The sequence below is a fragment of the Leopardus geoffroyi genome, chromosome D1, assembly GCF_018350155.1.
Source record: "Leopardus geoffroyi isolate Oge1 chromosome D1, O.geoffroyi_Oge1_pat1.0, whole genome shotgun sequence".
NCBI classification, from domain to species: Eukaryota; Metazoa; Chordata; class Mammalia; order Carnivora; family Felidae; genus Leopardus; species Leopardus geoffroyi.
The window spans coordinates 63,222,085-63,342,611 of NC_059329.1; the positions used below are offsets into that span (position 1 = coordinate 63,222,085).

The 120,527-nt window shown below is 41.6% G+C and overlaps 5 protein-coding genes and 1 long non-coding RNA gene across 14 annotated transcripts; 4 read left to right on the plus strand and 2 right to left on the minus strand.

The window, feature by feature from the left end:
- Window positions 1–31,239: 31,239 nt before the first annotated feature.
- Window positions 31,240–32,486, minus strand: LOC123601280 (olfactory receptor 52B2). The gene has a single exon (XM_045484307.1). The coding sequence runs from the start codon at window positions 32,206–32,208 to the stop codon at window positions 31,240–31,242; it is 969 nt and encodes a 322-aa protein (XP_045340263.1). The 5' UTR covers window positions 32,209–32,486.
- A 35,420-nt stretch (window positions 32,487–67,906) lies between these two features.
- On the plus strand, window positions 67,907–69,350 carry LOC123601283. Its single transcript, XR_006714030.1, has 3 exons — window positions 67,907–68,017; window positions 69,102–69,153; window positions 69,269–69,350. It is a non-coding gene; the product is annotated as an uncharacterized LOC123601283 (long non-coding RNA).
- A 459-nt stretch (window positions 69,351–69,809) lies between these two features.
- Window positions 69,810–70,787, plus strand: LOC123601282 (olfactory receptor 52W1). The gene has a single exon (XM_045484309.1). The coding sequence runs from the start codon at window positions 69,825–69,827 to the stop codon at window positions 70,785–70,787; it is 963 nt and encodes a 320-aa protein (XP_045340265.1). The 5' UTR covers window positions 69,810–69,824.
- A 1,782-nt stretch (window positions 70,788–72,569) lies between these two features.
- Window positions 72,570–104,926, minus strand: FHIP1B (FHF complex subunit HOOK interacting protein 1B). 9 transcript variants are annotated; one of them, XM_045484301.1, is made up of 13 exons: window positions 104,798–104,926; window positions 94,037–94,365; window positions 93,272–93,910; window positions 92,745–92,903; window positions 92,469–92,555; window positions 92,111–92,278; window positions 88,483–88,562; window positions 88,013–88,218; window positions 86,850–87,629; window positions 84,211–84,389; window positions 83,891–84,053; window positions 81,276–81,464; window positions 72,570–74,900 (listed from the first exon to the last, which is right to left on the minus strand). In XM_045484301.1, the coding sequence occupies exons 2-13, from the start codon at window positions 94,172–94,174 to the stop codon at window positions 74,824–74,826; spliced, it is 2,865 nt and encodes a 954-aa protein (XP_045340257.1). In that variant the 5' UTR covers window positions 94,175–94,365; window positions 104,798–104,926; the 3' UTR covers window positions 72,570–74,823. The 9 variants fall into 9 exon arrangements, with proteins under 9 accessions (XP_045340257.1, XP_045340256.1, XP_045340255.1 ...); XM_045484300.1 differs by having other exon boundaries at window positions 74,661–74,900; window positions 92,078–92,278; XM_045484299.1 differs by lacking the exon at window positions 72,570–74,900 and having other exon boundaries at window positions 80,942–81,464; window positions 88,055–88,218.
- Window positions 75,778–80,714, plus strand: CD1H11orf42 (chromosome D1 C11orf42 homolog). The gene is made up of 3 exons (XM_045484305.1): window positions 75,778–75,891; window positions 79,428–80,226; window positions 80,491–80,714. Exons 1-3 carry the CDS (start codon window positions 75,820–75,822, stop codon window positions 80,619–80,621), a joined length of 1,002 nt encoding a protein of 333 aa, XP_045340261.1. The 5' UTR covers window positions 75,778–75,819; the 3' UTR covers window positions 80,622–80,714.
- Window positions 104,927–105,124: 198 nt separating the features above from the next.
- CNGA4 (cyclic nucleotide gated channel subunit alpha 4) lies at window positions 105,125–115,384 on the plus strand. Its single transcript, XM_045484310.1, has 6 exons — window positions 105,125–105,465; window positions 110,129–110,230; window positions 110,433–110,539; window positions 110,861–111,506; window positions 112,281–112,630; window positions 114,343–115,384. Exons 2-6 carry the CDS (start codon window positions 110,187–110,189, stop codon window positions 114,801–114,803), a joined length of 1,608 nt encoding a protein of 535 aa, XP_045340266.1. The 5' UTR covers window positions 105,125–105,465; window positions 110,129–110,186; the 3' UTR covers window positions 114,804–115,384.
- Window positions 115,385–120,527: the final 5,143 nt, after the last annotated feature.

Here is a 120,527-nt window from a genome sequence, read left to right on the forward strand (position 1 = left end):
AGCCTCACGTCGGGCTCTGTGCTGACAGCTCGGAGCCTGGAGCCTGTTTCAGATTCCGTGTCTCCCTCTCTCTGACCCACCCCCGTTCATGCTCTGTCTCTCTCTGTCTCAAAAATAAATAAACGTTAAAAATTAAAAAAAAAACAAAACTGTACACAGGTTTCTTCATGACTATAAGCCCCTGGTCTCCCTTTACTTCAGGTATTTGCTTCAGAAAACTAGTCATTATAGGGGCACCTGGGTGACTCAGTTAAGCATCGGACTCTTGGTTTCAGCCCAGGTCATGATCTTGCAGTTTGTGGGTCCAAGCCCCTGCAATGATAGTGCAGAGCCTGCTTGGAATTCTCTCTCTCCCTCTCTCTCTCTGCCTTTCCCTTGCTCGTGCTCTTTCTCTCAAAATAAATAAATAAAACTTAAAAATATTTTGTTATTGTAAACTCTTTCTTTGACCCTTTGAAGTGGATGTAAGTCTTCTCCTAACCTCTTGCCAGTTTTGCAACCTTGGAAATCTCTTTCTCAATGACCTAGGAACTATCTCCTGAAATGTAAACACTGAAAGAGATAGCACCCCATCTCCCTGTCCCTGTAGAGGGCACCAGCCTAACTTCTAAGAGTGCCAATTAGCAATCACAGATGGCCTAATCACAGACAAAAACATTGGCAGTCCTCAGGAATAATTCAATGTGCTTGACATATCCCATTGATTAACTTCCCCCTGAAATCCTCCAATACTTTTCCACTCTCACCCCAGGGCTTAAATCTATTCAACCTGACACTTTACCCCAGCTCAACCCTGCTTTTTGTGTTAGTGGAACTGGGTATCCAGACTTGATCTGTGTTCTCTTCCCCACTGCTGGCAATAGCAGAAGAAAAAAAAAATCAACTTCTGCTTGCTCTTCTTGCCCAGTACAATTTTATTTAACACCAGATACAACCTGATATTTGAGCAAAATCAACATGAAAAAGTGACATTAAAATCAATAAGCAAAACTCACACCTAAAGAGATAAGATAAATTCAACATCATCAACCAAAAAAGCTACTCTCAAGGTAAACTTCTCTGTGTCAACTCTCTACTTCAGGATTCCAGGGACCCATGCCTTCACAATAGAAGTGGTGATAAGTGCTGTCACTAGCCCTAGGTAACTACACTATCACTTAGGATATTAATAATGGCATCCTTATAACAGTCCCTTTGTAAGTAAAGCCTTCTTAAATTATTCTAATTAAATTAACTGGAAATTTTCTATTTATTCTAATTTGAGAAATAATTACTGTTGGCAAGAATGTAAAGAAAAGGGAACACTTGTGCACTATTGGTAGGAATGTAAATTGGTACAGCCACTATGGAAAACAGTATGGAGGTTCCTCAAAAAAAATAGAACTACTATATATTTCATCAATTTAATTTCTTGGTATTTACAAAAAAAAAATGAAAACACAAACTCAAAAACATACATACCACCATGTTCATTTCATCACTGTTTGCAATAGCCAAGATATGAAAACAACTTAAATGTCCATTAGTGGATGAATGGATAAATATGGGAGATACACACACACACACACACACACACACACACACAGAAATACTATTCAGCCATAAAAAAATAAAATCTTGCAATTTACAACATGATGGACTTTGAGGGCATTATGCTGAGTGGAATTAAGTCAGACAGAGAAAGGTAAATACTGTATGGTCCCACTCATATGTAGAATTTAAAAAAAAAAAAAAGCTCACTGATACAGGGAACAGATTCATGGTTGCAGAGGCAGGGGTGGGATGGCAAAATGGAAAAGGGAGTCAAAAGTTAAAAACTTCCAGTTATAAAATTAGTAAGCCATGGGAATGTGATGTACAGCATGGTGACTATAATTAATAATATTGTACTGTATATTTGAAAGTTGCTAAGAGAGTAACTCTTGAAAGTACTCATCACATGAAAAAAAAATGTAATTATGTATAGTGATGGTTGATGGTAACTGGATTTATTTTGGTTATCATTTCCCAATATATACAAATGTTGAATCATTATGCTGTACACCTGAAGCTAATATAATGTTCCTTGTCAATTATACCTCAATTAAAATTTTTTTTAATTCAAAAAAAATTTTTAATTTGAGTGGGCCATCTGTTTCCTATTAGTTCTCTATCTACTACAGTGCGCATTCAATTAGGCAATATGGAAGTCATTGGCAAAAGTAGTTTCAATGTAGCCATAGGACAGATTTTTATAGTTATAGATTAAAAAGGTGAGGAAGTGAGGGCAATATACAAAGATGACTCTTACAGAGGCTGAGTCAGTGAAAGGCAGATCCTGAAGATACAGGGGTGCAACTGGGAAGTGCCGTGGAAAGATACATGCACAAGTGTGTGCAGTGCAGATTGTTATTTTAAGTTCTTGGTCCTTAAAATCTTCAAACATTGAGGTGGAAGATTCAGGAAAGTGGAAGACTGTTGACACAGGAAAAGGGAGATACAGTCAGTTCTGCTATGTCACTTGGTTTAAATGTACAAACATGTGCCAACACCAGCAATACATTATGAAACAATCTGAGGATAACTGAGTTTCACACTTGGCTTTGTGCAATCCAAACACAGAAACTGTATCAAGCTGAGAGTGAGCATTACAGGATACACAACACACACACACACACACACACACACACACACACACACACACTGCTAACACCCATCAACTACCTTCCCACACTTCACAACTTTCTATCTGATTTCAGACAAAGCTCCTCTTATCACTTCACCATAACTCACAAGATGCAGCCCTTCTTCTGTCCATGCCCACAAGCAAACTTCATGTCCTTCTCAACATAAAGTGTTGTGTTCATTGTAGCATTTGTATTTCTCTCAACCTCTTAACATGTGTCAAACTCTGCTATGGTTTACCTGGTTTTCTATCTTTTTATGTGTCACTGACAATGTTTTTGAGTACTATGCTCCTAACTCCATTTTCCATAAATCCTGTGGTTTCTTTGTGTGGGGTTTGGCATAGCATGGTGATACTTAAGAACTTCTGTGTCCTGTTACAACAGACTGACTACTTGCTAGACTGAGTGGGGAGGAAACCAAGCTGAGACAAGGACACCCTTTCTTCCAACAATCCAACATGGCAGAGCTGTCCACCTGTGGGCCCCATGTCCTAGGACTAGGTTTGTTCCCAGAGTGGCCAAGAGAGGCCTCCAAAGTCACTGCAGGCTCCTCCTGCTGGAGTGAGATGACCTGCCCCAGAGGCTGTTGGGTGACACTGAGGAGTGCCATGGGGTGGGCACAGGGGAGTCAGACTGAGACCAGGTGATTTCATGGCTACGATTTATATCCCAAACCCAGGAGTGGTAAGAGAGGGACAGATCTGCTCTCAGTAACAAAAGGCCCAGCACAGGCAGTGACAGCCAGGAGAGGGGAAGGAGCCCAGAAGGAAGAACCAGCCTGGGGACATCTTCATGGCCCCTCCTGCAGTAGTAAGTAAACCAGCCACTGTCAAGGACTCTGGGAGGGGATCAATGGAGGCAGTCCACCTCCCCAGGGTTCTGTCCCAGTCTATGAATCTGGCTCACTGTTGAATTTCTCAATTTGCCTTTCATTACCTTCCATTGGTCTCTCCACCTGGGCAAAGGGTTAAGAGCTATATCTGGGAATGAGGGCAAAGAGTTGGGGTTGAGCTCTGACATGGCCATGTTGCAGACAGTGGGGCTCTCCAGCCAGGGGAATGTGCAAACAAACAAACAAACAAACTCTGGCTGTCACAGTGTCAGGCATGCAGGAGGCTCTCAGTAAAAATTTGGTAAGTAAATGACCAAGCTAAGTGAGTCTTTAATAATCACTTATGACACACAGAGTCCCAAAATAAGAGGGTTTTATGAATCATGAGTCTCAATTCTTTCATGATTTGGAACTTTGGCAGTATATAAAATATATTCTTTTTTTAAGTTTATTTATTTATTTTGAGAGAAAGAATGCAGGTGTGTGATCAGGGGAGGGGCAGAGACAGAGGAAGAGAGAGAATCCCAAGCAAGCCCCTCTCTGTCAGCACAGAGCCCAATGCAGGGCTCAGTCTCACAAACCATGAGATAATAACCTGAGCCAAAACCAAGAGCCAGACACTTAACCAACTGAGGCACCCTAAGATACATTTTTCATTGGTTTTATTTGTAAAACACAAAAACAAACACCATTCTTGATATAAAATATAAAAGATTGTATTAAATCAATCAATGGGGGAAAATGAGATTGGCTGTTACTATTGTTTAAAGTCGTTCTGATTAAAACAAAACAGAAAACCATAAATGAGAGGTATATTTGGAAAAGAAAGCCCAAATTATCATTTTTATAATACTAATGATGTTTTACTGAAAAATCAAAAAGAATGAACTGAAAAGTATTTATAGTGGATACTAAAATAATGAAGCTAACCCAAAGCAAAATAACAGAAATCAGCAAGTTTCCTCTGTACTAGCAATAGTTAAGTAGAAAATAAACTCTAGAAAAATATTCCATTAAAAAAACGTCAAGTAGAGTTGTTTTTTAAAAATGTGAAATGTTGAGACATATAAATTAATGTCCTTTAGTGACACATGTAAAGGAAAATTTAAGTAAAGTAAGCGACAAATCAAACTGCTGAACAAAAAGGAAAACGTTTTTTAACTAAAAATAGAACCACTGGGCACCCGGGTGGCTCAGTCCGTTAAGTGTCTGACTCTTGATTTTGGCTCAGGTCATGATCTCATGGTTTGTGTGTTTGAGCTTTGAGCTGGCAGTGTGGAGCCTGCTTGGGATTCTCTCTCTCTACCTCTCTCTCTGCTCCTCCCCTGCTCTCTCCCTCTGTCTCTCTCAAAATAAATAAATAAACTTGAAAAAATAGAACTACCATATGAACCACCAATTCCACTTTGGGTATTTATCCAAGAAAATGAAAATACTAATTCAAAACATAGACATATCCCCATGTTTATTTCAGCTTTATTTACAATAGCAAAGATATGGACTGTGTTAATTTTTATAAATTAATTTTCATATCTTGTAGGAATCCAATTAAATTTGGATACTTTGGAAATTAACAAAAAAATTTAGGTGTTGCTGGCAGTCTAAATATAAGAGTTTAAAATTTTTAAATGTAAAATATTAGTGGAAAAGAGAGCTATTGTATGTCAAATCTCTTATAAATCCAGAGAAGTTTTGTTCACTATGGTAATCTCATCACAATGCACAGGTAGAAAAAATAGAACAGAATAAGGAGACCCAGTGTACATAAGAACTTGCTGTACATAAAAGGAGGTATCAGTAGTTAATGGGAAAAGAAATTAAAAACATTATTTTACAGGGTGGCTCAGTCAGTTAAGCGTCGACTTTGGCTCAGGTCATGATCTCACAGTTTGTGAGTTCGAGCCCTGTGTCAGGCTCTGTGCTGACAGCTCAGAGCCTGGAGCTTGCTTTGGATTCTGTCTCCTTCTCTCTCTGCCCCTACCTACTTGTACTCTCTCTGTCTCTCAAAAATAAATAAATGTAAAAAAAAATAATAAAAAAAATAAAACCATTGTTTTACTATTTGGAGAAAAATAAAACAATACAAATATATTCCTCCCACTATAGACTATATCTATTCAAGATAAATGAGTTACATCTTTTGTAATGAACCAATAAAAAAAAGGGAAAAAAAGAAAAAAAGAAAAAAAGCAATGAGAATAGCAATCAAAATTCTGAATTAAAGATGATTTTCTAATTCATTCAAGGTATATTGCCTATTTTCCCTTGCTGATAAAATAACTTGAAAATGTTCTATAGCCATGCGAGATTTGAACTGAAATAAAGACCCCACAAATGGGGAGGTACTGTTACAAAAAGATCTATGGTGAACAATGATTTCACTTAAGTACAAGTATCTAAATATTTAAATGTAACTATCTATGGCAATTCTGGTAATTAAATCTAGTACATGTTAAAATTCATTTAAGGATATATATGGTATTACATATGTTTAAAATAATGCTCTTGGTCACTAAATTATAATCCTGAAATCATTATTACACTATATGTTATATAACTTGGATTTAAATTTTTTTAAAAAGTTACAAAAGGGGGAACTTTGGCAAAACTTCATTATTTTTCTCATTTAACATTTCTATGGTATCCATCAGTTTTGTCAGTTAAAATCTAAATGACTACATGGGAAAAATAATCCTATTTAATAAAAATATTGAGTAAAGTATTTAAAATTAAATAAATAAATAATAAATGATGTTCTTGGAAAAGTCCTACTAAAATCTGGAAGTGGTAGGAAATTATTGCTAACTTAATCATCTTACATATCTCAGTATTAAAAATGAATAAATTGAAAAGTATAGGTTTTAATATGTTTTCAATTTAACTTTTGCAGTTAAAAAGGGAAAGGTTATACCTTGAAAGAACCGTTTTTATTAAGCTATCAACAATAGTTTAACAAAACATGCATAACAGCTAAATACCGAATACTAAGATTTTAGCTCCAGCTCATTTATTATCTAAAACTCTGACCTCAAATAAATCATTTTTTTTCTGTGAACCTCGATTTCCTCAAACTTGAAAAATACCTTTCAAATGTGTTTTTGTGAAAATATCTAAACCATTTCCAAAAGAATACCATTATGATAATTCTTGTTTTGAATTCTTGTTCTCCCTTGAAAGACCTCCAAGAAGGGCTGTATCTATTTTGTCCTTAGTGTTTACCTCCTGAAAAATCAGAATATTCATGTTTACATCTGCTTGGTCCACATCTTCTTGCTCCATGTAAAAAAATACAACTGACATGAAGCCATGAACTAATTCCCCTCTGACTTTCTTTTCTTCTTCTGTAATCTTCCTTTCAGGACTTATTATGGCCATCTCAGTTGCTCTTTTCTGAACATTTTCCAGAAACAAGAGACATGTTATAATAGCACAATGAAAAAGAATGAGTTAATCTTAGACCTTTAAATTAAATCCAAGACACCCATTTCAAGGGCAACGGTAGCAGCAAAGAAGAGAAGAATGGGGCCAGCCTCATAGAGCTGCTGGAGTCTCTTAGGCAGTGCAGTGCCAGGAAACCTTGGAGCAGCTCCTTGAGAAACAAGAACTCAAAAGAAGGAGTGCCTGGGTTAAGCGAACGACTTCAGATCAAGTCATTATCTCACAGTTCGTGAGTTTGAGCCCCACATCAAACTTTGTGCTGAAAGCTCAGAGCCTGGAGCCTGCTTCAGATTCTGTGTCTCCCTCTCTCACTGCGCCTCTCCTGCTCATGCTCTGTCTCTCTCTGTCTCTCAAAAAATGATTAAACATTAAAAAATGGTTTTAGGAAACAGGTCGGAAGATAGCAGCATAGGAGGACGCTGGGCTCACCCCACGTCCTGCTGATCACTTAGATTCCACCTACACCTGCCTAAATAACCCAGAAAACCACCAGAGGATTAGCAGAACGGAGTCGCCGGAGCCAAACGTAGATGAGAGCCCACGGAAGAGGGTAGGAAGGGCGGAGAGGCAGTGCGCGCTCCACAGAATGGCGGGAGAGAGCTGGGGTGGAGGGGCGGCCCGTGGGTCAAGCAGAGCCCCCGAGTCTGGCTGGCAAAAGCGGAGGGGCCGGACAGAGTGTGTTCCGACAGCAAGCAGGACTTAGCATCTGGGAGGTCATAAGTTAACAGCTCTGCTCGGCAAGTGGGAAGGCTGGAGGACAAAGGGAGGGAGAGTTGCTGAGCCCCGGGAGGACAGAGCTCAGATTGGCTGGGAACAAAGGCGCTCGCCAGCGCCATCTCCCTCGCCCATCCTCCAGCCAAAATCCCAAAGGGAACCAGTTCCTGCCAGAGAACTTGCTTGCACCGAGCAAACACCCAACGCTGTGCTTCTGCGGAGCCACCGCTCTGGCAGTGGGTCTGACTCCCTCCCGCTGCCACAGGGCCCCTCCTGAAGTGGATCACCGATGGAGAAGCGAGCTAAGCCTGCCCCTCCTGCCCCCGTGCACCTTGCCTACCCACCCCAGCTAATGCGCCAGATCCCCAGCACCACAAGCCTGGCAGTGTGCAAGTAGCCCAGACGGGCCACGCCCCCCCCCCACAGTGAATCCCGCCCCTAGGAGAGGGGAAGAGAAGGCACACACCAGTCTGACTGTGGCCCCAGCGGTGGGCTGGGGGCAGACATCAGGTCTAACTGCAGCCCCGCCCATGAACTCCAGTTATACAGCACAGCACAGGGGAAGTGCCCTGCAGGTCCTCACCACTCCAGGGACTATCCAAAATGACCAAATGGAAGAATTCCCCTCAAAAGAATCTCCAGGAAATAACAACAGCTAATGAACTGATCAAAAAGGATTTAAATAATATAACAGAAAGTGAATTTAGAATAATAGTCATAAAATTAATCACTGGGCTTGAAAACAGTATAGAGGACAGCAGAGAATCTCTTGCTACAGAGATCTAGGGACTAAGGAACAGTCACGAGGAGCTGAAAAACGCTTTAAACGACATGCAAAATAAAATGGAAATGACCACGGCTCGGATTCAAGAGGCAGAGGAGAGAATAGGTGAACTAGAAAATAAAATTATGGAAAAAGAGGAAGCTGAGAAAAAGAGAGATAAAAAAAATCCAGGAGTATGAGGAGAAAATTAGAGAACTAAGTGATACACTAAAAAGAAATAATATACGCGTAATTGGTATCCCAGAGGAGGAAGAGAGAGGGAAAGGTGCTAAAGGTGTACTTGAAGAAATAATAGCTGAGAACTTCCCTGAACTGGGGAAGGAAAAAGGCATTGAAATCCAAGAGACACAGAGAACTCCCTTCAGACGTAACTTGAATCGATCTTCTGCACGACATATCATAGCGAAACTGGCAAAATACAAAAATAAAGAGAAAATTCTGAAAGTAACAAGGGATAAACGTGCCCTAACATATAAAGGGAGACCTATAAGACTTGTGACTGATCTCTCTTTTGAAACTTGGCAGGCCAGAAGGATTGGCACGAGATCTTCAATGTGATGAACAGAAAAAATATGCAGCCAAGAATCCTTTATCCAGCAAGTCTGTCATTTAGAATAGAAGGAGAGATAAAGCTCTTCCCAAACAAAAAAAAACTGAAGGAATTTGTCACCACTAAACCAGCCCTACAAGAGATCCTAAGGGGAATCCTGTGAGACAAAGTACCAGAGACATCACTGCAAGCATAAAACATACAGACATCACAATGACTCTAAACCCATATCTTTCTATAATAACACTGAATGTAAATGGACTAAATGCGCCAACCAAAAGACATAGGGTATCAGAATGGATAACAAAACAAGACCCATCTATTTGCTGTCTACAAGAGACTCATTTTAGACCTGAGGACACCTTTAGATTCAGAGTGAGGGGATGGAGAACTACTACTGGAAGCCAAAAGAAAGCTGGAGTAGCCATATTTATATCAGACAAACTAGACTTTAAATTAAAGGCTGTAACAAGAGACGAAGAAGGTCATTATATAATAATCACAGGGTCTATCCATCAGAAAGAGCTAACAGTTATAAATGTCTATGCACCGAATACGGGAGCCCCCAAATATATAAAACAATTACTCATAAACATAAGCAACCTTATTGATAAGAATGTGGTAATTGCAGGGGACTTTAACACCCCACTTACAGAAATGGATAGATCATCTAGACACACAGTCAATAAAGAAACAAGGGCCCTGAATGAAACATTGGATCAGATGGACTTGACAGATATATTTAGAACTCTGCATCCCAAAGCAACAGAATATACTTTCTTCTCAAGTGCACATGGAACATTCTCTATCTATCTATAAAATCTATCTATCTGTCAGATAGATAGATATCTATCTATCTATCTATAAGATCTATATATCTATAAGATAGATCATATACGGGGTCACAAAACAGGCCTTCATAACTATACAAGAATTCAAATTATGCCATGCATACTTTCAGACCACAATGCTATGAAGCTTGAAATCACCCACAGGAAAAAGTCTGGAAAACCTCCAAAAGCATGGAGGTTAAAGAACACCCTACTAAACAATGAATGGGTCAACCAGACAATTAGAGAAGAAATTTAAAAATATGTGGAAACAACCGAAAATGAAAATACAACAATCCAAACGCTTTGGGATGCAGCGAAGGCAGTCCTGAGAGGAAAATACATTGCAATCCAGGCCTAACTCAAGAAACAAGAAAAATCCCAAATACAAAATCTAACAGCACACCTAAAGGAAATAGAAGCAGAACAGCAAAGGCAGCCTAAACCTAGCAGAAGAAGAGAAATAATAAAGATCAGAGCAGAAATAAACAATACAGAATCTAAAAAAACTGTAGAGCAGATCAACGAAACCAAGAGTTGGTTTTTTGAAAAAATTAACAAAATTTATTTTTTTTTTATTTTTTTTTTATTTTTTTTTCAACGTTTATTTATTTTTTTGGGGACAGAGAGAGACAGAGCATGAATGGGGGAGGGGCAGAGAGAGAGGGAGACACAGAATCGGAAACAGGGTCCAGGCTCTGAGACATCAGCCCAGAGCCTGACATGGGGCTCGAACTCACGGACCGCGAGATCGTGACCTGGCTGAAGTCGGACACTCAACCGACTGCGCCACCCAGGTGCCCCAAAAAATTAACAAAATTTATAAACCTCTAGGCAGGCTTCTCAAAAAGAAAAGGGAGATGACCCAAATAGATAAAATCATGAATGAAAATGGGATTATTACAACCAATTCCTCAGAGATACAAGCAATTATCAGGGAATACTATGAAAAATTATATGCCAACAAACTGGACAACCTGGAAGAAATGGACAAATTCCTAAACACCCACACTCTTCCAAAACTCAATCAGAAGGAAATAGAAAGCTTGAACAGATCCATAACCAGCGAAGAAATTGAATCAGTCATCAAAAATCTCCCAACAAATAAGAGTCCAGGACCAGATGGCTTCTCAGGGGAATTCTACCAGACGTTTAAAGCAGAGATAATACCTATCCTTCTCAAGCTATTCCAAAAAAATAGAAAGGGAAGGAAAACTTCCAGACTCATTCTATGAAGCCAACATTACTTTGATTCCTAAACCAGACAGAGACCCAGTAAAAAAAGAGAACTACGGGCCAATATCCCTAATGAATATGAATGCAAAAATTCTCAATAAGATACTAGCAAATCGAATTCAACAGCATATAAAAAGAATTATTCACCACGATCAAGTGGGATTCATTCCTGGGATGCAGGGCTGGTTCAACATTCACAAATCAATCAATGTGATACATCACATTAATAAAAGAAAAGAACCATATGATCCTGTCAATCGATGCAGAAAAGGCCTTTGACAAAATTCAGCAACGTTTCTTAATAAAAACCCTCGAGAAAGTCGGGATAGAAGGAACATACTTAAAGATCATAAAAGCCATTTATGAAAAGCCCACAGCTAACATCCTCAATGGGGAAAAACTGAGAGCTTTTTCCCTGAGATCAGGAACACGACAGGGATGCCCACTCTCACTGCTGTTGTTTAACATAGTGTTGGAAGTTCTAGCATCAGCAATCAGACAACAAAAGGAAATCAAAGGCATCAAAATTGGCAAAGACGAAGTCAAGCTTTCACTTTTTGCAGATGACATGATACTATACATGGAAAATCCGATAGACTCCACCAAAAGTCTGCTAGAACTGATACATGAATTCAGCAAAGTTGCAGGATACAAAATCAATGTACAGAAATCAGTTGCATTCTTATACACTAATAATGAAGCAACAGAAAGACAAATAAAGAAACTGATCCCATTCACAATTGTACCAAGAAGCATAAAATACCTAGGAATAAATCTCACCAAAGATGTACAAGATCTGTATGCTGAAAACTATAGAAAGCTTATGAAGGGAATTGAAGAAGATATAAAGAAATGGAAAGACATTCCCTGCTCATGGATTGGAAGAATAAATATTGTCAAAATGTCAATACTACCCAAAGCTATCTACACATTCAATGCAATCCCAATCAAAATTGCACCAGCATTCTTCTCGAAACTAGAACAAGAAATCCTAAAATTCATATGGAACCACAAAAGGCCCTGAGTAGCCAAAGTTATTTGGAAGAAGAAGACCAAAGCAGGAGGCATCACAATCCCAGACTTTAGCCTCTACTACAAAGCTGTCATCATCAAGACAGCATGGTATTGGCACAAAAACAGACACATAGACCAATGGAATAGAATAGAAACCCCAGAACTAGACCCACAAACGTATGGCCAACTCATCTTTGACAAAGCAGGAAAGAACATCCAATGGAAGAAAGACAGTCTTTTTAACAAATGGTGCTGGGAGAACTGGACAGCAACATGCAGAAGGTTGAAACTAGACCACTTTCTCACACCATTCACAAAAATAAACTCAAAATGGATAAAGGACCTGAATGTGAGACAGGAAACCATCAAAACCCTAGAGGAGAAAGCAGGAAAAGACCTCTCTGACCTCAGCCGTAGCAATCTCTTACTCGACACATCCCCAAAGGCAAGGGAATTAAAAGCAAAAATGAACTACTGGGACTTATGAAGATAAAAAGCTTCTGCACAGCAAAGGAAACAACCAACAAAACTAAAAGGCAACCAATGGAATGGGAAACGATATTTGCAAATGACATATCGGACAAAGGGCTAGTATCCAAAATCTATAAAGAGCTCACCAAACTCCACACCCGAAAAACAAATAACCCAGTGAAGAAATGGGCAGAAAACATGAATAGACACTTCTCTAAAGAAGACATCCGGATGGCTAACAGGCACATGAAAAGATGCTCAACGTCGCTCCTTATCAGGGAAATACAAATCAAAACCACACTCAGATATCACCTCACGCCAGTCAGAGTGGCCAAAATGAACAAATCAGGAGACTCTAGATGCTGGAGAGGATGTGGAGCAACAGGAACCCTCTTGCACTGTTGGTGGGAATGCAAATTGGTGCAGCCACTCTGGAAAACAGTGTGGAGGTTCCTCAGAAAATTAAAAGTAGACCTACCCTATGACCCAGCAATAGCACTGCTAGGAATTTATCCAAGGGATACAGGAGTACTGATGCATAGGGGCACTGGTACCCCAATGTTTATAGCAGCACTCTCAACAATAGCCAAATTATGGAAAGAGCCTAAATGCCCATCAACTGATGAATGGATAAAGAAATTGTGGTTTATATACACAATGGAGTACTACAGGGCAATGAGAAAGAACGAAATATGGCCCTTTGTAGCAACGTGGATGGAACTGGAGAGTGTGATGCTAAGTGAAATAAGCCATACAGAGAAAGACAGATACCATATGTTTTCACTCTTATGTGGATCCTGAGAAATTTAACAGAAACCCATGGGGGAGGGGAAGGAAAAAAAAAAAGAGGTTAGAGTGGGCGAGAGGCAAAGCATAAGAGACTCTTAAAAACTGAGAACAAACTGAGGGTTGATGGGGGGTGGGAGGGAGGGGAGGGTGGGTGATGGGTATTGAGGAGGGCACCTTTTGGGATGAGCACTGGGTGTTGTATGGAAACCAATTTGACAATAAATTTCATATATTGAAAAAAATGGTTTTAATTTAAAAAAAAGAACTTAAAAGAAAATTGAACATTCTGACGTGACCAAGTGCAATATTGGTGAACAATACTAAGTTAGATGGACCTTTATTACAGATTCTATTTATGAACAATGTTATTTCAAAACAATGTCATCAAGAAATAGAGAAATTTGTATCAAATTTAGTAAATAGATTTAAGGAAGAGCAGAAAAATGATATGTAAAAGGCTTCCTTTCTTCTTTTGCCCCAGGCATCTGATGTTATGCTAGAAGAGAACCATAAGTAGAAGAATCTTATGCCATTAAATACAACAAGGGAGCTTTTAATGTTGTAGGAAGTGTCCTGTATTTAAGTAATTTTGCCTTGATAAACTGGGGCAACCACTACTAAAATGAAAACCATCAGCTTACCAAAGAATGGGAAATACCCAAATATCCTACACAATGAATTAAGATTCTTTATGCATCTCACCATTAAGAAAACCACAAATTGAGAGGCATCTACTGAACAGTTGTTGAATGTCAGGTAGAAGGCACAGGACTCTGTTGTTCTTGCCTGGAATGGCTCCCATCTAACCTCCTCCAACCTCCTCCAAGCTTGGTCACTATGACAGTGTCACCAGGGAAAGACTGGGTGTAAAATCAGTAGCTTCACTACCAGAAGGGGCTGACTTGATTTGGAAGGAAGAGTGCAAAAGCCATATCCAGTACCAAATGGGAAAGCCCTGCAGTCATCCTAGCCAGAGGATGATGCCATAGTTGGGGTTAACAGCAGACTGGAAGCCTGGCCAGAGGTTTGCAGGGAGATATTAGCAATGAGAAAAGCACAGAGGGTTTGATAAGCTCTTCACACATGCCCAGCTGACTTGAGGGTTGTACAAACATTCAAGGGAGAACAAAGAGAGCCCAAACTCTCCACACATCCTAAGCTGTCCAGAAGCTGAGTACAAATGCATAAAACATTCAAGGAGACTGACAGAAAATAAAAGCTGAGGCAAACTTAAAAACTGCCTGAACTTTGAATGTGTTTCCCAAGTTGATCCACAGCAGAGGACACAACTGTTACTGGCTAATGGTATTTAGACACAACATTTGATATATCACTGGTAGCCCACTAAGTTATGCAGACACAGGGAAACCCATAAAATTCTAGGCTTAGTAGTGAAATTTTAAGTTTAAAAATATCTGAGCAGAGAAGTCAGGTGAGCACTGTGGGAGAGACAGGTTCCACAGATGTCAGGAAAAGTTACTCCAAACAAACAAATCAGCAACACTTGCACAGGGAAAAAAAAAATCAGGAAAAAAAGCTATTTAAAAAGTCTACTTTAAAATTTAAAAATTTGAAAATTTGTTTCTTAAGTAGGAGACATGTAGAGAAAGATGAAAGTATGACGTACGGGGTTGAGACAAGAAAGTAGTCATCAAAAGTTACTCTCAGTGAACCCAGATGTTGTGTTTATCAAAGACAGACTTCAGAACAGCTATTATTTGTTCAAAGAATTAAAGGGAACCATACTTAAAGAATTTTTTGAAAATATGAAGAGTGACTCTACAAGCAGATAATCTTGATAAAGAGACAGAAACTATACATATTAATCAAATGGAATTTCTGGAGTTGAAAAGTATGATAACTGGTGGGAGGGGAGGGGGGACCCTCACCAGAGACACTCGACAGAAGATCTGAGATGGCAGAAGAAAAAAAACAGTGAACTTGAAAATAAATCAATAGAAAGTATACAGTCTGAAGTACAAAAAGAAAAAATGATTAAAGAAAAATGAACAGAGACTCAGGGACCTAAGATACCAGTCTATGTGTAATGCAATTCTCATAAAAAGAGAGGGTAAGAACAGAGCTGGAAAATATTCTGAAAAAATATTGGTAAAAAACACGTTATGAAAAAACATTAATCTACATATCAAAGACAATCAGAGTCCCAACTATGATAAAAACCAAGAGATCTACATCTGCACACATAAGAGTCAACTACTAAAGACAAAGAGAAAAATCTTGCAAGCAGCAAGAGAAAAATAACTCATCACAAACACACATAATAATAATGACTTCTGGAGGCCAGAAGGGAATAGAATGACATAGCCCAAATTCTAAAAGTTCTTGGTGTCAACCAAGAATTCAATATCCAGCAAAATTATCCCTCAAAAATGAAGGCAAAATAAAAACAACCACAGACGGGGTGTGCGGGGGCGGGGGGGGGGGGGGGGAAGACTGAGAAAACTCATTGCCAGCATATGTGCCTTATAGGAAATATTAAAGAAAATTATGGACGAAAGGAAATAATATCAGACAGTATGTTGAATCCATAGGAAGAAATGAAGAAACTAAGAATGGTAAATATGTATGTAAATTATTTATTTCCTGCAAAATAAGTAAAATGGTAATAAAGGAGTAATAGAGGAACAAAAACAGATGAACCTGAGACACATAGAAAACAAAAAGCAAAATGGCAGATATAAATCCAAACATACAAATAATAACATCAAATATTCAGGGACTGAATACTATAATCAAAAGTACTGTGAAAGTACAAACAGTTTAAAACAAAAAAAAGTAAATATATAAACTATACAAATAAAAATCATAAGTGCTGGAGCAACTGTACTAATGTCAGATAAAATAGACTTTAAAACAAATATTTCTAGAGTCATTTAATAATGCTAAAAAGATCAATATTAGCAAGATATATCAGCTATAAATGTTTGGCACCTGTCAATACACCCCCCCGGAATATATGAAGCAAAATCTTACATAATTGAGGGGAGAAACAGCTCAACAATAGTTAGGGATTCTAATATGCCACCCTCAGTAATTGACAGAATAACTAGACATAATATCAGAAAGAATACAGAAGACTTGAACAACACTACCAATCAACTTAATTATAAGTGATATTTATATAACACTCCACCCAATGACACAACAATATACTTCTTTTTGGGTACACTTAAATATTTCTCCAGAATAGACCACAGACTACATGATAAAACCAGCCTCAACCAATATTGAGAAAAAAGTTAAAAGACTGAAATCATACAAAATGTTTTCTTTTTTTTAAATATAATTTATTGTCAAATTGGTTTCCATACAACACCCAGCACTCATACCAACGAGTGCCCTCCACAATGCCCATCACGGAACTTTCCCCTCTCCCCCACCCTCCATCAACCCTCAGTTTGTTCTCTGTACTTAAGAGTCTCTTAGGGTTTGCCTTCCTCCCTCTCTATTTGTAACTATTTTTTCCCCTTCCCTTCCCCCCATGGTCTTCTGTTAAGTTTCTCAAGATCCACATATGAATGAAAACATATGATATCTATCTTTCCCTGACTGACTTATTTCACTCAGCATAATACACTCCAGTTCCATCCACATTGCTACATATATGTTTTCTAATCCCAAAAGAATTAAATTAGAAATTCAAAAAATAAAAATAAAAAATCTCCAGATGTTTAGAAATAAAATAACACACTCCTAAATTAACCAGGGGTAAAAGACAATTATAAGGGAAATTATAATTTTAATTAAATGAAAATTAAAATGCAACATATAGAAATGTATGGAATGCAGCTACAGCATGCATAGATGGAAAATTATAGCTTTTTTTTTTTTTTTTTGAAAAATGTAGCTTTAAATATATACATTTAAAAAGATGAAAAATCTCTGGGCGCCTGGGTGGCTCAGTCAGTTAAGCATCCAACTTTGGCTTAGGTCATGATCTCACGGTTTGTGGGCCAAGCTATCTTCTGTCTGTGCTGACAGCTCAGAGCCTGTAGCCTACTTCAGATTCTGTGCCTTCTTCTTTCTCTGCCCCTCCTCCACTCGCTCTCTATCTGTCTCTCTCTCAAAAATAAACACATTAAAAATATTTTAAATAAATAAAGAAAAATCTCAAATCTGTAAACTATTTTAAGAAATTAGGAAAAGAATTAAAATTAAAGCAACGAGCTGAAATAATAAAAACAGAATAGAAATCAATGAAATAGACTACAAAAAAGAATAAGGAAAATAAACAAAACCAGTAACCCATCCTAAATATTTATTTAAAGGAAATCATGTTTAAAAAAAAACCTGAGGGGCGCCTGGGTGGCGCAGTCGGTTAAGCGTCCGACTTCAGCTAGGTCACGATCTCGCGGTCCGTGAGTTCGAGCCCCGCGTCGGGCTCTGGGCTGATGGCTCAGAGCCTGGAGCCTGTTTCCGATTCTGTGTCTCTCTCTCTCTCTGCCCCTCCCCCGTTCATGCTCTGTCTCTCTCTGTCCCAAAAATAAATAAACGTTGAAAAAAAAAATTAAAAAAAAAACCTGAATTATATTTAGAAAAATGTTTACTGCATCATTATTCAAAAAATCAAATGCAGTCCATAAAAAGCATGTCTATAAGACTTTATAATTACAAGGGGAAATTCTCATGAAATAATATTAATTTAAAAATAAAACCAAAAACTATTTTCAATATGATATCTCTCCTCTCTCCTCACTCTCTCTCTCTCTTTGTCACATTTACTATTTGATATGCTTTGGTGAAAGAATAATAGAGCTTTTGGTGTGCCTGACTGGCTCAGTCAGTAGAGCATGTGATTCTTGATCTTTTTCTTTTAATGTTTATTTATTTATTTTGAAAAGGAGAGAGAAAATGCGAGTGAGGAAGGGATAGAGAGAGAGGGAGAGATAGAATCCCTGACGCAGGGCTTGATCCCATGAACTGTGACACCCTGCCCTGAGCAGAAATCAACAGTCAGATGCTCAACCGACTGAGCCATCCAGGGACCCTGACACTTGATCTTGAGGTTGTGAGTTCAAGCTCCCTGTTGAGTGTAGAGTTTACTGGGATAAAAGGACTTAAAAAAAAAAAAAGAATGATAAAGTTTTTCTGATTGAGTGTGAGATGCTCGAGATGAAGTAGTAAATAAGGAAGACATGACCTCACCCTCATACTGTTTATAGTCTGAAAGGGAATATAGACAGTAAATGCATAAATAAACTTAAATATAGCAGTCTCTAAGAATAAAAAAATATAGATCCTTTGCCTTTCTGCCCCTGATCTGCCACGCAACTGTAGTTGACAGCTAGCTTTCAGTATTTGCTTTTCTGAAAAGTATCCTCCCTACTCATACAGTTGACAAGGCAGCCCCACTCCTTCCTCACAACATTTTAGACTAGGAGTAGGCATCTGACTTCAACTAAGCCAAAGAGATCCTTCTCCAACATTTTTAGGCAGTCACTCTGCAGTGGACAAAAATTTTAAATGTAAAACTCAGAAAACTGTGTTTCCAGGCTGTAGAGAAACCAACCTGTAGCATGATATATAACTACCACACAGAGAAAATAGAGATGCCAGATGAACAGGACTAGTTCCAGTCCTTCCTATGGTTGAATATGCTTGCTCCTCCAACAGCCTAATTTTTAAATCTTTCCTTCAAGCTCATAGATTCCAATTTTGCTTACAACCTGTGTTTTATTTTGGTCAACTGCAACCAAAACGGCAGAACAGTGTCCTTTGCCACTTACTTAACTTCTCTATTTTTTTTTTCTCATTTGTACATTGGGAATAGCCTTATTTCCCTATATAACTAGGATACTGATAGAATTTAAAGATAATGGAAGAGAACATGCCTTGAAAGTGCAATCCACATAGAGGTATTTAAACTTATTTTGCAATAAAACTCAAAATCTGGACAAATGATTCCATGTACACCTTTGGTGGAGACTAGATGATTGTTTACTGTTTTTACCTCTCTAGTGAAATTATAAACAAAACAATATATCTAGCACAGGGCTCTGTACCATACAACTGCCTAACAAAGTCTGTGTGTTACAGGACAGTAGTAAATGTAGCTTTTCCTAGTGCATCAGAAAAAAACTATTCTGGACCATTCACTGAGGGGAGCCTTCAGGAAACTTATAGATGAATCCATAGTTGAGCATCAGCTCCTCGGAGGACAGAATCTAGATGGATGTGGAGCAGTGGTAGAAACCATGAGATGATCAGCCAGAGTGGTTTAATGCAGGGCAGGACATGGAGGCTGAAAGCCCACAGCAGAGCCACAAGTAATCAGCTCTTCAACTGGGATGGGTGAAAAAGAGAGCTATGTTTAGAGGCAGCAATAAGGAGAGAAGCTGCATCCTTTTCCAGAAGGTCAGGGTGATCCTTCCACCAATGATCAGCAATTTCAGACTCCAGAGTGTAGGGAGAAGAGAGAGGTATTCATTGAAGAAGCCTCGAGATTAACCCAGTATCTTTCATGTGTCCACCTGGCAGGAGCATAAGAATAATAGCAATGCCCTATATATATAGTATTTGGCAGCTTAAAAATTGCCCCAAACACAGTATCATTTAGTCTTCATAAAATCCTGTAAGTTAGATATGCTTCTCGACATTCAAAAATCCTGAGAATCAGACTAATTTAGTGACTGTATTAAAAATAATACAATTTCAACTTTTTGGATATTTAATACAATAAAACATTATTTGTTATTCATACAGAAAAGAAAAAATGATATTGCAGATTGAACGAGACTACTAATGGCTCTTTCAAGTGTTATTTTCTCCAACTTTATTAAGATATAATTAACATATAACATTGTGTAAATTTAAGGGGTACAGTGTGTTGATTTGATATACTTATGTACTGCAAAATGATTACCTCCATAGTGTTAGCTAACATCTCCATCATATCACAAAATTATCATTTTTTTTAGTGGTAAGAATATTTAAGATCTACTCTATTAGCAACTTTCAAGTACATAATAAAATATTATTAGCTATAATTGCCATGCTGTGCATTAGATCCCCAGAACTTACTTTTGTATAACTAGAAGTGTGTATCCTTTGACCAACATCTCCCCACTAACCACCCCCCCCCATGCTTGGTAACCACTATTCTACTGTTTCTATGAGTTTGGATTTTTTAGATTCCACATATAAATGATGCCATACAGTATTTGTCTTTCTTTCTGTCTGACTTATTTCAGTGACACTTCATTCACCCTTCTGCCTGCCTCTTTCCCTTATAAGGGCCCTTGTGATTACTGGCCCTGCCAAAAAAATTCAGCATAATATCTGCTGATTAGCAACCTTAATCCCTCTTTGCCACATATCCTAACATAACCACTTCTAAACAGTAAGAAATGGCTTTTTAAAGCTTCAAGCAAAATTTCTTAGTAAATTAACCTGCCTAAAGATAAAAATCATGTTATGAGTGTGCTCTTCAATAAACATCTCAGATGGATAAAGCAAGCGAGGGGAAAGATCAAATTAAAGGTAGTACCTTCCCACTAAGGCATCATAGTCCCAAATTAGCCTCCATTTAGTTCAGAGATGTACATGGAAGTGATGAAGGGAAAAATAGAGAAAATTTGAGAATTATGTCTTTAAAAGATTTGGGGTATGTTTACTGGCACATAAGTGGAACCAAATAGAAAGGAAACATACTAGGTTTTTAATCAACATATATTGCCAAAAAAAAAAAAATGCAAGAGCTCATCTAAAAAAATCCCTTCAATATTGAAGAGTTAACGTGACTCTTGGGACCCAGCATTTCAGCACCAGGAAGTGGGCTGAGAAAGCTGTGTTGTCTCCAAGGACATATTCCCCAATTCCCATTTTAGATATGGCCTAAGAAGATAACAGAAAAGAAGGAAGCTTACAGAGAGATGCTTCCATGGGTCACAGAGAGGAATGGACAAGAGAGTAGAAACTACTCCACCATTCCCCCCTCCCAAAAAAGAAAAGGAACTTCTCCCAAACCCAGGCCATAGAGCCTTCCCAGTGTCTGCCCAGTAGGGACTTTAAAATTGCTATGAATTAATGATTAATGTGTGTCTCATATTCATCATCTTTCCAAATGGGAGAAGTTATTGTTGTTAAATGTCCCTGTTATTCTACCATATATTTAATAAGGGAGTGAGGAGTGAGCAGATAAATTTCCTTTTAAATCATAGGTCTCCAGGGGTACCTGGGTGGGCCAGTTGGTTAAGTGTTCAACTTTGGCCCAGGTCATGATCTCCCGGTTGGTGAGTTTGAGCCCTGCATCAGGCTCTGTGCTGACAGCTCAGAGCTCAGAGTCTGGAGCCTGCTTCAGATTCTGTGTCTCCCTCTCTCTCTGCCCCTCCCTAGCTCACAGTAGCTCTCTCTCTCTCTCTCTCTCTCTCTCTCTCTCTGTCAAAAATAAATAAACTTAAAAAAAAATTTAAATCATAGGTCTCCAGACCAAGAAAAACCCCAACCATATCTGATGGATAACTTTTTTTTAAAGTTTATTTATTTTAAGAAAGAGAGAGAGAAAGCATGTGAGCAGTGGGAGAGGGGGACAGAGCAGAGAGAGAGACAGGGAGGGAGACAGAATCCAGGCAGGTTCCTCACTGCCACCATGAAGCCCCGGTGCGGGGCTCAAACCCAAGAACCATGAGATCATGACCTGAGCCAAAACCAAGAGTCAGATGCCTAACCGACTGACCACCCAGGCACTCCTGACAGAGAAGTTCTTGTATATCACCTGAAGATCCTACACTTGGAGCTGGGCAAAGTGCCCCGATGAGACTTTAGGGTTTCTCCAGTAGAGATGACTTGAGTGTGTTCTATACATGAGAAGAAGAGAACACAAAAATATTAAGTGATCAAAAGCACAGGCAGACAAGTGCACAGATAAGGAGCACCCACCTCAAACACATGAGCTCTACTACATTTCCCATGTTCCCTTGCAATTGAGTTGTGGCCTTGGTAAGATAACATGCTCACCAAGGAAAATGTGAGCAAGAAAGATGAATCACTTCAAGACCAAGGCAATTAATAATTGGAGTGCCTCACCTTTCCCTCTCTTTCCCTGCTTTGGCAACTTAGAGAAATGCATGTTGCTATGACAATACTTCACAAGACAGGGAACCAGGATTCCTGAGTTCCCTAATAGAGAATACATTCTGTTGATACACACCATACTTTAAATGACAGAGGAATGAACTTTGTTTTGCTAATTCACTGAAATACAGCATAGCTTAAGCTATCCTAATACAGACAGGTTTATTTTTTGATGCCTATGAGACATATAACTGGAGATGTCAAGAAACAGTTGAATATATGAATGTGGATTTCAAAGCAAAAGTATAGGCTAAAGATATCAATTTAGAAATCGTTCTAATTTAGAAATGGAATTTAAAGCCATACAACTGTCACTAATTGGGGGGGGGGGGAGTATGGATATAGAAGAAGACATAATTCATGGATTATTAGTTTACTTCATCATTTTAACATCTGAATATCTGTGTGTTGTATCATATTCTGTATTATCAGCACAGACCTCCATAACTAGTTCTTCATTCATGTATCCAACTCAGACAACCAGCTTTCTAAGGGCAATGGCTGTGTCTGTGTTACTCAATGCATCTCCTGCATGAATTAAGAAATGTCTTTAATATATGATGATAGTTCCTTACATGTAAAATGTAATCAATGCCAACCTTAGTCTTTTTCAACAATTTTTTTTAAAAAGAACTACTATATATCTATTACCTAAATTTATTCATAGAGCAAACTTGTGGTTATAATGGCAATAATGTTGGAGATGATGATGGCTACCATACAGTATTGGAAGGTAAGCAGAAGGCAGAGCAGCAGCTAGAAATATTGGAAATTCTCACATGCATCACATCTAAAACATCCTCCTCAGGTAACAAACTTCAAGTCAGAATTACAAATATCTTTTCCCATTCCATCGGTTGCCTTTTAGTTTTGTTGATTATTTCCTTTGCACTGCAGAGGCTTTTTATCTTCATGAGGTCCCAATACTTCATTTTTGCTTTTAACTCCCTTGCCTTTGGAGATGTGTCTAGTAAGAAATTGCTGTGCCTGAGGTCAAAGAGTTTTTTCCTGCTTTCCCCTCTAGGGTTTTGATGGTTTCCTGCCTCACATTCAGGTCCTTCATCCATTTTGAGTTTATTTTTGTGAATGGTGTAAGAAAGTGGTCTAGTTTCATTCTTCTGCATGTTGCTGTCCAGTTCTCTCAGCACCATTTGTTAATGAGACTGTCCTTTTTCCATTGGATATTCTTTCCTGCTTTGTCAAAGATTAGTTGGCCATACTTTTGTGGGTCCAATTCTGGGGTCTCTATTCTATTCCACTATGTGTCTGTTTTTGTGCCAATACCATGCTGTCTTGATGATGACAGCTTTGTAGTAGAAGCTAAAGTCGGGGATTATGATGCTTCCCGCTTTGGTTTTCTTCTTCAATATTATTTTGGCTATTCAGGGTCTTTTGTGGTTCCATACAAGTTTTAGGATTGTTTGTTCTAGTTTTGAGAAGAATGCTGGTGCAATTTTGATTGGGGAAAGATATTTGCAAATGACATATCGGATAAAGAGCTAGTATCTAAAATCTATAAAGACCTCACCAAACTCCACACCCAAAAAACATATAATCCAGTGAAGAAATGGGCAGAAGACACGAATAGATACTTTTCCAAAGAAGACATCCAGATGGCCAACAGACACATGAAAAGATGCTCAACGTCACTCATCATCAGGGAAATACAAATTAAAACCACACTGAGATACCACCTCACGCCAGTCAGAGTGGCTAAAATGAATAAATCAGGAGACTATAGATGCTGGCGAGGATGTGGAGAAATGGGAACCCTCTTGCACTGTTGGTGGGAATGCACACTGATGCAGCTGCTCTGGAAAACAGTGTGGAGGTTCCTCAAAAAAATTAAAAATAGATCTACCCTATGACCCAGCAATAGCACTGTTAGGAATTTACCCAAGGGATACAGGAGTGCTGATGTATAGGGGCACCTGTACCCCAATGTTTATAGCAGCACTTTCAACAATAGCCAAATTATGGAAAGAGTCTAAGAGTCTTCCAAATTATGGAAGAGTCACCTGATGAATGGATAAAGAAGTTGTGGTTTATAGACACAATGGAATACTACTTGGCAATGAGAAATAATGAAATCTGGCCTTTCATAACAACATGGATGGAACTGGAGAATGTTATGCTAAGTGAAATAAGTCATACAGAGAAAGACAGATACCATATGTTTTCACTCTTATGTGGATCCTGAGAAATTTAACAGAAGACCATGGGGAAGGGGACGGGGAAAAAAAGTTACAGAAAGGGAAGGAGGCAAACTGTAAGAGACTCTTAAAAACCGAGAATAAATTGAGGGTTGATGGGGGGTGGGGGGGAAGGGGAAAGTGGTGATGGGCATTGAGGAGGGCACCTGTTGGGATGAGCACTGGGTGTTGTATGGAAACTAACTTGACAATAAATTTCATATTAAAAAAAAAAGAAAAACATCTGAGTGATGCAGGCATCAAAGGCAATCTCCCCAGCATGAAACCAAAAGATAGCCAGGGCTTTGGGAACGGTGGTGGTAGATACCAGAACGTCAGTGCCAGCCAGCATGGATAGGAAGACATACACAGGTTCATGGAGGGTGCACTCACCGAGGACAACAAGGATGAGGGCTCCATTTCTCAAGACTACAGTGATGTACATGAGACAGAAGGGGAGAGAAAGCCAGGTGTGGTAGTTCTCCAGTCCTGGGATGCCAAGTAGAATGAACACGGTGGGGTGGAAGGTGGTGAAGTTATCACCAAACAGGCCTTCTTTGGGAGTCTCTCTATGAAGACTATAGAAAATGAGAGTCAGTGGGCAGAACAAATAAGGTTCACCAAAAGTCGAACATTAGATAATTAAATCAATCGCTAATGCCTTGACTTAGAATATATAATGTTATGCTTTTACCTCCTACATTATCATTGCAAATATAAATATAAATAAAGATTTCTGGTCACACCTCAGCAATGTCTAGAATCCATACATACCTCCCCATTCTCACTTACAGCCTCCTATTCTGCCTTTGATCATCCTTCACTTGTTCTGGTGCAGTGGCATCCTAACTAACTGGGCTCCCCATCTCCCAGCTTCCTATCCTCAACCCTTCCATCAGCTATGTTGTGGCCCGGGTGGTATGTACAAAACAAACAAAAATCTTATTGGGTTTTCTCTTACAACCTTTATTTAATGAATTATTGATTACAAGATAAAGCCCAACTTCTCAAGCATGCAAAGCCTTCCACAATCCCACTGTTACTCTCTTCTCTAGCTTTAGTCTCCTTCAGGCATCCTGACACATCTAAATTAGACCATGATCTATTCTCCACACAACACCTGAGTTTGCCAACCTCCCTAACTTTTCTCAAGCTTTTCTCTTAATCTGGAAAATACTTTCAACCTTTGATGCTTGTTACACCTACTGGGCTTCCAATTCACAGCTTAAATATTTATCATCTGAGAAGCCTTCCCCAGGTTCAAATTCTGGGCTTCCAACTTTCTGATTACTGACAAAAGGCAAGTTTTCACATTCAGAAAATTAGCCTAATCTGTGAAAATGAACTATTCATACTTATCCTGAAAGGATTAAATTGAATACTTTCTTTAAACTTCCTAGTGTAGTGCCTAGCATAAAAATACTAAATAAATGTCAGTTATTGTTAGTCCAGGTCAATACAGCTACATAGAGAGCACAAAAAATAATATACTTGGGATTTTAAATGTGATAAAATACCATTTCAGTTTAGTGGGGAAAGGAAGGCCTAGTTACTTAATGGCACTGGGATATTGAACAATGATATTTTTGTAAAAGAATAAAATTAGTTCGCACTTCACTCACTAAACAAAAACTCTAGATAAATTAAACATGTATATTTTAAGTTTATTTATTTTGAAAGAGACAGAGACAGCACGAGTAGGGAGGGACAGAGAGAGAGGGAGACAGAGAATCCCAACCAGGATCCACACTGTCAGCACAGAGCCCAGTGCAGGGTTTCAACCCACAAAACCAAAACAATGACATCATTACCTGAGTCGAAACCAAGAGTCAGGCACTCAACTGACTGAGCCACGTAGGCATCCCAAAGATGTACATTTTAAAAACAAAACCAAAAATTATTAAAAATTAAAGGGAAGTTCATAGGAAAAAACATAGGAAAATATTTTTAAGTCTGGAAAGATCTTTCTAAGAAAATGATATTTCATGGATAGTAATAATTGAATGATGCAATTATGCAACAATGTAGACAAGAATAAATTCCAAAAGAATAAATAATTCTAGGAGGAAAAAATTATAAAACATAAAATAGACAAAAGGTTAATATCTTTAAACATTAAAAGTTAGTATAAATGAATGAGGAATGAACAGAAAATGTGCAAAGATTCCAAATAGGCAATTCACACTACAAGAAAAATGGCCAATATACACAAGAATAGATGTTCAATATGTTAAAAAAAATCTGTCATATTGAAATATCATAGCTTTCCTACCAGACTGGAAAACATAACAAAAACAATTAGCCCCAGTGCTGGTAGCACAGCATGAGAACATAAAGATATATCTATAAGGATATTCATTGCTATATCGTTGCTGTAATAAAAGAAATTATTACAGCTTTCATATCCATCAGTCAAGCAATAAATAAATCATGGCATATACATTACAATAGAATGTTCTGTTTCCATTTTTAAGAAAAAAGGTATCAGCCATGGTGTACAGTTAAGTGAAAAAGCAAACTGAAAATTAAAATGAATAATTCTTTTCTTCTCTCTTGTATCCATGATAACACTTCACGTTATAAGTAACAGAAAATCCCACCTCATTTTGGCTTGAACACAAAGGGAAATGTCTTTGCTCCTGAAACTGAAAAGTACGTTTCTAACTATCAGGTTTATAAAGATTGAAGCAGGACCGCATGTCTTTGTAACTGTGCTCTGCCATCCAGGTGTTGAGTCTCCTAAGATCAGGACTAAAGTGAAATGAGTGAGAACTTACCTCAGCGAAAAATGTAAGCAGGCACCAAAATATCAGTAAACAGGATAAGTAATATTTTAATACAATTTATAAATCAAAATTAATGCAAAATATCCATGATGAACAATATATCAAAATTTAAAATAAAGACAGAATTGACCATGCTGTACTGAACCATATCAGAGCCCAAGACAAAAGGGAAAATGGGAGCACCTATATATATGTGTGTGTTTTATGTGATTTTAATGGTTCATTTTTTCCCTAATTTTATTTTAGAAGCATTATCTATGAATTTCTCCCACCAAAGCCAGTAAAAGTATAATAAATTCTAACTTTTATACAAATAGTATATTTAAACTTAATGCTTTGAGTTTTAATACACTTACTTTTCAGTGTTCAATATTTTTTTAAACCACTTTAATTCTGGGGGAAAAAATCAGCCATACTCCCCGCTCTGCATAGTCAAAATCTCTGCAGCAGTTTAAGAGGTCAAGTGTGTACTTATACTACATTATCCAGAGGACTCAAGAAGATCTCATCTGAATCAATAGTTTATTCAGTTTATTTCAGGAAAACCTAAAATTCTTGAGAACCAAATATTTATCACCTTCCCAGAAACGTACCCAAGATCAAGAGAAAGTTCTTCCCCAACATGTGAAAGAAGCAGACAGATGCAGACTCTGGAGCAAAATAGGACAGACAGTATTTGAACCTCATCCACAGGAATCCCTTGGGCAAGAAGAGAGCTTCTATTCCACTAGGTCTTTAGGGAGTGTATGGTTCAATTAGACAGAAGCAGACCCCAGGAGGACTAATCTCCAGAGATCACTCACCCAGGAACCAGAGTGGGTGGGCAATCTATGTCCTACCTGCAGCAGTCTGTACACACAGCACCTGTTAATGACTCCATGTCTCTGGCTAAGATATGGACAGACCGGATTTGAGTTGCTGCTAGTCAATACATAGAACATTAAAACCCTGCCTATACCTGCTAGACCTCAATGTACATAGAAACCTGTGGAGATGTAGAAGAAAAAATAGATCACAAGGAATTAAGTGGTGTGTGTGTGTGTGTCCGTCCAAATGATTTTCAGTCATAAATTAGACAATATTTAACAGTGAAGGGTCCAGAGGTCAAACACCTCACCAACATTTCAAATTAGTCAATCTATAAATATACATAGGGAACCCTATGCTAGATGCTGGAACTATAGTGATGAGTAAGACATATTCTCTACTCTCACAGAACCCAAGTTCTGATGACTTCATATAGTAATTAATATTCAGTTGAAACCATTAATGTCATTGCTGTGGAGAACCAGAGGACAAAGTTATCACCTCTGACTTGGGGGGTATTGGCGAAGACTTCAAAAAGGAATTGACATCAATATTCTACCATTTGCCAGCTGAATGGCTTTAATTAGTCATCCTCTCTGAACCTTGGGTGCCCCTGTGTATAAAACAGAGATAGCAAAGGTACTATCTCATAAGGCTGTATAAGGATTAAATAAGCTAATGCAGCAGAGCACTTAACATGGTTCCAAGCATAGATTAATCTCTTAATAAACATTAGGTATTGTTTTACTTATTATTATTACCTATGTATTACTATATGGTGTGTTTTGAGATAGTAATGGAAAAGTCAGTTAGGACTAGATTATGAAGTTAATGCTTAGTTTAGAAATTACCCTGTAGTCCCATGATTTCTAAACTGTGGCTAATGGAACAGTAGTTTATTTTAGAGATATAAAGTGAAATGCTCTCAGAAAAATTATATGGATGTGGACACAAATATCAATAGTCACTTTAGTGTGAAGATATGCTGCAAACTCTAGCCTTCCCTTGGACAGACATGTGCATGACCACAGAGTGTAAGCATTTTTCAGTTATTTGACCATGGAACTTTTTTATTAAATATCCATTATGATATCCGCTATTTCTGCAGAATATTCTATGGAAAACAGTTCTGTAAGTAATGAAGATTACTTGAAAGTATTTGACAGAAAGCAGTATCATTAGCCATGCCTTTTAGAATGTTTAACTTCGAGTCAATTGGTAGTTTAGGTTACAGTGTAAAAGACTGAAAACAATGAAATCAATTAAGAAGCTAATGCAGTATCTGAGGTGAAAGATGATAACAGACATAATTAATTGGTAGAGGCAATGTTACAAAGAAGACTAACAATACTAAGAACTTAGCATTAATGAAATATTTCTCAGATACTTATGATGAGACAAGGATTGTGTTAATTACTACATATATGGTTTATTTCACTTAATCCTCTCAACAACCCTATGAGATATTATTACTATCCCCATTTTACAGATGAAATATGTTTCACATATTCATACAGCTAGAAAGCAATAGGGGCAATGCTTTAATCCTGACAGGACTCCAAATATTATCCACATAGCTACTTAGTGGTACAATCAATATTGGTAACAATCATTAACTTCTTGAGGAACAGGACAGAGAGGAATTTGAGAAATTCCCCCAGGGTTTCCAGCTCAATGTAGTTGCTGGAATCATCATAATCTAGTTCCTAAGAAAAGGAATGGAACAGGAGGAAAAGCTAGCCTGAATGATATAGTTCTACATTCTGGAGGAGACATCCAGTTAATATGTAGATTTACACATCTAATATCCCAAAAAAGAGTTCTAGGATGGAGAAAGAGATGTTGTACTCATTTGCGTCAGTGGTGGTTGACCACTTTTCTGAAAAAGCATGAAAGAATGAAGGTCAAGACTGTGAACTCCAAGAGACTACTCCAACTTTGCTAACCTGTCCAGGAACAATGTGCTATAATTACTAATAATGAGAAGGGTAGGAGCCAGGTTAGAAGAGAAAATCAAGAGTGACCTGTTTCCTCCTACTCTAGTCTATTCCCTGATCTCTGTGTTACAGCAAACATGCAAGAAGTAAGAAACTCTGGAATCTGCAGCTTGTTTACTTCCCTGACACCAAAGTGACTTTGTGAGGAACTGGTTTACTCATTCCTGGTGTGTGGACTAATTTAGCTGATCATTTAAGTGCATAAGAGAAATGCTGTTCTACCATCAGGAGGTAATTGGGTAGTTGTGCTCCCATTCATTTTTCAAACATTTATTGTGTCCCAGGCATTTTATAATGCACTGAGAGTACAAATATGAATGACACATACTCTTCTGATTTCAAGGAATTTACAATCAATTAGGGGTACAAATAAATAAACAACCTATTACAATTCACTACATACATTTTGAGATTTGTACAAGATGCAATCAGTGTACAAAGATAGGAACCTTGGACTGCCTGGAAAAGTCAGGAAAGAGTTTTCAGGGAAAGTAGTTCTTGATCTGAAATTTGAAGAATGAGCAGTTTTCCAGATGGCTGAAGAACACATATGACTGTTTTTCAAAAACAACTGCCATTATAAAAGTGAGAGAAGAGCTACTTGAGTTTGTACAAAGAATCAACGCACATTTGGAGATAAAAAAAAACTGTAATCTCTTCAGATGTTAAATATAAAACTATTTTTATCCATGTACTCATAACTCACTTCATGTTATGTTCAGTTCTCTGTGTTTCTGGAGTACGTCTGGTCTACTGAAGATACCAAATATTCACATCAGAAGCATGTATGCTTAGTTATTATTCCTGGGTTGTGGAGGAGGGGTGTGAGAAGAGAAGAAGATAAAGAATACAAAAAAACAGGAGAAGAAGGAAAAGATGAAGAACCAGAAGAGGAAAAAAGAAAAGTTGGAGGAGGACCACAAAGAAGGTCCACGAAGAAAAAGAGGAAGAGAAGTAAAAGCCCTCTTAGTCCAGGAAATCTCTGTATTTCACACTTAATTTCCTTGATAAAGCTTGGAGGGCAGATTCCTGAGGAGCCATTAGCCCAGAGGGGAAGCACAGCACCAAGTCCTGATGTCAAAGAACCGGTGGGCTACACCCTCCCGGATCTGCTTAGTCTTCACACCATAGACAATGGGATTGAGCATTGGTGGCACCACCACATAAAGATTGGCCAGCAGAATATGAACATGTCGAGGAATGTTATGTCCAAAGCGGTGGGTCAATAATGTAAAGAAGGATGGAACATAAAACATGAGGATGACACAGAGGTGGGAGCCACAAGTGCTAAGGGCCTTGTGCCGGGCATCCTGGGAGGGCAAACGAAACACAGCTCGGAGGATCAGTGAGTAAGACACAGCAATTAGGATCACATCCACGATGACCATGACAATGGGCACTGAGAAGCCATACCAGATGTTAATGGTGATGTCAGCGCAGGCCAAGCGGGCCACTCCAATATGCTCACAATAGGAATGGGGGACAATGTTGGTCCGGCAGAAGGGCAGCCGCTTCAATAAGAAGATCACTGGGAAGATGATGCAGAAGCTTCTGGTGACAATGGCCAGACCAATCCTTCCCACAACACGCCATGTTAGCACGGCTGTATAATGCAGGGGGACACAGATGGCCACAAAGCGGTCAAAGGCCATGGCTAACAGGATGGCTGACTCCCCCACAAACATCACATGGACAAAGAAAACTTGGGTGACACAGGCATCAAAGGCAATGTCATGGGCATGGAGCCAAAAGATGGCTAGAGCCTTGGGTACGGTAGTGGTGGACAGCAGGATGTCCGTGATGGCCAGCATGGAGAGAAAGAAGTACATGGGCTCATGAAGATTATGTTCTGTGATGATGACCACTATCAGGATGCTGTTCCCCACGATGGCAGTGATATACATGAGGCAGAGGGGTATTGACAGCCAAATGTGGTAAGCCTCCCATCCAGGGATGCCCAGTAGGACAAAAACTGCAGGGTGAAAGATGGTAAAGTTGGTGTGAGTCATGATGCACTTTAGAGTCCTCTCTATAATGACTCAGAAGCTGATGAGTCTGCTGAAAGTGACAGGAACAGAAAGGATCTCTGAGTGTGTATGGAGATCATACAAGAGAGCATCAAGTTCTAAACCATGGGACTCTCCACAGGCAAGTTCTCCCAGAGAATGCTCACTTGAGTGTAGGAATGACTTCTGACCCTTGATGCCTCATTAGCATGTAGGCCTTCTGTGTCAATCATGCTTCTGGAACCAATAGAGGCAGAGGTGCCTGGGTGGCTCAGTCAATTAAGCGTCTGACTCTTGGTTTCAGCTCAGGTCATGATCTCACGGTTCGTGAGTTCAAACCCTGTATCGGGATCTGCACTGACAGTGCAGAGCCTATTTGGGATTCTTGGGTCACTCTGTCTCTCTGCCTTTTTCTCTCTGTCTCTGTCTCTGTCTCTGTCTCTCTCTCTCAAAATAAATAAATATTAAAAAAAAAAAAAAACAATAGAGGCTTCACCCTGCCTCCGTCACCCTACTCCCAAAATTTGGCCCCACCATACCTTTCTGACCTCATTCTACCATTTCCATACAAGTGGCATTTGTGCCCTTACCTGTGTTATACTTTTTCCTGTCCCCCAAGATTTTGCTCCTTCTCTATTTACCTGAATTTCCCTTCCCTTCCACTTCTACTTACTCAAATTTTAACCTTAAAATACTTCCTTAAAATTCACCACGTTGTAATGGCCTATGTTCATAACAATGTGTCTCTTTCCTGAAGATCTATTAGCTAAGCTATATTCTAATTTGATTATATTTAATCATATTAAATTTATCTGGCTATTATTCTGAACATTTCACATGAGACTGGCCTAATATCTTGGCACTTGTGGCTTCCTACGCATGAAAATGTAGCACCAAATGGATATCCAGAAGAAGCTTAAGGTATGTATTTCTCCACACTGACTCAAATTAAAATCTTCCCTAAAGGCAGCAAGGAATGGAGCAACCAAAGAAATTGAGAGGCGCCATATTCATCACCTGCTCCTTGTGACTTCTCATACTCCTCCCCAAATGGTTTCATAAAGGTGTCTCTAGGCTAGATCTCCCTATCCTTAAGAGCCCCCCAGGAACTACTCTGAGTACAGGGAACCAATACACTCCCCGTCGCTCCATTAAGATAGCCCTCCTCCTACCCTACTTGTTTTCACCCTCAAAAAGATCCAGGTTTCCATTCTATAAGAAGGGGTAAGCATAAAGTCTTTCTTGCCTTATAGCTTTTCCCACTACTCAGGTAAGATTTGTTTCCTTCTGAAGCTCTAGACCATCTGCAACTATTAGGACTAGAGAAAAGATGATTAAAACTCTGGGAGGGAATATGGAGAAAAGGGACCATAAGAGAGAATAAGGAGAGAATAAGAAGTATAAAGTTACCAAATAAATACTAGCTGGATCTACTGATAATGGTTCAGAGCGTCCCAGGGAGGAAGGCATCGAAAGGAATGAAAGCCCCAATTTATGAGGCTATCCCCCTGCCCCTATGCAGATGCGCTTGTTCAGTGCATGAAGGGCTGTGGGAAGGAATCAATGGGACTATATAGGTGGGGACAGAAATGGGAACAGGGCCAGATTCAGGGAAGTGTGGTCCCCAGGTGAGCTAATAACATGACATATTTCAAGCTAGTATATTTTAAATATTCATTCAACTTCTATTTAGATGAGAGGCTGAGCTTTGCTGGGATAAGTACAGAGAAGAAGAGCCACTGGTAGCATTGTTCTGCCTCTATTCTAAAGCACTGGCACCAAATTTATGTAAACAAAAGCGCCACCAGAAAACAGATTCATTTTCTTTAGAAGAAAATTCACTGAAAATTTTCCTCACTTCTCTTAACCCCATTAGTTATTAATGCATCCCTTCTCAATAAAAAAATACTTGATATAAGTCCTCATAAAAAAAAACTCCAGCTCTCTGCTATAATTCTAATGATGTTTAAAAATTCCAATAGTGAGCCAGCAAAGGCAAGGCAGGGAGAAAGGCATTGAGGCATGGATGGCTGTTATTGAGGTTGCAGAAAGAAGGTTACTGTCTGTGTGATGAAGGACTTTCATTTCATTCAATGGCTTCTGAGGGCCCCATCTCAACCCTGCTGAGTATTCTCAGCAGGAGGGTTCCAGGCTCATTTAGGAAGAGGGATAAGAAGAGAAGAAAGTCACAGGCACAAAGAGGGACATCCAAAGTCTCACAGAAAGTACCTCCCAGGACGCTAAGAGAACATCTAGATGAGAGAGAAGATCCAGAATGGTGGAGAAGGCACAAGGAGCCATACTAAGTGGGAGGGAAGAGGCGCATTATGTGAGGGCACTAAGTTCTGGAGCCAGACTTCCTGGGTTAGTTTCCCAGTTCTTCTCTGACTTGCTGCATGACCTTGGGCAAGTTGCTTTACTCCTGCACACCTTTTTTCATTTGTAACATGTGAGTAGCAATGAACTGCGTGAGGTAATTAGGAGGATTAAATCAGTTAATTCAGATAAAGTGCTCCAAAAACTAGGTTATTATTCTTGTTATTATTATTTATAAGCCTCTCTGACCATTGTCCCATTGTTTTCCTCAATAGGCAAAACACCTTAATGAATATTCAGCAACATTAAAGTCTTATTCTTCATCCAAATATGACCAAAGGAAATTCCTTTCCCAAGATAAAGAAGAGTACAAAGGGATGAGAAAAGTGCCCAAGGAGAGAAAAACAGCCTGAGAATAGATCTCTCAGATGGACCTGGTGTCTCAGAACCAAGACCTGAGGGCTGGGTGATGCACCAGGCAGGTCCACCACTGATGAACTTAGCTTGGGTCACAACTAACTACCTGTCAGGCTTCTCTGGCAAGCTTTGAAAAACGCCCATCAGAAACAGAGACTGTCTCCATCACTTATAGAATCCCAGGATGGAATGATGGGCGTCAGAGCTTCAGCTCTAGAATCAAGGAAAGCCAGGAGAGAGCATCAGGGGAAAGACTTAGTCCAGACTAAGGAGAAATGGAGCCACTTCTTTCCACAGCCCCCTGAGCAGACTTTACTGTCTCTTTTTCCTCCTAGTGTCTTCTTTTCTTCCTGCAAGTACGAACCAACTCTATTTTTTGGTTATTCCCATTTTCTCTTTAGGGAGTTGTGTAAAAGCTTTTTATGTCTTCATGCAGTTTTAACATTGGAAGACTCTCCTAACATCAGAACAACATATTAAAATGCACTCACAAACCACATCCAGTATAACTGTCAGATAACCATATAGGAGTGAGTCAGTTACTTTTTGGCCTAGTTGTATTATGTAGATATTTACTTAAATGAGTAGTAATTTTATTTTGCCATTTTCTTTGTGCTTCAGATCTCAAGTGGTTTTCACCACTCTTAGGTTCTTTTCTTATTCTTTTTAAGTCTATTTATTTTGGGAGGTGGGGGGGGGGAGAGAGAGAGAGAGAACAAGCGGGAGAGGAGCAGAGAGAGGGGGGCAGAGAGAGAGAATCCCAACAGGCTCCACACTATCAAAGCAGAGTCCAATGCAGGGCTCCAACTCACAAACCATGAGGTCGTGACCTGAGCCAAAATCAAGAGTCAGATGCTTAACCGACTGAGCCACCCAGGCACCCCATACCACTCTTAGGTTCTTCAAAAAGTACAGGCTCTACATCCTGAAGCATGTCCCAAACGGATAAAACAGCCTGCCCCTAAACCCAGGTTAAAAGGGTGGCCTCTGCAGCAAAATGTATAGGAAAGATTAGTTATCAGATGTGTCACAAGAGATTCCTTTTGTACATAAGGTACAAAAATTTGCGAATGGTTTATTCTTTTAATAAATTGGAGAAAATGCAGATTTGTCTCTAATAACTTCACTCTTACATGCACTTAAAGCCAGCATGTAAAATGTTTTCATAATCTTAAGTCAGTGTTATCTATACTGTAGAGGTGCTGATATACCCTTAATTCACTGACATAGTGACTCATATTTTTTAATAAATAAATATCTCAAGAAAAATTTCCACCTACCCATTTGTTTCACTCCCTGTATTTTGAAGATTTTGTAAAAATCTGAGTAAGCATATGGTGGTGTATCATGTGTAAATATCATCCACCATATTTTTATGTTGTGATGGCAAAAACATGGAGAACCCAGCTCCAAGGCACACTCTCTTGTCCCAGTCTCTATACTTGTTCTGCAAAGTACAGGATGGAAGACAGAAAGGGGAGAACTTTTCTGGCTTAGACACACCTGCTAACCAGATTACCAAGAAAAGTTTCCTCAAGAGTCCTCCTCACTCTGGAACCGGGAGTTCACAGCATTAAGCACAGAGTGTGGCATATCATAGGTACTTAGGAAATAATTTGAACAAATGACCATGGAATTAGTAAGTTAATCTTCCACCAGTAGTTTTACCTGTTTCACCAAGGTGGTGATCAAAATCTGAGCCATTTTCATGAATAGCCCCCACTGATAAACCCTGCCTTGGTACAGCCTGATTCTGACTGTTCTATAAATTGCCCTCAAACATTTATCAGGGGTGCCTGACTGGCTCTGTCAGTAGAGCATGTGACTCTTGATCTCAAGCCCCACACTGGGTACGAAGGCTACTTAAAAAAATTTTTTTTAAATCAAGAAGAGTCTTTTCCCCCACATTCTCCTGGCATTCTTCCCCATTCTGCATTCTCATGCCACCTCCTAGTCCCACTGACATTTCCCCCAATGTCCATCCTTCCCACCCTGTGCCTTGCCATACTGCAATCTGTCATCCTTTGTCTCATTCTCACATCTCTACTTCCTCTCTCCCAGTTCTAGTCTCTGTTCTTCACAGATACTCCTAAACACACACACTCACACTCCTGCCAATCCCTCCCCCTGCCACCCTCGATGCTCTTAAACTCACCTACTATATCATAGTATCAGTTGAAGCACTGACAAAGTGATAGAACAGAGCTCAAAACGTTGCTTGTTCTGAGAGAAGAGGAATGAGAAGGAAAGGGAAAGCTGGAGCTTGATCATCTTGACATGAGGGGGTATCACTATTCCTGCTTGGTTCAGGGTGCTTATATTTAGACTGAGACACATGCTTCCTTCTTCTGGAGGCAGGTGTCAAGAGTCACCCCTGGGATTATTAAGCATGGGGTCAATGAACCAAAGGAGAAAAGAAAACTCTTCCCCTAATGCCAACAGGGAACACTAACTCTAGGGATAATTAGTAACTCCAGAAGAAAAAGTGCACAGAAAGTACTTGAAGACAGCGTAAGAACAGACAGAAATACCAGCAATAAAATAGTAACACAATTAACAGCTAACATTTGATGTGCCCTCATTACATCCCTGTCACTGTGTTAGGGTTTGACATAAAGTATCTCATTTAATTCTTAGACCAACCCAATGAGATAAGGACTATTATTATAACCATTTGGCAGATAAAAGGATAGAGGGTTACAGACACCAAGCAGCTGATAAGAAGAGAAGACAAAGTCCCCAAGTGAACTTGTCAAAGTGTTCAGATTCAGTCCAGAAACACTGATTAAGGGAGCTAAGAGGACTAATTCTGAAGAAACCAGCCCTACAGGATCAATCACTCAAGAAAAAAGAACAGAATAAATTAAATATTGATTAAAATGTTTACACCATTGGGGCACCTGGGTGTCTCAGTCAGTTAAGCCTCTGACTCTTGATATAAGGTCAGGTTGTGATTTCCAGGTCGTGAGATTGAGCCTCACATTGGGCTACATGCTGAGCATGGAGCCTGCTTGGGATTCTCTCTCTCCCTCCCTCTCTCTCTGCCCCTCCCGCACTCATTCTCTTTCTCTCTCTCTCTCCCAATAAGTAAAAAAACTTTAAAACAATGTTTGCTCCATTAAAACCAAAATTTACTTTGGTCACTTGATTAGAGTATTAAAGTACTCTAATATTACTGAGAGGAAAGTAATTCTTCCCAACTTATCTTGCAACTTTCAGGGCAAAAAGTTGCTAGGAGCCCCATAAGGAAAAAAGGAAATAACAACCCAATCAACAACCCAACTTTGAGGGATTTACCTAGGAGAAATAAATCTTAAATCCACAAAATCCTTGTACAGAAATGTTCATAGCAGTTTTAATCATAGTAGCCAAAAACTAGGAACAACCCAAATGCCCATCAATAGAAGAATGGAATAAACAAATTGTGATATATTTATACAATGGAATCCTATTCAGCAATTAAAATGAACTACTAAAACATGCATTAATACGAATCAAACTCAAGATCATTATGTTGAGTGAGAGAAGCCAGATACAAAGGCTACACACTATATGCTTCCATTTATAAGAGGTTCCACAGCAGACAACAACTAGTCTGTGGTAACATAAATCAGAAAGATTGCCTCTGGAGTGGGATGAAGAAGAGGGAGTTTCTTTGATGAAAATATTCTACATATGGAGAAGTGTGAGTTTCATGTGTATCTGTATTTGTCAAAAGAAGGATTTGGGGGGGGAGCATCAGGAACAAAGAGCAATGATAGGAGCAGAAATATGCATAAATTCTTCTTTTCATAGTTTTTTATTTCACATTCAATGGTTAAAATAAAAATTATAATATTACCTGATACTTAAGATAATGATATTTAAAAGTAGAAAGAGCAAAGAGACATCTAAGTGGAACTGTGGTTTTCAAACTTTACTAAAAGTGGTAAAAAGTTGATACCAGTGGACTGTGAGTCACATGTATACATGTGAATGGAACAACCGCAAAGAAAACCAGGCAAAACCATACAATCAAAAACCCACAAATATATCAAGAAGGAATCCTAAAAATGTTCAAATAACCCACAGAAAGGAAAGAAAACAGAAATAGAGAAATGAGACACAGAAGAAACAAAGAGAAAACAAATAATAAGATGGTAGGCTTAAACTCTAACAAATGAACAATTACCTTAACTGTAAATGGTCTAAATATATCAATTAAAATACAGAGACTGGATTTAAAAAAAAAAAAAAAAGAACTGAACTACATGCTGTTTACAAAAATTTCACTTCAAATTCAATGACGTAGGTAGGTTGAAAATAAAAGGATGGATAAATATATATCATGCAAGCATTCATCAGAAAAAAAAATCAGGAGTGGCTATATTAACATCAGATAAAGTAGACTTCAAAGCAAAGAAAATTACTAGTAACAAAGAAATACATTACATAATGATAAAAGGATCAATTTACCAGGAAGATACAATGATCCTAAGTATATACACACCAAACAACAGAGCCTCAAAAGACATGAAGCAAAAACAGAAAGAACTGAAAGGAGAAACAGAAAACACTCAATTATAATTTGCAACTTCAATAGCCTCCCCAGTGTTGAAGTTCTATCTGGGCAACTATTAGAACTACTAGACAGAATGTCAACAAGGATATAGGAAACTGAGCAACACAATAAGTCAACATGATCTGGTCGAAGTATATAGAACATCCACCCAACAACAATAGAACACATTTTTTTTTCAAGTACCCTTCGACATTTACCAAGATAGACCTTATCCTCAGCCATAATACAAACCTCAGGAAAATTTTTCATGTCAGATGTCTAATATATATCATTTCCAATATGTACATAATTGTACATATAGAGTTAGGACAAATGCTTGAAAAAAACCAAAATGTATAGTTCAGTCTTTTTTTAATATAGCTGGCATATATTAGAAACATGGGAACATGTACACGAAAATATTAACAATGAGTAAGTTCCTTAAAAGGTGATATTAGGAGTGTTGTTTATTTTTTGCTTATTCCTACATTCTAATTTTTCTATAAGAGTACAAGAGTTGTATTATAAAAATTTTGAAGTTTATGTTTTGGAAACATATGTATATTCAACTGAACTTTATTGTTAATCCACGCTATTCTTCTTAAAGTTCTCTTTAATGTGTGTGGTGAGGCATTTAAGTCAAGGGATGTGTGATATCATAGTAATATTGACTACTGACTTGTTCTCATTATTTGAGTTGCTTCCATTTATAAAACAATGCTATTGAAATGGGTGATTTTCCTACTTAATATTGTTATTTATTGTAAAAACTAGAAAATGTTCCCTGGGTCACAAACATGAAAAATATTAAGGATAATAGTTTAAAAATATACTAAATTTTGGAGGACTTGGTTTTATTTTTTAAGGAAAATGGAACTTGCGGGGCCATTAATATTTTCTTTTAATTAAACACCACATAACAGCAACATTATCATTTATTTAAATGCCAAAAGGAAACATTCTTACATCATTGGAATTTATTGGTTTACATAAGAAAATTGGTGGAGATAAAACACTATAAATTAGTAATGATGGTGTTTTCTTTTGTTACAATTAGAGTGGCTCTATTTTCACCTTATTAAATTTTTCTATATTTCTAAGCATTCCCTAAAAAACTTAAAATACACAGCTCTAAAATAATGTGTAAAAATTATTTTAAAAGTGTGCTATTAAATTTTATATGTCAATGTGACTTGCCTAAGGGATACCCAGATAGCTGGTAAAACATTACTGCTGGTATGTCTGTGAGGGCAAACCTGGAAGACATTAAAATTTAAATCAATAGGCCAAATAAAAGAGCCTGCCCCCAGCAATGCATGTGGGTATTATCCAATCCAGATAAAGGCTCGAGTAGAACAAAAAGGCAGAGGAAGGGTGAATTCACTCTCCCCACTTGAGCTGAGACATCAATCTTCTCCTGCCCTCAGACATCAGTGCTCCAGGTTCATAGGCTTCTGGGCTCAGATCAGGACTTACACCATCAGCCACCCAACTCTCAAGCTTTTGGACTCAGACTAAATTATACCACTGGCTTTCCTGATTCTTCAGCTTGAAGATGGCAGATCATAGAACTCCTCAGCATCTATTGCCATGTGAGTCTATTCCAATAATAAATCTCTTATAGACAGATGATGATGATGATAGATTATAGAAAGAAAGAAAGAAAGAAAGAAAGAAGAAAGAAAGAAAGAAAGAAAGAGAAAGAGAGAAAGAAAAAAAGAAACAAAGAAAAATAGGTGATGGATGGATGGATGGATAGATAGGTAAGTAGATAACAGATAGGAAGAGAGACAGAGAAAGAGATATATCCTATTGTTTCCTTTTCTCTGGAGAACCCTGATTAATATATGATTCATTTTTTTCACTCATTCAATCAAATAATTAAAACACACACATACACACTTGAACTGCTAGCATGGATTGAGTATGGGTGTTGGTTACAGAATTTAGATAATATGTAGTCCTTGCTCTGGAATATCTTACAATATTGGAAGACTATAATTTACAAGCAAAAATGATAACAATCTGGTAAATTTTTAATGAAGATGTACACAAAACTCTATGGTAAAACAGGGCAGGAAACACCCATTACTTCCCATGGAGTTAGAGAACAACATATCACAAGAAGAGATATTTGAACTGAGTAGCCAAGTGTTTGAAAGGAAAATAGGAGTTCAAGATAAATGTAAGACAAAGGAAGAAAAATATGTAAAAGAGTCATTAAAGAATATGACATACTCCCTGAATAAGTAGTTATTCTTCGTGACCAGGGAATATTGTAAGCTTGAGTAGAGGTAGAAAAAACAAAGCCAAATTAAATTGGACAAATTGGGGCTAAATATCAGTCAAATTAAAAGAACTGAAATCACATATATTATGTTCTCTGACCATAATGGGATCAAACTGAAAGGCAGTAACAGAACAGGAACATCTCTAATTACCTGAAATTAAACAACGCACTTCTAAGTAAACTATGGGTTGAACAGGAAGTCATCAAAGTAATTCTTTAAAACACAGAACTGAATGGAAATGAAAATATAAAATATCAAAATGTGTGGGATATTACTCAATCAGTGCTGAGAGGGATTTTTTTTTTGCATTTTTATTCGGATATAATTGACATATGTCCAATCTCTTAGCAATACAGTAGTGTAAACTATAATCACTATACTGTACATTAAACCCCCAAGACATTTATTTTAGAACTGGAAGTTTGTACATTTTAACCACCTTCACCCATTTCACCCTTCCCCTATTCTCCACCTCTGGCAACTACCAATCTGTTCTCTGTATCTATGAGCTCAGTTTTGTTGTTTTGTTTTGTTTTTTCAGATTCCACGTACCAGTGAGATCATAAGGTAGTTGTCTTTCTCTGACTTATTTCACTTAGTATAATGCGCTCAAGGTTCATCCATGTTGTCACAAATGGCAAGATTTCCTTCTTTCTTACACTGAATATTAATCCATTGTATGTATTTATATCACATTTTTAATCCATGCATCCATCAATGGATGAGAGGGACTTCTATAGCATCAAATGCCTACATTAAAAAAAAAAAAGGAAGGATCTCAAATCAAGAATCTAGTTTCTATCTCAAGAAACTAGAAGAAGAAAAGGAAAATAAACCCAAAGCAAACAGAATGAAGGAAATAACAAAGTTTAGAGCATAAATTAATTAATTGGAAAATGAGAAAAATAAATGAAATAAAAAGCTGGTTCCTTAAAAACAACAGAATTAATGAACCTCTAGCAAAACTGGCAAAGATAAAAACTGAAGATAAAATCACCAGTATCAGGAATGAAATGGAGAATATATCACTATAAATTCTGTTATTACTTACAAATAATAAGGAAATATTCTGAACAACTGTACACAAATTTGACTATTTAGGAGAAACTAACCAATGCCTCTCTAACTCTTTTCAATATTGAATTTTTAATTAAAAATCTTCTGAAAAAATTTCCAGGCCCAGATGGTTGCACTGCAAAATTCTACCAACTTTAAAGAAGAATTAACACCAAACTTAACACAATCTTTTCCAGAAAATAAAGGAGAAGATACTTCCCAACTCATTTCATAAAGCAAGCTTTACCCTGAATCAAAAACAGATGAAGACAGTAGAAAAAAAAAAACAAAAAACTACAGATCAGCATCTCTTAAAATTCCCCAACAAAATATTAGCAAATCAAATCCAGCAATATATTTTAAAAATTACATATACCACAATCAAGTGATGTTTTCTCCCCCCAGGATACAAGGCTGGTTCAACATTCAACAATTATGCAGTGTAATTCAGCAAGTTAACAGACTAAAGAAGAAAAATCAAATACTCATATCAAGTGAAATAGGAAAAAGCATTTTATAAAACTCAATACTCATTCATAATAAAAGCTCTTAGCAACTCAGGAATAGAGGAGAACATCCTCAACATGATGAAGAATATGTACAAAAAATTGACAACTAACATCTTATCAATGCTAAAAGACTGAATATTTTCCCTGTAGGTCAGGAATGTGGCAAAGATATCCACTCTCACCAATTTTATTCACGTGATACTCGAAATAAGACCAAAATAATAATAATAACAACAACAACAGCAGCAGCAGCAACAACACAACTGTCCCTGTTTGCAGATAGCATTATTATATACATATAAAATACCAAAGAATCTACAAAAATATATATATTCCTAGAATGAGTAAGTGAATTCAACAAATTTTTAAAACACAAAATCAACACACAAAAATAAATCACATTTCTACATGCTAACAAAAAAAATGTGAAAACCAAAAAGCAAAGATACAATACCATTATTGGGACCTCTTCAAGATAAAAAACTTCTGCACAACTAAGGAAACAATCAGCAAAACTAAAAGGCAACCAACAGAATGGGAGAAGATATATGCAAATGACATGTCAGATAAAGGGTTGGTATCCAAAATCTATAAAGAACTTATCAAACCAGCACCCAAAAAACAAATAATCCGGTGAAGAAACGGGCAAAAGACATGAATAGACACTTTTCCAAAGAAGACATCCAGATGGCTAATAGATACATGAAAAAATGCTCAACATCACTCATCATCAGGGAAATACAAATCAAAACCACAATGAGATACCACCTCACATCTGTCAGAATGGCTAATATTAACAACTCAGGGAATGACAGATGTTGGCGAGGATACAGAGAAAGAGGAACCCTTTTGCACTGCTGGGAATGCTAGCTGGTGCAGCCACTCTGGAAAACAGTATGGAGGTTCCTCAAAAAATTAAAAATAGAACTACCCTACGACCCACAAATGCACTAGTAGGTATTTATCCAAAGGATACACGTGTGCTGTCTTGAAGGGGCACATGCACCCCAATGTTTATAGCAGTGCTATCAACAACAACCAAAGTATGGAAAGAGCCCAAATGTCCATCAATGGATGAATGGATAAAGAAGATGTGCCATACATATATATACACATATATATATGTATATATGTGTATATATATGTATGTGTGTGTATATATATATATATATATATATATATATATATACATACATACATATACACACACAAACACACACAAACATTGGAGTATTACTCAGCAATCAAAAAGAATAGAATCTTGCCATTTGCAACTATGTAGATGGAACTAGAGAATATTATGCTAAGCAAAATTAAAGAAAGACAAATATCATATGACTTCACTCAAATGAGGACTTTACAATACAAAACAGATTAACATAAGGGAAGGGAAGCAAAAATAATATAAACACAGGGAGGAGGACAAAACATAAGACACTGTTAAATATAGAGAACAAACTGAGGGTCGCTGGAGGGAGTGTGGGTGGGGGGATGGGCTAAATGGGTAAGTGACATTAAGGAGGACACTTGTTGGGATGAGCACTGGGTGTTATATGTAGGGGATAAATCACTGGATTCTACTCCTGAAATCATTATTGCACTATATGCTAACTAACTTGGATGTAAATTTAAAAAAAAAAATAATTTTTTTAAAAAGATACAATACCATTTAGTGATGACAGCAAGATGGTGGAATAATAGATTTAAACCCTCAAGCCCCCACAGAAACACCAATTTTAACAGTCACCCATAAACAAAAATACCTTTGTGGAAGCCCAGGAATCCAACCGAAAGTTTCCAGCACTCTGAGGGAAAAAAAGAAAAAGAAAACAATTAGAATAAAGACATTATATAGGATAAGAAGAATGGTTTCACTTTGATTACATCACTCCTTCCCCAAAACAGTACAACTCAGTGCCAAGAGAGACCCCCCTCAGTTCGCAATCTCTCCCACAAAAACAGAAAAGAGTGAAGTCAGCACGCAGTTTCCCCAGCCTTGTAGGACACTACGCAAGAGGAACACTTCTGTCTTACCCCCCTTCCAGAACACTAAGGGGACCAGCCTGGATGAATAGTCTGGAGATAGGTATAAGCAGGGAAAAGGGAGAAGGGCTCTTGACCACCAACACAAGGATCTCAATCAAAATTCCTCCTAACTGGCTTGCAGTCTCCACCAAGAGCCCATCCACAAACCCTGAAGGACACTTCACCTATGGACACCCCCAAGTAGCCAGTGTGTGCCCCAGCATTTCGTGAGTCCTCCCCATAGCCAGCACACTGCACTCCTCTGCAGATGGTGTGTGTGTGTCCACACACAGCACACAGATATCAGCAGTCAACTAGACTCTCTCGGTATGGAAAAGGTGCACAACACTTCAGGGTACCACCCTAATGAAAATAGTGCAGGGCTCTCAGCACCTGCCTGGCTTGGTGGGATCAAGAGAAGACACACAATCCTAAGAATTTCTCCTCAAGAGGGAACAAGAAAAATGGAGCAGCCTTATTAGAAAAGGTCTTAGAGACCTTTAGAATCTCTGCACCAGGATGACTGGTGAAGATCTTTCTCTCCTGAAGCCAGTCATCAAAGACTGGAGGAGATGATTCCTTCAAATGTTAACATAGCAACTCAAGGCTTAGGACAAATTGAATGAAAACACAACGTAGCAAAACTTATAGGATGCAGCAAAAAAAAAAAATCTCAACCTGAATTTATACCTCAAAGAACTAGAAAAACAACTAAGGCCAAAGTTACCAGAAATAATAAAGACTGGAGCAAAAATTAATGAAATAAAGACCAGAAAAACTACAGAAAAGATCAACAAAACTAAGAGTTTATTTTGTGTAAAGATAAACAAAACTGACAAACCCTTAGGTACATTCAGAAAAAAGGAGAAGAAACTCAACAATAAAATCAGAAATGAAAGAGGAGCCTACAAAATAAGAAAGAAAAAAAAACCCACATAATCTATTACCACTGATACCACAGAAATACAAAGGATGATTAATAATTATATGCCAACAAGTTGGATAACCTACAAAAAATGGATAGATTCCTAGAAACATGCAACCTACCAAGACTGAATCATGAAGAAATCGAAAATTTGAACAGACCAATAATGAGTAAGGAGGTTGAATCAGTAACCAAAACTGCCAACAAAGAAAAGACCAGGATCAGATAACTTCACTGGTGAATTCTACCAAACATTTATAGAAGAATTAATTCCAATCCTTCTCAAACTCTTCCAAAAAACTGAAGAGAAGGGAACACTTCCAAACTCATTTACAAGCTCAACATTACCCTGATAGCAAAATCACACAAGGACATTACAAGAAAAAAAGAAGTATAGGCCAATATCCCTGATATAGATACCAAAACTGCTCAACAAAATACTAGCAAACCAAATACAACAGCACATTAAAAAATCATACAACATGATGAAGTGGCATCAATCCCTAGGATGCAAGGATGCTTCAACATATCAAATCAATAAATATGAGACACCACACAAACAGAATGAAAGATAAAAATCATGATCATCTCAATAGATGTGGAAAAGCATTTGACAAAACTCAACATCCATTTATGGTTTAAAAAACCTCTTAATAAACTATACACAGAAGGAATGTATCTCCGGGCACCTAGGTGACTCAGTTGGTTAAACATCCAACTTCAGCTCAGGTCATGATCTCATGGTTTATGAGTTCGAGCCCCATGTCAGGCTCTGTGATGATAGCTCAGCCTGGAGCCTGCTTCAGATTCTGTGTCTTCCTTTCTCTCTCTACCACTTGCTGCTCACACTCTCTCTCTCTCAAAAATAAATAAACATTAAAAAAAATTTTAAAGAAGGAATGTATCTCAACATAATAAAGGCCATATATGTTAGGCACAGCTAACATCATACTCAGGAGTGAAAAGCTGAAAGCTTTTCCTTTATGATCAGAAGAAAGACAAGGTGCCTCCTCTGACCACTTCTGATCAACATAGTACTGGAAATCCTTGCTAGAACAATCAGGCAAGAAAAAGAAATAAACATCATCTGAATCTGAATCAGAAAGGAAGAAGTAAAATGGTCTCTGTTGGCAGATAGCATGATATTATAGAAAGAAAATTCTAAAAACTCCACCAAAAAAAAACAATAAAAATAATAGATGGATTCAGTAAAGTTTCATGATACAGAATCAACACATAAAACTCAGTTGCATTTCTATATGCTAACAGTGAACTATCCAGAAAAGAAATCAAGAAAAAAAATCCTATTTGCAGTTACATCAAAAAGAATTAACTACTTAGTAATAAATTTAAATAAGGAGGTAAAAAATCTATACACTAAAAACCATTAAACCTTGGTAAAAAATTGAAGAGAACACAAAGAAATGGAAAGATATCCCATTCATTGATTGGAAGAATTAATATTTTAAAATATCCATACTGCCCAAAGCAATCTACAGAGTCAATTCCATCCCAATCAAAATTCCTATGGCGTTTTTTCACAGAAATAGAAAAAACAATTCTAAGTTCATATGAAACCATAAACAACTATAAATAGCCAAAGCAATCTTGAAAAAGAACAATGCTACAGCTATAGTAATCAAACAGTAGGGTACTGACATAAAAACAGATACACATACCAATGGGACAGAATAGAGACCCTAGAAAAAAACCCATACATATCAGTCAACTAATCTTCAAGATGCCAAGAAGCCAAATTGAGAAAAGAACTTCAATAAATGGTATTGAGAAAACTGGATATCCAGATGCAAAAGAATAAACTTGGACTCTTATCTTACATAATACACAAAATCAACTCAGTGTGGATTAAAGATTTAAATGTAAGACTTAAAACCACAGGCTGGGAGCCAAGATGGTGGAACAGCATGGAAGTTTTTTGTGTGTCTTGCGTCCATGAAATACAGCCAGACCGACACTAAACCATCCTACACACCTAGAAAACTGACTGGAGGATTCACACAGCAATCTGCACAACCTGAACCACAGAATTCAGCAGGTATGCGGTGCAGAGAGGTGAATTTGGGAGCAAGAAGCCGTGGAGAGTAGGGAGCTGCTTTTGCGGGCAGAGAGAGGATGGAGACAGGGGAGGGGAGGAGAATATGGGAAAGGAACCCCCACCCCAAAAGCAGCTGGAGAGTAAGTGGAACATTGGAAACAGCTGCAGGGACTAAACTAAAAAGGGAAAAAGGAGAAATGAGAGGGTTTAAATTCCATTAAGACGGTAAACAAGGGGAGTGCAAAGGCTGCAACTCCACAGCTTGATACCTGGTGGTGCTCTGGTGGGAAGGGCAAATCCCCAGGAACAGAGTGGGGGCTGGGAGGTTCTCAGACCACACGGGGAAAAGTGGTTCCACTGCTGGAAGGACTTTGGTGGACACTGTTGAAGCCACCTGGTCCCAGCAGACCTCATAAAATGGCCACATTCGCTGGTGCTGGCACAAGGTCGTTAAGGGTGAATCCTATTGCCAGATGTGTGTTCTGATTTTCCATAATTCCTGAAACACTGCTACTACACTATCTCACGAACTTTTTCTGGGGCAGGCTGGCACCTGGCCACAACCTTGGGGCACTGGCAGCAGCAGGGTCCAGCAAGAGTTCCTGGGTGCTGCCGACATTCGGCCATTGCTCAGTGAGACCCTCCTGCAGAGGGGCAGAGCGGGTCAAATCTGCAGTCCTTCAGAAGTAACGGGCCAGGGAAAACAGCTGCATCTGAGACAAAACTTGGGAGAGAGGTACTGCCTAGGGCCTGGTCACGGAGAGTGAGAAAGCAGGGAGTGGATGAAAGCTGAAAACAGAGGACAGGTGCACAATAGCTGATCCGGGAAAACAGACTGGGTAGCTGGGTGGCGCCATTTTCACCTCTCCCCGTACGCACATACGCACCTACCAGCACTGCAAAAATCCACCCGACTAGACTAGCAGCGCCAACTAGTGGAGAGCAGAGCTGTTATACTGAGCCCTCCCCAACTGGGCCAACCAACTTCAGTCTTCAAGAAACAAGTCTCGTCGCCGGCTTAGTGTATGGACTACAAAGCACTACACAGACTGACTTCTACGGGAAAACGAAGTAATTACAGTCCTACTTCAATATGTTAGCAGGTTCATCTATTCAATTTTTCTTTCCTTTTTTGTTTTTTCTCTTTTACACTTCTTTTTCTTGAATACAGAAAGAGGAATAAATTCATTTTTATTTTCAATTTTTATGAAAAATGTTTTTCTTTAATTTTTATTACTTATTTTTTACCTTTATGTACATTTTTTCAAATTCTATTTTACTTCCATAATTTTATTTTAGTCTACTTCAGTGTATTCACCTTTTCAAACAATTTCCTTTTTTTTCTTTTCTTTCTTTTTCTTTTTTTCTCTTTCTCATTTTTCTTTATCTTGAATGCAGAAACAGAAAAACTTCATTTTTATTTTCAATTTCTATTAAAAATAATTTTATTTAATTTTCATTACTATATTTTTTGCTTTTATGTAAGTTTTTCAAATACTATTTTATTTCCATCATTGTATTTAGTCTACTACAGTGTACTTATTTGTTCAAATTCTCAAACGATTTCTTTTTTTTCTCCCCCCCCCCTTTTTTTTCTCTAATCTGTCAAACCACTTTCAACACCCAGACCAAAACACACCTAGGAACTAGCATAATTTATTCAATTTGTGTGTGTGTGTGTGTTTTTAATTTTTAATTTTAATATTTTTTTAATTTTAATTTTTTTAATTTCAGTTTTTCTACCTCATTAATCCTTTCCTCCCTTCAAAATGACAAAATGAAGGAATTCACCCCAAAAGAAAGAGTACGAAGAAACGACAGCCAGGGATTTAACCAACACAGACACAAGCAAGATGTCTGAACCAGAATTTAGAATCACGATAATAAGAATACTAGCTGGAGTCGAAAACAGATTAGACTCCCTTTCTGCAGAGATAAAAGAAGTGAAAATAGCCAGAAAAATGCTATAACTGAGCTGCAATCACAGATGGATGCAGTGGTGGCAAGGATGGATGAGGCAGAACAGAGAATCAGCGATATACAGGACAAACTTTAGAGAATAATGAAGCAGAAAAAAAGAGGGAGATTAAGACAAAAGAGCACAATTTAAAAATTAGAGAGGGGCGCCTGGGTAGCTCAGTCGGTTGAGTGGCCGACTTCGGCTCAGGTCATGATCTCAAGGTCTGTGAGTTCGAGCCCCGCGTCGGGCTCTGTGCTGACAGCTCAGAGCCTGGAGCCTGTTTCAGATTCTGTGTCTCCCTCTCTCTGACCCTCCCCCATTCATGCTCTGTCTATCTCGGTCTCAAAAATAAATAAATGTTAAAAAAAATTTTTTTAATAAAAAAAATAAATAAAAATTAAAGAAATAAGTGACACATTAAAAAGGAACAACATCAGAATCATAGGGGTCCCAGAAGGGGAAGAGAGAGAAATAGGGGTAGAAGGGTTATGTGAGCAAGTTATAGCAGAAAACTTTCTTAACCTGGGGAAAGACACACACATCAAAATCCAGGAAGCACAGAGGACACCCATTAGATTCAACAAACACCGACCATCAACAAGGCATATCATAGTCAAATTCACAATATACTCAGGCAAGGAGAGAATCATGAAGCAGCAAGGAAAAAAAAGTCCCTAACCTACAAGGGCAGACAGATCAGGTTTGCAGCAGACCTATCCACAAAACTTGGCAGGCCATAAAGGAGGGGCAGGATATATTCAGTGTGCTGAATCAGAAAAATATGCAGCCAAGAATTCTTTATCCAGCAAGGCTGCCATTCAAAATAGAAGGAGAGATAAAAAGTGTCCCAGACAAACAAAAATTAAATGAGTTTGTGAGCAGTAAACCAGCCCTACAAGAAATTTTAAGAGGGACTCTCTGAGGGGACAAAAGATGAATATATACATACATATATATATATACACCAAAAGCAACAAATATTAGAAAGAACCAGAAACACCACCAGAAATTCCAATTCTACAAGCATCATAATGGCAATAAATTCATATCTAACAGTACTCACTCTAAATGTCAATGGACTCAATGCTCCAATCAAAAGACATAACAGAATGGATAAGAAAACAAGATCCATCTATATGCTATTTACAAGAGACCCACTTTAGACCTAAAGACACCTTCAGATTTAAAATAAGGGGATGGAGAACCATCTATCATGCTAATAGTGAACAAAAGAAAGCCTAGTAGCCATACTTATATCAGATGATCTAGGCTTTAAAATAAAGACTGTATCAAGAGATGCAGAAGGGCATTATATCATAATCAAGGGGTCTATCCACCAAGAAGACCTAACAATTGTAAACATTTATGCGCCAAATGTGGCAGCACCCAAATATATTAATCAATTAATCACAAACATAAAGAAACTAATTGATAGTAATACCATAAAAGTAGGAGACTTCAACACTCCACTCACAGCAATGGACACATCATCTAATCAATAAATCAACAAGGAAACAATGGCTTTGAATGACATGCTGGACCAGATGGACTTAACAGATATATTCAGAACATTTCATCCTAAAGCACCAGAATATGCATTCTTCTCCAGTGCACCTGTAACGTTCTCCAGAATAGACCATACACTGGGACACAAATCATCCCTAAGTGAGTACAAAAAGATTGAGATCATACTGTGCATATTTTCGGACCACAGCGCTATGAAACTCAAAATCAACCACAAGAAAAAATTTGGAAAGGTAACAAATACTTAGGAGACTGAAGAACATCCTACTAAAGAATGAATGGGCTAACCCAGCAGTTAAAGAGGAAATAAAAAAGTATATGGTAGCCAATGAAAATGATGACACCACAACCCAAAACCTCTGGGACACAGCCAAGGTGGTCATAAGAGGAAAGTATATAGCAATCCAGGCCTTCCTAAAGAAGGAAGAAAGGTCTCAGATACACAACCTAACCTTACACCTTAAGGAGCTGGAAAAAGAACAGCAAATAAAACCCAAAACCAGCAGAAGACAGGAAATAATATAGATTAGAGCAGAAATTAATGCTATCAAAACCAAAAAAAACAGTAGAACACATCAATGAAGCCAGAAGCTGGTTCTTTAAAAGAATTAACAAAATTGATAAACCACTAGCTGCTTTGATCAAAAAGAAAAAGGAAAGGACCCAAATGAATAAAATCAAGAATGAAAGAGAGATCACAACCAACACAACAGAAATAAAAACAATAAGAGAAAAGTATGAGCAACTATATGCCAACAAAATGGGCAATCTGGAAGAAATGGACAAATTCCTAGAAACACATACACTACCAAAACTGAAACAGGAAGAAATAGAAAATTTGAACAGGCCCATAACCAGTAAGGAAATCAAAAATCGGCCAAAACACAAGAGTCCAGGGCCAGATGGCTTTCCAGGGGAATTCTACCAAACATTTAAGGAAGAGTTAACACCTATTCTCTTGACACTGTTCCAAATAATAGAAATGGAAGGAAAACTTGCAAACTCTTTCTAGGAAGCCACCATTACCTTGATTCCAAAACGAGAGACCCAGACCCCACTAAAAAGAACTATAGACCAATTTCCCTGATGACCAGTGATGCAAAAATCCTCAATAAGATATTAGCCAACCAGATCCAATAATACATCAAAAAAATTATTCACTACGACCAAGTGGGATTTATACCTGGGATGCAGGGCTGGTTTATCCACAAAACAATTAACGTGACTCATCGTATCAATAAAAGAAAGGACAAGAACCATATGATCCTCTCAATAGATGCAGAGAAAGCATTTGACAAAATACAGCATCCTTTCTTGATAAAACCCTCAAGAAAGTTGGGATAGAAGGAGCATACCTCGAGATCATAAAAGCCATATATGAACGACCCAACGCTAATATCATCCTCAATGGGGAAAAACTGACAGCTTTACCCCTAAGGTCAGGAACAACACAGGGATGTCCACTCTTGCCACTGTTATTCAACATAGTATTGGAAGTCTTAGCCTCTGCAATCAGACAACACAAAGAAATAAAAGGCATCCAAATTGGCCACGAGGAGGTCAAACTTTCACTCTTCGCAGATGACATGGTACTCTGTATGGAAAACCCAAAATTCCACCAAAAAACTGCTAGAATTGATTCATGAATTCAGCAAAGTTGCAGGATATAAAATCAATGCACAGAAATTGGTTGCATTCCTATACACCAACAATGAAGTGACAGAAAGAAAAATCAAGGAATTGATCCCATTTACAGTTGCACCAAAAACCATAAAATACCTAGGAATAAATCTAACCAAAGAGGTGAAAAATCTATACACAGAAAACTATAGAAAGCTTATGACAGACACTGAAGAAGACACAAAGAAATGGAAAAAGATTCCATGCTCCTGGATAGGAAGAACAAATACTGTGAAAATGTTGATACTACCCAAAGCAATCTACATATTCAATGCAATCCCTATCAAAATAACACCAGCGTTCCTCACAAAGCTAGAACAAATAATCCTAAAATTTGTATGGAACCAGAAAAGACCCTGAATAGCCAAAGCAATCTTGAAAAAGAAAACCAAAGCAGGAGGCATCACAATCCCAGACTTCAAGCTATACTACCAAGCTGTAATCATCAAGACAGTATGGTACTGGCACAAGAACAGACTCTCAGATCAATGGAACAGAATAGAGAACCCAGAAATGGACCCACAAATGTATGGCCAACTAAACTTTGACAAAGTAGGAAAGAATATCCAATGGAATAAAGACAGTGTCTTCAGCAAGTGGTGCTGGGAAAACTGGACAGCAACATGCAGAATGAACCTGGACCACTTTCTTACACCATACACAAAAATAAACTCAAAATGGATGAAAGACCTCAATGTAAGACAGGAAGCCATCAAAATCCTTGAGGAGAAAGCAGGCAAAAACCTCTTTGACCTTGGCCGCAGCAACTTCTTACTCAATACGTCTCTGGAGGCAAGGGAAACAAGAAAAATGAACTATTGGGACCTCATCAAAATAAAAAGCTTCTGCACAGAGAAGGAAACAATCAGCAAAACTAAAAGGCAACTGACAGAATAGGAGAAGATATTTGCAAATGACATATCAGATAAAGAGTTAGTATCCAAAATCTATAAAGAACTTATCAAACTCAACACCCAAAAAACAAATAATCCAGTGAAGAAATGGGTAAAAGACATGAATAGACACTTCTACAAGGAAGACCTCCAGATGGCCAATCGACACATGAAAAAATGCTCCACATCATTCATCATCAGGGAAATACAAATCAAAACCACAATGAGATACCACCTTACACCTGTCAGAATGGCTAACACTAACAACTCAGGCAACAACAGATGTTCGCGAGGATGCAGAGAAAGAGGATCCCTTTTGCACTGTTGGTGGGAATGCAAGCTGGTGCGGCCACTCTGGAAAACAGTATGGAGGTTCCTCAAAAACTAAAAATAGAACTACCCTATGACCCAGCAATTGCACTACTAGGCATTTTCCATGGGGACAGGTGTTCTGTTTTGAAGGGACACATGCACCCCCATGTTTATATCAGCACTATCAACAATAGCCAAAGTATGGAAAGGGCCCATATGTCCATCGATGGATGAATTGATAAAGAAGATGTGGTATATATATACAATGGAGTATTACTTGGCAATAAAAAAGAATGAAATCTTGCCATTGGCAACTACATGGATGGAACTGGAGGGTATTATGCTTAGTGAAATTAGTCAGAGAAAGACAAAAATCATGACTTCTCTCATATGAGGACTTTAAGAGACAAAACAGATGAACATAAGGGAAGGGAAACAAAAATAATATAAAAACAGGGAGGGGGACAAAACAGAAGAGACTCATAAATATGGAGAACAAACTGAGGGTTACTGGAGGGGTTGTGGTAGGGGGGATGTGTAATGAGTAAGGGGCACTAAGTAATTCCTGAAAATCATTGTTGCACTATATACTAATTTGGATGTAAATTTTAAAAATTAAAAATTAAAAAAAAAAAGACTTGAAACCACAAACTCCTAGAAGAAAACATAGGGACAAATCTCCTTTTTATTGGTCCTAGCAATGATTTTTTGGATGACACCAAAAACACAGTGAACATATGCAAAAATTAGCAAAGTGGATTACATCAAACTAAACAGCTTCTGTACAGCAAAGGAAACAACACCATGAAAAAACAACCTATGGAATGGGAGAAAAGGTTTGCAAACCATATATCTGATGAAAGCTCAGTATTCAAAATATATAAAGAACTTGTTCTGTTTACTAGCAAGAAAAGAATCAATTTAAGTAAAAAATGGCAAAGGATTGAATAGGCATGTGTCTAAAGAAGACACATACACACAAAATAAGACACATAAATAGCCAACAGGCATGTGAAAAGGTGTTCAACATCACTAGTCATGAGAGAAATGTAAATAAATGAATGGTGCCTGTGTGGTTCAGCCGGTAAAGCATCCAATTCTTGATTTCGGCTTAGGTCATGATCTCGTGAGATTGAGCTCCACATGGGGCTCTACACTGTTAGCTGTTAGCTGTTAGTGCAGAGCCTGCTTGGGATTCTCTCTCTCCCTCTCTCTCTGCCCTTTCCCTGCTCACTCTCTCTCTCTCCCTCTCTCAAAATAAATAAACTTTAAAAAAAAAAAGACAAAACCACAATGAGATATCACTTTACACCTGTTAAGATGGATAGTATTTTAAAAACGATAACAAGTGTTGGCAATGAGTGAAGAGAACCATGGTACACTGTTAGTAAGAAAATAAATTGGTATAGCCATTATGAAAACTGTATAGAGGGTCCTCATAAAATAAAAAATAGAACTACCATGTGATCCAGCAATCCCGCCTCTGGATGCTTATCCAAAGAAATTAAAACCAGGATCTTGATGCGGTCCCAATAGTTCACTTTTGCTTTTAATTCCCTTAAAAGACAGATACATATGTTTTCACTCATATGTGGATCTTGAGAAGCTTAACAGAAGACTGAGGGGAAGGGGGAAAAAAAGTTACAGAGAGGGAGGGAGACAAACCATAAGAAACTCTTGGATACTGAGAACAAACTGAAGGTTGATGTGGGGCGGGGGAGAGGAGAAAGTGGGTGATGGACACTGAGGAGGGCGCTTGTTGGGATGAGCACTGTGTGACGTATGGAAACCAATTTGACAATAAATTATATTTAAAAATAAAATAAAATAAAACAAGGATCCTGAAGACAGCTATACTCCCATACTTGTTGCAACATTATTCACAATAGCCAAGAGTGGAAATAACGTAAATGTTCATCAATGGAGATATAGACAAAGAAAATATGGTATAACCTACAATGGAATATTATTGAACCTTAAGAAAGGAAACCTTGCCATTTGCAACAACATAACATGAATAAACATTATGCTATGTTCAATAAGACAGATACTGAAAGACACACAAGATATGATCTCACTTATATGTACAATCTAAAAGAGTGAAACGCATAGATTTTTTTAAATCTTTTTAATATTTGTTTATTTTTGAGAGAGACATACAGCGTGATTGAGGGAGGGACAGAGAGAGTGAAGGAGACACAGAATCTGAAACAGGCTCCAGGCTCTGAGCTGTCAGATAGCCAAAGTAAGATGCTTAACTGACAAGCCATCCAGGTGCCCAAAACTCATAGAATCAGAGTATGGAATGGTGGTTGCCAATGGCAGAGGTAAGGGGAAACGAGGAGGTGATAGTCAAAGGATGAAAAGTTTCAGTCATGCAGATAAATAATTTCTATATATTTATCATTCAGCATAGTGCCTAGAGCTAACAATCCTGTCTTATGTACTTAAAATTTGCTAAAAGTGTAGATCTCATGTTAAGTGTTCTTACTATACACACACACACACACACACACACACACACACACACACACAAATAATAATAATAATAATAAAGGGTACAAGAGAAAACTACGGGAGGAGATTGATATGTCTATGGCCTTGATTGTGGTGATGGTTTCATGGGTGTGTATTTATACCTAAAATCATCAAATTGCATACATTAAATATGTACCACTTTTTATATGTCCACAATACCTAAAAAAAAAAAACTGGTTTAAAAAACTACAATAAAATTTACAATCACTCCACACTCTGGGAAACAGTATGGAGGTTCCTCAAAAAACTAAAAATAGAACTACCGTACGACCCAGCAATTGCACTGCTAGCTTTTATCCAAGGGTTATAGGTGTGCTGTTTCAAAGGGGCACATGCACCCCAATGTTTATAGCAGCACTATCAACAATAGCCAAAGTGTGGAAAGAGCCCAAATGTCCATCAATGGATGAATGAAGAAGATGTATACACACACACACACACACACACACACACACACACACACACACAATGGAGTATTACTCAGCAATCAAAAAAATGAAATCTTGCCACTTGCAACTACATAGATGGAACTAGAGGGTATTAGGCTAAGCGAAACCAGTCAGTCAAAGAAAGACAAATATATGACTTCACTCATATGAGGACTTTAAGACACAGAACATATGAACATACGGGAAGGGAAGCAAAAATAATATAAAAACAGAGAGGGAGACAAAACATAAGAGACTCTTAAATATGGAGAACAAACAAAGGGTTATGGGAGGGGTTGCGGGAGGGGGATGGGCTAAATAGGTAAGGGGCATTAAGGAATCTACTCCTGAAATCATTGTTGCACTATATGCTAACTAATTTGGATGTAAATTAAAATAATAAAATTTAAATAAAAAAAGAATATCTGATGGGAATGACAATAAAAAGATAAACTAATAAATTTGATATTGACAAAAAAAATTTTACAATCACCCCAAAGAAAATGAAATACTTAGGTAAATTTATATCTTGAATAAGATCATTATGCAGAATATTACAAATGCTTGTTAAAAGAAAGAAGATCTAAATAAATGGAGAGACATGCCATGTTCCTGGGTTGGAAGACAGGACACACTAAAAATAGCAATTCTCCCCAAATTGGTCTATAAATTTAATGACATTCCTATCAAAATCTCATCCAGGATTTCTTTGTAGACATAGACAAATTATTCTAAAATTTACATGGAAAGATATAGAATCTAGAATAGCTAAAACAGTCTTGACAAAAAGGAGAAATAAAATAGGAAGAATTACTCTAGCTGTTATTAAGACCTACTGTACAGCTATAGTAATCAAACAGGGTGATATTGACAAAGGACAAGATCAAAAGACCAGAATAGTGAATCCAGAAACAGACCCGCACAAATATGCTCAACTGAGTTTTCACAAAGGTGTAAAAGCAATTCAGTGGAACTGCCATTTCAACAAATGATGCTGGAGCAACTGGACATCCATACACACACACACACACACACACACACACACACACACACACACAGTGTAACTCGACCTAAATTTCACCCCACACAAAATTTAACTCGTAATGGATCACAGGCCAGTAAAAAACATTAAAACTATAAGAACTGTAAGGAAAAAACATGGGAGAAAGTATTAGGGATCTAGGTCTAGGCAAAGAGTTTTTAGAGTTGAGATAAAGTTCTTAGAGTTCTTAGAGTTGAGTTCAGTCCATAAAAGAGGAAAATTAAGTTAGACTAAGTCAAGAGTTTAAAATTTGCTCTGCAAAAGACCCTGTGAAAAAAGGTGAAAAGAGAAGCTACAGACTGAGAGAAAAATATCTGCAACCACATGTTTAACAAAAGACTGCTATCTAGAATATATGAAGAATTCTCAAAACTCAACAGCAAAAATAACAACCCAATTCAAAATTATCAAAAGACAGGAAGAGATATTTCAATGAAAAGGATATACAGATGGCACATAAGCACAAAAAAGATGTGTAACATCAGTAGCCATGAAGGAAATACAAATTAAGATCATGATGAGATATTCAATACCCACCTCTTACAACAGCTAAAAATACAAAATAGTGACAACACCAAATGCTGACAAAAATGAGAGAAACTGAATCACTTATATACTGTTGGTAGGAATACAAATGGCACATTCTCTCTGTAAAACAGTTTGGCAGTTTCTTATAGAACTAGACACGCAACTACCATATGATCCAGCAATTGAACACTTGGGCATTTATCCCAGAGAAATGAAAACTTATGCTCCCACAAAAACTCATACATGATTGTTTGTAGAAATTTATCAGGAACAGCCAAACACTGGAAACATCCCAGATGTCCTTCAACAATGAATGGTTCAACAAACTGTGGTATATCCATACCATAAAATATCGCTCAGCAATAAACAGGAATGAACTACCTGATTCATACAACAATCTCAAGTGAATTATGCTGTCAAAAAAACAATCCCAAATATAATTCTATTTATATAACATTGTACAGATGACAAAGCATAAAAATGGAGAAGAGGTAATCAGTTGCTAGAAGTTATGGAAAGGGTGTAGAAGGGAGGCAAGGAAGTGGTGTGCCCATAAAAGGGCAAGAAAAGGGATCTTAGTGGTAATGAAATTGTTATGTATCTTGACAGTATTAATGTCAACTTCCTTTTTGTGGTATTGCACTATAGTTTTGCAATTTGTTACTACCAAGAGAAACTGAATAAATATTACACAGAATTTCTCAGCATTGTTTCTTATACCTGCATATGAACCCATAATTACCTCAAAATCAAAAATGTGTGTTGTGTGCGTTTCTGTATGTGCATATACAACTATTTAAAAAGAACACACTGACCTGAAAAATATACAATATATTACTGTTAAGCACCTAAGTGTAGTACTTGATAAAAGTAAATGCTGCAATATTTGTCAAATGAACAAAAGAAAATTATGTAAAATATACTATTTGCTCCCAAAATTATAAAAATTAAAAACTAAAACTCTAAGTGTTTATATAACTACATATGAGCATGGAGAAAAGTGTAAAACAATGCAGGATGTTACGAAAAATTACTTCATAGTAGAGCAAGGGTTGGAAAGAGGACAAGATGAAGAGATATTATTAAATTTTTTCTTGGTAATCTTTAGAATTCTGCTTACAGTAAACACCCATGAAATTTGAGGATTTAGGGAAGAGACAATTAAGAAAAGATGTTTTTTTAAATATTTTCAGATTTTTTGGAAAAAGGCAAACAATCCAAAACAATGAAAGTCAAAGAATATGAATGTATGAATATGACTGTTGGATGCTATTAGCACACTGATATTCAAATAATACAAAGTTTGCAAAATGAGGGAAATGCAGCTCTTACCTTCAGGGAAGTGGTGGTGAGACCCCAAAGTGAGAAGAAAGCTGAGACTAAGTGATTACAGACTAAGCAGAAGAAGCAATCAGAACAAGGAAGATGACTGTGTGACAATAAATTCACCAGACTCAAGAGATAGTACATACTCAGGCTCCCTAGACTATCTGACAACTCTATGGTATTGCTCCCTCCACACAAAAAGGGAGAAAGATGGATTGGGAACACATACACAAAAGTGACTATCAAAATACAGAAAGTGGCACTGGCACTATTCACGTTGCTGAGAAGACAGATTTGAGTGACATAAAAACTGAGACAAAACTGACATTTGCAATGAGTCCTCAGCCCAGGTCAGTGACACACTTACAATGTAGCAACTTCTACAGGGTGTTTTACATTGCTTTCAGTGCACAAGGGAAGGAAGAGAAGAAGGGATGCTGGCCAGGGAATTATGAAACATTGAGTGTGTCTTTAGGGAAGCTAAAGGGCACAGCTGCAGGCTTTTGGAGGAGTTGTGTGACATAAAATTCACAATGCAACCACAGAGGAGGGGTAGATAAGTCCTAAATGTATTATGTACAGAAGCTATAATGAAGAGAAAGAAGGCATTGATTTGAGTGGATGCAAGAATATTCAAGAAAATTTAGAGGTTAGGAGAAAAGCTATCTTATTCACCTACAGATTTTAGACAAAGCAAGTTTGGTGGTCCTTCATCCTGAATTGGTACATTGGTCTAGGGAAGGAAGGTGAAAGGCAGGCTAAGCATAAATTAAATTACCCATGATAAAAAGATGGAAGCCAACCTGATTTAGTTTTATGAAGCCAATGTAACTCTGATACTATATAGTCATGAAAAGGATCCATTTGGGACTCACATTGACCTGGATTCAAATCCAGACTCATTCAAAGTTTTGTGATCAGAAGTCAGCTATCCACATGTCAGTTATTTTATTTGTAAAATGGAAATAATGGTTGCACTTACCTCACAGGGACATTATATTGAATGAGGTGATACATGTAAGCACTTAGTCTAGTGCCTGATCACAGTAAGTGCCGGCAAGGCTGTAAAATAACTCTAAGTGTCATACAGTATTGTTGGGAATGAAAAATCGTATGACTACTTTGGAAAAGCATTTCTTAGCTTCTTATAAAGTTAAATATACACTTACCACATGATACACTGATACGATTCCTAGGTATTTACCCAAGAGAAACAAAAATATTTCTACACAAATATTTGTATGCCACTATTCACTATAGCTTTATTAATAATAGTTAAAAAATGAAGGCAACCCAAATGTCAATCAAAAGAATAATGGATAAATAATTGTGGAATATTTGTGCAATGGAATTCTATTCATCTATAAAAAGGAATGAACTAATGATACCTTCAAGAAAATGGATGACTCTCAAAAACATGTTGAGTGAAAGAAGTCATATACAAAATAGTACATGATCTCATTTATATAAAATTCTAGAAAAAGTAAAAGTAAATTTAAAAAACAGAAAGTATACTATTAGCTGCCTGAGGCTGGGGCTGGGGCCAGGGTTACAGGGAATTAACCGCAAAGAATAACAAGGGAACATTTGGGGATGATAAAAATGTTTTATTTCTTGTTTGGGATGGTGCTTATATGAGTATATACATTTGTGTCTAAAATCAAATTATATACTTAATATGGGCGCATTTACCCCAATAAATTGATTTTAAAAACTGTTAGCGACCTAGAATAAGTTTTCCAAAGAAGTACATTGTCATCACGGAGAAATCATTAAATTTTATTGAATAAAATAAAAGGGGACTTGAATAAACAGTAAGATATAACAGGTTATGAATGGAAAGATTCCATATTCAGGCGATAGCAATGCTCCTCAATTAATCTATAAGCTAGATTTACTCCCAACTAAGATCCCACAAGGTTTTTCATGGAAGTTAACAAAATGATTCTAATAATCATGTAAGAGAATAAAGGCACAAATAAAGCCAAGATGTTTCTGGATACACACACACAGAGAAGAATAAGAAAGTGATTTGCCTGACAGATATAAAGATAATTACAGTAATATTGGTGAGGAATTAGCATATAACATTAATGTAATAGAGAACACAGCCTAGATCAAATCTATTATATATAAGAACTTAGTGTGTAATAATTGTATATTATTGTAGAAAAATACTAGAACAACCAAATTTCCTTTTAAGAAAAATGAAGAAATAAAACTAGACCCTGGTCTCATATCATACACACAAAAATAAATTTCAGATGGATTAAAAGAATTAAATGTAAAAAAAATGTCTAAACACACCATAAAATGTATAACCTTTACAATCTCAGGGTAGGAAAGGAATTTCAATAATACACAAAAGTACATGGCCTAGAGGTGCTTTTTATTAAAATTCAAATTTTCTGTAAGGCAAGTGACACCATAAACAAAATTAAAAGATCATTAACAGACTGGAAGATTGTATTTCCAACATAAACAAAGGATTAGTATCTAGAATATACAGAAAAGGTGTACAAAAAATATAGAGGGGAGGGTAAGGCAACTGAACAGAAAAATGGGCAAAAGAAATGATCATACAATTAACAGAAGAGGAAGTATAAATGACCAATAAATATATTTAAAATATAAACTAAAATAATGAGCTCATGTTTCTACTTAATCAGATTGACGAAAACGTAAGAGTCTGTTAATATAAAGTGCTGTCAAGGATGCTGAAACACAGGATCTCTCATAAATTGCTACTGGGAATACAAATTGGAACAACTCTTTTGAAGAACAATTTAACAATATCTGCTAAAAATATAAATGTGCATATCTAATAACCCAGAAATTCCACTTCTAGATGTTTGTTTAAGAGAAACTATTATCCATGTGGAAAAAAAGGCATATACAAAAATATTAAACAGCAGTATACACAGCAAAATCTCCAGAAACAGTAAGTCTACCAGTAAAGAAAGAAAGAAATTTTGGCATAATCATATGCTATAAAACCATGTAGACATGTAAAGGGATGATAAAGCTCTGTAAACCTGCATAAACAAAACTCAAAACATAATTTCCTGTATACAGTAGGAAATAATTTATGTAAATATCTAAAAGCACCAACTAGCAAAAGCATTATAAAAACTGAATTCGAAAGATACACAAAATTCATGATAATTGTCTCTAAGGTGAGAATGAAACACTATAGGAGATAAAAGAGGCTTTATATGTAAATTTTATTACCTTTATTAAAAAGGAACTGAAAACAGGGGGGACAAAATGGTAGTTAATTATCAATTTTGAATGTCTTGATAATGTGTGCATTGGTTATTCTTTGTACTTTTATATATATTAGCCACTTCTCAAGTAAAAGCATGAAAAAAAAACAATGAAGAATATTAAAAACAAGTTATGAGGCTGCTGCAATATTCTAAGGTTGTGGGGTGTACAATGGGACATACTCCAGTGGGGATGAAAGGAGGCAGATACACAAGCTCTTTAAGGAAGCAGGCCTCAGTGGCTGTGTGAATGTTATGATAAGAGAGGCTGTTTCCCCATTCATAATACTATGTTTGACACGTAATGAGTTCGTAATAATGTTTGCTGGATTCTGTGAATGACATTAGTACTTTCCTGGTTGTAAGAGTTTCAGCCATGCAATGTGAGCTTACAGGAAGGGAGGTAATGGTGGAAAAGATAAAGGTGCTACCTATTACCTCAGAAAAGAACTTCAGGAAATTAATTTCTCAAAAGGTGGGCCCAGTAAACATAGTTCAGAAATCCCCTTCTAAATGCTAGAGAGCCTTTAGAGAGAACTACTCATCTTCTGTAAGAAAAGTCTTTGGAAGACCAACTCAGCACTGGTCTCCTTACCAATTATTGATCAGAGAGACTTAGAAAATGCCTCTTCCATGTCTCACATTGAAAGGAAAGAATGATTGGACAAGTTAAGAGGGAGGTTTCAACACCACAACCCAATTTTTCTCTCTTACAGTGTTGTCTGGGAGACAAGGACAGGAACTGTGACCTCAGTATGCAAGAGAACACTAGAGTCAGTACTATCTATAGTCAAAGACAGAGTCAATCCAAAGGACTGACCCCACTGCAGAGGAAGGGAAAATGGATAAGGACAGCAGACAATACTATAGGAGAACTGATAAAAATTAGATCTGACCTATTCCATACCCCTACCAGAAACTGACTTCTACTAGATCCTATTATGATAGGGAGAATAATTCCTCTCACAAATTTGTAACAGTGACGCCAGAATATCCACTACCCTTGGTATTGGGGACTCCCAGTACCCCCAGAGCTTTATGGAATACTAAAGATGTTCTCATGGAAGGACTGGGTAGCCTCAGATGGGGGAGGGAAGTGAAGCTAGAAGACCTAGAAAACTGAGTGGTACGGTGGTTCCATGTCATCCACATCTCCATAGGATATGGAGTGCCACCTGATCTTACCTTGGGCTTATAGAGTCTCTCTACCCCACCAGAAACTGAGGGGAAGTGAAACACCTGGGCTATTGGGGGTGCTACTGGTCACAGAAGGCTCTCATACTCGCCTGGGAATTGAGACTTGACCAATTAAGAGTTTGTTTTAATAGGTTTCTAGAAGAGGATTCAGTGTTGAGTGGCACCACTAGGACCCAAGATTTTCTGATCTGTAATCTACGTATAAATGGATAATCTACTGTTATATGTTGTTGTTCACTGGTCACTGTAAGCAGAAAATTGGAGCAGACTCATACGACACAAGCTGATCTCTGGAAACACTATTCTATAGCAGATGGTGGTAGTAGCTGCATTTGTCAAAGAAGTGAGAAATTCAGGGTCAATTCCCAGAGCCCTCTCATTCCTAGCCAATGAGCCCTCCTCCTCCTCCTCTCTACCTTCGCCCCCTCTACAGGGCTGGCATCCACCCCTGGGGAGCAGGCTCTGACATATAGCCCCACAAGGTCACAGGTGTACTGTCAGATACCCTCCTCCAATGGCCAATGTCAAAGGGAAAGACCAGCTAGGTGATCCCCCAATCTGTTCAGAGAGCTTCTGTAATGTTGGACTGGGGCCTGGGAAACCAAAAAAGGAACTTTTCCACAGATAAAGTCAATGATATCCCCCAATACAGCCTGGATTAATAGACAGTGGGCAACACAGAATATAGCAGATTTGCAGGAACTTAATGATTTCAATTTTGTTGGGTTTAAAGAATCTGTGATTTATCTTACGAACAATCTTTTGTACAGTTATGTCCAGGACAAGAATATGTCAGCCAGAAGTCCCATTAGTCTTCTCTTGAGGCCATTGGATATAATGGCATTCAAGGGCTTTTTTTCTCCCAGTTGTCTCCTTCTTGGCTCTCCACCCATTGTCCCTACCTTCCAAGTGTTCCTCTCCTCCCTCAGAAATCCTAGGACAGCCTGAACTTCCCCTCCCAGGAACAGATCTTTTTGCCCCAAACATCCTAGAAAACTCTTATTCATGTGCTAAATCTCAACAGAAATGTTTAAAGCAGTGGCTAAGAGGAAGAATGCTAGGGTCAGACCCAGTTGGTATCTAACTGCTATTTACTAACTGTGCACCCTTGGGTAAGTTACTTATCTTTGTGCCTTAGTTCTTTGTCGGTAAAATGGAGGAATATTTGTACCCCATTGCAAATACATGTTGTAGGAATAGGACTTAGAGCAGTGCCTCCACATGGGAAACTGCAGCCATTACTATAATTCAGAGAAGAGGGAAAGGCTCCTTTCCCTGTGCTCCCACCATATCTGATACTAACCTCAATGAATGCAATTACTAAAGTAGCCCTCCAACAACAGTTTGCATCACTGAGTCCACTAGACAGTGAGCTCCTTGAGGGCAGCAGTGCCTTGTTATTGCCATTGTATCCTCACCATATGGTACAGGGCCAGGCACAAAAGAGATTCAATCAGATCTGCTATAAAGCTGGTTTTGAAGAGCAAATTTGTTCCAACCAATTGCTACATTAGGCAACTGAGTAAGTTGGAACTGAGTGAATTTCATATTTGTTTACTGTATGATTCCCTCTGCCAGAAACTAGGTGAATGCACAAAACTGCATTCAAAACTGCTGAACATAGCAGCAAAGGAAAATCCAACATCCACACACCTAAAACACCTATCACCGCTCAGGTTATGAACCATATTCATCCACATCTGGTGTTAGAACATTCCACCCAATTTCGGATTCAGTAGTCCCCTGCTATGTGCAGGTTATACGTTCCAACATCCCCAGTGGATGTCTGAAAATATGGATAGTACCAAACTATATACACAGGCATACCTCAGAGATACTGCCGATTCAGTTCCAGACCACCGCAGTTAATGCAAATATAGCAATAGAGTCAAATGAATTTTTGTTTCCCAGTGCATATAAAAGTTATGTTTACACAGTATTGTAGCCTAGTAAGTGTACAATAGCATTAGGTCTAAAAAAAAAAATGCAGAGTACGTTAATTTAAAAACTTTATTGCTAAAAAGTGCTAACCATTATCCGAGCTTTCAGTGAGTTGTAATCACTGACCACAGATCAACATAACAAATATAATAATAATGAAAAGGTTTGCATGGTGCCTGGGGTGGCTCAGTCAGTTAAGTGTCTGACTTCAGCTCAGGTCATGATCTTGCAGTTCATGGGCTCGAGCCCCACCTTGGGCTCTGTGCTAACAGCGAAGGAGCCTGGAGCCTGCTTTGGATTCTGTGTCTCCCTCTCTCTCTCTCTCTCTTTCTCTCTCTCTCTCTCTGCCCCTTCCCCCCCCCTTTCAAAAATAAAAAATAAACATTAAAAAAAAAGTTTTTTAAATAATGAAAAAGTTTGAAATGCTGCAAATTTTACCAAAACGTGACAAGGACACAAAGTGAACAAGTGCTGTTGGAAAAATGGCGATAGACTTCCTAGAAGCAGGGTTGCCACAGACCTCCAATTTGTAAAAACCATGCTCTGTGAAGCGCAATCAAGCGGAGCACAATAAAACGAGGTATGCCTTGTACCGTGTTTTCCTATACATGCATTACCTATGCCAAAGTGTAATTTATAAATTAGGCATAGCAAGAGACTAGCCATAATAACTAATAGTTATAACAATATACTGTAATAAAAGTTATGTGAATGTGGTCTCTCTCAAAATATCTTACTGTGTTGTACTCACCCTTCTTCCTGTGATGATGCGTGAGAGGATAAAATGCGTGAGGACACAAAGTGAGGGGAATGACGCAGCATTGTGACCTGGCGTTAGGTTACAGATGACCTTCTGACGATTCGTCAGAAAGAGAATCATCTGCTTCCAGACCGCAGTTGATGGCAGCGGGGAATCAATTGAAACTGCAGCAGCGAAACCACAGATAAGGGGGACTCCCGTAGTCTCCCCTTCTACCGTTTCTCAGTTATTCACAAGCTGCTTCTAATGTTTCCACAAGGAAAACTCCTTGTCTTTTTCAAGGTAATGTGTCATAGTTACTGGTGTGTTTATGTGCTTTCTAACCAGCTAACATATGTAGAACGGTGCCACCATTTTGATTAGGGTCCTATCCTTTTTTTAAATGTGTCACTGGCGATGTTTTGGAATGTTGTGCCCTACTGCCACCTTTCCCGCAAGTCCTGTTTTTTCCTGCATTATTTTGTATAGCGTGGTGATTTTTAGGCTCTGCCTCGTTAGAGCAGAATCATACCCAGTGGACTCGGGGTTGATGGTATGTCTTTCTTTCTCATCTCCGTAGATACCTAAGGCTCCTGAAACTGTAGGAGCCCATGTTGGTCAGCAAACAAACGCTGTTTGGGCCAGCAGTACTGTCACACAAATAAAAGCAATAAATATATATTCATGGACAACGACATGCCAGGTACTGTGATGAGCAGTGGAGATACTGGCTAATAAGAAGCATTGCCTGTAACTCAGCCTAGTGGGAGAGAGAGAGAAGTAATTACAACAGAGGGGGACACATGCTATTCAAGAATATAGCAAGGTCTTCTCTCCAGACTTCAGGGAGTCTGTTTCTTTCCTTGCTGCCCCCATCTCTGCCTCCTTGCTCTACTTCCTGAAGTTACCTGTCAGCACAGAGCAAGGAGGCAGCACAGGGAAGAGTTAATGTGGCACAGGTGGGAGGGGTAAGGGCCCTGAGGGAAGCCAGTGGAACAGCTTCATAAAGGGCCCCAAAGGCACTGGTCAAGGTGAAGAGAAGCTGCCAACACCCAGTGCACAGGATCTTTCTCCAGTCAAGTCTTCTGCTGGTGTTTTCCTCCTCATTCATTTATCCATTCCATGTTTATTAATCTTCAGTAAGCTAGAGTCTGCGTGGAATCAGTTCTACTCACCCTGCCTCCTCCAACGTCAGAGATGCTTCTTCCACGTATGGCTGCTACTCTGGGTTGAGTGCCATTTCCTCCCCCTCTGTCACCTCCACTCCCTCTGGCACCCCAGAAATAAGACTTTAGCGGGACCCCCTTCTGGATCATGAGGAAGGTAGGGAATCAGAGAAGTTCCTTTTTTTTTGCTGCCATTTCTCTCTTTCTCTGTTCCTTCCTAGGCCCAACTTCAAACCTCCAGCTGGTGTTCAAGTTTACTACTTAAGTATCAATGTAAGCACCCCCAAAACCCACCAGATTTTCTCTGGTCACATCCGGCTTCCATTTCCACCCAGTCCCATCTTCCTCACCCTCCTATTTCTCCTTTTCTCTTTACTTTCTTCTCCAGGGCTGATGCCCAGAATGTTAAAGATGGACAACACTGCAACTACTGTGCCCACCCCCATTGTAGAGCTGAGGAAACTGAGGCCCAGAAACTCTGCCTAAGCATATACAGTCAAGGACAGTGCAGCCTGGGGCCTGATACCCAACCAGCTCTGGCTTTCTCCCCATCATACAGAGACTGAGATGGACTCTACTTTGGATCCTAAGGAAGAAAATCTTTCATGTCAGCCACAGCTCTCAGCTGACCTCCAACTGTACCAGCCACTGCAGCAGTGAAGCCCTCCTTCCTCATGACCAGTGTCTCCCCTGGTCTCCCCCTATGACACTCATGGGCTTTCAGGCACAAAGGATTCTCCCATCGAAGCTAGTGTAGTGACCTTGATTATCTGTCAAAACCCCCAAAGGCATAACCCTGTGGTCCCCCAACCCTGCACTACCCCTACACATACTCCATGGATGGGTCTCTGCCACTGTGATACCCCCCCAAAATCTCTCCCTTTATCCTTCCCCTTTCAGGAGTCATGCCCCCATGAACCCTAAAGCTTTGCCCCCTCCACAGGATGGCAGAAGGTCCACATTCCAACTCCACCTTCCCACGCCCAACCTTCTTCATACTGACTGGCATTCCAGGGCTAGGGCCTGCCCAGGCTTGGCTGACACTGGTCTTTGGGCCCATGTATCTGTTGGCCCTGCTGGGCAATGGAGCACTGCTGACATTGGTGCAGATAGATTCCACACTGCAGCAGCCCATGTTTCTACTCCTGGCCGCACTGGCAGCCACAGACCTGGGCTTAGCTACATCTATAGCCCCAGGGTTGCTTGCCGTGCTGTGGCTTGGGCCCCGGCCTGTGCCATACAGTGCCTGCCTGGTCCAGATGTTCTTTGTTCATGCACTGACTGCTGTAGAATCTGGTGTACTGCTGGCCATGGCCTGTGATCGTGCTGTGGCAGTAGGGCGTCCACTGCACTACCCTCTCCTAGTCACCAAAGCCCGTGTAGGCTATGCAGTCCTGGCACTGGCACTGAAAGCTGTGGCTATTGTTGTGCCTTTCCCTCTGCTGGTGGCGCGATTTGAGCACTTCCAAGCCAAGACCATAGACCATGCCTACTGTGCACACATGGCGGTGGTAGAACTGGTGGTGGGCAACACACGGGCCAACAATTTGTATGGGCTGGCGCTTTCATTGGCTGTGTCTGGTATAGATATCCTGGGCATCACTGGCTCTTATGGGCTCATTGCTCATGCTGTGCTGCGGCTGCCTACCCAGGAGGCCCGTGCTAAGGCCTTTGGCACATGTAGTTCCCACATATGTGTCATTCTGGCCTTCTATGTACCTGGTCTCTTCTTCTACCTCACACATCGCTTTGGTCGTCACACTGTCCCAAAGCCCGTACACATCCTTCTCTCTAATATCTATTTGCTGCTGCCACCTGCCCTCAACCCACTCATCTATGGGGTCCGCACCAAGCAAATCAGGGACCGACTCCTGGAAATCTTCACATTCAGAAAAAGCCAGTTCTAATGGGCAAAAAAAAAAAAAAAAAAAAAAAAAAAAAAAAAAAACCAACAATGGAGCCTGGTGGTGGAGGTGAAGGAATATTCAGAAGAGTCCAGGGCCTGGAGGTGTGGATTATGTCTTCTTTGTCCCACTGTCTACATATGACTGTGATAATCACTCAATAAATTATTTGCTGTGAAGCCTCTACAACACATATCACTAGCATCTGCAGACTTTGGTCTATCCACATATCTTGCTTGGGAGGCAGGAGGCAGGGGGCTACATGTTACCATGCAGGAAAATAAAATCAGGAATTACCATGGCTTATAGTACACAAGATTTAACTTAAAGAAAACTTCCTTTCCCACCCCTTCCATTATTTTAACCTAAGTCTGCCCATGTCTCCACACAAAAGCTCCTCTATTGATTCTAGACCTAGGGACCTGGGAAGAGTGAAGCTGCCTCTGGAGGAAAGTGCTTGGGTAGTTTTCTGGGTTCAAAGCCCTCTTCATTCCTGGAACCAGATTCTGTCCTTAGGGAAGAAGTTACAGGCTTATTCCCCACATTCTGAGAATCTGGATAATGTGTCCAGATAGGGGTCCCAAAATTGGCCATTCCTAGTTCAGAGAATCCCCTTGGTTTCATGGGTTAGGGTCTATTTCCCCTACCTCCACTCTCCTGTCAATATCTCAAGAATTAATGGCTAGAACTCTCCCTTAGGAGTCAGAGGTCCAACTTAAAGAAATTTTGAGGGGCACCTGGGTAGCTCAGTTGGTTAAGCATCAGACTTCAGCTCAGGTCTTGATCCCACAGTTTGTGGGTTTGAGGCCCACATCAGGTTCTGTGCCTCCATCTCTCTCTGTACCCCACCCCCCACTCATGCTCTCTCAAAAATAAACACTTAAAAAAATTTTTTAAAGAAATTCTGATATCCCAGGAAATCATTGTAGCCACTTTGCCTGCTTGTCTGAGGTCTAGTCACTGTGGTCTCTTACCAATTTGCTCTTCTCTGCATCCTCAGCCAAGAATGTTGAATTCCCAAATAAAATCTACATCAGCACCCCCATTTGGACTGGCCAACATCACTAGAAGCACAGGATGTTGGTATAGGAATATTTCACACTGCTGTGGCTACCAGAGAATAGAGATATTACACATGGTGTAACAGGGGATTGACCTTCAGCTAAGATTACAATGGAAGGGACATTGTGCAAAAGATCTTTCACACCAGCATGGAGCCCAGAATGAATATAATCTCAGACAAAAAGCAGGAATTCACTTTTAGAAAGTCATGGAAAGCTGCAGGCTGCACAGGCAGACCCAAGCTCTTTGGGAAAACTATCATAACTGCAGGTATTGGAGTCAGCCATGAGGACCTGAAGCCAAGTGCAATGCTAACCACTCAGCACAAACAGCTGGACCAAGTACCACGGGAAAGCACACAGAACAGGCGGCTGCAAATCTGAAAAGGCAGGTGACATCTTCTCAGGGCTACATGGGGTCTCACCAGGTCCTCACTAACAAGGAGCTAAAGAGAAAGCCCAGAAGCTCTGCGTGATTTTCAGAGGTGTTGTCACATTGAGAAGATTGACGGTTTTCCTTTGTGGCCTCAGTCATTCCCAAGACTAATCTTTTTCATGAAGTTCTGAGTTAAAAAAATTCCTCAGGCAATGATTTTGTGGATAATTATGACAAAATTCTAACCCTAATTGGAACTGAGTCATTAAGATGTCCATATCCTTCTCTTAGGGATTCCTCTTTGATAAATCTATCCTGACAAAATAATTAGAGATGTGAACAAAGATGTATGCAGTAAGATATTTATTACAACATTATTATAAAGAAACGTACGTGTGACAGTCTTGTGTCACACATACACACGCACACATTTTTTGCCTCTCCCCTCTGGTACATGAAAAAGGGAAATCCTATGCAGCCAATGTTCACAAGCAATGAATTCTGTCACCTTCCCACCACAGGAAACCTCTTGTCTAAGGCACCTTCATTCCCTGGTTGTGCACAGCTCCCCAGAGCAGCTGAGTCCAAGGTTGTGCATTGTTCATTGCAAGAACTTTCTTCAAGCCAAAAATCCACACCCTTGGACATTAGTATTTTGTCTGGATGGAGAGCACACACATACCTACCATGTGATGTGTTCAGAAGACTACCAGCAATCCCCTACTCCTCACAAAACCTGAGAGTAATTCTAAGCGCATAATCCCTTATCCACAATTCCAAAATAAAAAAATCTTTGAAAAAACAATGTTTTTTTCATAACTTTGGCCAAAAACCTGACCTGAAACATCACGATGGTATTTATAGTATTTATGTATTTCACTTGGTGTGAATATTCATACATTTAGCTGCAGAAATATTGATGTGTTTGATTATAGGGCACTGTCCTAAACCTCAGTGGAGTACTCCTTTATATACAATAAAGGCACTATATCCCTTTCTAAAATCTGAAAAATTCTGAAGTCCAAAACACATCTGTCCCTGGAGGTTTCAAATAAGGGATTTGGGACTTGTACACTTATCCCTATAGCCTGAGAGAAGTTAGGGCTCTTTATCCCTTGGAAGTCTTCGCTATCAACACGATTCTATACTGCCCTGAAGCCTCTTGCAGAGAACCTTATGTTCCCTAAATAACCAGCCCCTCTCTTCTCATGCTGTCCGGTCCAGTCGCCACTCAGATACGTTGCAGATGATCTGTGTCCAGGGAAACCCCCGAATGTGCCACACTGGAGGCAACCCCATGAGCAGGCTATGGCCCAAACAGCCCAGTCCTGAGGCTCATCAACTCCATCCAGCTCTCAGTTGTCATCTATTTTCCTTCAGTAACTTTCAGTCTCAGACTCTGAGCCAAAGGGAAATACAGTCTCACTTAATGTCAGGGTAGGAAAGTGGAATGCAGGGAGCCTAAAGAATCATGATCATCAGCAAAACAGAAGATATGGGTTTCTGGCTGAGAGTTCATCTGTACCCAATTTCCCCTCTGAGCCCCCCTGATGAGAATCTGAGATTCTCATCACATTTCACCAACAGCCCATCATCCCTATCCCTACCCTCCACCCCCTTCTCATTCTGGAACCCCATCAGGATCTGGATACCCGTGTTTATCAGTAACTCCTGTCTCTGGACCTCTGCATCTCTGCCTCCCTGCACTGTCTATATTGCCCCACATCTGTGTGCCTTGTCCTAGTGTATGTCTCTCTCCCCACTGCTGTCTACCTCACTCAGGATTCCCTTCTGGAGGGAACAGAGGTGCCAACTATGCTATACCAGATAATCCTCCTGGCATAGGGCTAAGAGGGCACTAGAGGAAGAGATCTGGTTGTGCTTGTCCTGACAAGGAGCCTGGGGTTTCTGGTTTGGTCTCTGAAGCATTTCTCTCACCTTGCCCACTTCCTTTTCACTACACCACTTTGAACATCCACTGAGCAGACGCCCTCCCACCACACACTCGAGAGCAGAAGGAACACAGCAGTTTCTCCCTTTACCAAAAAGGGACTACCATTTAAATTTTAACTTAAAAGCTGGAATCAGGCTGACTTAGGCTTGAATCCCAGATCCTCCATTAACTCAGTGTATCCCTTGCACTAATTTACTTAACCTCTCTGAGCCTTTTAATTCACTTGTAAAATGAGGAAATAATAGTACCTACTTCAAGAGGTTACTAAAAGGATTAACCAACATAACAGATTCAGAGTGTTTGGCATAGCTTCTAACATGGGATATTTGATATTAATTCCTCTCCTGGAGCGCAGTCCCATGCCCAGAGCCAAACCTTTGTTTAAAGACCGAGCACCCATATATACCCTTAGCTCTAACCTACCCTGAGGCCAGTAACATCATGTAGGACCATTCCCTGTGCCTCATATGCATACCTCAGCCAGCTCAGACGATGACCGACTTTATGGGACAGCTCTACATGCTGGGCCAGCATAGGAAAGGATGCTCCCCATACAGAAGTGGTCTTCCTAGGCATGCAGAAGACTCTCAAAAGGGACTCAAGAGAAGACTCTTTAGACAGATAAGAGGCAGAGTCAGAGAGTAGCTACTAGAAAGGCTCTCCAGAGTGGTTCTTCTCTGAGGAAAAAACACTCTTCTTCTCCAGCAAACACCAGGTTGAGATCTCTGGACAGAGACACAAGGGGAAATCACACATAGATTAGGGCTGCAGTAGGTAAGTGCCAAACAGACACAGATCTCCCTAGGACATGGAGTGGTGCATGAAGAAAAATTTCCTCAAATTTACCTGGGTAATTCTGGCTTCCTGAAAGTCCTCTCCAGTTACTAAGGCAACATTGTCCCAATTAGATTCTTATCCTCCACATTGTCACCACTCAGCATGACACCCTCCTACACATACACCTGGTATTCATTGCAATTGTAACCCACTCATTAATAATGGGTTTCAACCTAGGCTGTACATCAGAATTGCCTGAGGAGCTTTTAGAAATCCTGATGCCCAGGCACACTCCAGACCAATTAAATTAGAATCTCAGGGGGTAGGATCCAGGCATCTATAGTTTTTAAAGCTCCTAGGTAATTCCAAAGTATGACCAAGGTTAAGAACTCCTGCTTGGTTCTCAGTCTAAGTCCTGATCTATACTTCCAGTGTGTCCTTCAGGACCCCTATCCAACCTCATGAAGAAGTTACCTGCAGCTAATAAGGCAGCACAGCAAATTGATTCAATAAGGCTGCTGAAGGGGGAAGCCTGATTCTGCTTCCTTTAAGAACTCAGACCAAGAACTACACACACACACACACACACACACACACACACACACAAATACACTCAAGCACCCCTGCATTTTCCTCCCCTAAGGAGGAGAATGGATAAGTGACTCAAGGGTATGGACTTATGCTGTGCATATAGTGAGGCTAGGAAAGTGACTGCCCTCCCCTCACGCAAAGCCCCATTATCTAGTAGGACCTCTATGACCTCATGCTATAGTAGGTCAAAGCCTAAGGCCTGGGGCCTCACCTCTCTGGGCAGCTTGGGGTTCCTGCAGCAGCCACTGCCCTGCCTAACCTCTCCCATACCCCACCATGTTGGTTGGTACCCCCCACCTGCTGACACTGGATGAAGCTGATGCCACCTGGACCCTCATCAAGGATAAAGTAAGAGAGCTAAAGAGAAAGGAACAAAGTGTGACCTAGATGGGTCTGAGCAACTTATGAGTAGGAAGTGGTGGGTAGCTTGAAGATAATATTTACTCAGTGCTTACTTACACGCTGGACACTGTACTAAGTGCTTTGTACACACTGTCCAATTTAATCACAATTGCAAGAAACAGCAAGAAGTTCCTTCAAAGGCAGTAAGAATTTCTGAGAACAGAGACAAGTGCTAAGTCAGGGTAGGACTTATGAGGTCAGGAAGGCTTCCTGGAGAGAGTGACGTTCTAGCTAGGCAAGTGGGAATTATTCTCACATAGAGGAAAGAGGAATGTTTAATAAACACCTAAATGAGTTAGCAGGTGGGTGGGTGGGTGAGCGAGTGAACAGTGTATAATTAAAAGTACAGCATATGCAAAAGCCAGGAGAGGATTTAAAAAAATTGCATTATTTGTGAACTCAAATAGTCTGTAGAGCAGAGTTCACATGAGTAGTGGTGAAAATGAGGTCAAAGAGGTACAGAGGCTGATCATGAAGGGCCTTGTAAGCTTTCTAAAAAAGCTTGGACTTCTTCCCAGATACCCCCTCCACCTTAACATCCACAAAATGAGAAATTTGGGTTTTGAGCCAAATATGGAGATTTTCAGGAGCAGGCAGATGTCAGCTCTGAGTTGCAAGTACCCCTGCCAAATCTAGATGGCCACAATTTCTGAATTTGGAGAATTTAGGGATCAGGTTCTGGTTACATAATCTGAAGGACAGTGAATTTAAAGCACTCATAGAAGGCAGCCCTTCTATCAAGTTTAAAACAACCATCTTAAAGTAGTGCCTATTAGACTCAAACAGCCTTAATAGATATAGCTCCCATTAGAAATGGAGCTCACCACAAAGGTCAGCTTCCCAGGGAAGCAGAAACAGGAGAGCCAAGGCCCTCACAAATATCAGAGTACCTAGCTTCAGCAGGTTGGTCCTGGACAAGATCAAGCATTTCATTACGATGAAAGTAAATGCGGTCATCAACCAGCAGACAGCTACATCTCTAAGCATCAGAAAAATTCCCTATTTAAATGGAAAATTGTCAGGAAAGGCAAAGTAGAGATACACAATAAATCACTGGTGATATGTGGCAAATTCAAGGAGCAGGACACCTCTGAGTAACCTGGTTTCCTCTCTCCAGAACTGATAGTTTATTGGGCACTTTGTAGAACATACAGTTAACCAAAATATGGCTTGAAGTCTCCTCATTCAGAATTCATACCAGCCGAGGTATACCCAGGAAGAAAGTTTTCCAACCTTACTTTCCCAGGCTGCCCCTGGGAAATCTAAATTTGCAGGCTTCTATGTTCCACAGAACTTTTACCCAGAAGTAAATGTGCAGTGGGAACAGGTAGTGGTCTCACATGGTGACTCTACAAAGAACAGTCCCCTTGGCATAGAACTGAGTGCCCTATTTTCCCTATTTTAGGATAACCACTGGGGGCCTCAAGGGTAAGAAAAAGAGCCTATAAACCTCCCCACCATGGCAAATTCATGTCTATTCTGGGAAAAACCCTCCAGCTAAATCAGGGATTCACCTGATCAGAAACTTGGACCATAAGAACAGGTATTTTAAATGTCAAAATCCCACTAAAGAGGTACCTCCTGGAGACACTCCTATTTGTCTTATTTGTATAGGATCCTAGGGATCAAAGGAGCAGCTAGGGTAGGATTCTGAAGTTATATTTGGTCACTATGCTTTCTTTGTCATGGGGAAGAATATTCTAAACAAAAATGCCAACCCACCAATGCTCTGCTCTCACCCCTGGTAACCCAACTGGCCCTTCTCAGAGCTTCTCAGAGAACTGTTCTTCAGCCTGATGCCCCCACCAAAAATAAAGTATTTCATGTCCCAATGAAGCAAAGAAGAGGAATTATGGGAAATTCTTCCATGCAGATTAAGAAAAAGCACCATGATAAACACTAGTATTTCAAATGGAAAAAAAAGAAAAAAAAGAAAAAGCACCATGTATTTCCCTGGCCAGGCGACAAAAGACAGTACTCTTCAAGCTACTTCAGCTTGTCCATAGTGCAGACACAACTTGATCAGTTAGCGACCCTCCCTCCTCTTATGCTATGGGGCAGCACTTCCAAAAACAGTTCTATGTAGCAAAAAATAGATTGACCATAAGGGATCATTGATGAACTCTACCAGAAGGCTGGCAAACTGGGCAAGGCCAGGGGACAGGCATGTAGGAATTGGGAGCTGAGGAAGGGCAGTAGAACATAGCAAAAATGCTATTCTGAAAACAGAACGGGTCTCAAACAGGAAAGAGATCCAAACAAGGAATTTTATGTACTAGCTAGCAGACCACAGAGCCAGAAGTCTGAGCTAGCAGTATCTTTGATGAGTTGAGATCATATCTAAGTACAAATACTAGAAAGGATCGTACAAGATTTCCCAGTCGGTCATGAAGTTAAACTTTCCAGAACTGGGTTAACCAAACCAAAAAAGGCCAAGACAAGGACAAAACCTAGAGGAACTAGAATCCCTGAAAGCGTACTAGAAGAACCAGCATTTCAAAGATGAGGCCTCAAATCCCTAAAGGAACTCTCTCCTGCAGTTAGGACAGAAAATGTTTAAGAACGGTCATTCCAACCTATTTCTGTGTACCCATTTGTGGTGAATGACATCACCCACCCAATCAATCATCTATAACTTATCCTTCAGGATTCCTTTTCTCACATTCCTTAAAGTGATCAAGTTCTACTAATTCCATAACCTAAATATCTTCCCCCATTATTTTAGTTGAAGGCCTCACCATGTTTTGCTTGCAGTATTACAATACTCTTAACTGATCTTTCTCTCCCCTTATTTTGTCTTCCTACTCAAAATTAACTTTCTAAAGCGCCTTTCTGATCTTGCCCCTCTTGCCCAGAGCCCTTCAAGTGGTTTTCCATTGCCCTCAGGACCAAATTCCTGTCACATTGCATACAAACAAGATCTTTCAGTCTAGTTGCTGTGTGCTTGTCCCTCTTCATACCCTATGTTTAAGTGCAATGAAATTACGTGTTCCTGAATGTGCCCCACCTGGTTTATAAATTCTGGTTTTTAAACTGGTTGTATCCTCTCCCTGGATTGACCATCCTCCTACCTAGCTGATTCCTTCAAAGCTCATGTATTACCACCTAGAAACCTTCTCTGATCCTCTTCTATCAAAGAAAAAAGCTGTTAAATCACTACCCATCTCCTCCACACCCGTGTTCTCTATTATCTTACCTAGCTGACTACTGTGTACACATTTGTCTCCTCCATCAGACCAGGCTATAATAGGATAAGGTCAAAATCTCATGCTTTTATGTATTCCCAATATCCAGCAGGGTCTGGCACATAGTATATTCGAGGTTTTGCTACAGGAGAGAACTAGGAAATAAGCAGGAAGCCGTCTGAGCACATTGTAGAGATGTAATTGCACAGGGAACAGCAGGAGGGTCAATCTAGAGTAGGCTACCAGGTAACTCCTGACCCTAACTCAGTCCCTGACCTATAAACTGGCCATCTGCAGGTTATCGAGGAGCGCTTTGGGCCCAATGTAGTAGCAGTACCTTTCCTGTCGGATGCAGCCTGCTATGACCTACTGGGTGTGCTAGTGAAGCAGTCCCGACCAGCCCACACACGCCTGGCTTTACCAAGTCGGCAGGGTCGGCGGGCACTACAACCAGTAGGGCCACTACCAAACCTCCTGGAGCAGGTAGGATCTAAGGGTGCCTTTGCCCACTGCACTCGGGAATACTCACCAAACAGCCGGGAAGAGATAGCCTATGAAGAAATGCGACTATTGGATGGGCAGCCCTGCAGGATCCGCCTGCACATGGGTGGTCTGCGCAAGAAGGTGGCCTTCCTGCTGCTGCCACCAGCTCAGGTGAGCCTACAGCAAAATCTTCCCTGGCTCCGAAGCACCCACAGCATCTATGTCATCTACCAGGTCTTCTCCTGTTCCTGGCTGCAGCTGGAGCTGTTGCCTACAGCCCAAGAGCCCCAGCTGCTCCGGTTACAACGGTCCCTGCCTGTTGCCTTCTCCTGCCTCAAGTTTTCACTGCAGCCCAAAGGAGTGCTGGGACCACAGAAGCCTCTGACCAAAGATCCACTGCCCCATGGGGCCAACTGGGTCAGACCCAACCTTGGGATCATGCCACCTCTGGCCCCCATGTCAACCCCTACCAACACCCCTGAAGCTACTGATGTGCCCCCACCTGCCCCAGCCCCACCTACACCACCTCCTCAGGAAAGGCCAGAAGGCAGACCCACCAGATTCTCCTACAAGGGCCGAAACCCCTTCCGCAGGGGGCCCCAGATGCTGTCAGGTACTGCTAGGGGATATGAGATTGAGACGGATGGGATTTGGTGGAGGGAGAGGGCATGGGGAATATAGGAATGTGTGCCCCAGGAATGTGTGCCCTAACACCACACCAGATCCTGGTGAAGGGGATGGAGGGAGCCAGGGGTGGTGAGATGGAAGCATGGTCCTGGTGAGGGGGTGGGCACAGCACAGAGGGCCAGAGGGAGGGACCAGGAAGGCAGAAAGACCAGGGCATGAGTCAAGCTGTGACTATCCCCAACCCTGGCAGAGAACTGGCTCTTCAGCCCCCGCAGCCCCGCACCAGGAGTCCAGGGTGGGGGCCCCGGGGACCCCGACCGGCACTCCATGTCCCTGCCCCTGCTGCAGGGTCTGTCCTCAGAGTTCGACAGCGACGAATGAAGCTGAGGCGAGAGATTCAGGGGGCAAGGCCCCCAAGATCTGGCATAGGGATACTGGTCCCCAATAAACATCAACTGCTGCTCCCCCAAACCATCCTGGGCCCATGCTGCTTCTTCCGTCTTGGGGCTGGAGAAGAGTCCCTACTTTTTTCCCCTAGGCTCCATGACCCCCTCACCCTTTAATGGTGTAAGAAGCACCTTAAAACCTTAAAACCAATGTCCTCATGAGAGAGAAAATACCCCTGACCTCCTATTTATGTACAACCTTCCTGGGGCCCCAGCCCCAGAGAAAAAGGGTGGGAAAGAAGAATGAGCAGAGAATAGAGATTTCCCTTTTATACATATTGCAACAAGTTCTCCATAAAACATTCATCAGAAATAAATTAAAAAGTCCTCTTACCACTGCCTCCAAACATAAAAAGGAGCCTATACCCCGGCCCCAGCCCAGGCCACTGGAGGCCCTGATTGTCCATGGAAGAAAGTTAAGGATTGAGGGGCCCGAAGCCTGAGACAGGAGGACCAGATCCCTCCTCTGAAGTATCCAACAAGAAAGGCGAGGTGACAGCATGGGCCTGGGAAATGGCAGCCAACTCCTTGAGAAATTCAGGGAAAATGACTGCACAGTAGACAGCATTCTTGACTCGCAGAGCCTCACCTTGGCGCTCAGGGGCCCCACCCCGAGGGGGTAGAACCGGAGTTGAAGCCCCAGGGGAGCCCCCACCTAGGCCAAGTCCTGCGCCGTCTCTCCCAGGCTGAAGAACCAACTGTGCCGCCTGCCGGGCCCTGGTTGGACTGTGTGCATGCCGCAGGAGCAACTCCCCCAAGGATGGCCTCCGGCTCTTCACTGGGAATAAATGGGTATCAGGGATCGTGAAGGTGCTGGGGTAAGGCATGCTCTCTCGGTCTGAGAGATGCCCCCCTCCCTGGGTTCACAGTAATCTGGACTAGGACTCTAAAACCAAAATGCTGCCTGCCCAGCATTTTTCCCTCCATCCAGCCTCCCCACCAAGCCAACCATCACCCTTAGTCTTCTCGGGTCAGTCAACACAACTGCTTCATTCCCAACCAAGACCCCTTCTCCATGCCCTCTCACCCTGAGGGACTCTCTAACTGCTCCTCCCTTTCCAATCGCTATTCTACCATCACTAAGCTATTTCTCCTCAGTCCATAACACAGGCTTACCTTATGCTCCTGAACTATCTATAACACAGGACCCACAGCCTCTACTCCTTCAACACCTACAGGGCGTATATCCAATCACAGTCCAGGGGCTTTACCACTTCCATCATACTCCACTATCCCTCCAGAATCTGATTTCCTGTGCCATCACTTCGCCAACCACCAGTCTCTCTCCTAGATCCACCAAAGCCTACTCCCACCTCATGTCAGTTTAGGCAACTTCACATGGCCAGACAAACTTCACCTCACTTTAGACTCAAAGGAACCATTTAAAACACTGCTGTCTCTCCTAATTTTCTTCCTAGATTCCTGTCTCTGGATCTTTGTCCCATCTCTAGGGCCTAGATTCTAGGGATCTAGTCTCTAGATCATGTTACAGTTCCCACTCTCTATCTCTAATACTGGCTAGAGAGGTACTCTGTACAGGCCAACTAAATACGGCATTCAGAACCCTTCACAACCAGGCTCACATGCCCCCTCTAACCCCTTCTCCAAACTCTTTACACCCACTCCTGCTTTTGTGCCCACAGAGATCTGCTCTTCCTGGAACCCTCCAGGCTTCTTTCATGCTTTTGTAGCCTTCTAGGTCTTAATTTTGCTCTCCCCACTGTTTTCATCATCCTTGGCCTAATCTTATTATCCCCACCCCTCTGAAAAACCTCTGATTTGCCCTCCACTGACTTCCCATGTCACTGCCTTTATCCTACTGTACTGTAATAACTTGTTTCTAGTTTATATATAGGTCTTCTATCTCATACAGTAATCTGTGAGCTCAAGGGCTTAGACTCTTATTTATTCTACAGTGAACACAATACTAGCACTATGGAAATAAGACATATTCACATGAGGAAATCATGCTAAGGAACGATAATAACCGTTCTGGTACTGTCTTCCCAACCCACATCTCTCATACCTCCATCTCACCCCTGCTCTCTTGCTCTTAGCATATTATTTTCCTTCCTACTTTGATTAGCAAATAAAGGACTTCAAGTTCCTGACTTTTCCCTCCACACCTCACAACTCCATGGGTACATATCACTTCCTCCTTTGATCTATCCTCATTTGCCTCAAAAGGAGGAAAAAAAATCTTTTCCTGCCCAAAGTTAATCCTTTCCTGGTGCAATGGATCCCACTATTCCACCACCTTTGGGACCTTGCTTTCCCAGTTATGACATTTCTCTAGTCACTCTCCAGACTGACTGTCAGCTCTTTAAAAGCAGAGGTCTCATCTTATACCTCCCTGATAGCCTGTACCAAAGACAATGGCTAGTACATACAGCAAATGCTCAGACACTTGCAGATGGAAGATCTAGATTTAAAACTGCATGGTCACATTGAACTCTTCCTTCCTCCTTGTGCCTCACAACCATTCACCAAACTCTGCCGAGACTTCCTTCTCATTTCCATGTTATCAAATTCTTCCTTCCTGTTCCCACTATTCTAATTCAAGCCTTGCAGGTCACAGATGCATTTCAGGAGAAGCCTCCTGACTCTATTTTCTCCTGGCTCCAATTCACTTAGCACATGAACTAATATGCTTATCTCTCCACTCTCATATCTAAGATCCTCCAGTGGGTTCTCACTGCCCAAAAGATCACAACTTCTACCCAGTCAAACTCCTAATCTGAGAACCTAATCTGAACTCTGGCCACATCTTTCCAGCCTTATTGCCAACTGTTTCACCACCTTCCAAATCCCGTTTCAACAAAATAGTTCGTGCTGTTGCCTGGACAAAAGAAAAAAGCCATCCCACTCCTTTGGCTACCCAAGTCTTATCTATCTCAAGAACCATGTCAAATGCCATTCCTGTTCCCAAGCTGTAACAATACCTCAACCTAGAGACTACTCTGTCCCCTTGCCTGTCTTACTACTTCAGCAGTTTTTGCTAGTGCTGCTGATTTGGCTCTTAGAGGACACAACTGTATTTTATCCTGTGACCAGAAGCCACAGGACAAACATCAAGACTCAATTTTCTACAACTCCTCAGTTCATGGCACAAGGTTTCACCCTTAATAAGAGTTCGATTAACCTGGGCTAATTAGCTATCTAGGGAAAGTAGGAAGAGGACTGGAGTGGTGGGGTAGGCCTCACCTAGGGGATCGGAGCGGCGGGGGGTAGGTCCTGCTGCAGGGCCCTCGGCCCAGTCCAACTTGCCACGGGCAATGAGGTACTTCTTGGCTTTGGATAGCAGTGCTGGGAAGTCCTCCTGGGAGGCCGCAAAGCTCTCAATTTTATTCTTCACAGAACCCAGCACCTATGAAGCACAACTTCATGACATTTCTGTGTGGCTCTACACTGACGGTCCTTTCTAATCCCACTGGGCCTGTTCCCAGCCCCCCCAGGGTCACTCCAGCTTCGGGCCTGGCCCACCATGGAGCCTGGACGCACCCATGCATGCATGCATCGCACACCTGCAGCAGGGACTTGACACTGGGCTGGAAGACCATGTTGGTGTTGAGCAGGAAAGAGCGGAGCAGGGGCTGGGGGTGACAGGCCAGCTGGGCCACCAGCCCCGTCAGCAGGAAGTTGACATAGACGGAGTTCTGCAGCATGTTCTCGAGTTTGGCAAAGAGCACAGCCATGAAGGGGCCTGGGGAGGTTGGGCACAAGGATACAAGGCCTGAACACAATGCACATCACACGCATTCCTCCCAAAACCGAGAGACCCCCCCGCCACTAGATGAAAATCATTTGTACGTCAGTGTCTGGGCTATATTTAAGTATCCTGTGATCACCTACTCTGGAAGAGATGAAATGGTAGATACAATGTGGACCCAAAAGTCCACATGCCAGCTTTACATTCAGGATGAAGAGCCAGATCATAGGCTCTGGAGTCAGACAGACCTGGTTTCAAATTCCAGCTTTATCCTTTACTAGTTAAGCTGCTGGATGAATCAAAATTCTCTAAGCATAGTGTCCTACTTAACAAAATAAAATATACCCACCTCACAGGGTTATTAAAAGGATCAAAGAAATATTCCTATAAAGCAGTTAGCCCAAGATGTAACAAATTATAAGTTTTCAGTAATAACTATACATTACATAATGTCTCTCAGTATTTTAAAAAGTTTCACCCAAGAGACATAACAAAAGAAAGAACAAGCAAGAAAGTGATTAGGACCAAAAGAAGAATCAGGTTACACACAAGACAGAGGATAACACTACACCTGGATCAGAAAGAAAGCAAGAATGAACTGTAACAAAGACAAAGGTAACTACGAAGGCCAACTTAAAAGACAGGGAAGAAATCTCTGGGAGCCCCAAAGAAGAAATCAGCTCTGTTCAGGAACTGGGAACCAAGAAGGTAGAAGAGAATTTATAGAAAAAAGTTTAGTTCAGAGCCAGAGAAAACTGACTCAGAACAGACTCTTTGCTGGGTGAGAGGATAACAGAAGGGATTAGAATGATCTACTGGGAGAAGTGACCTCAACTGAGCCAGATCACCAGCAGGAGGACTCTAGAGCCATCAGTCTGTCTGACCAGTGATCTGTAAGGGAAAGGGATTAAACCTAAGAACGGCACCATGAACTGAGACAGGAGAGCAACAAAGGGAAAGAGGCAATGAATTCCAAAAAAGATCCTAGAACATTCTCCACTCCAAATGCACGTGACTGGCCTTAGCTCCATACAACTCTAGCTTAACAGGGTCCTAAGACACCCCATAACTCTGTCCTTCTGTTTCTCTCATTTCCTGGGACTTTCTTACATGAGAAAATTCAAAAAGCTCAGAAGAGTTTACAAAGAAGAAAAGGGACACAGCTTCAATTAATGTTTCAAGAATGTGGTAAAACCTGCATACCACCTTCTAATGGTACTGAGCAGGAAGAAGCAAAGCTTAAATAAATGGAAACACATTTTCTGTAGTCTGCAAGACGGAGTTGTCGTGACTTTAGAGCAGAAGCCTTGATGCTATGCAAGCAGGATGGCAGCATATCCCAGGCCCAGTTAGGACATGTACTGCTCAAGGCACAATAATTGACTACAAACAACCAGAAGATGGGCGTATACCTTGGTCAACTTATATCTGCCTTGCAGCCAAAAGATGACAATCCTAGTAAAAAGCTACCACGTGCTGAGTTCTCCCAAGGTACCAGCATCACAGTAAGTGGTTTACACGCGTCAATGATATGAAGGGACACTAACTCAAGGTGTGTCTAGACACTGCTGCTCAGAGGTGGTGTATTTTGTTTGTTTGTTTTCCCCCTAGAGTGAGGTGGGGAGTAAGGATAAGAACCAGATAAGAGCTGGGATGGTAAAGCTGGATCTCAAATAAAAACAAAGAGGAGTTAGCCCAGTCACTCAGGTCAAGTCTAACTCCAGGGTCTTTAGAAAGACCAAAAGAGCTCAGTTGGGGAGATGAGAGCTACACTTTTGTCATTTGCCCTCAAAGAGGCATTTCACTCTATCTTCTTCAGTCCTTACTACTAATGATGAGTCTGTAAGAAAGTCTTACTGGGTAATTACAGCAACCAACAAGGTACAAGGACAGAAAACAGGAAAAACCTGAAATTGAGTCCTTCTCTAAAGAGACTAGGAGAAGAAAGGAGGCCAGGGCAGAGTAGGGGGAAGAACGCCAGAAGAGATGATCCTAGGTCACAGAAAAGTTGATAGGAGATCCAACACCCAGACAAATATATGGGTAGGAACAGCATGGAACAGCATGGCTTACAGATGCCTCTCATACAGAACACCACATATGTCCTCCATATGTATTGTTCAGATATATTGCTGTGATTTACCAGGAAACACCAAACACATCCTGATCACAATCTCAGGAAATGGCCAGACTGGGGAAGAGGAGGAACATGCACATAGAACATACAAGGCTCAGACATAAATTAATACTCAAACCAGCACAAGCATGGAAGACATATAGACAGACACAGAGACCCAAGTATGACATGTATCTGGAAGGGATCCAAGCAAAATGGATGAGGAGCTAGGCAAGTACATGGAAATGACATGGAAAAGAAGTCTCAGAAATCAGCACAAACATGTTGAATACATGCAAAGAGTATACAAAGGGGAAGGCCTAGGCTAAGTAGCTTACCAGTGAAGGGCTGGCTTGGCAGCTGGTTGAACGTCCGCAAAGGGCTGCTGAGGAAGGGGCCGGGGGGCTCAGGGGGACAGGTGAAGCTCTCATAGGCCTCCTCCTCCTCAAGAGGTAGTGGAGGCTCTAGCAGGGGTTCTGAGCCAGCCCCCCCATTGCTCAATGCCACCTCCAGTTCCCGGAGCTCCTGCCCAAAGCCCTCTAGTCCTGCCATGCCCTCGGAGGTGCTCTCTGGCAGTTCCCCAGCCCCCTCCTGAGGCACCCGACGAACCTTCTTGGCCCCCTCAGGCCATGGTCCTGGCACCCCATTGAGCTGGGGAGGGGGCAGGTGGCCAGGGCCCTCCCCCGTACCCCCAGAAAGCCCTCCACTCCCCAGCTCTTCCTCCTCCCCTTCCCCCACATTGTCCCTGTCCTCCTCAGGCAGTAGGCTGCGTTTCTTAGTCCGGGAGCCAACAGGACTAGGCTCAGGAGGGGGCCGCTCGCCATCATAGGGGGCAGACCAGGTACGGCAGGCTCGGACACACCGGTCCACACCACGGCGCGCCTCACGCAGATACTCCAGGTAATTGTCTTCCAGCTCACCAGGCTCCTCCACAGGGCTGGGCCGTCGGCCAGGGCTGGAGGCTGGGGATGCAGCAAGCCCTGGTGAGCGAGGGGCTGGAGCTGGGGATTCCGAGCCACCCAGACTCTGCTGTCGCAGGAAGAGGGCCAGACGAGATGGTGTGGAGGGCCGGGGCACTGTCACCACAGAAGAGGAGTCAACACTTGGGCTTCCAGGGCCTACAGAGGGAAAAAAAACATAAGAGGAATCAAAGAGACAGAGGGCCAGGAGGAGGAATAAGGCACCTAGGGAGACTAAGAGAGAAGGCAGTGAAGCAGCAAAGAAATGTGACCTATTTAGGCAGCTGATTCTCCACCCTCCAAATTAAGCTTTTCTGCATCCACCACCCCCTCTCACCACCCCCAATACCAAAGAAACAATGGAAAATAGAAACAATACATGACTGGAATGAAGAAGAGGAACAGCTTTGCTCAGAAGCTAAATTTCTTTGGTGGATTTAAGGCATCAACCTCCCCAAAGATGAAAATCCCACTCATGGCCATCTCCCTCCCCGCACCCAAACCCCACCTTCTTGCTAGGCTCCCCAGAACCCAGGCCATACCCGTTGTGTCCTCCCTTCTCCCTGCCTCTCTGCTAGGCCCACCTCGTGCCCATGAGGCATGCTCTGGACGGGGTGGGCTAGGGGCACGATGCCGACAACAGCGTGGGATAAGGGAGAGAAACTTGTCTGCAGCTCGTCCATATAGGTCCACATCACGTACAGCTGGCTTCTGGCTCAGCATCACATGGTTACACGGGACAAGATACCTGGGAAAGCAGAAAAAGGAGCACAGGATAGATCAGAAAGGAAGGACAGGGCTTGGGAGAACATCAGGCCAATGGAACTACATGGCCAAGACAGGCTCCAAGAACATCAGGCCAATAGAAACACATGGCTAAGCCAGGCCAATGGAACTACATGGCTAAGCCATGCTCCACATGAGCAACCCCAATACAACCCATCGCCCCAGCAATGCACAAGGCCTTGAGAGTTCAGGATCAGCCATCCCTCAGCCCTGCCCCCACAGGTACCTGAGAACCAGCTGCAGCAGGACATCCTCACAGCTGAGGTTCAGTAGGGTCCTGAAGAGACTCAGAGAGACCATGCAGAGCTGGGGGGGTGGGGGAGGAGGGAGGGAGTCACCATAAGAGCTCTCTACCCACCAAGATGTTTACCAAATGGGAACCCCCCAGCCCCAGGCCCAACCAACCACTCCTAGAGTAGCATGTGCATAGGGCCTGGCACATAATGATCATTTGCATATTAAATAAATGATCACATGATCTTTGTAGGCAAGACCTCACTATTCACAGATAGGAATGAACCATGTGTCACGTTCTGTATTTCTACAGACAATACACATGTCAGCAGACTCTCTGGTTACATACCCCTGTCAGCAGAGATTCCAGTAGTACTTAATGGAATGAATACCCATGAAGAAAGACCCTAGGAAATACTGGGACTGAGTGAATGACTAACAGGAGACAACAACAATATGATAACTAAGTGAATGCCTGTCAGCAGAGACTGCGGCTGCACAGTAACTAAATGCCTACCAACAAGAAACCAGAGGGAACCTGGAAGAATCCCAGCTGGGAAGTGGGCGGGGCTGTGAACATGGAGTCTGAGTCACCTCTCCAACACTGATGTATCTCTAAGAAGGTAGAAGAAAGAAAAGCTCAAGCACAGCTGACAGGAAAAGGAAAAAATAGGTGGGTCCAGAATAGAGGAAACCATTTGTTTTAGAAAATAAGAAGGGTGGTTCTTCTCTGGCTAGGCGAAGAGAGTGGAAGACAACAGACACAAGTAAGCACTCCCTCACTCCTTTGAATCCCCACAGCACTTTCTCTCTACTTCCCTTATGGCAAGTATACCTAGAGCTCCCTGAAGATGACTATTGGGTCTTAGGCCAGGGCACACTGCACAGTCTAGATGCTCATCATTTACTAAATAAATGTGGGAAGATTAAAAGCCAACTGCAGTGGGAAAGAGATGAGATATCAGTTCACATATTTGGATATTTGCAAGGATGTTCAGATTTACCCTAAATAACCATTTTAACTAGCAATGAAAACATTCACACTCACTGAAAGGTTGTGACGTAGGTAGAAAAATGGTGCCCCAAAGATGTCCAGGTCCTAATCTCCATAACCTGTAAGTATTTTACCCTACATGACAAAAGGTACTTTGCAGATATGATTATGGTTATGAAATTTGAGGTGGGGAGAGTAGCATGGATTATCCAGGAAGGCACAATCAAATCACTTGAGTCCTTAAAAGCACAGGACCCTCACCAGCTGGGTCAAAAAGATATCTGAAGCTTGAGAGGGACTTGATCCACCATTGATGGCTCTGAGGATGAAAGAAGGGGGCTACAAACCAAGGAATTTGGTTGGCCTCTAGAATCTGGGAATGGTCCTCAGCTGACAGCCAGCAAGAAAATGGGAATCTCAGTCCTAGAACTGCAATGAAATAAATTCTACCAGCAACGCTACTGAGCAAGGAAACAGATCCACTCCTAGAGACTCCAGAAAGGAACACAGCCCTGAAAACATTTTGATTTTAGCCTAGTGAGATCTGTGTCAGACGTATGACCTACAGAACTGTAAGATAATAAATTTGTGTGTTTTAAGCCACTATGTTTGTGGTGATTTGTTATGACAGCAATGGGAAACTAAAACAGGCACAGAGACTGACTAGCCAGCATGATTCACTTGAAGCCACAAAAGAAAAGCTTAAAGAAGTTCAAAGTCAGGGCAGCAGAATCAAGACTAAAAAAGGCCAAACAGTAGAAAGGAAAGCCCCAGCATCCTGAAATCAGAAACAATCTTGTCCTCCAAGAAGCAGGAAACAAGAAGAAATACCCCAAAAACATGAAGGCTCTTGAGACGAGAGGACCAAATGCAAGACTAATAAAATTAAATGCTGAAGACTAAAGACAATGAGAGAGAGTCAAAGAAGTGAGGATAAGATTAAGACAAAAGGAACATGGAGATAGCCCAACATAGGGAAAAAAAAAAAAAAAAAATCAACCTCAAGAAGGAAATTAACTGTCTCAAAACACGAAGAGGACATTCCATCAGGCTGAATAGATAAAAGACCATGGTCTAACTTTAGCATAATGCGAAACTGGTATCTTTGTAAAATTAAAGCTTTGACATCTATTTCCTATTGATTTTAGACAATAATTCCTAATTAACCCAGGCATGTATCATAAGTACTTTTTGGAATACTGTAAAAATACACATGCCCTGTATATTATAATCCAAGAAATCTAAGGCAGGGAGCCTAGAAACTGTTGTAGCTGTTGCCATTTTCAAATTCTGAAGTGTGCACCTGGTTCAGAAACACTGGTCTAATCAAAGTCAGTGTAGAATACTTCATCCATACCCTTAGTATTCAAAAACCTCACCTACACAAAACAGCTATCCCAAAACCTCACCTACCAAGAGGCCTACTACCAGGTATCTCAATGTATCTGAATGATTTTCAACAGTTTTCCAGAACCTTTAGTAATCTGAGAACTTCTATTTTAAATACAAGGACCTAGGGAACTTCAATTTGTTATAAGAAGGAAACAAAAAAATGGTTCCAGAGCTAAATAAATGGCATAAAGTTCATGACTAAATGAATGCTTTATTCCCCTAGAAAAACTCTGGTCTTTATTATTGGAAACTACTTACTCCTCTTTCATACATATTTCTACTGATTAAAATCCAAACTGCTTACCATGGTCTACAAGGCCATGCATGACTGAATCTTACCTACCTCTCTACTGTCACCTCATTCCCTTCTCCCCCTTGCTCACTACACCTCCAGTCTTACTGGTCTTTTATTTCCTCAAATACACTCGCTCATCCCCATCTCATGTACTGTGCATGCTGCACCCTCTGCTCAGACTCTTCTTCCACTTGTTCTTCAATAGGTGAACTCCCTCATGACCTTTAGGTCTTAGCTCAATGTCACCTCCTCAGAAAGGTTTCCGACCACCTTATTATTTTCTAAACAGCTGTTTGGTTTTTTCATAACAGTGACCACAACTTTCAATTATTTTATTAATGGGTTTGTATAAAGTAAGGAAGCTCCATGACACCAGCAACTATGCCTACCTTGTTTACCACTTATCCTTAGTAGGAGAAAACAGTAAGTAAAACATTCAGTAAAAATGTTCAGGAGGAAGGAATGTTTAAGTAGGTAGGTGGGGAGATGGGTGCCCCAAGTTACAGCACTTCAAATGTGGCAAATCCAAAGGGGAAAAAAGCTAAGCATACCAGTAGCAGCTGGATCACCTATCAAAGCAAACACAAAACCTGGGGAAGTGATCTCAGTCACCCACAGCAGGCCACAGTACAATACACAGCTGAAGAGAACCCCAGGCCAATGCTACATCGCAAGTACAGCACAATGGCAAAACCCCTAGTCATGATGAGGAGCCAGTTATCCAGAAAAAGTAATGTGTTCTAGATTCATATATTACAAAAGCAAGGGAGCTACTCCCAAAGTGGTCAAAAGTTTAATACTGGAAAGTAAATGCCACCTAACTTTGAAGTGACTGCTGGAGACAAAGGCCAAAGAAGGGCAGGCACACCCTCCCAGAACAAAGTTCAGAGAGAGAAGATGGCTCACCCAGGTAAGCCAGGACAGAGGTAGGGGCCATACCCGGGAGTTGCTGCCAATACGGGCAACGAGGGTGTCAAGGATGGTGTGGGTGTCATGCCGGTGTAACAGCAGGAATCGCAGGAAGGTACGGAGCAAAGCAGGCTCTGAGATACTCCGTAGGAAAAGCTCCAGATAGGCGGTACTGGCGATCATCTCCTCCACAGAGGTCTGGATGAAGGGGAGGGAAAGTTTGGAAATTTAGGGCTTCCCTGCACATGTACTAAGTTATTTTCCCCGAGCTCTAAGGAGGAACCAGGAGAAGATAGGGAAAAGGGGAAGAGTACCCAGCCCACTACTTCCCACATTGGTCCTGGCATTGGGGTCACCACCCCTCAGCCTTGCCACCCATAACTCTCACCTTATGCAGGGCAGGGCCCATGACAGGCACCAAGAACCCATTATGGATATAATCAACTAGCTGCTTCTGCACCAAAGGGTGAGCCACCTGTAGGGGTACAACAGAGAAGGAGGAAGAATGTGAGGTGGCCACTGTCTGGAAGGGAATAGAATGGTACAAGCAGGCACCCCACCCCCAAGATGGCAGAACAGCAGAACTCCAGGGAATGTGCCCCCTTCCCACCCCATTTGCCCAGAATGACCAAGAACCAGTCCTCCTGGGAAGGTGCAATCCCACCTGAATGACTGCATTGCAGAATTCTAGGGAACTCATGAAGAGCGCAAGGGCTGGCACTCCCAGCCAATCCTCCCGTCGCAGGCAGTGCCAATCATCCCCTGGAACCTCAATCTTGCGGGGCAGTGAGGAGTACAGGGCACTCAGCCCTGTGGCCAGCACCTGGGGGCCATCCCCAAGGACAGGTTACCAAAAGCTCAGACAATACATAAAAGGGAACCAGGGGAGCTATTAACCCAGAGTTTTGATGGGACTAGGGGAAAGAACTATTCCTCAAGCAGATATTTAGTTATCCAATGTGCCAGGACATCACCTGGGAACACTGGTCCATGAAGAGTCTTAGTATCTATGCTGTCCACCTAAGCCCATGTTTCATCACCACCCCAACTCCAGGCACTGTTTTCAAACCCAGGGGGCTACCACCTAAAGGAAAAGCACCCACTACATAGCCCCTCCACATCTTCTGGATAGCAAGGTGCTGTCTAGTGTCTATACACCATACCCTACCCCCCATCCCAGGAGGTGCTGACCGGGCAGAAGTAAGAGTGATCTGCAATGTAGCGGCCCACAGTGGGACTCCCGGCCGACAGAGCCATGAGCAGGAGTAGGGCATCACGGGCCTGCTGGCCCAGCGTGCCCTCCCGATGGACGAAGGGAACAAGGCGAGAAAAGAGGAGAAGGCGGGGGGCAGCTCCAGGCTCAGGAGGTGGCTGCAGGAAGAACTCGAGCAATGAAGGTTCCCGGGCCAGACACACACACAGCTGGCTGAGAAGTAGCACCAGGCCTTCATCCAGTGCTGGGCTACTGGGCACAGGACGGCCACAGGCATCCAGCAAGGTCAGCAGAGCCTCACGAACTGGACCATGTCGCAACAGTGGCTGGCGAGCTTCACTCACTAGCATCTCAAACAGCTTCAGTTGCTCAGCCCGCCGTTCCTCAACCCCATCCCCAAGCTCATCCCATTGAAGCTGCCAAACCAACACACGGGTTAGCAGGTCCTCACGCAAAGCGAACTCCAGCAAGGGCCCAGGGGTCGTGGGGGCTGAGGGGACCACACGATCTTCTACCAGCAGTGTCAACATCTGGTAAGTGTGGTTGCGTACAGCACTGAGATCATCTGCACCCCCAGAAGCTGCCCGAGGGCCTTGCCGCTCCAGGATTCGCACTACCTGGAGAAACAGAAGATAGAAGGAATCTAAGATGATATGATAACTAAATGGGATGGTGAGAGTGAACAGAAGGTTAGGAGAACTCAGGGAGCCAGTGGATTGGCCATTTGGTATAGAATCTCCTACCTGGGACCAGTGATTCTTGAAGACCATGAGGCAGGTCTCAGGGTCAGCCATGACAGGGGCCTGCAGACTGGACCCCTGAGGTACACGGTGCCCAGGGCCCCGGGAGGCCAATCTGCTCAACCAGTTCATCCTCTCCATGAGGCAGGCTGGGCAGGGCCAGTAGCCAGAGGGCCACACTCTGAGAATTTGCCAGCTGGCAGCTTTCTCCACTTGTGTCTCTAGTCTGCTTCATCCGGTCTGCAGGAGCCAGTAGCTGGCCATGGATCCAGAAGATACACCAGGCTGGAATAGCGAGCCCAGAGGTCACGGCCCAATCCAGACCTGCAAATCTAATTCAAAGACAGAGAGAAAGGAAGAAATCAACAGAGGAGTTTGCCTCTCTCCACTCCCCAACAGGAAGAACTCAGAGCCACCAATCCACTGAAAATTCCACGCACATATGCAAACACACAGTACCTTAAATATAACGTGTTTAAAACAGAACTCATTCCTACCACCAAACCTATCACTCCTCCAGCTTTCTCCATCTCAAGTACTGATACCAATATTCACCTACATACTCAGGCCAAAAATTTGACCATCATCCTTATTTCTCCTTTTCCTTAATTCCAATGTCCAGTTTATCAGCAAACCCTATCACCTATACCCTCAAAGCATGTCTTACTATTGCAATAGCTTCCAATCTGGTGTCCATGCTTCCAGTCTTGTTTCCCCCTCCCCTGACAGTCTATTCTACACAAAGTAACCAGAGTGATATTTTTAAAACCTAACATGTTACATTTCTCCTCTCTTGAATACCCTCCAATGACTTCCCATCACATTAGTAATAATCCAAATCCCTTACCTTGGCCTCTGGGTACTCTATGATCTAATCTGTATTAACTTCCTACCATCCTCCTCCTCACTCATACTTTGCTCACGCAGGCCTTCTAGAATACTCTCTATTCTCTGGGCTTGGAGTGCTCTTCCCTGATCTTCACATTGTTCATATCACTCCATTTTTTTCGAATGCTGTCTCCTCAGAGAGGCCTTACTTAATTCTATTTAAGTAGTACATCTTCCCACCTTCACTCTCTAGCTTCCTAATCTTCCTTCTTAGCAGTTTTCACTATCAAAAAATATTTACTCGCTTATTTATTTGTCTAGCTTCTCCACCAGAATGTAAGCTCACTGAAGGCAAGGTTTGTCTGTTTTGTTTACTATTGTATCCCCAGTACCTAGAGCAATACCTAGGGACTCAGTAAATATTTGCTCAATGTGTGGATGCTTAAGTGAATGAATGAATGAATGAATGAAGGAACAAGAAACCCAGTCTTGGGGTGCCTGGCTGGCTCAGTTGGTAGAGTATGCAACTCTTGGTCTCAGGATTGTGAGTTCAAGCCCCACGTTGGGTATAGAGATTACTTAAAAATAAAATCAGGAAGGAAAGAAGGAAGGAAGGAAGGAAGGAAGGAAGGAAGGAAGGAAGCAAGGAAGGAAAGAAGGAACCCAATCTTGATCTGACTCCAGCCCTCCGAGACTACTGAGGAAGAAATATTTTTCTACCTATCACAGTCCCTCCCTAGAATCCCACCCAGTAGGAAATAACCCAAGAAACCCTTAACTAGCTGAACACTCTTAAGGGGTAGAAATCCAGAGCCAACCGAAAGAGTGGAACAATTTTCATTCCAGTGAAGAGCACAGGGACACATTCCCATATACACACAGATACCCCACTCCTGCCAGATATAGCCACACTCACTCCTGGGGCCATGACATGACACCCTCACTAGGGAAAGGGAAAAAGTACCAAAATAGCTGTTGGCCTAGACCATGGCTCACAGTTCCTTCTCCATCACACCCCTCACCGCCTCAGCAGTATTATCTCTCACAAGTACAAAAACTTCAGAGGAAAGGCGTGGTTCAGTTGTCCTTCCTCTTTAAGCTCAACAAGGGCTGAAGGAACCCAGAGACCTGGCAATAGCCCCACACTCAGCCCTCGGGTTATGTTACCACCATCCCCTTCCACCCAGATACTCTCTCTTATAGTTACCACCAACTCACAACCAAAGGAAGGTAGCAACTATACTTAAGGAAGCCTTCCGTAAAATAGAAGACAGTTTTATAAAGGGCAGGGCCAGCCCTAAACAGCAGGCAGGGTTCACTCACTGTACATCCGTACTGATAATGTACTGAGCACTCTGCTAAATAATCAATGCAAATACAAAGACAGATAAAAACAGTTGGAGGGGAGCATAAACAATACCTCCAATGAATATTATAAACAGAGGTATTTACAAAAGCATCACAGGGATATGCAAGCAAGTAATTCTGCATGAAAGATTATAATGGGGATTCCAGAAAAGAGATGACTTCTGACTTAAATCTTTAACAACTGAAATACTGGCAACAAAGAGAGCAGAGGAAAAGACCTTCATACTAAAAACAGTATGTAGAGAGGTGCCTGGGTGGCTCAGTCAGTTAAGGATCTGACTTCAGTTCAGGTCATGATCTCACGGTTCGTGGGTTCAAGCCCCATGTCGGGCTCTGTGCTGACAGCTCAGAGCCTAGAGTCTGCTTCTGTATCTCCCTCTCTCTCTGCTCCTCTGCTGCTCTCACTCAGTCTCTCTCAAAAATAAGTAAGCAGTAATAAAATTTTTTTTAATTAAAAAAAACCAGTATGTACAAAAATATGGCACTATGAAAGAACATGACAAATCTGAAAAACAGTTCCAACTTGGGGATGGCATAATCACAGACTACTTAGAGAAGAGAGAAACAATATGGAATTGAAGGGTAAATAAGGGTGAAGCTTATAATTAGCAGTGAATAGCAGGCTAACGAGTTTAGGTTTTATCTATTGACACCCCGGAAACAAAAAAGATTTTTTAGACAAGGAAATGACAAGATCAAATTTGCCTTTAAAAATATGTCAGATAGAAGTATAATAAGGTGAATGAGACAGGCAGAAGGCAGATGAAGTAAGAGCAGGATTAGAAAAGATAAATCTGATATTCACCTTTATCTTTGCATGTGCCATGTGATAATGAAATTATTTACACCTGTAATATCTCTGCCAATAATACCAAGCTCCTTCAAAAGGGACCATTATCATTCATTCTTTGCAATCACAGTGCCAACACAGTGCCTGGCATTCAAAAATACTTGTGGAACTGAACACTGAATTAAAACCAATTATAGCTAACATATATTGAGCACTTACTATGTGCCAGGCTTTTTTCTAAGTACTATATATAGTAGCTCATTTAAATCCCATAAAAACTCTAGATGTACTGGTATCTCCATTTTACACATAAGAAAATCAAAGCCTAGAAAGGTTAGATTTACTGTAAAGTTAGCCAGCTAGTAAGCAAGACTAGAATGCAAATGCAGATAATCTGCCTCCACTTTTAACCTAGCCATGAAGTAGAAGCAACAAGACCTGACAAATGAATGGAGGAGAAGAGAAGACTCAGATATGAAGTCTAAGAGATTCAGTAAAAGATAATGCTTAACAGGCAAGGAACACATAACAAAGGGAGGAGTGTTTTAGAAAAAAGGATGAATACAGTTTTGGATATGTTAAGCTTTGAGACACCTATAGGATATCCACGATGTCCAGAAAGCAAACAGAAATATTATACGTGAGCTCAAGAGTGAAATCAAGAATAAGGATATACATCCAGAAGTCAACAACTAATTGGTGATAGATGAAGCTATAGAGAGGGATGGAATCATCCAAAGACATCAGCAGATCCTGAAAGGAGCCAAGGGTAACATTCTGTGGAAAACCAGGAATTAGGAAAACAAAAGAAGAGGTGTTTTTGAAGACTGTGAAGGTAGCCAGAAATGGAAGGAAAAATCCAAGAAATAATGATAATCTAAAAATCAAGGAAAGGAAGTTTCAAGAAACTAGAGATTGCCATAACATATAGTCTACAGACAGACTAAGTATAATGAAGATTGAAAACAGTCAGTTTTAGCAATCTAGTTTTATTCAACGTGTTTTTTTTTTTTGGTTTTTTTGTTTTTTTTACTTTTTGGGACAGAGAGAGACAGAGCATGAACGGGAGAGGGGCAGAGAGAGAGGGAGACACAGAATCTGAAACAGGCTCCAGGCTCTGAGCCATCAGCCCAGAGCCCGACGCGGGGCTCGAACTCACGGACCGCGAGATGGTGACCTGGCTGAAGTCGGACGCTTAACCGACTGCGCCACCCAGGCGCCCCAGCAATCTAGTTTTAGATAAACTTAGGAAAGTAACTAGTTAAAGAATGACCAAGAGCCAAAGAAATGTAAAATGCAATTATCTGGAAAGTCAGTGACATAGAAGGATGCAAACAGAGCAACAGCTTAAAAAAACTAGGAGGGGTTGGAGGTGGGAAGCCAAGAAAAAGAGTTTTTATTGTTTGGTTTGGTTTGGTTTTATGGGGAGCCTCAAGGTTGTTTGTCAAGTGAGGAAAAGAAGTATGAAGAAAGTAACACGTTGTGGATAAATACAATGGGGATAATAGAAAAATCAGGTATAGCACTAGTCTGAGAAAAAGAAGTATGTATACCATTTTCTCTGAGGAGGAAAATAGTAATAAAGGATGGGTGCCAGTTCAGGTAAATCTGAAATCCGAAAAAGGGAAGCTAATATCTACTACCACCCCACCACTCACCTAATCTTCTCTCACTCACTCACTCACCCAGGAGAGTCGGGGTGGGGAAGAAGAGAAAGGGGTGAGAAGGTGGTAGAGCCACAGAACAGATGCTCAGTCTTTCATACGTGGTTTCCTATAAACCATCAAACAGTCATACAGACTGGTAACTACCAGCAGCAGGGATGCACTGAAAAGGTACTTACCTGTCTGCCCAAGTACTGAAGGAAGATACCAAGTAAGCATGGGCTGGGGAGGGCAAAGCCAACAGTTGAGAATACTAATAAGAAATGTCCCCTTCTACTAGCTCTCTCACTATTATTAGCATTATGTCTTATTGGTTTCCTTAAACTCTGCCTATGCCCTCGTAAATATAATCCCTTTATCAAATTCTTCCCAAACCAAATGCATTCAATCTGCCCCCCTGAAGACCTTGAATAACAGAAGAATATCTATTACTGCTTACAGAACGCTTTCTCAATCATAATCTCATCTGAGGACTGAAAACAAATAGAGGCCCTAACATCAAGTAAGAATAACACAAAGTAGTAGGTAAAGCAAGAGCTCTGGTGTTCCTCAAATAAAGGTTTGAATCCCAGTCCACCGTTTTCCAGTTGTGTGACCTTAAAAAAAATCACCTCCCACATCAAAGCCTCAGTTTACATAAACTCCTGATGAAATAAGTGTTGTTACTGTTTTAAAAATTAAATAAGAGGGGCGCCTGAGTGGCTCAGTCGGTTGGGTGTCCGACTTCGGCTCAGGTCATGATCTCGCAGTCCGTGAGTTCGAGCCCCGCATCGGGCTCTGTGCTGACAACTCAGAGCCTGGAGCCTGTTTCAGATTCTGTGTCTCCCTCTCTCTCTGACCTATCCCCATTCATGCTCTGTCTCTCTCTGTCTCAAAAATAAATAAACATTAAAAAAAATTTTTTTTTTAAAAATTAAATAAGATAATCTATGTAGCACACCAGGCATATAAAGCAGGTGCTCTGTAAATGGCATTTTCCTTTCCCCATTCCCTCTCCCAATCCTATCTGACCAAGATAACCTCACCTCTAAGAGGAGAGATCTAACCTGCTCTGACCTGTGCATCCCACCACCTCACACTCATACCCTGGTAAGCAAAAGATGAGCCAAGCATCCAGTGTCAGCAAAGTAAAGCTTGATCATGTCCAAAACTAAACTGTCTTTAGCTGCTAGGACTTATTTCCAAAGATTAACAACTAATTCCTACCTTGCAATATAACTGGGGTGCCCACTTCTGCTTTATTACTTGACCAACAAAGGGCACTGCTCACAAACTCAAGAGGGACTAGCCTCCAGGACCTTTCTTCATCCCTCCCGATCCCCAACTCCTCTCAAAGACCTCAAAAAGAAAAGCCATACTGAAATCAGTGTCTCAGAACCCAAAAGCTAACACTTAACCCGGGCCCCCTTCACAAACTGTAAAAATACAAAAGGAGACCATAGCTTGGTGTTCCTGTCACCTACTTAAGACTCTCTCATTCCCAGCTAACTGTGCAAAGTTCAAAAGCGAGACAAAGAAAATGGAATCACCACTCTATTACTGTGCCGTTTCCTGCCACAGCAAAGTCTATAAAAAAGTATACTCCTCTTCCCAGATTTACCATCAGGCTCAGTCACAGGGGAAAAAGGGGAAGAAAGAGCTGATCTTTTAGACCCACAAATAGCCAAGTTCAGTCACTCATCTTAGGGCACAAAATAAAGCCTTACAGGTACATTCAGCAAGGGTGTCTACCAACCTCAGAATAGCAGGCACAGGTAGGAAGGAGGTGGCTCAGTTTTACTGAGGAACCTTTGCCCTGGGAGAGGCAAGAGAGGGAGGGAGCTGGGGACAGGGATACACCTGCAATACCTACAGCAGACAGGGAGAAATCAAAATGACCTCTCGAGAACAGGTCAGTAAAGTCCTGAGCTTTCTCTCCCTACAGTGGCTCTTCCCAGGCAAGATGACTGACTACTGACATTAGAGGCACGAATGAGCTATTACTGTAAATACTGAAAGTAGAAAGATCTGGTTAAAACCTCATAGGAATACAAAAGGAGGGGGGATCTCACAGGAGCCTAATCTAGAGCTCAGCTTACATATATCCTCCCTGCTTGTCCATCCTTCGGCCTCTATGCATAAGACAAATGGGCTATCAATGTGTGGTGCCAACTCACTCCCTCCCCTCTCCCCAATACCACCTCTGCTTCTTACAGGGAATCTTACCTGACTTACACAACAACGTGAACCTCACGTGAACTCTCCTTTATAACAGTAAATCCCTATGTCACACATGGTTCTCTTTCCACCCCTCTTAGGTGATGATGACAAAGAAGATGTCAAAAAGAGAAGAGACTGAACTAGATCCTAAGGAAAAAGGAAAGTTCACTGGGCAGAGAAGAAAAAGTGTCCCTAGTTAGAGAAAAAGCTATTACAAAGATCTCAAGGCTTAAAAAAAGTAACATGTTAGGGAACTATGAAGACTTTATTCAAGCTAGAACACAAAGTAGAGAGTGGCAGGAGATGAGGCTGGAGAGGTGAGTTGAGGCCAAATGATGCCATATTAAGCAATTTGGATGTTGTCCTACAGAACACAAAGAGCCAAAAGTTTTTAAGCAAGGAGCTCTATGATTACATTTGTATTTTTAGAAAGATCATTCTAGGGAAAGACTAGAAAAGAGCAAGACTGAAGGCAGGAGACTGTTGGGGGGAGGGAGTGAGAATCCAGATCAGAGATGAGGAGGAAGTAAACTAAAGCTTTAACAGTGAAGATGTAGCCACAGAGATGAAGAGGAGATAATTTAAAGGGAAACATTAAGATTTTAGTGACTGACTAAATACAGGGCATAAAGGAGCAGAAAGAATGAAGATGACACTGAAGTCCTTGCCTAGACTGAGATACAGAATATGCTACAACAGCATGCTCTCAGAGCAAAGATAGTGAGTTCTGTTTTAGACATGTTAATTTTATGATACCTGTGGAGATATATGGTAGATCACTGAATATATATGACTGGAATACAGGGAGAGACACACTAGATAAAGAAGTAACCACCCCATCATGATATACTTTTGTATTTAACACTCTCTCTCTAAACTGAAATTGTCTTTTCATGTATCTACCTCTCTTAACCTGACTTAGAATTCCTTGAGACCACAGAGGACCATGTCTTCTCTATGTTGTTATCTCATAAATGTGAGCATCACAAGGACAGACTACATACTGAAAAAGTATTTTCTGAATGAATAAAGGAATTAATACATGAATGAATGAATTTGTTCTTCCAGTATTTACTAGAGTACCTGGCGAATAGCCGATGTGCAATAAATGATTACATAAAGCACTCCAAACATGTTTCTATCTAGGTATCATCACCCTCATTTATGTTACATCTTCTCAGATTTACCACCTAGCTGTATATGTAAGTCAAAATCCATTATACTTACTATACTACTATTTCAACAGAGTTCAGTACAGCTTACCAAACTCAGTACTTTCTCTGGAACACCCAAGAATTTGTACAGTCCCCTAAGAACCTTCTAATGACATGACTTGTCCTGTCACCATCACAATGTGAACCAGGTATTATGTATACCTGTTCCCATGTCATTGCCACAATATTAAACAGAAGCCCCATCTCTCTGTCACCCTCAAAGTGTCTTTAATCTCTTTTGGAACCGCATTAATTACAAATGATAAAAAATGGCTTTGCCAATATAATGCCCTCATGTCATCACAACTTTTCCCATACTTAACGTGCCTTTTAGTCCACATCACCTTCACTCTGTTACAAACCTTCTTTCCCCAAGTCACTCTCAGGAGACCAGATTTTGGGTTCAGCCTTGCCACTGTATACTATGTGACCTCTGGTTTATGAATATGATTCCTCATCTATAACATAAGAATTCCAGCCCTTGCCTACTTCATAAAGTATGTAAACACAGTGAAATGTGAAACTGAATGTATGTTGTTCAAATGTCAGAAGTTATATAGAATTACTGTATAAGCACATGTTCCTCAACATGATACAACAGCCACACCATCATCACTCTAAATTTCTGGATTTCAGGAACTAATAAAAATAATTTCTAAAAAATTGTACAAATAGGGTTGTTACTTTTTATTTTGGTAAATAAGACCATTTCTTGAAAACCCACCATCTACCATCACCATTATTTCATCAGTCAGAAAGCACTTTCACTAAAAGAATAGAATAATCTCAGAATAAACTTATCTTTATGAAAAACTCATGTTTCATATGTTATCTTTCTCTCCTTCCACCTTGGATGGATGAAAACTTTATCATGGACTGGCACTGTCCTTGGCCCAGAGTTTAGGAATCACTGCTCTAAACCCTGTTGTGATACATATAAGTTCTACGGTGTTCTGCCCACCAGGGTAGGTGGTCAAGGGTTACACTAGCATAAAAATGTTTGGCCTCTAGAGAGAAGCAATGAAAACATACCATGGGTCAGAACAGTTGGTTCTGAGGCTGAGACTCTGGAACGGACTGGCCACTTGGGTTTGGGTGGCCCTTAATTCTCAAGAGAATTGTCCAGACAGGAAAGGCCTAAATCTCCCTGAGGTTGAGGATGGTATCTAGGCTCTGTGGTCAACTGTGAGTACAGAGGAAAATGTAGTGGTAGGAAAGCAAACTGTCCATTAAAACTGAGTGCCAACTCAGTTTTCTAGAACTTTTAATGTTTGTTTGTTTGTTTGTTTTGTTTGTATGTATTTATTTGAGAGAGAGAGAGAGAGAGAGAGAGAGAGAGACTCCCAAGCAGGCTCCATGCTGTCAGCACAGAGCTCCACACAGGGCTCAATTTCACAAACCATGAGACACGTGACTGAGTCGAAATCAAAGAGTTGGGCACTTAACCAACTAAGCCACCCAGGCACCCCTAGAACTTTAAAAATGTTCATGTACCTGTGGTTGGCAGGGAGAAAGGGACCTGCAAGATACTAATAAAATGAACCCCAAAATGTGTCATGCACAGAGGAATGAGTTGCAAAGGGATAGGAGAAAACTTCTGAGTGTAGTAGAAATGTTCTGTATCTTGAAAGTGGTAATGGTTTCACAGATGTAAACATATGGTAAAACCCATGTACATTTTAAACATGAGCAGTTTACTGTATATCAATTTACCTGAATAAAGTAGGGTTTTTTTTAACTCAACTGTAAGAAAGTGACTTAGAGCAAAGCCATTCTGCTTGAGAACCTAAACATAGTGTTGTATGTAACAAACCATGTGACTTTCATAAAAGTAGAATTAGCAACTCAAAGTGGTTAGTCCAATTTAGATGACAACCGTCAGAGCACAGCTAAGCATAGGTGAGGAGCAGCAGTGGAGTAAGACCGCCCAGAGCAGGTGGAGAGAAAACAAACATGGGCGGTCATAGCCAAAAAACCTCCATGCGAGGAACCATCTTCAAGTTTGCAGTCCCAAAGAGGAACTTGAGAAACCGGCAGTTTCAGTGATTACTCTGGTTGAAAACTAAGCCTCAAAAATTATTTTCATTATCCTAGTTATTACTGCCCATGATGCCTTCAATTTTCTGTCCTCAAAAAGCCAAGTGCACAACACTTCCACCCAGGCTGTCCTACTCGGTCTGAAACTACTGCTCTCACTAGGCAGGACAGTCCATCGAAGAAGGACTTACTTGCCTCACCCTTATCCAAGCCTCACAATCCTCATTCCTTCCCCCCATGCCCTACCCTCAACTCCCTCACCCATTCCCCAGCAGCCCGCATGCTCCGGCCTTTGCCCTTTACTCTCCCCTTCCCGCACAGGCCGTACGCTCTTACTCTGGTCCCAGCGTTGCCCTCACCTCTGCCCACAGGTGCCTCAGCCCCTCAGTAAACTGTGTTCACAAGTCCCTTTCCCTTCGTCTCTTGAAAAGCATCCCCAGCCCCTCTTACAACCCAGCTCCTCACTTGCCCACTCACCCTCAGGCTCTTCGTACCCTACTCCCCTACCTTAGACACTCACACCCGGCCCCTCACCACATGCCAGCCCCTCACCCAGTGCCCTCACAACCGGTACAGTCACCAAATGCGGTGCCGTCATTCCACAGTCCCTTAGCCCCTCATGCGAATCTCCGGGCCCTGCGGCCCATACTTGCTGTTCACTCACAGAATCCCGACCCTGACCAGGCCCGAACGCCGCAGCCGTGCTAGGTGAGTTCAGGCCGCCGCCATCGCTCCTGAGGCGCACCAGCCGCGCCCCGCCCCGCGCCACACGCAACCCGCGCCCCCGCGCACCACACGTAACCGCCCAGCGACGCACCGCTGGGCAGTGGCGTGCCAGCTCATTGGCTGGACCCGGCCAGAGCCGGAGCGTCGAGGCTTGTTTCCTGGCAACGGCCGAGCGCAGGGGCGGGGTCGCCGACGGCGTTCCGAGCGAGGAGTACCACCTCTTCTCCAGGTCCCGCCCCTTGTGCTGTAAACCCCGCCCCTCTGAAGGACTCCAGCGTGTCATAGGAGAAGACTCCTGGGAAGGCGGAGGCCCACAGGGCGGGAGGCGGAGCCCGAGGAGGAAAGGTCGAACCAGAAGGGCAGAAGGCGGGACCTAAGGAGAGACGCAACTTTAAGAGGCAGGGAAAGGCCTAGGGGCAGGGTTTGGGAGAGAGCTGAGGCTGAGAGACTAACTGAAGGAGCGGGGCCAATGGTCCAGGGTGGTGCTTAGGATGGAAGAGTGGGCTGGAGTGGGCGGGGCTAGCACGAAGGGGTAGGCCTGAGGGGAGGAGTCAGTAGGTGGGCAGGGCCTGTGGAAAAGCTGAGCCCAAGAGACAGCTGACTGCAGTAAGACTATTACATTTTTTTAATGTTTATTTATTTTGAAAGAGGTAGAGATCGCGTGAGAGGGAGGGGCAGAGAGAGAGAGAGAGAGAGAGAGAGAATCCCAAGCAGGCTCCGCGCCATCAGCTCAAAGCCCTGGGCTCCATCTCACCAACCGTGACATCATGACTTGAGCGGAAATCCAGAGCGGCCTTAACTGACTGAGCCACCCAGGCGCCCTTGGCCTACTTCATTTTTGTTCCATCTGCACACATGGCTTGGACGACAGTACCGGGCTGGTGACCACCCCCTCCCTAGCTTCCCCAACACCTGATGCCCCGTGATCCCTTGGATACTGTCTTGTTCAGTTACTCAAGGAACACGGAATAAGCATCTCCATGCCAGATAGGATTCCAGATCAATTAGAATCCGTCTCTGCCCTGCAAGACCTCAGCCCTTTAGCCAGATAATTGCAATGTAGTGTAATAGTTGCCATCAAGGGGGGCGCCTGGGTGGCGCAGTCGGTTAAGCGTCCGACTTCAGCCAGGTCACGATCTCGCGGTCCGTGAGTTCGAGCCCCGCATCGGGCTCTGGGCTGATGGCTCAGAGCCTGGAGCCTGTTTCCGATTCTGTGTCTCCCTCTCTCTCTGCCCCTCCCCCGTTCATGCTCTGTCTCTCTCTGTCCCAAAAATAAATAAACGTTGAAAAAAAATTAAAAAAAAATAGTTGCCATCAAGGAGCAGCACTTAACATGATTTTATGTACAGAGGATGAAGGCAAAGAAGGGTGAAGGGGCTTAGGGGAGCCTTTGAGGAGTAAATGACGTCTGAGCAAAGAAACAAGCAAGAGCATGAGAAACTAACAGAAATGAAAGCTTCAGATCAGGGCTATGGCTTAGATCAAAGTATTGTACCAATGTTAATTCCCTGGTTATATAATATGATAACAGGGGAACATGGGTGAGGAGTTTAGGGGAACTTTTTTTTTTTTTTTTTACCTTTTATGCAACTTTCTGTAAGCCTGAAATTAGTTTAAAATATAAAGTAGTTAAAAAGAAAAAGAAATGGGGCACCTGAGTAGCTCAATCAGTTAAGCGTCTGTCTTCGGCTCAGATCATGATCTCCCGGTTTGTGGGTTCCAGCCGCGCAACGGGCTCTGTGCTGACAGCTTGCTCAGAGCCTGAAGCCTGCTTGGGATTCTGTGTCTCCCCCTCTCTCTGCCCCTCCCATGCTCATGCTCTGTCTCTCTCTGTCGCTCAATAATAAATAAGGGTTAAAATTTTTTTAAAAAAGAAAAAGAAATGGCAGTTTCAGCCCAAAAGATCAGCCCATACCAATTCAGGAGGTGCTCTGGAAACTACAATGAGTACAGCATGTCTGGAGCCTAGGGAACATGCAGAGGAAACATTGTGAGATGAGGCTAAAGACATGGATAGAAGTCAGTTATTAGATTTTGAGGCCATGTTAAGGAGTTTAGATTTTATTGAATAATAGAGAGCTATAAAAAATTTATACATGGTTAAACTGATAAGGATCAAACTGAAGTTGTAAAGTTACAGAGAAATGGACATGTGGACATTAGAAGGTAGGGCACCAGGGCTTGAGGACTGGATGAATATGAAAGGAAAACAGAAGGAATAAAAACTGATGCTTAGTTTATATAAGTTCATTCACGGGCAAAACTCAACTATGGTATTAGAAGTCAGGATAGTGATTACCCTTAGAAAAGCATTGCCTGAAAGGGGGAAGAGTAGGGTTCTTGTAGTGCTGGTTACATGGGTGTGTTCACTTTGTGAAATTCATCAAGCTGTATACTTAGGAAATGTGCGCTTTTATATATATGTTTGTTCTGGTTGCTATGCTGTATAACAAATCATCCCAAACGTAGTAGTATAAAAAAAACCATTTTATTATGCTCACAGATTCTGGGAATTCAACCAAAACACAGCAAGAATGGTGTATCTTTATTCAACAATTCCTGGGGCCTCATATAGGATGCTTGAATGCCTGCGGGTGACTTGAAGTTGGTGGGTAGAATCATCTGAGGCTTCTTAACTCACATATCTGATGCCTGGGCTAGGACAACTCAAAGGCTGAACTCAGCTGGGACTGTCAAACACAGTACAGAGATATGACTGTTCCTTATGGCTTGGGCTTCTCACAATGTGGCAACTAGGTTCCAAGAAGGAATATCCTAACAGGAGGCTTCCAGATAAGGAGCATGCCCAACAGAATTAAGAAAAGGAAGCTGTATGGCCTTTTATGATCCAGTTATATTCTGTTATATTCTTGTTATATTCTATTGGTTGAAACAGTCACAAGGGAAGAATGTCAAAGAATTTGTGACCATTTTTTAAAACTGCCACAAAATCACATAATAATCATAATGATAGCAATAAAAATAAATACTAGTTTTAAAATTTTTTTTTCAACGTTTTATTTATTTTTGGGACAGAGAGAGACAGAGCATGAATGGGGGAGGTGCAGAGAGAGAGGGAGACACAGAGTCGGAAACAGGCTCCAGGCTCCGAGCCATCAGCCCAGAGCCCGACGCGGGGCTCGAACTCACGGACCGCGAGATCGTGACCTGGCTGAAGTCGGACGCTTAACCGACTGCGCCACCCAGGCGCCCCTAAATACTAGTTTTAGATGTTTGAGCTGAAAGGCCAGAGAGAAGGATTATAAGAGAAAAAACATAAGCTCAGTTATAGTCCCCATGGGCTAAAAGTGACTATGGGATATCCAAGTGGAGACATCCAGTGAGCAGTTAGTGGTATAGATAAGCCTGCAGCTCAGAGTTCCTGGGAGTCAGTAGATGGGAAGGGAGATCCTGCATAACCAAGATTGGCCAGAGAGAGCTGGGAGCACAGAAAGAGAGTAAGACACCTAGGTCAGAGTTCTAAAAAACACCAACACAGAAAGGATAGGCAGATGGGCTTATGAAAAGACTAAGAAAAAAATAGACAGAAAAGCAAGGGGGCACTTAGGTGGCTCAGTTGGTTAAGTGTCCAACTTCGGCTCAGGTCATGATCTCACAGTTCATGGGTTCGAGCCCCACGTCAAGCTCTGCACTAACAGCTCAGAGCCTGGAGCCTGGTTCAGATTCTGTGTCTCCCTCTCTTTCTGCCTCTCCCCCACTTCTCTCTCTCTCTCTCTCTCTCTCTCAAAAAATAAATAAACATTAAAAAAAAAAACAAGAAATTGACTTAAGATAAAACCCTGGCTTTATAAAATGGCTGACAAAGCTCTTCCCTAGCTATTCCCTGTCCACCATTCAGCCTTCTCTTTCACCACTAGCCACTCAGGTTCTCTACAGAAACCAATTGATGTCCCCCAATCATCCATGCTTTTTAAAGTCTCTGTGCCTTTGCCCACTCTATGCACTTTGCCTCTAGTGCTGTTCACTCTCTCTTCACTATAGACCTAACTTCTATTCATCCTACAGAACCCAGGCTCAGTTGGGACCCTTCTTACAGTGTAATAGCCATCTGTATATCCACCTAATAGAGCAACCATCAAGCGAATATGTAATTGCCTATCTACCCAACTATTTCCCCTACCAAACTCCGAGTTTCTGGAGAGCAGAGAATGTGTTTCATTCGTCTTATCTCCCCAATATTGAGCACGATATTGGCCTGGCACAAAGCAGGTATTCTGATTATGACTTGTTGACTGAGATGATAGAAGTCAAAGGGAAATCAAGTTAAGGGAGAATTTTTAGGATTTTTTTGTTTGTTTTGGTATAGGAGAGATTTAAGCATGTTCATAGAAAGGGAAAATTGAAGGAGGTTGAGGATCTAGAAGACACATGGAATAGCTGATAGGATCAGGTACTAGAGATAACAGGAAAGGAATGGGGGCAAAACCCCACAGGATGGCCCCCCGTCACACTCATCCAGTAGGAAATTAGGTAAGGTGGGTGTGGATGTAGATAAGGGTGCAGATAATGAAAACAGAGCTCACATTTGATGTGACAAGCATTCTTTGTCCCTAGAGACTAGTTCAGCACCTGACACAAATGAGCCATTCAGTAAATAGTTGTTAAATGAATAAATAATGAGGCTTAAGCAGGGAACTTGCACAAGGTAAAACAGAATGACTGAGCCTACACTGGCACCCGTGTCTCCTGACTTAGAGGACCCCTATGTAGTTCAGTTTGGTGGGGTGGGGGGAGCAACAAGGCCCAGCCTTACCTCTGAAGTATGCACCCCCACCTTCTCCTGGGACCTCATTAGAGATGTTTAGTTGGGCAGGTGTAAGCCCAGGCCCTGGGAGACAGGGCGGGGTGATGGAGCCACACTGCCTCCACCCCTTCTATAGTGGCTGGCCCTGGTTGTGTTGCTAAGAGCTTCAGAAGCCAAAGACAGAGGAGTCACAGTGGAGACCAAGGGCAGCCTCTTCCAGGCAGGGAGGCACTAGCCCCCACCCCCTGAAGCTACCCACCTGTAGAAGCCCTGGATATCTCACATCCAGGCAACAGACCACGGAAGCATGAGCCAGGACAGCAAAGTGAAGACGACAGAGTCCAGCCCCCCTGCCCCATCCAAGGCCAGGTGAGACATCCTGCTTCCCTGTATCATCTCTGTCCGCCTAACTCGATGGAGCCTGATTCTTCATGGTGCCCCCAGTGACAACGTCAACATTAAATGGTGAAAAAAATGAAACACTGCTTCTCCTCTTGCCCACAGGAAGTCGTTGCCTGTCCTAGACCCATCTGGGGATTACTACTACTGGTGGCTGAATACAATGGTCTTCCCAGTAATGTATAACCTCATCATCATCGTGTGCAGGTTTGGCATGGGGCTAAAGGAAGGGCCTTAAACAGAGATAAGGGCTCAAGTGTCCAGCCAAGGAAAGGGACAGGCTCTTGGCCAGGGCCTGAAGGAGGTGCAGCACCCAAGAGAGGGCCCAGGGCAGAGTGCTGAGTGCCTTGGGGAGATTGCCTTACACAGAGGATGCCCTGATCCAATCTCTTCTGTCCCTGCCACACAGAGCCTGCTTTCCTGACTTGCAACACAGTTATCTGGTGGCCTGGTTAGTACTGGACTACACAAGTGACCTTCTATACCTACTGGACATCGTGGTGCGCTTTCACACAGGTCAGTGAGCCCAAGACTGACCATTTGTTCCATGTTACCTTCCAAAAGAGAGCCTCTTAGTCACAAGGTGACTAGTCATAAGTGACCCCTTTATAGCACTTTCGCATGCCTCCATGCTTCACAACACCCCCACGCTCATCCCAGTAACCCTGGGGCAGGGTTATGCCCTCCCTCACCCTGTCCCCATGTCTGTCTCCCTGTCCCACCCTGGCCTGCCCACCCTCACCCTTATTACTAGAGCAGGTAGGTGTCCTGACTCAGCCTCATACCTGACCCCATCTTATGACTGACCCCAGCCTGTCTCCCCCTCCCCCTCCCCAGGATTCTTAGACCAGGGCATCCTGGTGGTGGACAAGGGTAGGATTTCAAGTCGCTACGTTCGCACCTGGAGCTTCCTGTTGGACCTGGCATCCCTGATGCCCACAGATGCGGCCTACGTGCAGCTGGGCTTGCACACCCCTATGCTGAGGCTGAACCGATTTCTGCGTGTGCCCCGCCTCTTTGAGGCCTTTGACCGCACAGAGACCCGCACGGCTTACCCAAATGCATTTCGCATCACCAAACTGATGCTTTACATTTTTGTTGTTATCCATTGGAATAGCTGCCTATACTTTGCCCTATCCCGGTACCTGGGCTTCGGGCGTGACGCCTGGGTGTACCCTGATCCCGCACAGCCTGGCTTTGAGCGTCTGCGGCGCCAGTACCTCTATAGCTTTTACTTCTCCACCCTGATCCTGACCACTGTGGGCGATACACCACTGCCAGCACGGGAGGAGGAGTATCTCTTCATGGTGGGTGACTTCCTGTTGGCCGTCATGGGTTTTGCCACCATCATGGGTAGCATGAGCTCTGTCATCTACAATATGAACACTGCAGATGCAGCTTTCTACCCGGACCATGCACTGGTGAAGAAGTACATGAAGCAGCAGCACGTCAACCGCCGGCTGGAGCGGCGAGTTATTGACTGGTGAGGATGCTGGGCTTCCAGACCAGGACAGGGACAGGTGTTCTGGATAGAGCCTGAGGAAAATGGCTGGGTCCTTACTGCCTAGAGGTCCAGGCAGGGCAAGTAGGGCATGGCATGCATTGGGGGGTTCACTGAGTGGGGCTTAGTAAAGCATGTCTTCCATTAGTTGTATCTGCACTTGGGGGGCTGGGTTGGATAAAAGATTGATGGGAGAGGAACTCATACACAAGGAAGGATAACCTGGAGACCATGGAGTAAAAACTGCCATTGCCTGGTAGGGCTCAGATGGCTCTGGAAGAGGTAAAGGGAGAAGAGTGATACCTCCCAGGGAATGGCCAACAAGATGGTTGACTATGTCATAGGCATCCATGCTATGCTATGAACAAAAGAAAATGTCAGCAAGTCAGGGAGCTAAATCAGAGGGCCTCTAGATACAGGGCCTGGTGATTGAAGTGGCTATCAGTGGGATATACAAGGCATCACTGAATGGTGGTAGGTGGGATAAAGCCTGACAGGAGGTAAAGGGTGTCTTATTCACTGTCAACTGGTGGAGGCTTCCAGGCCTTGGTTGAGGGAGAAAAGGTCAAAACATATCAGTGACCAGCAGACCTTGGAGTGAAGATATTCATCAGCCAACTGTCAAGTATTCCCATGACCCCTGTGAGATCTCAGTGTTATTGAACTCTTGGCTGAAGCTGAGCTGAACCCTGATGGAAGGAATAGGGGCAGGCATGTTGGGGGCTGGGGAGGAACTACTGCTGCTCTTGTCCCTAGGTACCAGCACCTGCAGATCAACAAGAAGATGACCAACGAGGTAGCCATCTTACAGCATTTGCCTGAGCGGTTGCGGGCCGAAGTGGCTGTGTCTGTACACCTGTCTACTCTGAGCCGGGTGCAGATCTTCCAGAACTGTGAGGCCAGCCTGCTGGAGGAGCTGGTGCTGAAGCTGCAGCCCCAGACCTATTCACCAGGCGAATATGTCTGCCGCAAGGGGGACATTGGCCGGGAGATGTATATCATCCGTGAGGGTCAGTTGGCTGTGGTGGCAGATGATGGTGTCACCCAGTACGCTGTGCTTGGTGCAGGGCTCTACTTTGGGGAGATCAGCATCATCAACATCAAAGGTGGGTACTTCAGTGTTTGTTCTGGGACAGGGCTGAGGGAGTGGGCGGGGATAGCAGAACCCCATACTGAGACCAAATGGTACATCAGGGCCTGCAGATTTAGGAAACCTGGTCCTTGCCTGAGTCACTAGAGGGCTCATGGGAGAAGCAGGACATGGAGAGTCTGTTCCCTGAGAAGAAGCCAAGCCAAGGTTAGTGCACAGTGTGGGTCCTCAGGAAGAGGAAGTAGATCTCTTTAGTGTGTGTCAACCCAAGGCACCAACACACCAGTGGCAAGTGACAGAGATGATAATAATAATAGCCAATATTAATTGCACACTTACTGCATGCCATGTTCAAAGTGCTTCACATGTACCAACTCATTATATTCTCACAGTAACTCAGGTAGTTACCATTATCTGTATTTTAAAGGCAAGGAAATTGGAGTACAGAGAGGTTTGGGAAACTGTCCAAAACCATTGAGGTAATAAGTACACACACTTGGGAGTCAGTAGAAAGAACTTTCTCACAGCCAAATGGAAAGGAGGGTAGTAAGAAGGCATTGCCATTCACTCCACCAACACCAGGCCAGGCCAGGCACAGTACACGGGCTCACTGATTCCTTCCATCCACCTGCACAGTAGGCATTGATATGCCTAATCACAGGTAGGGACACTGAGGCCCAGGAGATGGGAGAACACAGCAAGGGGTGACCGCACTGTCAACTGACTGAAGCCAGATGAGCTCTCAGCCTGGGGATCCCACTCTCTAGTTATTCCAAAGGCCTCACATCTGTCCTCCAAGGATCTTTCAAGCTCTACAACCTGGATACGGTCAGCTGCTGTCTACATGATTTTGGACAAGTTATTGCACTTTTTCCAGGCCTCAGTTTTCTCATCTATCCAATAGGGATGATATTAAAAACCCAAAGAGTTATTTGTGAGGATTAAATGAGTTCCACGGGTAAGTCATCAGCATCAGTGTAGTGCCTGGTGCCTGGCAAGTACCCTTCTGAGTCCTTCTAGCTCTGAGACTTTGCAGCTTTCAGCCTACTCTGTTTTCCCCCCAACCCCTCAGCAATATCGTTCTAAAATGTGAATGATATCATACAGCTCCCCTGCTTAAAATATTTCAGTACCTTGCCACTGCCCTCAGCATAAGGTCTGAACTCCCTGCGGTGGCTTACCACATGCGGCATCACCTGCTCTCCCCTCCTGTTTCCACTCTGCTTGCACCCGCACTTCACCCACTCTGGACTGCTTACTGTTTGCTGTGGCCACCTAACTGGCTCCGACCTCCATCCCTCTGCTCATAATCCTTCCTCTGCTGGGATGCCTCCCCACGCCCCTGACCTTCCCCTCTTACCTCCTTCTCAGTCAGGCATCACTTCCTCCAGGCTTCCCCAACGTGTCTGCCAGCTTGTTAGGGGCTCTTTGCCTGTCTTCTCACAGCACTGGATGCATACATCCACACTGCACCAGCTATACTATTTTGTAACTATCCGGTTCAATGTCTATCGCCTCCAGACTGAATTCTTGCAGGCAGTTCTTTGTTACCCACCTAGTACAGGGCCTGGTCCCCAGTATATTACTGAATGATGACAGAATTAATGAGACGGAAAAAGAGGCTCAAAAGTACAAGCAGGGAGATGGGGGGTCCTGATTCATGAGTAAAAGCCCCCCTCACACCCACCCGACTAACTGTCCTCCTATGTGTCTGCCCACGGGCCACAGGAAACATGTCTGGGAACCGCCGCACAGCCAACATCAAGAGTCTAGGTTATTCAGACCTGTTTTGCCTGAGCAAGGAGGACCTGAGGGAAGTCCTGAGCGAGTATCCACAGGCCCAGGTCGTCATGGAGGAAAAGGGCCGTGAGATCCTGCTCAAAATGAACAAGTTGGATGTAAATGCCGAGGCAGCCGAGATTGCCCTACAGGAAGCCACAGAGTCCCGGCTGCGAGGCCTTGACCAGCAACTCGATGATCTACAGACCAAGTTTGCTCGCCTCCTGGCTGAGCTGGAGTCCAGCGCACTCAAGATTGCTTATCGCATCGAACGGCTAGAGTGGCAGACTCGAGAGTGGCCAATGCCTGAGGAACTGGCTGAGGCTGATGATGAGGGCGAGCCTGGGGAGGGAACCTCTCAGGGTGGAGAGGGCAGGAGTGCCCAGGAGGGACCCCCAGACCCAGAGTGACCCCATTCTTATCTCTAGGACCCCAATCTCCAAGGGAATCCAGAGTTGTAGGAAAATCTGCCTGCAGAAACTCTGCCATCCTGTCTGCTAGGTACAGAGATAGGAATGAGTTGGGGGTATAGAGGCTCACTTAGAAGTAAAAGAGTATAGCATCCATTCATCCCCCACTCACCAGCACACACACACACACACACACACACACACACACACAGTTGAATGTACACATACTGCCCCCAAGACTGCATTCCATATAAAATTCTCTGGAGTTTCCATTTTCAGAACACATATCCTTTCTCACAAACATAGGTATGTCTAATACCCACATAACATACATACATCCATTCATGCACCTCATAAAGACACATATAGTGAGACACACACCAACAGACACACAGATGCCTTCCACAGGTGTGCATACCCTTGTGAACACATAAAAACACACCCAGAGCCCTCTTCTTCCAAGATATCCTTTAAATGCCTCCCAATGGGAAGTTCACAAATGTAGCCTGCAGGTTTTACTTCAATAAAGTATTTTCCTCCTCCCTAAGCATTATGGGGGTGACAGGAAAAGGCAAAGCCAACGGTGGGCCAGAATGAATTCTGTCTGAATTCTGAGTCATGGGGGTGAAGGGCATGGGCTGTGTAGTAACTGGTAGGTTTGATTCAAAGACGCTGGGGTACATGATGAATTGAGAATCAGTGCTGAGCCAAGGCAAAGCAGGGTTATGCATCACACTGTTGTAAGTGTGCACATGCTTTCATAGATACGTTCACATATATACACTGACCATTTGTATTTCATTCCAGAGTATGTATCCTCAACTTTGTGAGCTCTGAGTGATTTGACTTAGCTTAGCAGACCAGAGCAGACACCCCTGTTCCTTCTTCCTTCCTCTGGCCCAGCCCTGGAGCCTGGGGCTAGGGCTACCCCATGTTCAGGACTGATTTCAAAGGGAGAATAGTTCACAGGGCCACTCACCTGGCCCTGCTGTACCCTGTCAGTTGTTGGAGCTGGCCTTGGTACTGCCAGAAATCCAGCCCTCCCTCTCTAGATGGTATTTCAAAACACAGGGTGGTGAACAGAGACTAAGTAGAGTGGACCATCATGGTTGGCGACAACTGGAGATTGGTGTTTGGGGAGTTTTTAAGTAACTTTGGCATACTTGGAGGGAGACTTGTAGGTTTGGGGCAGAGAAAGTGTTGTGGGGTCTCTGAGGATGAATCTTATATCATGTCTGAATCATATTCACCTGGCCACAAATTTAGCTCCTCCAAGGCCTGGCAAGTCTTTGGTCTAAGCTGTGCCAGATGGCATTTTAGAATGTACCTTGGATTTAATTTATCAATACGATGTGAGTGGTGACACATAGAGGTCAATGCCATGGAAAGAAGAGTTTATTACTTATAGTTCCCAAGAGGAGGGGGCACGCTGCACCATGCCAGGCCACTCAGGGAAGCACCAGGGTAGTGAGGAAGCAGAAGGAGCAAGGGGAAAACATGGGCAAAAAGCTCCTACTTTGCTAGCAGTGGCAAGTTTTTAGGTGAGGACATCCCTTCTTGGGCACGAAGCAAAACAGATTTGGGGGCTTGTGGTTGGAGGACTTATAATATGATTTTCAAAAACCCATGAAAGGGAGACCACAGAGGAGATGTAAACAACTCTGGTCATCAGGTTGGCCCATGATTTCAGGATGCCAAATCATCAATTACAGGATATCAAGAACAATCATTACAGGTACTATAAGAGAATGAAGGGTAGGGCCCTCAGGGCTGTCAGGGAAGGATGTGTGGGAGCATCTGCTGATGTGTAGTTATGGAGATATTTCCTCAGAACTGTTGCTGCCCTCAAAACCAAACAACCTTTTGTATATGGTGGATGCAAGTGACATAGGTGCACTCAGACATGAAAGATTGGAACAAAACTTTCTCAGATAGCCATAGGAACTGAGTCTGTGGCTGGAGTCAAGGTTGTCAGGAGGGACTACGAGGATAATTGCACATTAATCCATTTAGAAATCTGTAGTTATTTGTGATCCCTTCCTCACAAAATTTGAGATCCACAGGGCTGTCACTCAGTCTTTCTTATTCATCTCTATATCCTCAAGGCCAAAACTGTGCCTGACACGTAGTATGTACTCAAATATATATTTGGTAACTAATGTTGGAGGAAGATGTGTGTCAATTTCTTAAGAGCTTTTTCCTACCATCTCTGCCAGAATGGGTGGGTATGTTATAGGGGCCATTTTTGTGGTACTTGATGGGTTTTTTAGGGAGCTGAGAATAAGCTTTCCACTGGCACACCACAATGTTCACCCCTGTCCGAGAGAAGGCTCTATTAGAACAGGTTGCTCTTGTTATCCCCATAGAATCCTGGTCTATAGCATAAGGAAGGTGATTATGGGCCATCTTCTCTGTCCTAGATACAAAAACAAAACACTTCTGGGGCCAGATGTGCATCTAGCTCTGCCTTAGCAGTTCCAGGATAAGGAGGATTCCTTATGGTAGAGCCCCCAGGCCAGAAGACATCTTGAATATGTCTTATACCAGCAATAAGCTGGGGCCCTCTAGTAGTGGAGTGACTTCCATCACTGGATGACAGACAGTGTTTTGACAATTTGGTATCAAACTGAATAGAGTTAGGTCAGGATGGGCAGAACAGAACACAATTTTAAGGTCCTGGAATTACCAAAATGAAAACAAAAAACAAGAATCTTTTGGTCCAAAAAAATACAAATTACTGTGTATTATTACTGTGTATTAATACTGTGTATTAAGTACCTATATAGGTCACAGAAAACTTTATTGAGATACTCATTTGGGTTTTGTCATTTCATCCCATGTCCCATCATAAGAAAGAACCTAAGTCTCTGTATCCCCTAGACCTAAAACATTTTGAATGACAGAGTCAAAAATAGAAATTTTCAGAAACTCTCCGCTTTAACTTTAGTTTGTGATGACCAGGGTCCTAGGTGAACTGTGTCCAACTGTCTGTGAGGAGTTAGAGTTGAAGAAGCAGGAGCTTCTGAGCCTGAGGAAAGGAGATTTCCCAAGACTGAAAAGGAATGGGATTCTTGAATATTAGGTTTCTTTTACTGCAGTAATGTTACCACAAATTTAAGAGCTTTTAAGCTGTCTTAACAGCATGGATTTAGGGGTACCTGGGTGGCTCAGTCAGTTGAGAATCTGACTTTGGCTCAGGTCATGATCTCACAGTTTGTGAGTTCAAGTCCCACATCAGTCTCACTGCTGAGAGAGCTGTCAGCGCAGAGCTTGCTTCAGATCCTCTGTCCTCCTCTCTCTGCCCCTCCTCCACTTTTATTTTCTCAAAAATAAATAAAACATTTAAAATAAGTTAATTAAATCAAATTCTTCAAAAAAAAATAGCACCCATTTATAATCTCACAACTCTGTGAGTCAGAAATCCTGGCACATTGTGGCTCAACTGGGCCCTCTATTCAGGGCTTCCAAGGCCAAAATCAAGGTGTTGTGCAAGTTGGCCTCTTTTCTGGGGAAGAACCTGCTTCCAGGATCATTGAGGTTGACTGAAGAATTCAATTCCGTTTGGTTGTAAAACTGATGTCCTTGTTTCCTTGACACATGGCCCCTTCATCTTCAAGCCAACAAAGTTGTTGTGAAATCTTTCTCATTCTTCAAATCTCTTACTTCCCACTTATTACAAGGCTGAGAAAGATCTCTGCTTTTTAGAGCTCATGTAGTTAGACTAGGCCCACCTAGATAATCCAGGATAATGGCTCTACTTTAAGGTCAGCTGATTATTAATCTTAATTACATCCACAAAGTTCTTTTTTTCCATAATCACAGGAGTAACACCAGAAGGCAAGGTAATGGGAGCCAAAATTCTACCTATCACAGGGTTTCTGGGGAGGAAAACAGCCTGGACCCCACTTTCACAGGGGGCCCAGAATAGGGAACACTATGAATTGGGTCTTTGGAAACCGGAGAAAGATGATCCTGGCCCAAAACAGCACGGGAGCCTCAGAGCAGCGCCACCTAGTGGGAGCACAGGCTTGAACAAGGTGCGTACCCCCATAACCAGCATGACCTCTAAACCCAGGCCTTCTTCCTCTTACCCACATATTCTATCCAACATAAATCCCCCAGTAACTTTTTGCAAGGTGCTAAATTGTGGGAAAAGAGAGTGGAAAGAAAGCCAGCAAACATAAAGGGAAATTAAGTCTTCCATAAGGTAAGTGGTTAAAAGCTTACATGAGACTTGTCTGATTTAGAGAATCAAGGAAAGTTCCAATTTTTAAAAGTACTGTTATGTAACACACACACACACACACACACACAACTACTATCTCATAAATTACCTCATTATCTCTTATAATAACATTAGGAAGCTTAAATTATTATTGTGCTTATTTTTCCAGATCAGGAAACTGAAATGCATAGAGCAATTAAAAATATATTAGATGTGATTTATTGAGAAGCTATTTTATGCCAGGTCCTGAGTTAAGTGCATTATCTCAATTAATCCTCACATCTACATGAGAAAGAGGTCATTATTACCCCATTTTAAAATAAGGAATACAGGGGCGCCTGGGTGGCGCAGTCGGTTAAGCGTCCGACTTCAGCCAGGTCACGATCTCGCGGTCTGTGAGTTCGAGCCCCGCGTCAGGCTCTGGGCTGATGGCTCAGAGCCTGGAGCCTGTTTCCGATTCTGTGTCTCCCTCTCTCTCTGCCCTTCCCCCGTTCATGCTCTGTCTCTCTCTGTCCCAAAAATAAATAAACGTTGAAAAAAAAAAAAAATTTAAAAAAAAAAAATAATAAAAAAAATAAAATAAGGAATACAAAGGGTGCCTGGGTGGCTCAGTTGGTTAAGTGTCCAACTCTTCATCTTGGCTCAGGCCATGATCTCATGATTCATGAGATCAATCCCCATGTTGGGCTCTGCTCTAACAGCTCCAGAGCCTGCTTGGGATTCTCTCTCTCTCCCTCTTTTTCTGCCCCTCCCTACCTCAAAATAAATAAATAAACATTAAAAATAAATAAACAAAATGAGGAATCCAAGGCTCTGGGAGACTAGATAATTTACCCAATATCACAGGGCTCCTAAGTCACATGGAATAAAACCTAGGTCTGCCTTACTGTTTCTTTTAGGGAGATAAGTAAGGGACTGCCTCCTCTGAGGCTGAGGCCAGACACGCTCCTTCCTTTCTTAAGAATGACTGTTGCCAGCAGTAAGGAGGTTGGGGGCAGGGGGGCTAACCAGGGGAGAAGAAGCCAGTAGTGCAGAGCAAAGTTTGTGAATCACCAGCAAGCCTGCCCAATGTGTTGAAGCATTGATCTCAGGGCTGCAGCCAAAGACAAAGGACCACCCAGTGCTCTGGAGAAGAGCTGCAAATTCCAGCTCTCCCATCCACACACATACAGCTTGGGAGGGAGGCAGGAGTTTTGGAGTTGCTGTGAGATTCCAACAGGGGTGAGCTGTAGTTCTCCTACAAGAACTGTCCAAGGGCCCTGCTGCTGAGAGCCCAGCTGCTTCCAGCTTAGCTCTTCTCCCTCCCACAGGACCTAGGGCCTCACTCATTGTCCTGGGATCACTAACCTCAGGACACCTTGGCCTGGCTAAGATTTGAGATGTACCCTCCTCCTCAATGTTCCTTTGGCCTCCCCACTTCATCTTTTTCTTTCTGAGAGTTTGGCTGCTCGCCCAAGAGGCAGATGGAAATAAAGTATCAAGCTCAGGAGGAAATCAGA

What these genes read in the sequence shown, in the direction of transcription:
- CNGA4 (XM_045484310.1), top strand. Translation starts at nt 110,187, where the DNA reads ATGGTCTTCCCAGTAATGTATAACCTCATCATCATCGTGTGCAG. An exon ending in CTCATCATCATCGTGTGCAG is followed by an intron (nt 110,231 to 110,432) that starts GTTTGGCATGGG and finishes CCTGCCACACAG; the next exon opens with AGCCTGCTTTCCTGACTTGC. An exon ending in CGTGGTGCGCTTTCACACAG is followed by an intron (nt 110,540 to 110,860) that starts GTCAGTGAGCCC and finishes CCCCCTCCCCAG; the next exon opens with GATTCTTAGACCAGGGCATC.
- CD1H11orf42 (XM_045484305.1), top strand. Translation starts at nt 75,820, where the DNA reads ATGTTGGTTGGTACCCCCCACCTGCTGACACTGGATGAAGCTGATGCC. An exon ending in GGACCCTCATCAAGGATAAA is followed by an intron (nt 75,892 to 79,427) that starts GTAAGAGAGCTA and finishes GGCCATCTGCAG; the next exon opens with GTTATCGAGGAGCGCTTTGG. An exon ending in GGGGCCCCAGATGCTGTCAG is followed by an intron (nt 80,227 to 80,490) that starts GTACTGCTAGGG and finishes CAACCCTGGCAG; the next exon opens with AGAACTGGCTCTTCAGCCCC.
- FHIP1B (XM_045484295.1), bottom strand. Translation starts at nt 94,174, where the DNA reads ATGGAGAGGATGAACTGGTTGAGCAGATTGGCCTCCCGGGGCCCTGGG. An exon ending in GCCAAGCCAGCCCTTCACTG is followed by an intron (nt 84,390 to 86,849) that starts GTAAGCTACTTA and finishes CAACCTCCCCAG; the next exon opens with GCCCCTTCATGGCTGTGCTC. An exon ending in CCGCCGCTCCGATCCCCTAG is followed by an intron (nt 81,465 to 83,890) that starts GTGAGGCCTACC and finishes ATTTATTCCCAG; the next exon opens with TGAAGAGCCGGAGGCCATCC.
- LOC123601280 (XM_045484307.1), bottom strand. Translation starts at nt 32,208, where the DNA reads ATGACTCACACCAACTTTACCATCTTTCACCCTGCAGTTTTTGTCCTA.
- LOC123601282 (XM_045484309.1), top strand. Translation starts at nt 69,825, where the DNA reads ATGGCAGAAGGTCCACATTCCAACTCCACCTTCCCACGCCCAACCTTC.